The sequence below is a fragment of the Hippopotamus amphibius genome, chromosome 6, assembly GCF_030028045.1.
Source record: "Hippopotamus amphibius kiboko isolate mHipAmp2 chromosome 6, mHipAmp2.hap2, whole genome shotgun sequence".
NCBI classification, from domain to species: Eukaryota; Metazoa; Chordata; class Mammalia; order Artiodactyla; family Hippopotamidae; genus Hippopotamus; species Hippopotamus amphibius.
This window is the reverse complement of record NC_080191.1, coordinates 25148699-25270594: the sequence shown is the minus strand read 5'-3', so window position 1 is coordinate 25270594 and position 121896 is coordinate 25148699. Positions and strand designations below refer to the sequence as shown.

General features: G+C 37.3%; 1 protein-coding gene across 1 annotated transcript; it reads left to right on the top strand.

The window, feature by feature from the left end:
• The first annotated feature begins 2080 nt into the window (after positions 1–2080).
• Positions 2081–100056, top strand: FRK (fyn related Src family tyrosine kinase). Its single transcript, XM_057739072.1, has 8 exons — positions 2081–2457; positions 60483–60604; positions 84676–84839; positions 86524–86692; positions 89242–89400; positions 98004–98191; positions 99245–99404; positions 99793–100056. Exons 1-8 carry the CDS (start codon positions 2081–2083, stop codon positions 100029–100031), a joined length of 1578 nt encoding a protein of 525 aa, XP_057595055.1. The 3' UTR covers positions 100032–100056.
• Positions 100057–121896: the final 21840 nt, after the last annotated feature.

The window sequence follows — 121896 nt, the reverse complement described above, 5'->3', positions numbered from 1 at the left end:
ATTTCCGAAGTCTTAAACTCCACTTACAAATCGGTTTTGAATAAATCTCTCTAGTTGCTTCCAAATCTTATTTCATATTCTAAATCATGTAGATATCCCTGGAAGGATTTTAGCATCTATGTCTCTGTTTAGGGGCATTCATAGAATCCTACACTTTTTATAATTAAGACTGTGTCAGGAACAAAATATTCTTGTGGCTTCTCAATATTATATAATTGTTATTTTTCCTTCTGTTCTATATTGGGATTATAGTTTCAGTCCCATATTACAAACAAACAAATCTGGGTCAGCTTTTGTTTTTTTTCCTTCCTGCCAAAGTAGTACTTCTGCTCTGACTCTGAGCACAACTGGAGAAACCTGGAAGTGTGACATGAGATTTTGTTTTAACCGTATGATCTGTCCACCACGAAAGCTTGATTTTAGTACAAGGAAATAGCAGGAGGGGCTAAGGCCACGGTTCTCTAGTTGCCTTTCTTTTCTTTTTCTTCTTGAGTTCAGTTATTCTGAGTACTAAAAATACCTGGCTGCTTGACAAAGAACAGGAATTTTGAGTTTGCACTGGGGTTAACTTAGCCAGGTTCAAGGCTCCAGCAACATTTAGAGAAATTGTTTTTAAGAGAGAAACTTTTTAATTAATGTCTTATATGAAAAGAAGCGACACATCATAAACTGGTCTGCAGTGTTCCCTACTAGTGAAAATGGTCTTGTATTGACCCGATTAAACTCACTGCCTAGGTGTTGCTGGGATCCAGGGCACCCATTTGTGAGACAGCTGCCCTGAACTAGGGGAAGTAGAGCAAAACTCACCACCTATCGCGATTGCTGTCCTGATCTCGGCTTCATTAGTTCCTGGGCCAACGAAGTTAGCAAGAACTAGTGCAGACCTGGAGGTCAAAGCTGAATAGAAGGAGCCACCATGGGAGCTCACATGCAGCCCTCCTGTTCTTTCTCTCCACTGGTCACCTAGTGTTTGTGTGTGTGTGTGTGTGTGTGTGTGTGTGTTTGTGTGTTTCCGAAAAAGTACATGAAGGATGGGAAATTACATCTCTGTGGGAAAATGAAGTGTTTCAGGTTCTCAGCGTTTTAGTCAGCTGCTCTTGTATTTTTCCAGACTGTGAATGTATTTTGAGTCTATTAAAATCTATTCACGGTGATAGAAAAAAAAAAAGGTAGGGACTCAACGGTTCTTTCCCAATTGCCCTTTTGTCCAGTAACAAATACCCAAACACTTAAATTTCCCTTTTTATTTCCCTTCGTGGTGGCCAAACAATCCTACTCATCTTTATGGAAGAAAAAGATCTCTACCTTTAATTTCTGTGCTGGTAGCATAGCAGGACAAAATGCTTCCTGGTTTAAGCTGTCTGTCCCGGGGCATGGATTTTGGCAGCTGCTTTAAGAGTTTGGCTCCCTGGTGAGGGCGCTGGTATCCTCTCTTGGGTGTGGGAGATGGGAGAGGTACAGAGGAGGGGAATCCCACTTAGATCACAGACACAAAAGAACCAGGAAGTAAGAAGAATTTATTACAGTCTGTTCATAGCTCAGGATGTTAAAGGCAGGAGCCTGGGCTGGTTGGTTATTCATTAGCAAAACAGAGAGCAGTGGGGGTCAGGGCTGGCCAAACCACACACACGGACTTGACCTGGGCAGAGAGCTGCTGGCAAAGGCAAGCGGTGGAGATCTTACCTGGAGTTCACATCCTTCTCTTGGTAACGTTTTCTTGGGACAAGAGGCAAGATGACTCTTTTCTGTTCTCAGCCGTTTGCCTAAATAAAGCCCTCTCACATTTATTTTTGTGGTGGGATTCCTAAGCAGACAAGAAGAAAAGGCACCTTCCCACCCAGCAGCTGCCCAGCGCCCGTCCGGTTTTGCTCTGGGGCAGCCGTTACGGCCACAGAAAGCAAGCCGGTGAGTCTCTCCAAGCAGGTCTGCCGGACTGTTGTGAACCAGGGCTTTGTACACACTCGCAAAGCCTGGAGGATTGGTGCTGATTTCAGTTTCCAGGTGGAGGAAGAGAAAGTGGATCTGCAGAGAGTGAGGGGAGAGGGAGAAGCCCCTCTCCCCCAGTCCCCACAAGGGCGCCATGGGTAACGTCTGCCTGAGGCTCCGGACATACCTGGAGCCCTGTCTCCCCTGCTTGTCTCACGAGACAGACAAGTCGGTGGTAATTCCGAACCCATGGACGGACGGCCCCCCTGATCCTCCCCGGCCTCCAGGTCCGGAGCCCAAGGGATGTCCTGTCCCCGGCCAGTACTTTGTGGCTCTGTTTGATTACCAGCCTCGGACTGCAGAGGACCTGAGCTTCCGCGCGGGCGACAAGCTCCAAGTTCTGGACACGTCGCACGAGGGCTGGTGGTTCGCCAGGCACTTGGAGAGAAGGGCAGACGGCTCTGGCCAGCAGCTGCAGGGCTATATTCCTTCCAACTATGTGGCGGAGGACAAGAGCCTGCAGGCAGAGCCGTGAGTAGTACACGCACTCTATTCCTCAGCTCTCTGAGGGTGGCGAAGGGGTTTTCCTTCTTACCTGTCCGCAAACCCACTGATTTTCAAAGAGCTGCCTAGAAAATATGAGGAAGTACTGGCAAGAACCTTCTAATTGAAACACACCTCCCCTGCTAGCTGAGAGTGAAACTGGAAGTTAATTGTTATTGAAATGACTTCTATTACAGTTTGTATACCCACAGGCCTTGGGTATATTTTCATCAACATAAACAAATGGTGCATTTAATATGCTACCTTTTCTTTGGCGGTAAAATAGGTCATGCCTCACTTTAACACAGAGCTGCATTTCATTTGCAGGTTTATCATAGATCTACCTTAAACCACACTTTCAAATCTAAAGTCCAGCTCTCTCTTTCTTTAAACTTTTGAAGCATCAGCTCCAGTTTTGATAAGCGCACACAGGGCTAACTAATGTAGAAGGTCATATTTAGAAGATGCTACATTTTCCCAGTGAAATCATGATTGGATATTTTTCTTTGAGTCCCAGATACAGAGTTACGCTACCCAAATTATGATATGTTTTGGGTTTTATTATGATTAGAAACTAGCCAGCTACAGATGTTTAGGAAGTTTTAACAAGAAAAATGACATTTCTCCAGAGAAAGAGATAAAGACTTTATCCTGATATTTGAATAAATCCTATGAATTGTAGTGGAACCAAGGAAGAAAATTTTATGTACTTATGCACTTATCCATCCATCTGTTCATCCATCCATCTATCCTTCCATCCAAGTGTCAGGTGGAGCGGTGGCATGGGAGTTGGGGGAGGGCCAAGGTTATGCTAGTGGTGGTTGAATATAAAATAGATAAAGCAAGGTCTTGACAATGGACACTTAGGGTCTGGAGGGTTGAGAAGGAGATGAGAACTGTTACTTGCCCGAATCTTGTTCGTGCCTGGTTCCAATGAAACCCATGACTGGGAATGTCTCTCAGGACTCATTTTATAGAGTGGATCCTTAGTAGAGGAACCTCTGGGGACTCACTCATTTTTGAATGTGGTTTTTCTTTTGATGTGAGCTGCAGCATCCCTGCAGCATCCCAGGGAGTGAAACTGTAGGAAAAGCCATGGTGCATTATTGCTGCTTTCCAAATTCAAATTCAAATACAAGAGGAGTTTGGGGGACTTTTAAGATTCTTTCCAACACCAAGGACCTATAAATGTTAAGAAGTGTCTTATTTTACCCCTAGACAGAAATAAATTGAAATCTAGAGTTTTGACAAATGGAATCGATCACTTCTCAAATGAGAAAATCACCTTATGAACATTTATTTCTGTGATAATCTATATGAAGTATCTTTACTTGTTCACTGAATGCTTAGTTATGTGCATTTATGATATGATTTTCATTATTAAATGATTTCCATGTAAGGTATGGTATTATGTATGTTTTTTATTCAGTGTAGTGTATACTGTTAAATTAATACTATACTATTGATAGTCTTGAATTCATTATCTACTAGTCTTGAATATATTCAATTCATTAAACTGCTTAGGCCCTCCATTTCCTCATCTGTAAGGTCTCTGGGGTCTCCTGGACCTCTAGATTCCTTGATTATCTGGGAACATGACCTCTTGTGTTTCAGATGTAGTGGTTGAGCTACATTCATACTTGACAGAACCGCAAATGCTTGAGGAGAGCAAGTGAATTGAAAGAAGACAGGCAATTCAAAACTGATAGTGTTTTGGGTAACAGGATCAAGCGCAGTGCTCTTATTTAGATTCTTTTTTGCGTAACAAAGACAAAATAAGACAACTAAAGTATTGCGGCAATTTTTTGAATCTCAGGGGCTGTCTATAGCCAAGAATACTTTTTTTCCCTCTGTACATAACTCCTGACCTTTCCTCTTGGAATTTTTCTCAGCAGTGTTCCTGTGTGTCACTACCATCCTACATTTCTGTGGTGATATCTTCAACACGGAATCCATCAAAAATCTTACTCTTAGGCTCTGATCACTCAGAACTCTCTGTGCACTTTTAAAATTCATAATGTTTTTAGAGATATATCAATAGTAAAATTCACCCAGAAAATAATAGTATGGAAATTACATATGAATCTTGGAGCCAAGAGCAGTGGCTTTAAATTCCATTGTTTTTATTACTTAACAAATTCAAGTAGTGCAATATATTAATGAAAAGCAAAATGATCAGCAATTGTATAATTTATACAAAACATCATTCATCTACAAAGAGTTTGAAAGTTGTTTGCCTAATTGTTTGTATGCTTTAGGTGGTTTCACACTTTTTACGCTAAATTGGACTAGGCTCAGGAGTACTTTGTGGAAAGATTTTCCTACTCTTCTTATTGCCATGTGATGGTAGATTATTTCCAGTTCCTTCGCTATTCACCATTTTATAGGCTGCCTTCAAAAAGGGAGCAAGAACAAATACTTGTTACTTGTAAGTTTGTTATTAGTTTATGCTTATGGGATAAAAGTGTTAGAATTTAGGGAATATTTTCCTAAGTAGGCTCCTCTTTATTGTGTCAGACTAGAGTTCGGTCAAGATTTTATCTAACTTAAAGTCATTGCTGTTGTCTTGATCTCGGGTGGCCTCCGTCTGCAGTGGCTCGAAGTAGAATTTTGGTTCCCGGCCAGCGATTGAAGTCAGGCCGTGGCAGTGAGAGCAGAGAATCCTAGCCACTAGACCAATGACCAGTGACAAGGCCCTGGCCCATAAGTCTTTGCAGAAGTGAATTCCCACAAAGATGGAAAGTAGTGAAACAAGTAAAGTGTTTATTAGGAGGAAAAAGAGTACGTGTGGATAGACACATGGGCGGACTCAGAGAGAGAGATTCCTGATAGTTTGAATCACTTATATGGGGCATTTCTTTCAGGTTTCCTTTGGCCAATCATCTTGCTTTGTCTGGTTCTGGGTCCCTATTTGGTATATCTCAGGGTCCTCCCATGTGTGTGCACACATCTCTTAGCCAAGATGGATTCCAGCGAAGAGGCCTATGAGTAGGTTGACATCACTCTCTTTTGACCTCCAAGGAGCCTTTCTGCATATGTGTAGTTGGGAAGGTCTCCTTGACCGCGAGAATGAGAAATATATAGTCTCTTCTCTGGGTAGCTCTGCTCCTCCTCTTCATCTTGGAGTATCTGTCCACAGGGGACAAACTCCAGCTGTTCAGGGCCCATCTATTGATATCTCCTGCCTCAGTTTGGCGTGAAGAAAATAGCATGGAGAAATAAAGCAGTATATGCTCAGAAAGAGAATTCTTTTACGCCACCATCTAAAAATACAACTGCAACTTTACTATTTGGTGATTTGAATACTGCTGAATTTAATAATTATCCAATACAAGTTGTACACAGTGTTCCTAGTTATTTTCAGCCGGGATGTCAGTAGATTTCTTTCTCTGCTGGGGTGTGAAGCCTGATTTTGAATCTTAAAGATAGAGGGACAATGTGTTTTAAAAATTCAAATTATTATTGATTAATAAAAAAAAATCAGAATATTCACAAACCAATCTTACATATCTACTTTGAGTAGTTTAAATCACTAGAAAATCACCTATGGGCAAGCAGTCCCATAAATATTCTTAATCCAGATCATTTATTTCTTTTTTTGTGTGCTAGTTTTCAGGGAAGACTAAATGCACATATGTAGAAATTGAAAAGAATGCATTTTCAGTTTCTCTCCTCTATGACAAAGTATACTTAGATCTATAGTTTAAAAAACTAAGTAAAAAAGACATTTACATATATAAGTAAAATGCATTGTAAGAATACACAACTGTTTATCAAATTAAATGTTTTGGATAATCCCAAGATAAGAATTTTAAGACAAATAATTTAAATCAACAAAAGCATATTTCTATGCCAAGATTAATTAGAAGACTCTATTATTAAATGACTGCATTACTTATAGAATTGTAATGTAGTCTTCTTTCTTTATCCTTTGATATAAAATAACAATATGACAAAAATGTTGCTAAAGCAATTTGTAAAAAGTTGTTTCAGGTATAATGTTATGTGACTTAATGTTATATTAGTGTAACTGTACTACATTTATGTTTATATAACTATGTTTATCTCAGTTATTTAATACATTTTATATATATCACCATTTTTAATAGAAATGATAATTAACTGCTAAATTAAATATATTTTATAAAACAATGGCAAAATTACAGAAGTTAGGTAAAGAGGAACCAACTCAACTTCATTAAAATCACAGGTAAAGTATAAGTGTAATTAATAACAGTTTAAAATGGTTGATTAATAGCAGTAAAACTTGACTACATGCATCTCAAAATACCTTTGAGAAGCAATGAAGTGCCATAATAGGGAGTCATTAAAATTAGTCAGAAGTCATTCTTAATCTTTTCTAGGAAAATTGATAATACTTTGGAAGTTTCAACTGCAATATGCCATTCAGAACCACTTTCTCGTAATAAAAGTATTGATTATTTTTTTCTTTTCTGGTTTTTGACAAATTACTAGTGATGGAAAAAATTTTATGTGAGTGAAATAACTCATAAACTACTGTGTTTCAGTCCTAAAGATTAGATGCTAAATTCTGACTTGATTGAATTCATTCTTTGGGGAAAAAAAAGATTCTATTGGTTTGTTTTTTCAAATTGGCTTGTTTTTGTTCAAGTGAATTTATTGAAGTCCTTAGCTTGTCTCTGTAGATATATCCTGGTGTTACTTTTTCAAGCATTTCACCAAACTGACATCAAAATAGGCACAACCTTCTATATGATAAAGTAGGACTATTGTTAAGCAACTACTATGTCCTGTATACTAGGTCTTGAGGCTCCCCAAAGAAAAACAAACAAGACTTTGCCTCAAATAACTGTCTGGTCTTCAGCTCAGAAAACTCCCTTTGTATTTTCCAACTGCCAATACCACAGTGAGAGTCTATATGGTAACTAAAAATCAGAGAAATTTTTAGGTCCTTCTGGTGGATATTTTAACTAGGTCCAAATGTTAGTGGTGTAGAGTTTTGTTTGCGGTATAATGCTGGTCACCCTTTTTGATCTGGCCTGTGGTGTGCTTAAAAACACAGGCTATGGGCCCCAAAGATCAGATTTTGAATCTGGCTCTGTCATGACTTAGCTGTGTGATCTTAAGCAATTTATATTAAATAGGAATAAAAATGACCCCTATCTCATAGGATCAATATGTGACATAAATAAGGTTATTTGTACAGAAAGCATGCACCGTAGAGAACCTGACACATAAAAGGGCTTAAGAAATGTTTTCTATTATTTAGCTGGGCAGCTCTTCCTATACCTCTGCCTAAATGGATAATACTTTGTACACCCCCACTCCAGCCTCAGCACACAAAATTCTTTCCCTATAACAGCACTCACACGCCGAGCATCTTTCCACCTTCCTTCCATACTCTCCTTCACCTGCAGTTTTGGGCTTCATTAGAGGGGGCTGTTCTCCTGCTTGCGAAGTCTCCCTCCTGTTCTTTTTCTGATCAACTCTCATTCATCCTTCAAGTCTTACCTTGTTTGTTCCTTTCTCCCTGAAGACTTTCCTGACATCCTAGACTATTTTAGGTCTCCCTGCTCGGAGCCTTTAGCATCGTTTGTCATTATTCTCATTTATTTTCTGTAAGGCTGGAAGCTCTGGATGTGGGAGGTGGGAAGGGGAGCTATTGCCTTGGGCTCCAGAGCTTAGTGTGGTGCCTGTGTATAATAAACACTCATAAACGTTGGTGAGTAAATGAATAATTAAATGATGATTTCTTGTCTAGCAATCTCAGGTCTTTTAAAAGGCAGCTGTCAGAGCCACCTCTTTTCTTCAGATTTTCCTCTCTGAATTGCTTTTTTACCTACGAGGAAAATCTACTGAGCTTCCTCATTGAAGGCTAGGCCGTTTTGCATTCTTTTCTCAATGAATTTTCCCTGCCTCATTTCTGCTTTGACTCATAGTCATAATAGCATAATTTCCAGGCTCCTAGAAATTAGTGGCTTTAATACATCCCTAGGGGAGAAATGCTTAGGGGGTCACAGACTAATTTGAATATTCTTTGTAACGTAGAATGAATATCTAGCCAGGAACTGATTGCGTATTTCATTGAAGTGACATCTAAAAATCACATATATACATGTTAAACTATACTGTGGTTAATTTAAAGTAAAGGAATCACTGCCCTGAGCTTTTAATGGACAGAAAACTGAAGCCCAATTTACAAAATTAATGTTGTGGGGTCAGAGTTGTAATTCAGTTTTTATGCTGAACATACATAATTTCAAATTATTATGTATGTGAAATATTTTTCAGTTTGTGTGTGCTGAAAGTTTGACTCCTTTAATGAATATTGGTAGATTTTCACTGTTACATTCCAAAACATTACCAAACAAAATAATTACATGTTCTTTTTACTAGTTTTCTTACTAATTAGCTACTAATTTCTCAGCGGCATTCTCTGACTCCCATTTTTAATGGGAGTTCTAGCACCTCCTAGCACTGAATGGATTGAGCCAGTTTTCCTGCGGAAGCTAGTTATGCAGATCAATAGCAGCTTGACTAACATTTCAGACCTCCTTATGGCTATTTTCCTGAAGACTGCAACATTAGCAGTTAGTTTATGTGAATGTTTTTTGAAGATTAATGTAACAGAAGAATGTTGCTAAAATGCATAGATGCAAGCATAGAACATGTGATGTGTATTACCCAACTTCTTGCTTATTTGGCTAATTTCAGATACTATAATAGACTATCTTTTGTGTCATATCTTTTTGTAATGTCACTTTTTTTTTTACAAAGTTTTTCATTAGTGTTAGATTCTTTATTTTTTTATTTCATGTTTTCTTTTTTCTTCGTGACATTTTATACTGCCTTTAAATTCAGACTATATTTCTCAGTTAGAGGATTTTTCCATTAATTTTGTGATTTCTTAAGGGTAAAATGAGAATGCAACTCAAGAAATATTATTCCTGAGAACTTTTAGGTTTCTAATTTGAAAGGCATTTAGAATCTTATTTCAAAATAAACATTTCTACTAACACAAATGTTGCACAGCAAGTTGGCAGCATGATTTGGATGATTCAGAAGAATCCTGTATAATTCCAATGAAAGGCTAGTAATTCAATAGATTTGTCACTCTAATGCTGTTCCAATATCACATATATCTTTTAGCCATTTCTAAAAATTAGTTATGACATACCAAGATTCCCATTACAGGAGAGACATTATTGCAAGCCCCAGAATTGTGCTGCTTGCAAAGTCACTGCCAGGAAGTCATCTCTGGAGGAACCCTCTGTCATTTCTGTGAAGTAGGACTCAGGACACTTTCTCCAAAATCTTTTTAGCATCTCTAATCATTGAAGAAGATAGAGTCAATGGGATTCAATAAACTTTTTGTGTATATTTGCTATGCTAAAGGCACTGTTTTTTGAACAGTGAGAGATACCAAAATGAATAAGACAGTGCTTTTTCTCCAGAGTATTTTACAATTTCTGGAGGTAAGACTATTAAACCAAGAAAGTATGTCAATGCCTATTAGACAAAGACTGCCAGGAACACACCTGTGGTAGTTTATTATGGGAGGAGGACACACACCATGGACAACAATGGAGCATCTCAGTAACAGTGTGTGAGAAAGGACACATTAGAGGATTTGGGGCTGTGACTTTCGGAAGAGTTTAAGGAGGAAAGACTTTGCTCTGGATTGATTGCTGTCAGGAAGTGAGAGTGACTGTATGATTGTGTATCAATCATAATTGGAAAGAGGGAAGACTAGATCGAGATTAAAGCTATAATTGGTAAAGAAACAGCATCACTTAGTTAGCCAAGACAGGTGGATGCTTGGTCATTTTTGTGAATAGAAAACTCCATGTTTTGTGAGTGTTCAGATATGATTAAGAGTGATAGATCTTGTTTTTGTCTTGATCTATCATGGTCACAGAGTGGCCTTGTCTGATATTGGTATTCTGTGGGGTTGTTTATATTCAACTAGAGAATACCCAGACCTAGTTGTAAGTGCCAGGCCAACTCCTGGATGCAAGGTCTGCTTTTCTCTTTCTCAGCCAGCAAAAGACAGAGGCTGATGAATGCCATAGAGTAGCACAACTGTGTCACATACCATGCACCTAAAAATCACATTTTAGTGGATGAATGAAGAAACAAATACAAGGATAAATGTGAGCAGAGGTAGAAGAGATTAAGTCCTCGTTTGGGGAAAATCACACCTTTCTTTCAGGGTTCAGCTCTCCTGACCCTCTTCCAAGGAGCTCTTCCTAACCTTCACAGAAAGAATTCATAAATTGTTTTCCTGATGGTTTTGTATATCTTGTTAGTAGAGCAATAATAAATAACACTGATGTTTACTGAGAATTTACCATTATGCTACTCATCATACAGAATGACTGCACTTGTATTGCTTTATATATTACAACCTGCAGAGGTAGATACTTTTCTTATCTCTGTTTACAGATGAGGATACTGAAGCTGAGAGAATTTAAGTAAACTGCTCAAGGCTACACAGCTAATAAATGATGCTAGTGGGATTTGCCTGCTTCTAGCCTGCCTCTGGAGCCTGTACTTTTGTTATGTAATGGCTAGTTGTACAACTTCTGTCTTTCATATGAGACTGTGAAGTCTTTGAGGACAGGATACTTGTGTTCCCTGTATCATGCCTGGAAAACTACTTAAGACAGTGTTTGTGCTCCAGAGAATTTATAATCTCAGGAGGTGAGCCTACTTCCTCCTGAAATTGTAAACTCCCTGTAGTAGAAGCACTGTTCCATTCAGTTTTACTCAATGCTTATCGATGGGACTGTACAAATTGTTCAGTACAAATTGTTGAACATGGAGGAAGGGAAGTAAAAGTATACTCAGGGAATGGGAAGTTGTACAGTTTAGTTGAAGCATTTATGGAGAGAGCAATGAGAAATAAATCTGGAAAAAGAGGTTGGGACGAGGTTTTGGAAAAGACCGTGTATGCCAGGTTAAAGAGTTTGGGTGTTGTCTGATAGGAAATAGATGGTGGAAAGCAGTGTTTTGAGAAGACAGTGATGATGTGGGAATGAAATGGAGAAGAGAGAGGCTAGGCAGGAGCAGGGAAGTTGTACCAAGTGTCTGCGGCATGAGGTTATCAGCGCTTAATTTCTAATTGTGGTACTGTTAAAAAAAAAAAGAGAGTGGGAATATGAACAATCTCATCAATGAAAAGTCAGGAGGACTTAGGAGAAAGGAAATAATTAACATTTTTAAGTACTTTTGATGTGCTGAGCACACAAAACTATATACATGAGCTAATTTAATCTTTATAATAGCCCTGCAAGGCAGGTTTTCTTATCATTGTTTTTAGGATGAGAAAATTGAAACTCAAATTTAAATAAATCCAAGAGCATGCTTATCTGGTAAATAGTAGAGGCAAAACTACAAATTAGATGTAGGAAAAGAGAAAGGGAGAGGATTAAAAAATATGTTATTTGGGACCATGTGAAATATTAAGAGAAATATATATTTCATAAAGTACTTTTTATTGGGGGAGGTATGATTGAAACAGAAAAGAAGACAATACGTTCACTTTTAGGCATGTTGAATGTGAAGTACTAATAAGTCATCTCAATGAAAATGTCCAGGAGAAATGTAGAAATACAAAATTCTGGGCAAAAAGAAAAATCTATTTTGTAAAGATAGATTTTTGAAGACATTCATACCAAGGTGTTCTAGATGTTACAGGAATATAAGAACTGCAGGACACTGTAGACTTCACAAGGATTATGAGAACCATAGCTTAAGAGTCTAAGAAACAGGAAGAGGAGCCAAAGATTAACTCTTTAGAAATGCCCATAGTTTAGGTGAGTAGGTGTGGTGAGTAGACCGTATTAATAGTAATGGCCCTGTTGTTCATACCTTCTTGCTTCACAGTCTTTCAGTCTCCTCCCACACAAAATCTCAGTTGGCCAGAAACTTGCTCTGGCCCATGGGATGACTGGAAACATGACAAAACAGAGATTGAAAAGGGCTTGCACTTTGGGGTTTGCTTTCTTATTGCTCTTAGAGTTCTGCAACTCCTATGAAAAAAACCCAAGCAAACCTCCTGGAGGATGGAAGACCATGTGAAGAAGGGCCCTGTTTGTCCCAGCTGCCTTACCAGCTGAGAGGAGACTCATGACCAAGCCCAGCTAAGGTCAGTGGAGCCCATCCCAAACTGCTTACCTTTAGATTCCCTAGTTAACCAAACACAGGCAGCTTTTCATATCTGGAGGTTTCGTATCTGTGTATTCAGCTACATGTGATAAAAATATTTGGGAAAAAAGTCCAGAAAGTTCCAAAAAGAGAAACTTGAATTTGTCACATGTTGGAAACAGTTTAGATACCATTTATGTTCTATTAGGGATTATAAGTAATCCAGAGATGATTTAAAGTATCCTTAAAGGAGGTGCGTAGGTTATATGCAAATAATACACTATTTTATATGAGGGACTTGAGCATCCACAGATATTGCTATCATATCTTCCTTCAGATAAGGAGGGAAGACTGTAGTTCTTATGAAGCAAAACCTAGCTAATACAGGGAAGAAGTGCCCCTGAAGGAAACAATGAAGAATTCACAAAGTAGAAGAAAAACAAAGAGCATCTTATTCAAAATAAGAAGATAGAATGTCAAGAGGCAGGTTTTGGGTCAAATGCCAAACAAAGGTCAGAGCAATGAGGAAGAGATAAAGACCATTAGATTTTCTGGAAGATGACTGGTGACACTATAAAGCAGTTTTATGATATAATTATGAATGATGTTATGCAGTAAAGAGTGAGCGAGTTATAACAAGGAACTTCGTCCTCTTACTGGGACTCTGCACTGGGAGGTTTAGGCTGAGTCATAGAAAAAGTATTGTATGATAGGCTCTGCACATGGGCCTTGGGTCCACCCTGAGAATCAGAGCTGTACCCATACTCCCATTCTGGTTTTCACTTTCAGTGCAGTATTCAATAAATTAATGAGATATTCATCACTTTATTATAAAATGGGCTTATTAGATGATTTTGCTTTCCACATATATTTATGTGTTCTGAGCACATAAAAGGTAGGCTAGGCTAAGCTATGATGTTCAGGTGTAATAAATGCATTTTTGACTTACAATATTTTCAACTTACGATGAGTTTATCGGGACATAACCCTCATCGTAAGTCTAGGAAGATCTGTATATTAAGTAGGCATGATGATCAAAACTTACTTGGAATTACTGAGTCACTTTAATAGCTCTTTAGAAATACTTCAACACTATATTATATACCTTATATCTACATTTTTAGTACTTCTTTCCTATGGCATAGTACTATTTTACAAAATAAAACGAATGCACTCAAATACACCTGTTCCAGTAGTGTTTTATATACAAAGACAATATATACTGTTTGTATTTTCCTAGAAGACAGATGGGGAGTCAGTTAGGTAAGCCGTGATTATCTTCTATCATATACTATAGTTACGGGATATTCCTCAGTTTAATTTCAGGCTATTATCCTACAGAGAATACAATGATGTTTCAGATAAAAATACAAAAGTGACTCAGTATCTTGTATCTGTGTTATGCAATAGTTTATAGGAAATCAGGCACATATTAGTGTTGATGCTGAATCACTCTGAACCCTTACTATCTCTTATTAAAAGACTCACTTGAAAAAGCAATAGTTTAGGAAGATGGCAAGTCATGCTATTGATTTAGTAGGTCCTGGTAAAATGGTAGAAAGCAAAATAGTTACCTGATAATTAATGGAGATCTAAGGATCCCAAATAGATGATTATTCTCTTATGATAATTTTGATGCTTACTGAAACCCCTGGTATCTTTTAAAGCATAATTGTCCATTTTCTGAAAATTTTAATATTAGAAAATATTCTAGTTTACCAATGGCTTTTTAAAAAACTTCATTTTTTTAAGGTTTTTTATTTCTGTTTTTCTTTTTTTTTTTAAGCTCTTTATTGGAATATAATTGCTTTACACTTTTGTACCAGCTTTTGAGGTACACCACAGTGAATCAGCTGTATTTATACATATATCCTCATATCCCCTCCCTCCTGTGACTCCCTCCCGCTCTCCCTGTCCTGGCCCTCTAAGGCATCACCCATCATCAAGTTGATCTCCCTTTGTTGTACAGCAACTTCCCACTAGCTAGCTATTTTACAGTTGGTAGTGTATATATGTCTATGCTACTCTCTCACTTCATCCCAGCTTCCCCTTTGCCCCCCGCCACCCCAACCCTGTGTCCTCCAGTCCATTCTCCGCATCTGCATCCTTATTCTTGCCCTGTCACTCACTGGGTTCATCAGTACCTTTTTTTTTTTTTAGATTCTGTATATATGAGTTAGCATAGAGTATTTGTTTTTCTCTTTCTAGCTTACTTCACTCTGTATGACAGACTCTAGGTCTATCCACCTCATTACAAATAACTCAATTTCATTCCTTTTTATGGCCGAGTAATATTCCATTGAATATATGTGCCACATCTTCTTTATCCATTCATCCGTTGTTGGGTATTTAGGTTGCTTCCATGTCCTGGCTATTGTAAATAGTGCTGCAGTGAACATTACAGTACATGTTTCTTTTTGGATTATGAAAAACTTTATTTTTTTAAAAAAGATGTTTGATAAACACAAAAGAATATGTGTAACTTTAAGGTAACATTTAAAGCATGATGATTAGTGAACATGCATTTAACCAGCTAGCCTGTGACTTTGACTGTTACTAGCACTGAGCCCATGAGTTCTTCTCCTCCCCCATCTCCATAGTAAAACCTTTACCTAGGAAATGTTGATAGCCATTCAATTTCTAATAGCAAAATACTGGAATCAATCCAAATGTCCGTTAATAGGAGAGGGATAAATTGTGGTTTATTTATTTAATGAAATATTGTACAATAATGAAAATGGTGACTCGAGTGGCATGCAACAGCATGGGTATGTTTTTGAAGTATAATGTTGAGCGGAAAGAAAATTTCAAGAGGTTGAGTATAATATGATTCTATTTTATGAAGTCTACAAATGAAACCAAATAATATGTTATTTGGGCATGTATGTTAGTACACTATAAAATAAAGTGGGGGAATGATGAACAGCTATTTGATTTAGTCATCTGAGTATTGTAGATTCTATGCTTCTAATGAACATTTAAAGAAATGATTAAAAGAATGATTTTCATGATTCAATCATGAAAAGTAAAGGTAACAAATATGCTGGTCAAATGTTCAAATGCAGATATTATGATTGATCATATATTGCTCATGACTCTGCCCTCCTCACAATACTAATTTCACTGAATTATCCTTTAATATTATCCTCCTAGTATAAGAAAGACATAGTAACTTATAGCTTTTGCAATTACTGTTGTCATTGTCCACTATGACTTTTTTGTTGTTGTTATTCATTTTTTTTTCCACTATGACTTTTAAGACACCCCTTCCCCAAATTCCAGTGAAAAGAATTCTTAACCTTAGTCCATGGACTCCTAGAGGTTCCAGAGAGGGGCTTGAGACAGTCCATGAACCCTCTGAAATTGCAGATAAAATTTGTGTGATGTATATTTGTGCAATTTTTAGGTTAATGGATTATAGTTTTTATGATATTCTAAAAGGAATCATACTTTAAAAGCAGAAGAACCTGTTGTAAAATTAGCACAGGCAAAATTTGTTTCTCTTGAAAAAGTGATTTACTTCCTTAGAGCAGATAATGAATTCTTAATTTATTACATATCATATTTTTATTCTTAGCTATGAGGAAGTTCAGAGTCCAGTTAAATGCTTGTTCATAATAACTGTATTTGACCTTAAGTGTGGCTTATTTTCTTCCTTCTCGCGCTCTTTCTTTTTTTGAATTCTTTTTTATTTCTACCCTCTAGAACATATATTGAGTTTTGTAGGGGTCTGTTGTTATAGCCTGCTTTAGTACATAAATAATGATGATCAGTCTAGACATGTTTTATGATCTTAAATTATAAAGAAAAATAATTTTATATCTTAATCTATATACTAATTAAAGAGTACTTTAAAAAACTGTCTTTCTGAGCTTTGTTGAGAGACTAATTCTAAGCCAAACCGACAGGCTGTTTGATAGAATACAATTAAAGACTGCTGGCCAAAAACCCACCTCGATACTCCCTCACCTCGCTCCTGCTTTGCTTTTCTAGCTCTAACGCTGGTTGGTGCTGTCTTGCCTCTTACTTTTTTCATTTAAATTTCGACGGGGGGCACACATCTTTGTTTGCTGGAAAACTTGACACAACCTCCTGCCCCTTCTCCTTGTTTCTGGGATTATAGTCAGAGTGTTTGTGTACGTGTGCAGGATTTATTCTGATTATCTCTTGAACTGCAGGGTGAGGCAGAAAAGTGCCTTCACTAGAGGCTTCAGCCATGTATGAGACCCACGTGCATTAGAGGAGAAACACATAAGGAGCCAAGAAAAAGAGTAGAGACAAAGGGACGGAAGGGACATAGTGGTTTAAAATATGGGTAAAAAAGGCAGGTGAATTTTTAATAAATATCAAAAAAGGAGATGTAAGGAACAAACTGAAGATCCCATAAGCTAAAATAAAATAAAGTAAAACAAAACAAAATAAAGCTGATATTTAAGGAAAACAAAGTGAAAGTATGTAAGAAATTAGAAAGAATAGGAAAGGGGATTGATGAGCAGACAGATAATAGCATGGCTTGGTTTGTAGTTGAGGGAAGACTAGGTAAGGATACTTAGCATTTCCATGCTAAGAATGGAAATATGTCAGACAAATGTGTGTGTGTAGGGAAGTTCATAATTCTAGGCTTATAGTATTTTAACTGTATTTAAAAAATATCCCTGGAGCTTTTGCATTTGTGTTACATAAGCATTTATCCTAAGGAGACTATAGCCAATGTAACTTTTCAAAGGCAGGCTTTCTGTTGGGTCCATAGTGAAGAAAATAAAATACTAATCATTGTCACTGAAAGTGAGTTAAATCCTTTTCTTCCCTCATTCTGTACCTTCTTTCTACCATCCAAATGATGGTACATTTTAGGTTTCATCATCTTTCACAATGTAAAAAGAAAAGAACCCACAGAAATATGCATACTCATCATATAGAGAATGAAATCAAGTGACTTCAGGGACCTCACAATGAATTGACCTCCTGCCTGGACTGTGAGCAACTTGGGTTAAAGCAACCTGATAATGATATAAGAAGTCTTTTACATTCACTAATGGAAAATTGGCTGTATAGGCAAAGTGGTAAAACAGAAGACTTCTGCAGGGAGTTAGAGGAAGTTAATAGCCTTGCTCACTCCCACTGACTGAGAAGGTCTCACACAGAAAGTACTGACATTCTCCATTAGGGCAAACAAGGATTTATTATTTGCTGATTTAATAGTCAAAGAAATACTATGTTCATAGCAGTAAAGCCAGCTTTTGTTTTGCTGACATGTTCACATGTAGACTATGAAATCTCTTTTTGAGGAATTAAAAGAATAGATAGCAGAACATTTTTTAGGGAAGGTTTACATTAGCTTCTGCACAGTTCCAGTGATGACTTTTCCTAAGACAGTGTTCATTTACTTTGCTTACCTTATCTATACATTTACATTTGCAGTTAAGAAGACTAATATTTATCTTATAAAGCTATTTCATTTAATGCACAATATACTATTTTTTTCTCTTTTCAAAGGAACACTTTCTGTTTATTTGACTTTGAAATTAACTTAATAGAAGCTAATCTTCTTCAAATGCAAAGAAAGAACATCTCCCAGGAATCTTTGCTTAACAGTTCTGGGATGATAAAATATTTCAAAAAGCATTTGGTTTTAACATTTTAACTGCACCGTTGCAGCTGACAGAGATCACTGAACACGCTTAGTGATTTAGTTTTGTACAGGGGGCATTAAGAGAAAAATGATCCCAACTTGTTTTCAAACCTATGTTCTTATCCATTTGACATAGTTTAGCAACTTTTGGTTGTTATAACTTTGTGCCATTGTAAAGAAATAGGAGTATAAATAACATGGAGTTTAGTTTGATCCAGCAGAAAGTAAGTATATCTGCTAAGGGTAACCCAAATAGTTGGCAAGGTCATTGGATTCCTGGAGCTTACCTTATCTGCTGGATCTCAGTCCCTGCTGAAAGAGGGGAGCAAACTATCCTTATCACTGGAGGATTTGTCATGGAGAGAGGCTTTGTCCAAGCAAAGAAGGTAACTTTGTCATTTCTCCTTAAATTGCTGATCTATTTTTAGAAACCAAGTGTTTGGTCAGACAATCTTATTAAAAAAGAGCAGACAGATCTCCTACTGCGTGTCCCTTTTCTGTCCAGACACTTTTCCTAGAATGGAAAATTGAAATGAAATCATGTTTAATGGAACTTAGAGGTAACGGTCATTGAGAAAGAAAAAGAAAAAAGATGGAATGGAGACAAGATGGAGGAGATGAAGGACAGGAAAAGGAAGGAGAAGGCATACTTAAATTTCTATTACAAAGGAAAGTAACAAGTGTCAAACAATCACGGTGCATGTTCTTCTCTACTGTAAATAGAAACCATAGAAACAGACATTCACCTGCTCGCTCTTTATTTGTGAGAAGTTGTTGCAACACAAAAGCTCATTACCTGTTAGTTTAGCCACCAATATTGAAAAAAGAAAACCAGTACAGTGGAGTATTAAGGAAAACCTTTAATAATAACTCTATTAAGAGGTCAATGAGTTGGAAAGCTTGATAAAGGAGTGGCTAAACAATTTATACGACAATTTCCCTTGCTTCTACCTTTTTTGATTCAGTCATTTTGTTACATTCAGTTCAAATGTATTAACTATCATGCACAATACTTTGCTAATCAAATATGTTAGCAGATTGTAACTTTGAAACAGAATTTTCAATCAATGTTATTAGGTAGAAGGTTTCTGGTAGTATGTTTTTGATGGATCCATAAGAGTGAATAACAGCTATGGGCATACTGGGAAAAAATTAGCGAGTTTAGAATGTGCCTGAATCTTAAGCATTCTGTAGGCTCAACTGAAATTGAATCTATGGATGTTGATTTCTTATAAAAATTCTTGACCTCTCTGAAGTTCACCATTATAATTTAAATTCCAGTTAGTTAAGAATTAAATTATTTTTCAGAACTGATTTCCTCTTGGAAAGCTATGCAGCAGCAAGCGAATAAAATCAACATTCTTAACTCTTAAAGACAACCCTTAACTTCTCGCCCCCTCTGGCTATTGCACATTAATCTCCTTTCCTCTACAGCAAATCTTTGAAAAAGTTGCCATTACTTGGGACCTTTCTCTTTTCTCTTTCTCTGTCTCTCTCTCAACAACACTCCTCCTTTAAATGTTTTTACTATAGAAAATTTCAAACATTTACAAAACTATAGAAAATAGTACCCCATGTCTCATCACTCAACTTCAACAAATATCCTTATACTCCTTCTTCCCACCCCCACTCTCACCCCACCACTGGGTTATTTTGAAGCAAATCCTACACATCATATAATTCTATCTGTAAATTCTTTTGTAGGCATCTCTAAAATACATAAAATACTCAACAAACAAATATAATTAGAATATAATGATCACTCCTAAAAATATAAAATAACCCTAATATCATCAAATATCCAGTCGGTGTGAAACTTCCCAGTTTTATAAACCTTTTTTAAATACTTTGAATCTAAATTTTTGTGGATTTATTTTGTGATTTGTTTGTGGATACAAATAAAGCCCTTACATTGCAATTGGTTTATTTGTACCTTTTAATCCTCTTCTATGTTTTTTCCTTGAAATGTATTTCCTTTGCTTCCCATACTGGATTTTGCTGACCGATTCTCTCTTGAACTGACTGTAATTAGATTTTTATCACTTCAGGAAGCTGCTCTTATTAAAGGTCACCAAGAAATTCCACGTTGCAAAATCCACTGCTCAGTTCTTAGTCCTCATTTTAGTTATCTTATCAATACTGTAATATTTAATACACTCAATAACTCCACCATCCTTAATACGTGTCTTTTAATTGATCTCCAGGACACCCACTCACCTGGTTTTCTCCTACGTCACTGACTAAGACATTTGTGCTGGTACCTTCTCTTCTACCTGATCATTAAATATCGCAGTGCCTAGCCCTCTAAACTTGATCCTTTTCTCTATCTGCCTTCATTTTCTTGGTCATTTCGTTCAACTTGAGACATGTATACTTGACATCACTATATCCTAATGGCAGTTTCCAAATTCCAGGCATTTCCAACACTTCCAAAACTGAGCTCCTCAGTTTTGGCCAAATTTGGCTGATAAGATGTGGCCAAATTACTCCTAAATCATTAGTTTTGATATTAAGGGAGAAATCTTTCTTGGTCTATGAATATATTCATTCATCCTGAGAATATTGGGGAACATAACCAGTTTCAGGTCTATTGACAACGTATGAAAGACTATTATTTTCACTTAGATTTTGGAATTGAAGAGTGGCCTTTTAATTAGCTTGTGCTGATGTTTCAACTGCGTCTGGCATTTCAAACTGGTCCTCTTTAATAAGGGGCAGCCTATGTGCCATCACACAGTTATGAGAACACAGTCTTTCTTGCTCGTTGATGCTGAGGGCCAAAAGGAAAAAATCTGGGAGTTGAACAAATTGGTCTCTTGTACTCGTAACTTCAGCAAAAGGCTGTGTTATTAATAAACAGGTATCTAGTTTTCAGTCCTAGGCATTCCAAAATCCTTGACATTGCATTTGCTTTTCTCTTATTTATGTCTTTACAGGAGAATTTTTCTTAATGAACTCAATGCAATGTATGCACATCTAAAAATAGCTCTAAACATGCAAAAATAATCTGAGTAATTCTGTGCTGTCATCATGTAAAATTACCTTCTGCATCTCAATATGTTTCTCCTTCCCCTAAGAAATTAAACACAAACATGAAATATAAATAAATATGTTTGCTCTAATGCTACTTGACATTTTAGTTGTAATTAACAGGACTTCGAATATTAACCAACATTAATTAACAATGTAAAGTGCTTTAAACATGAAGTGTAATAACAATGCTGAGTAGATTAGGCACATTCATCAATACACCTCATGCTTATTAAAGATTTGTTTTTGAATGCTGCATTATTAAACAGGTTTATTATGCCTACCATATGAATCTTGAGTTTCTCTATATTTATTACTCCTTCCTGAGGCTGTTGTGATATTGAGGACAGGCGCCATGGTCTGAGTATGCAGGGCGAGAGGCTGATTGGAGGTGTGGCTCTGGGAGAAGCAAAGCTGCCTTCTGTTTTTGGTTTTGGTTATGTTAGTATTTTATTTTATTTTTTTTAAGTCCCAAAGTGCACAGAGGAGGGGAGGGGGGAGCAGAAAGGAGAGAGAATAATCCCTCAGGTGTCCCACAAAATTTTATTTCTGTTGGTGTGGTATGCCTGGTCACTCTATGTTATTGCTAACTTAACTTCCAATGAATCCAAGAACTCAGCAAAAAGCATTCCCCAGATTCCTATTTGTGGACTGTGTTCACTCATAATATCTATACCATTAGTTTTCATTCAAGCAGCTTGTGGCTTTACTGGCTTTGTGCCTTAGCCACCCATCCTCTCACGACATTATGTTGCACAGTCCCTGCCTTGGACAAAAGTGAATATTATAATGGTTTTCAGTTTTCCTTTCTTGTAGATGCTGGCTGGCTTCTTCCTTGAGCCCTGATCCTACCTCTGAATAGTTCTTTTTGACCAGTGTCTCCAATTATCCTAATTCACTCCTGTATATTAGCATTAAAAAAAACCCCCAAAACTCAAAGTTCTTGTTTCATTTTGAAGTTTTCTTCTAATTTTTTAATCTTAATCTTTTTATCATGTTTTTTCCTTCTTTAAGCCATTAACATTTTTTTTGTTTACTGAACATGTTGTAGACCTACAATACTGGCTTAAAAATCTTCTGTTTTCCCTTTTAATTTTAAATAGTTCTTTCTTTATGTTATTTTGATTTATCCTATTTTATACATATTAACATTTTTATGATTATTATCAATTACAATAACCTTTTTATTTTGATGCTTTTAAAAAAAGCCAAACTCTACTTTTTCTAAATTAACATTGTTTCATTGAGATTAAAAAAATTAAGTGGATAAGTATCTATCTAACATTTTACTTTTATTATTTCCATATCTTTCTACCTTTGGCACCCCAAATAATAAAACATGCAGTTTTAATTTGATCTTTTAAACCAGTCTTAAATTCTATGACTTGATGGACCATTTAGGCTGCTTATATCCATTATTCATTATATAATATTCATTTGCTCACATAATATTTATTGTTATAAGTATTATCGTGTATCATCCTGTTTGACACTTTAAAAGTTATAGCTTCTTGTCTCTTTTATATTGAGGGTCTTTATTTGGGACTTTTTATTTTGCTCTACTAATACAGTTGGAAGTTATTTTATCTTAAAAAGTAGAAATGTTTAAACACTGCTAGGTGATTTAAATATGTTTTCTCATTAGTCCTTTCATCCTGTAAAGTAATTAGTAGTTATTACCTTTGACACATCAGTCAGTTTAGGATGGTCCATAGCCAATCCTTTAAGGCCTGGTCCAGGCCCCGTGGGAGCACATCACTCTGCGTAAAGCAAACATGACGGCCATGTCCAGTACTTTTTGAGATTTATTGTGAACTCCTTAGAATCTCTTCCCTACTCCATACCGTTATTTCTTGCCCCATTTTGATACATCTTCCTCTGTTTCTCCAGGTCCCAAGTCATGGCGTCCTTTACTTATAGGCTGCACTTCCCTTCTGCTGGTAGATCATTTGTGAGGATTATCTCTGTAATAACTCATAATAACTCACCTTTTGTCTCCTCAAAATCTTTCCTTTTCTGATTATTCTTGTGGGAAGAGTAGCCAGTTTAACTTGAATCCCTAAGAACTTGGCTCCTTGAGGGACACATCATTCACATTCCTGACACTTTTTCATCAGTGAAGACAAATCTAATTATCTATCATCTATCTATCTACCTACCTATCATCTATTATTTTCTTATAGTAGCTGATGTTTGATCCACTTTGACCCCTTTATTGTCCCTATTATGCTTTGGCCATGAATGTGGGAACTACTTAAACAACAACAATAACAACATCAACTTTCTGGGCACTATTACTCAAGAATTACTCTAGGTGCATCTCTTCTTCAGTCACTTAGAATTTCCTTAATAATCAGTATGTCTTGTTTGTCATCGCACCAGCATCAAACATTTTACTGGAAAACAAGGGCACAGGAATTGGTGCCCTGTGGCTTTTTCTCTGTCATCTTTCTAGAAGTGGATGTTTATATCCTCTTTGTTCTTTTTCTTTACTTTTTTTTTTTTTTTACTTTATCAGTATATGTTATTTTTGCTTGCTGTTCAAATTTGGTTCCTTGAGAATAGTAGCAAATCAATTACAACTAATAATTTGGGTACTTTTGTTTATTTATTTTCTAATTTTAAAATTTTATTTTTTATTAAAAATATTTTCCCTCAGATCTTTATTGAAGTATAATTGTTTTACAATGTTGTGCAGTTTCTACTGTACAACAGAGTGAATCGGCTGTATTTACACATATATCCCCATGTCCGCTCCCTCTCGAGCCTCCCTCCTGCCCTCCCTATCCCACCCCTCTAGGTCATCACTGAGATTTGGGTTGATCTCCCTGTGCTATGAAGCTGCTTCCCGCTAGCCATCTATTTCACATTTGGTAGCGTATATATGTCTATGCTACCCTCTTACTTCATCCCAGCTTCCCCTTCTCCCTGTGTCCTCAAGACCATCCTCTAAATCTGTGTCTTTATTCTTGCCCTGTCACTGGCTTCATCAGTACCATTTTTTTTTTAATTCCATATATGTGGGTTAGCATATGGTATTTGTTTTTCTCTTTCTGGCTTACTTCACTCTGTATGACAGACTCTAGGTCCATCCACCTCACTACAGATAACTCAATTCCATTCCTTTTTATGGCTGAGTAATATTCCACTGTATATATGTGCCACATCTTCTTTATCCATTCATCTGTTGATGGGCATTTAGGTTACTTCCATATCCTGGCTATTGTGAATAATGCTGCAATGAACATTGTGGTACATGTATCTTTCTGAATTATCTTTCTGGTTTTCTCAGGGTATATGCCCATTAGTGGGATTGCTGGGTCATATGGTAGTTCTATTTTTAGTGTTTTAAAGAACCTCCATACTGTTCTCCATAGTGGCTGTATCAATTTACATTCCCACCAAACAGTGCAGGAGGGTTCCCTTTTCTCCACAGCATCTCCAGCATTTATTGTTTCTAGATTTTTTGTTGATGGCCATTCTGACCGGTGTGAGGTGATATGTCACTGTGGCTTTGATTTGCATTTCTCTAATGATTAGTGACGTTGAGCATCTTTTCATGTGCTTATTAGCCATTTGTATGTCTTCTTTGGAGAAATGTCTATTTAGGTCTTCCGCCCATTTTTGGATTGGGTTGTTTGGATACTTTTAAATACTTCACACAGCTGATATTTTGACATCTTGTGCCACAGCAGTTTGTAATTGCTACAGCCATTAATGCCTGCAGCATAGATAAAATAAACCTCAGTTTCTTCTTTCTAGCTCTTTTATTTATTAAACAAGAAGGCACTTTAAATTATAAGCAAGTGGGATAACTGATTCCACTCTGAGTTTTAAGAGACTGGGCAATTACAAATTGTAAACATCAGTTTTTTTTTTTAATTGAAGTATAGTTGATTTACAATGTTATGGCAATCTCTTCTGTACAGCAAAGTGACTCAGTTTTACACAAATATACATTTTTTAAAAATATTCTTTTCTGTTGCGGTTTATCCCAGGAGACTGGACATAGTTCCCTGTGCTATGCAGTAGGATCTTGTTGTTTACCCATTCTAAATGTAGTAGTTGTAAACATCAGTTTTTTAAGTTAAACATTTTATTTTGAGATAATGGTAGGTTTACATGGAATTGATAGAAATAATACAGAGAAATTCGGTATATTTTTACCCTCTTTTTCCTAATGGTAGCATCTTTCAAAACTATACTGCAATATCAGAACCAAAATACTGATATCGATATAGTCAAGATTCAGGCAGTTCCATCACCACAAGAATCCCTCTTCTTATTCTTTTGTGGTCAACCACTGCCCTGCCTCTCACCACCCCTGCCCTGGCCCCTCCAGCCCCTGGCCCTGTCCCCTGAAAACTACTAATCTCCATTTCTTTAGTTTTATTTCAAGAATGTTACATAAATGGAATTATGTATTTTGAAACTGGATTTTTTTCCTCATCTGGTGTAGTTCCCTGGCAATTCATGTAGGTTGTTGTGGGTATCAGTACTTTGTTCCTTTTCATTGCTAAATAGTATTCCATGGTGTGGATGCATACAATTTGTTTAACCATTCACCCACTGAAGGGCACTTGAGTTATTTCCATTTTTTTGGCTAGTATAAGTAAAGCTTCTATAACCATTCTTACTCAGGCTTTTGTGTGAAAATAAGTTTTCATTCCTCTAGGATGAATGCCCAAGAGTACAATTGCTAAGCATATGGTAGTTGCATTTTAGTTTTATAAAAATCAGCTGAACTGATTATGTTCCCACCAGCAATGCATGAGTGATCCAGCTGCTCTGCATCTTCACCAACATTTAGCGTTGCAATTATTTTTTATTTTCGCCATTCTGATAAGTGGTAATGATATCTTTTGATTTTAATTTGCATTTCTCTGGTGGCTAATGATGTTGAATGTCTTTTTATGTGTTTGTTTACCCTTTGTATATCTTCTTCCATGAAGTGTCTCTTTATGTCTTTTGCTCATTTTCTTAAAGGATTTTTTTTTCTTCTGTTGATGTTTAAAAACTCTTTATATATTCTAGACACTAACCCTTTGTCATATATGTGGTTTGCATATAATATACGTATTTTCTTTGAGTCTGTAGATTGTCTTTTTATCTCCTTAATGGGATCTTCTACAGAGCAAAACTTTTTAATTTTGCTGAGGTTCATTTTATCATGTTTTCCTATTATGTATCATACTTTTGATGAAAAGTTTAAGATCTCTTTGTGTAGCCCTAGATTCTAAAGATTTTTTAAAAATTTTACATCAGTGCATTTTATTTTATTTTTTAATTTTTTTAGAGAATTATATATCTTTTTATTTACTTATTTATTTTTTTAAGCTCTTTATTGGAATATAATTGCTTTACACTCTTGTACCAGCTTTTGAGGAATCAGCTGTATTTATACATATGTCCCCATATCCCTTCCCTCCCGCGACTCCCTCCCACCCTCCCTGTCCTGGCCCTCTAAGGCATCACCCATCATTGAGTTGATCTCCCTTTGTTATACAGCAACTTCCCACTAACTAGCTATTTTACAGCTGGTAGTGTGTATATGTCTATGCTACTCTCTTATTTCGTCCCAGCTTCCCCTTTGCACCCCCTCAACGCCGTGTCCTCCAGTCCATTCTCTGCATCTGCATCTTTATTCTTAACCTGTCCATTAGTGCATTTTAATTGGAGACTTGCTGCACTTTTCTGAACTGAAATAAGTAGTCTTGATTCCAAAGTCAAAAATTATGTAAATGTATACATGGATGAATTAGCCATAGTCTATATCGCTGGAGTCTTTCAAAAAATTTTTTTGATGGTTCTAACATTTTGAAGAGACACAAAGTGTCTCTACTCTAGGAACTGTCATGAAGGAAGAAGAGTGTGGAAAGTTAGGACCCCTGCTCTCTGTGCCTTATAGAGTTATTGGTAGATTACCAGAATAAGGTACCTCCAGTAGAAATGTTGAAAAGGAAGCTGAGGTCAGAGATCACGCAGCACTTGGAATATATTTATTTCCAGAGAGTAAATGGCAGACTTTGGACTCAAGCATAAACTGAGAACCTTTAGCTTGTTCTCCTAAGAGTGTTTACTGTCCTGGATTAGGGAATGAATGTAACATGACTCATAGTATTAACAAAGGATTATAACACGTGAAAGGTTAGTAATAGGTAAGAGCATTGCTGAGAAATGGACTATCAGAGAAAGATACTAGCACATACCTTGGGTGTTTGGGCCTTATAATAAGCTTCGTCTTTTAAAAGGTCAAAATTATGAGGGTGTGGCTTCAAGCTTTGTTATTTCTAAAAAGGGCTTAATTACTTTGAAAATATGTTCAAGGTTTAGGCATAAGTTCACAATGACTTCATCGTTTTGTTTTAGGACTGAAATTTTAAATAATTTTTTACAGTTAAATAAGCAGAGAGTCCATATATAGATTTTTAAGATGAAGTGTACAGTCATTTTTCACATAAAAGTGAAAGCAAACTGTATTTTTGTTTACTTCTTGGTCTCAATATTTCCTTTCTAAAAAAACTAGCTAACCAGGAGGATAGCTTTGTATGACATATCAAAGATTAGAAATTTACTTTCCTGACTTCAGGCTTTGAGCACCAGTTAGTCCTCTGAAAATGTATGTCTATACTGTCATAATCGAAGAAGCAGTGGCAGTCTATGTGGCATCATTTGACAGATGGTAAGAGGCTGTACTAATCCTAACTTCTCCTTTTCATGGAGCCTGGAATTTTTGCTGTCCTTTGAGTTAAAGCCTTCTTTCCATAAGTTCATTTTTAAAAAGGTAAATATCTTACCAGGGAAGTAGATATTAATATCCTCAAGAGACTCACATTTCCATACCCATCCCTTACCTGAGAATAGGACCCTAAGGAAGCAGAAGCCAGTGCAGTTATATTCACATGGGGCATCTCAAAAGGGAGGGTGAACATTCGTAGGTGCCCATGGCAGCACAGATAACATGTGATTAAAGGGAGATTTCTGAGGAGGTCAAACTTTCCAAGTGAATCTTTTTTGCAAATGCCAACCTACTTATTTTCAAGTCTAACTAAGGAAATATTGGCATTATAACAATTACATAGTTTGGTTTTTTAAAGAAGTAAATTTTATGAAGTACAGATTACACACAGCAAAATGCATGGATGCTAAACTTATATTTCGATGAAGTTGGATAAATATATACATACGCCCGAATAAACAACACAGCAATTAAGATGTAGAACTTCCCATCACCTCAGAAAGTTCCCTCTCAGTCCTTTCCCAGACACTCCCTCTTCCCTTGCCCCTGGTTAAACGCTGTTGTGATTTCTTAGTGTTGCCTATTCTGGCACTTCACCTAAATGCAGTGCTACAGTGTTTACTTCTTTGTGTCTTGCTTCTTTTGCTCAACATACTGGTTTTGGGACTCAGCCGTGTTGTTGCATTACAATGAATTTGATTTTTCGTGTTAAGTGCTAGTTCCTCGTATGACTGAACCACAATTTGCCTTTTCATTCTCTTGTTGATGGATATGTGGGCTGTTTCCCTTTTTTGCGCATTACGAGTAAGCTGCTATCAATATTTTTGTGCAAGTCTATTTGTGGACAAGTTTTCATTTTTCTTAAGTAAATACCCAAGAGAGAATGGCTGTGTCATTGGGTAAATGTATGTTTAAGTTTATAAGATATTGTCAGATAGTTCTCCAAAGGATTGTACTATTTTACACTCTTACAACACCATATGAGCGATGCTTTGTATCTTGCCCGTGTTCAATATTCTTGGTCTTTTTTATTTTAGCCCTCCTACTGGGTATAAATATCGCACTGTTGTTTAAATGTGCATTTCCTTAATGACTAATGATGTTGAGTACCTTTTCCTGTGGGTGTTGGCCAGTCTTATACCTCCTTTTGTGAAGTGTCTGTGCAAGTCTTTTGCTTATTTTTAAACCCAATATCTGGGCTTACTTGGAGTTAATTTCTATTGATTGCATTTTTTTCTCAAGTGTGGATCACGCTTTCCTGTTTCTTTGCAATACTGCTAGAATTTTTGGTTGAATACAGGATATTCTTGTAGATACTCTAGATTCTGTCACATTCTCCTGAGAATTGGTGGCATTCTATTTCAGTAGGTAGTTAAACTGACCGGGCTCTAGCTGCAAACTTTGCCTGCTACAAGGTATACAATTGCTTGTATCTCTGTCCTGCTCTTATTTTGCCATTGACTGCGATGTTAGGTTAGGTTATGTAGTTTTTATTTTTAGCCCATTAACATGATTGATTACACTGATTGTTAAATATAAATCAAGTTTCCTCCTGGGATAAACTCCACTTGGTTGTGATATTTGGACTTAATTTACTAATATATTTTAAAGGTTTTGCATTTGGGCTAATGAGAGATATTTATCTGTAGTTTTCTTGAAATGTCTTTGGTTTTGATATCAGGGTAATTCTGGCCTTATAAAATAAACTGGAAGATATTCTTTCTTCTTGTATTTTCTGAAAGGGTTTGTGTGTAAGATTGATATTATTTCTTCCTCAAATTTTGGTAGAATTCACCTGTAAAGCCTTGGGGACGTGGAGTTTTCTTTGTGGGAAAGTTTTAGATTATGAATACAATTTTTTAATGAATGTAAGGTTATTAAGATTTTATATTTCTCCTTGTGTTAGTTGGGTAAGATTTATTTATCAAGGGACATGTCTATTTCTTCCAAGTTGTCAAATTTATTGACATATAGTTAACAATATTCCTTTATTGTTATTTTAATGTCTGTGGGAATCTGTTATGGTCCCCTCTTTAATTGCAGATATTGATAATTTGGTTTTGATTTTTTTCTTGAACAATATCGCTAGAGGCTTATACCTTTTATTAATCTCTGCAAAAAATCAATTTTTGCCTTGTCGATTTTTTCTATATTTTGTTTTTTCCACTGTTGTTTTTATTATTTCTTTCCTTCTGTCTTTTAGGGTTAATTTTTTAAAAATTAGTTAATTTATTTTTGGCTGTGTTGGATCTTTGTTGCTGTGTATGGGCTTTCTCTAGTTGCGGCGAGTGGGGGCCACTCTTCGTTGTGGTGTGGTGGCTTCTCTTGTTGCGAAGCATGGGCTCTAGGTGCAAGGGCTTCGGTAGTTGTGGCACATGGGCTCAGTAGTTGTGGCTTACAGGCTCTAGATAGCAGGCTCAGTAGCTGTGGCGCACGGGCTTAGTTGCTCCGAGGCATGTGGGATCTTCCCGGACCAGGGATCAAACCCATGTCCTCTGCATTGGCAGGAGTGTTCCTAACCACTGTGCCACCAGGGAAGTCCTAATTTGTTCTTAATAGAAAAAAATTCTTTTATTTTAAAAGAACCATCTGGTTTTGGAAAAGTAGAAAGGTATATATGTATATGTATGCTTAGAAAATTTATGTTAAACAGTTCTGCAATCTTATTTTTGTTATCAGGGAATTTTTTTCAAGTGACATGATTATTGCTGTAAATTTAACTTAAATTAATTACCTACAATGGGCATGAAGATTGTAGGCAGCACAGAGAAATCATAAGGCAGAAAATCCTTGATCTTTATTTGTCAAACCAAACTCCTAAAAATAGCACTTTAATTTGAAGATAGAGGTATAGTTATATATTTCAGGCAATATACTGCATAAGTCTTTTTTTTAATAGTCTCTGCCTTATCACACATTGTATGTGAAATTTTGTCTGCACCATTGACTTATTGATCATACATGTCAATTATGAAACACTTCCTCACAATACATTTCTTTTAAAATGTATTTCGCCAGTTATCTGACATCAAAATGATGTATGATATGGTTAGATAGCGTATATCTTTTTACTTTTTTTTATTTTTATACTTTCTACAGGTATGTTTTTCCAATTATAATGTAAACTTGTAAGCCAGAGTAGTCTCAGAGTAGGCCTTAGTCAATGTTTATTTATTTTAATGTTTTTCCTTTTAGATATTTTTTAGCATTTAAAGCATTTAAAAATCTATTTTTTTAGCTTCTACAGAATAAGCAGAATCTGATTTTAAAAGTTAGTTGCTCATAAAATATCATTTAAAAAAACTAACATAAAACCATTGAAATTTTTGTAGTTCTTTTTAAATTCTCACTCCAGTTTTCCCACCAAAATTCGGAAACCATTTGTATTCAGATCAAATTAGATATATACAGACACACCTTGTTTTATTTTGCTTTGCTTATTGCACTTCTCAGATATTGCACTTTTCCACAAATTAGAGGTTTGTGGAAACCCTGTGTTGAGTAAGACTATGGGTGCCGTTTTTCCCAACAGCATTTGCTCACGTCGTGTCTTTGTCACATTTTTGTAATTCATGCTGTATTTCGAACTTTATTATTATTAATACATTTATCATAGTGATCTGTGATCAGTGATCTTTGATGTTACTATTGTAATTGTTTTGGTGCTCCATGTACCACATATAAAACAGAGAACTTAATTGATGAATGTTGTGTGCGTTCTGACTGCTCCACCAACCGGCTGTTTCCTCATTTCTCTGCCTCTCTGCCAGCAGGCATCCCTAGTCCTTGAGACACAACTATATTGACATTAGGCCAATTAATTACCCTACTATAATATCTAAGTGTTCAAGGGAAAGGAAGAGTTGCATGTCTCTTGCTTTAAATAAAAAGCTAGAAATAATTAAGCTTCGTGAAGAAGGCATGTTGAAAGCCAAGATAGGCTGAAAGCTAGGCCTCTTGTGCCAAACAGATAGCCAAGTTGTGAAGAGAAAGAAAAAGTTCTTGAAGGAAATTAAAAATACTGCTTCAGTGAACCCACAAATGATAAGAAAGCAAAACAGCCTTACTGTTCCTGTGGAGAAAGTTTTAGTGGTCTGGAGAGAAGATTAAACCAGCCACAACATTTCCTTAAACCAAAGCCTAGTTCAGAGCAAAGTGTTAACTCTCTGCAGTTCTATGAAGACTGAGAGAGGTGAGGAAGCTGCAGAAGAAAACTTTGAAGCCAGCACAGGTTGATTCATGAGACTTAAGGAAAGAAGCCATCTCCATCATATAAAAGTGCAACGTGAAGCAGCAAGTATTGTGTAGAAGCTGTAGCAGTTGTCCAGAAGATGTAGCTAAGATAATTAATGCAGGTGGCTACACTAAACAGCAAATTTTCAATGAAGATGAAATAGCCTTAGATGGGAAGAAGATGCCATCTAGGACTTTCATAGCTAGATAGGAGAATTCAATGCCTGGTTTTAAAGGATCGGCTGACTCTCTTGTTAGATAGGGGCTAATGTAGCTGGTGACTTTAAGTTGAAGCCAATGCTCATTTACCATTCCGAATATCCTACAGCCTTAAGAACTATGCTAAATCTACTCTGCCTGTGCTCTATAAGTGGAAGAACAAAGCTTGGATGATAGCGTATCTGTTTACAACATGGTTTGCAGAATATTTTAAGCCCACTGTAAAGACCTTGCTCAGAAAGAAAGATTCTTTTCAAAATATTACTGCTCATGACAGTGCACCTGGTCACCCACGAGCTCTGATGGAGATGTACAGTGAGGTTCATGTTGTTCTCATGCCTGCTAACACAACATCCATTCTGCAGCCCATGGATCAAGGAGTAATTTCTACTTTCAAGTCTTATTATTTAAGAAATACATCTCATAAGGCAATAGCTGCCATAGGTAGTGGTTCCTCTGATGGTTCTGGGCACAGTAAACTGATAACCTTCTGGAAGGGATTTAGCATTTTAGATGCCATCAAGAACATTTGTGATTCATGGGAAGAGATTAAGATATCAACATTAAAGGAGTTGGAAAGAAGTAGATTTCAACTCTCATAGATGACTTTGAGGGGTTCAAGACTTCAGTGGGGGAAAGAACTGCAGATGTGGTAGAAATAACAAGAGAACTAGACTTAAAAGTGGAGCCTGAAGATGTGATTTAATTGCTGCAATCTCATGATAAAACTTCGATGAGGAGTTGCTTTCTAAGGATAAGCAAAGAAAATAGAATCTACTTCTGGTGAAGATGCTGTGAAGATTGTTGAAATGACAACAAAAGATTTACAGTATTACATAAACCTAGTTGATAAAGCAGCAGCAGGGTTTGATAGGGTTGACTCCAAATTTGAAAGTAATTCTATGGGTAAAATGCTATCAAACAGCACTGCATGCTATAGAGAAATTGTTCGCGACAAGAAGCGTCCATCAATGTGGTAAACTTCATTGTTGTCTTAAGAAATTGCTACAACTGCCCCAACCTTCAGTAACCACCACCCTGATAGGTCGGCAGCAATTAACATGGAGTCAAGACTCTCCACCAGCAAAAATATTGCAACTCACTTTAATTGCAACTCAATTAAAGTATTTTTAAATTAAGGTATGTACATTGTTTTTTTTAGACATAATGCTATCCCATACTTAATAGGCTACAATATGTGTAGACGTAACTTTTATATGCACTGGGAAACCAAAGAATTCATGTGACTCGCTTTATTATTATGATATTCACTTTAGTTCAGTGGTCTGGAACCAAACCCTCAGTGTCTCCAAGGTATGCCTGTGCTACAAGATATAAGATTTAAAAAATGTGGATAATTTTTAAAGTTGGTTATTGGGTAAAAGTGGGTCATTGAACTATTCTCTCCACTTTGGACTGTGTTTGAAAATTACTATAAAGTTTAAAAATGTCTGTTATGAGTATGAATATGGAAATTAAAGGAGAAGGGAAATTTGTGTCATTGAGATTTTCTATGAAAATATTTCTGAACACAGGTGGATCTGGGTTTCATGGGCCTACAGTTTATATAGTTTGGAGGGGGAGGTTCTCTTTAAAAAAAGATTTCAAAATTATGTAGACAAAATTTGGTAAGAAGGGGAATATTTATTTAGAACAGAAGGTGAAATCACTACAAGTTATTTAAAGAAGCTGACCAATAATAAACATTATAACTATAGTAAGATATTAACGAACTACCTTATCTATAAATTTTTCCCCTGATTTTTTTGACTTCATTTTCTTTGATTGGCTCTTCATGTGAAAATGATTTTGTAATACCATTTTCTATAGAAAGAATAAGTGATAATTTGGTTTTATTTTTGAGATGTTTAATCAGTTTTTCTTGTTGATAGTGTAGAAAAGCTGCTTTAAAGCTTCATAATTCATTATTTGCAATATCATCTATAATTTTAGGATTGTTTTATTGATTTAAATACTTCTTTGAATCTTATTTTGCTTTTCATTTTCAAATTTTGATCCTTATGCAACCAAGCCTACCTCTAAACAACAAACAGGAATTAGTGTTTAACTTTAAAAAAGTATATTCTGTTATTTTGTGGGAACATTTTTTTAAAAGATTTTTTTGATGTGGACCATTTTTCAAGTCTTTTATTGAATTTATTACAATATTGCTTCTGTTTTATGGTTTGGTTTTTTGACTGCGGGGCATATGGGATCTTAGCTCCCCAACCAGGATCGAACCCACACCCCTGCATTAGAAGGCAAAGTCTCAACCACTGAACCACCAGGGAAGTCCCTGTGGGAACATTTTTAATACGTTGGCTCTAAGTAAGTCAAAACCATTGAAAGCGAACAATACTTTGTGTTGTATGTAATATTTTTTGAGGCAGAATGTCAAAGAAAATAAAGGGTGAATATCCTCATGTGATTTTTATTTTTTTGATGGGAAATCAGTGACGTTGAAGAGAAATTAGAAAAATGAAAAATGAAAATATATGATTTGTTACAATAGTCCAAAGCAATGGTTGGACTGTTTAGCATTCTGTGTGGGAGATAGCATAAAAGAGAGCTTAACTATTCACAGTGAAAGGGATGTGTCCCCAAACAGCCTGTTTTTTACTAAGACCACATTGTGGGGCAGTTTTTTACGAACTTAGGTAAAATTTTTAAATATCTTTTTATAATGTTTTCAACCTGATGCTCCTCTTTATGCAATCGTTTCTTTATATTTCTGACTCACGCTGTAGAGCAAACTTTTGATTTGAGGACAAGTGCACATTTCCCAGTCCACATTCTGCACAGTTTTAGAGAGGTCATACCTAACTACTTTGGACATCTACCAACACACCGGCTTTGCTTGCTCTCTGCATGACTTGATCAGGTTATGCAATTTCTCTCGGCTCTAGTTTCCTCCTCCACAAAATGGGGATATTGAAGCACCTGCTCTGACTACCCCACGATTTGCCATGAGAATGAGTGCAGTGATGTAGGTGATGACACTGTGAATTGTAAAGTGAGATCCAAATGTTACCCTTATGGTGATGGTTGTTAGTCATCTTCTTTATAGGACTATGACTATCCGATTGGCTGTGAGGATATTCATGACTGAGAAAATGTGACATTCTTTGGCTTTCTGTTCCAAACCTTCAAATAATTCTTTCTATAATAATGCTCTATTTTTCGAAGTTATCTGGTCCGCTTTAACTTTGTAAGACTCACTTTAACTTGGTAAAACTCACATCCTCAAATAATTACTTGTTCATTCATTCTTGGTATTTATTGACAGTATATTTAACACCAGGTACTGTGCTAGGCTCTGAGCATGGCAGTGATGAGCGGAAAGCTAGGGTTTTGCTCTCTTGGTACTTACAAATATTGTACAGAAGTAAGAATTAATTAAATCAAATAATATTAAAAAACAAAACAAAACAAGGAAAGAGATGTGAAGGAAAGGAACGTGGTGCTGTAGCTCACCTGGCCTGGAGACAAGGACTTCCTAGCCCAAGACACGTGAGCTGCAATCCAAAGCAGGAGTAGGAGTAGAGTGGGAAGGAGGTGTCTTATGTAATAAATCTACCATCACTCAGCCTTGCAAAAACCTGCTCCACATGCTTGTTGAGGGTTCCAATCCTGAAGCTCTAGGGTGTTCCTGTCCTGTGCTCTCATTCCAACAACAGGTCTTTTCAAATCTATAAGGTTTAAAAATCTCTTTTCTGGGACACAGCTGACAGGTCAGAGTTTACTGTACTCTGTATTTCACTGAGTTCTTCAGTTAATCCCAGGCCGAGAAGTTAGCATAGTGTTTTAGTAGCTTGAAAAGTCTGTGTAACACCAAAATTATGAAATGAAACCTTATTGAATTGCAATTGGCTAATTAATACCGTGCCCACCCACACAGGGCATATTTCAGCTGCTTAGAATACGTACTTACTTGCACATAACTTATATACTGTTTGTAAGTACTATTTACATTGTGTATCATTAGAGCTTATCCCCTTATGAAGACACTTTGAGAGAGCAAATGTTTTAAAACCTAATTCCAGAAATCCATTATTTTAATAAAGTTGCATTATTTAAAGCGTGAATGTAACTGGAAGAAACTCTGCCCCTTCACCCTCATGCTTGGGTGTGACCTTGTCCTTGATAGCAAGAATTTGCACAACTCCGTGGCCACCCTCTCATATGGGAAATGACGTGAGAGGTGCTCTGCCTAAGGATTTGATGTGCTGAAGAAAATTCCATTTTCAAAACTCTCACTCTGGGTGCTGATGAGAATCAAGACCTGGAGTGGATGGGCCTTTATTGGACAGAATAATTTAATGTCTGTTGGAGAAGGAGACCCAGAAGGAGACCCAGAACCAAAATTGCCTTGCCTACAAAAGCAGGGGGTATTTTGTTGTAAAAGTCTGTAAAAGCAGGGGGCCCTGGAACTAAGGGAAAAGAAGGTGTTGGGAAATTTTCTCTTCGGGGGAAAGGATATTAAATGTCTAAGAACGGAGTTTTCTGATATATGTGAACTTGCTTTCTATTCTAGATTATCCCTAAATCTTTGCTTTAAAATTTTAAATTTATACCTTGTTGGATGGGTTGAAAATAAGAGAGTGAAGTCTAACGTGGGGCAGGGTGGACCCGAGAGAACAAAGGTTTGGGGTCGATGGTACAGACATGAGAAAGGCTCTCCCCTCAGAAAACAGGGCTGTGCCTTTCAGACCGTGGTACCTGGTTCCCTGCCTCCGGATTGTGTGCTGCAGTTGGGAACCTGCAGCATCCGGAGCTCCACCTCAGGCCTGTGGGCATTTGCCTTGTACACACTCTTCCTGGAATTCTTAGGCAAACCGGGGTTGGAAACTGAGGCCCTGGAGGAAGTTAGGTGTCGCTGGTGTGTGCGGCAGGATAGGTGGCAAGGGACAGTTTTCCTTCCCTCAGACAGGCTTTCTCCGTAACAGTTCCCAGGAGTGAGGCTTTAACATACTTGTGTAACTGTCTTTTCCTCTAACTCTAAGCAAAAACAAGCAGAAAACCAATTTTCAGGTTCAGAAAAATCCACCAGGGCAGGCAGAGCCTTCCTTTTGTTTCCTGACAAATAGCTTGTTGACACTGAAAACAAAAGGTGTATTTTCTGGCACTGCTTCTGGCTTTCGTTTTGGGAAGAACCAGCTGTTCTGTGGATGTGTTCAGCTTCTACCATTTCAAAGTCCAGTGGGTGGCATTTATGTAGGTTATAAACTTCAGTTATTTATGTTAGCGTTATTATTGGTAATTATTAATGATAACCATCTTTAGTGGGTGCACAGAGTCAAATTATTAAAAAAGAAAAAGAAAAAAGAAAGATGTTTTTTCTGATCTTTAGTGAACTCTTTGTCTCACTCCTATCTACCTAGGAACACCTGCTTCATTTAAACCCCTAAAAAGGCAGTGAAATTAGTGCACATCTGTGATGGTAGACACACACACACTCACACACACACACTTACACATCCACATATGTGTGTGTGTCTCTGTGCTACATATGGATTAAGATTAGAAAGTAGAGAGATTTTGTTCTTCATTGTATGTGTTTGCCAAATGTGAAAGACAATTTCATTCAAACATTTTGATTTTTCTATGGGTTTAAGAGATATCTATGAACAAATGTTACTTTATTTTTCCTATTGTAATCAGAAATATTATTTCTATTCTGTGTATATTTTTCATAAAAAGGTCCTCTTCCTGTTAAACAGATTGCTCACTTTTCTTTGGCTAAAGAGCTACTGCTTCCAAAAAGACCCTTGGAGGATCCTTGTAGCTCCTGGTGTTTTGCATTTCCATAAACATCAGTGATAGAAATGAGTGAAGCTGATGGACACTGTTTATTCTTTAATTAGAAAAAAGACTGCTAATAAATCTTGGTCAAACTGCAGGAGAAAAATCTGGATATTGGCTTCAATTCTGGAGTGGATTATGATCCTCTCTCATTTACTGCTCTCAAAGATTCAATTCAGTTTTTCTCCATAGCTCTGCTTATTCTGATTACTTTGACTTTTGGAACACACAGGGAAACCCTCTGGAATTCCATCTGCCACACAGGGCTGCCTACTAAGAGTGATTTTAAAAATGCACTCTCCCTCTTCCTTCCTCTGCTCCTTCTTTCTTTTTGCTTTGCACTTATCACCTTCGAACACAGTATGTAATTACTCATTTATTTTGTTTATTGCTGTCTTTCCCCATGAGTACGTGAGCTCCGCAGAGGCAGGACTCCTTGTTTCTTCCATTCACTGCTGTAATTCTACCAACTAGAACTGTTCCTGGCGCAGAGTAGGCGCTTGAATGAATTGTTCTAATTGTTGAATAAGAGTTGAATGAGGGAATGAATTCTGTGGTAGTAGACTGTGCGTATAGCTTTGTCACCAGCTCTTGTGTGAACCTAGAGAAAACAGTTAGCCTTACTGAAGGAGATGAGTAGTGTCTGTCACAGGCCTCATTGAGAATTTAATGAAATGACGGATTCTTTTCCCGGAAAAATGCATGTACTCATTAAAACACATTTACAGTGAGTTGCAAAGATTTACCCTTGGACCCACATACATTTCTTTCCAGCTGTAAACTTCTGATCAACTCTCCTGTGTTCCTCCCGCAGAAGAATTCTTCCTTCTTCCCACCCTCCAAGCTGTCATCTCTTAAATTTGTTCATTAAAAAATTGTTAAAGAACAAGTCAAATTTTTCTATCATTTTTGCTGCTGTGCCCCAAACTTAATCTTCTCTACCACGTTAAATCTTAAATGGAATATCTTCTCCTCCTAATGAACTTTTTGAATTTTGCCAAGGATCTGCTTCTTCTATGGAGTTACTAGTTTCCACATGGAATTACGTATAAATATCAAAGAACCGGTTTTCTTGTTTCTTCCTTTAGTGGACCCTCCTCCCCCACTGTTGCTCACCAAACCAATCTGCTCACAAACACCTTGTTGGTTCTTTACTTGTGCACATACCCTTGCCCTTCATTTCTTTGGATTTCTCATCTTTTCCAAGCCCATATTCAAAGTGTATTTTCTCTAAGAAGTCTTCTGTCACTGACTCACTGTTAGTTGTTCATCTCTCTGACTGTACACCTTTGGTGATTAAATGTTCTTTTTGTTTTATCACTTTCATTTTGAATTATTACTTAGTTAAAATGGTCTTTTATCCTTCCCTTGATACTCTAACATTATCAAAGGAAAATAAACACATCCATCTTTTCCTCTTTTGCTTTTTCACCTGTTCTCCATATAGCTACTGTGAAGTAAGTATTACTGTTATATTTCAGCATATAAAGCACATAGAAAATTGTGTCAGTATTACCCTGTAGGGTAATAAGAGGGTTAAGATGCTTTAAAGATGTTTACTCTCTTTTATTTGGGATAAAGGATCTAATAAAAGTAAGGGATGACACAGTGCATCATTTAGTGTTAAAATGATAAGTACCACGGCTAAAACTTAGGACATGAGCCTCTGGTTTTGCTGGTGTCTATTCTAATAGTGGGTACCTGTGCTGTATCAGTCATAAAATACTTTGAATATCACCTCCAATATTGGCAAAAAAGAAGACAGATGCTCCTCCTTTTTTCTTTTTGTATGAGAAACCTGTAATGAGGAAATGCAGACTGGACTGCCAGGTTCAAAGTATAGCATTATTAACTCATCCAGAGCAGATGTGCACACGGACTACCAGCTGATTAGACTCAGATGTTTGGTCTTGTTTATTCCATGAAGGTAGTTCCCAAAGAACAGTTATTTTGTGGCTTTTTAAAGATTACTCAGTGGTTTAAATAAAGTGCGATGAGATAACATCATTCATGACACCGGAAATTAAAATTCTTTAAAGTTAAGTGAATTTAAAAGTTCCTTTTATTTTTCTGTCTTGGAGTGAGAAAGGAAATGATTCATGAAAGAAGTTAATTATTTTTTTTTGGTAGGAAACTAAGTGGGGCTGTCACTCTGAAATTAGTGACCCCTATAACTATTAAAAAGAAGCACTGAGGAGGAAAAGATGGCGGCGAAGTAGAGAGACGAGGAGTGCATCCCTCCCCACAGATGCATTGGGAATGCACGGAAGGACGCAGTCATTCTCACAGAGAACCAGCTGAACACCAGCAGATGGCCTCGGACACCGGATGGGACTGCGGGGAGCCCGACATAGCCGGTAGGGAGGCATCTACGAGGGCTCAAAGAGGGGGAAGCGGCGGAGCTGTGGCAGACGGGAGGGAGTGAGAAACATTCGGAGGGTCCGCAGCGCAGCTCAGCGTTCCCGGACCGAGACATCGATCCGCGGCTGAACGGAGGGTCCAGGAGCGGGAGTGTGGGAGCAGGAGAGCTGGTTCAGTGTGGGAAACATTGTTGCCGGTAGGGTGACGGACCGAGAGGACAGGAGGGAGGAGGTCCGTGGAGAGGAGTGCCCGTCCCTGAGAGCTGCCCGGCCATGATGGCGGCTGGAGGCTGCAGGCTCACTGGCGGCTGGGAGGAGCCACGCGCATAGCCTCTCTCTCTCTTTCCGCGCCTCTGCAACAGGCAGTGGAGAGATGCCCTGCGGGCCACCTAAGGCGCTCAGGGATAACAAGTACCCTCAGGCACTCGGGTGGGGCTAGATTAAAACCCCTTGCAACGCCAGCAGCAGGTGAGGCTGCGGAGAGAAAAAAAAAAAGAAAAGAAAAGAAAAAAACCCCCAAGAGAGGCCCAACTCTAAGACTTTCTGTTTACGCCTGAGCCACCGGCGCCCTCTGCAACAGGCACCTCCAAGCCTGACTGAGACATCAGTGCGCCACTGCTCACTCCCTCCCAGGAGAAGGAGCCACTGTTGTACCCTCTCCCTCCCCACACACTGACGCTTACAGACGAACAATAAAGGAACCTCTGCTGGTCACAGAATAACGCAAAAAAACCCAAGGACAAGCAACCCCAAAAGTTTGGACAACCATGAGGAAACAAAGAAACACCATGCAGGCAAAGGAGCAAGAAAAAAACCCACAAGACCAAATAAATGAGGAGGAAATAGGAAAAATGCCTGAAAAGGAATTTAGAGTAATGATAGTCAAAATGATACAAAATCTCGATAACAAAATAGAGAAAGTACAAGAAACAGTTCATAAGAACTCAGAAAAACAAACAGCAATGGATAACAAAATAACTGAAATTAAAAATACTCTAGATGCTATAACCAGCAGAATGACTGAGGCAGAAGAACGAATAAGTGAGTTGGAAGATAGAATGGGGGAAATAACTGCCACAGAGCAGGAAAAAGAAAAAAGAATAAAAAGAATAGAAGACAGTCTCAGAGACCTCACTGATAGCATTAAGCGTACCAACATTCGAATTATAGGCATCCCAGAAGAAGAAGAAAACAAGAAAGGGTCTGAGAAAATATTTGAAGAAGTTATAGTGGAAAACTTCCCCAACATGGGAAAGGAAATAATTAACCAAGTCCAAGAAGCACAGAGAGTCCCATACAGAATAAACCCAAGGAGAAATACACCGAGACACATATTAATCAAACTAACGACAATTAAACACAAAGAAAAAATATTAAAAGCAGCAAGAGAAAAGCAACAAACAACATATAAGGGAAAACCCATCAGGATAACAGCTGACCTTTCCACAGAAACTCTGCAGGCCAGAAGGGAATGGCAGGATATACTGAAAGTCCTGAAAGAGAGAAACCTACAGCCAAGAATACTCTACCCAGCAAGAATCTCATTCAGATTTGAGGGAGAAATCAAAAGCTTTCCAGACAAGCAAAAGTTAAGAGAATTCAGCACCACCAAACCAGCCTTACAACAAGTGCTAAAGGAACTTCTCTAAGTAGGAAACACAAGAAAAGGAAAACACCTACAAATACAAACCCAAAACAATTCAGAAAATGGTAATTGGAACACACATGTCAATCATCACCTTAAATGTAAATGGATTAAATGCTCCAACCAAAAGACACAGACTGGCTGAATGGATACAAAAACAAGACCCTTCTATATGCTGCCTACAAGAAACCCACTTCAGACCAAGGGATACATATAGACTGAAAGGAAAGGGATGGAAAGATATTCCATGCAAATGGAAGTCAAAAGAAAGCTGGAGTAGCAATACTCATATCAGACAAATTAGACTTGAAAGTAAAGACTATTAAAAGAGACAAGGAAGGACACTACATAATGATCAAGGGATCCATCCAAGAAGAACATATCACAATGGTAAATATCTATGCCCCCAATATAGGAGCACCTCAATACATAAGGCAAATGCTAACAGCTATAAAAGGGGACATCGACAGGAACACAATAATAGTGGGAGACTTGAACACCCCACTTACATCAATGGACAGATCATCCAAACAGAAAATAAATAAAGACACACAAGCTTTAAATGACACATTAGACCATCTCGACTTAATTGATATTTATAGGACATTCCATCTAAAAACGACAGACTACACTTTCTTCTCAAGTGCACACGGAACATTTTCCAGGATAGATCACATCTTGGGTCACAAATCAAACCTCAGCAAATTCAAGAAAATTGAAATCATATCAAGCATCTTCTCAGACCACAACGCCATGAGACTAGATATCAATTACAGGAAAAAAACTGCAAAAAAGACAAACACATGGAGGCTAAACAATTCACTCTTAAACAACCAAGGAATCACTACAGAAATCAAAGAGGAAATAAAAAAATATCTAGAAACAAATGACAATGAAAACACAACAACCCAAAACCTATGGGATGCAGCAAAAGCAGTTCTAAGGGGGAAGCTTATAGCAATACAGTCCTACCTTAAGAAACAAGAACATTATCGAATAAACAACCTAACCTTACACCTAAAACAACTAGAGAAAGAAGAACAAAGAAACCCTAAAGTGAGCAGAAGAAAAGAAATCATAAAGATCAGAGCAGAAATAAATGAAAAAGAAAGGAAAGAAACCATAAGAAAAATAAATAAAACTAAAAGCTGGTTCTTTGAGAAGATTAACAAAATTGATAAACCATTAGCCAGACTCATCAAGAAAAAAAGGGAGAAGATGCAAATCAACACAATTAGAAATGAAAAAGGAGAAGTAACAACGGACACCTCAGAAATACAAAAGATCATGAGAGACTACTACAAGCAACTATATGCCAATCAATTGGATAACCTGGAAGAAATGGATACATTCTTAGAAAAATACAATCTTCCAAGACTGAACCAGGAAGAAATAGAAACCATGAACAGACCAATCACAAGTACGGAAATTGAGGCAGTGATTAAAAATCTCCCAACACACAAAAGCCCAGGACCAGATGGATTCACAGGTGAATTCTATCAAACATTTCGAGAAGAGTTAACACCTATCCTTCTCAAACTCTTCCAAAATATTGCAGAAGGCGGAGCACTCCCAAACTCATTCTACGAGGCTACCATCACCCTGATACCAAAACCAGGCAAAGATGTCACAAAAAAAGAAAACTATAGACCAATATCACTGATGAATATAGATGCAAAAATCCTCAACAAAATACTAGCTAACAGACTGCAACAGCGCATTAAAAAAATCATACACCATGATCAAGTGGGGTTTATCCCTGGGATGCAAGGATTCTTCAATATACGCAAATCAATCAATGTGATACATCATATCAACAAATTGAAGGATAAAAACCATATGATCATTTCAATAGATGCAGAAAAAGCTTTTGACAAAGTTCAACATCCATTTATGATAAAAGCTCTCCAGAAAATGGGCATAGAAGGAAATTACCTCAACATAATAAAAGCCATATATGCAAAACCAAAAGCCAACATTGTTCTCAATGGAGAAAAACTGGAAGAATTCCCCCTAAAAACAGGAACAAGACAAGGGTGTCCACTCTCACCACTATTATTCAACATAGTTTTGGAAGTTTTAGCCACAGCAATCAGAGAAGAAAAAGAAATAAAAGGAATCCAAATTGGAAAAGAAGAAGTAAAATTGTCACTCTTTGCAGATGACATGATATTATATATAGAAAACCCTAAAGACTCTACCAGAAAACTGCTAGCACTCATTGATGAGTTTAGTAAAGTAGCAGGATACAAAATTAATGCACAGAAATCTCTTGCATTCCTATACACTAACAACAGAAGAGCAGAAAGAGAAATTAAGGAAACTCTCCCATTCACCATTGCAACCAAAAGAATCAAATACCTAGGAATAAACCTGCCTAAGGAGGCAAAAGATCTGTATGCAGAAAACTTTAAGACATTGATGAAAGAAATCAAAGACGACACAAACAGATGGAGGGACATACCATGTTCCTGGATTGGAAGAATCAACATCGTGAAAATGTCTGTACTACCCAAAGCAATTTACAGATTCAATGCAATCCCGATCAAATTACCAATGGCATTTTTCACAGAACTAGAGCAAGAAATCTTACGATTTGTATGGAAACGCAAAAGACCCCGAATAGCCAAAGCAATCTTGAGAAGGAAAAATGGAGTTGGTGGAATCAGGCTTCCTGACTTCAAACTATACTACAAGGCCATAGTGATCAAGACAGTATGGTACTGGCACAAAAATAGAAAGGAAGATCAATGGAACAGAATAGAGAACTCAGAAGTAAGCCCAAACACATATGGGCACCTTATCTTTGACAAAGGAGGCAAGAATATACAATGGAAAAAAGACAGCCTCTTCCATAAGTGGTGCTGGGAGAACTGGGCAGCAACATGCAAAAGAATGAAATTAGAACACTTCCTAACACCATACACAAAAGTAAACTCCAAATGGATTAAAGACCTACATGTAAGGCCAGACACTATCAAACTCCTAGAGGAAAACATAGGCAGAACACTATATGACATCCATCAAAGCGCCATCCTTTTTGACCCACCTCCTAGAATCATGGAAATAAAATCAAGAATAAATGAATGGGACCTCATGAAACTTAAAAGCTTTTGCACAGCAAAAGAAACCATAAACAAGACTAAAAGGCAACCCTCAGAGTGGGAAAAAATAATTGCCTATGAAACAACGGACAAAGGATTAACCTCCAAAATATACAAGCAGCTCATGAAGCTTAATACCAAAAAAGCAAATAACCCAATCCACAAATGGGCAGAAGACCTAAATAGACATTTCTCCAAAGAAGACATACAGATGGGCAACAAACACATGAAAAGATGCTCCACATCACTAATCATCAGAGAAATGCAAGTCAAAGCCACAATGAGGTATCACCTCACACCAGTCAGAATGGCCATCATCACAAAGTCTGGAAACAACAAATGTTGGAGAGGGTGTGGAGAAAAAGGAACTCTCCTGCACTGTTGGTGGGACTGTAAATTGGTACAGCCACTATGGAAAACAATTTGGAGGTTCCTTAAAAAACTACAAATAGAACTACCATATGATCCAGTAATCCCACTCCTGGGCATATACCCAAAGAAAACCATAATCCCAAAAGAAACTTGTACCATCATGTTTATTGCAGCACTATTTACAATAGCCAGGACATGGAAGCAACCTAAATGCCCATCAACAAATGAATGGATACAGAAGATGTGGCATATATATACAATGGAATATTACTCAGCTATAAAAAGGGATGAGATGGAGCTATATGTAATGAGGTGGATAGAACTACAGTCTGTCATACAGAGTGAAGTAAGTCAGAAAGAGAAGGACAAATATTGTATGCTAACTCACATATACGGAATCTAAAAATGGTACTGTTGGACTCAGTGACCAGAACAAGGATGCAGATACAGAGAATGGACTGGAGAACTCGAGGTATGGGGGGGGGGCGGGGGGTGAAGGGGAAACTGAGATGAGGCGAGAGAGTAACACAGACATATATATACTACCAACTGTAAAATAGTCAGTGGGAAGTTGTTGTATAACAAAGGGAGTCCAACTCAAGGATGGAAGATGCCTTTGAGGACTGGGGCGGGGAGGGTGGGGGGGGCTTGGGGGGGGCGTCAAGGAAGGGAGGGAAGATGGGGATATGTGTATAAAAACAGTTAATTGAACCTGGTGTACCCCCCCCAAAAAATAAATAAATAAATAAATAAATAAATAAATAAATAAATAAAAAGAAGCACTACTACCCCAAAGCTTATTGATATAAAGAATCTGAATGAACATTTGTGGTGTTTTGTGAAATGAAGCATTTCCTCAGGAATCATAAATCAACTGCAGTTACTTTTCTTGGATGTGACAAAGATAGAAACTATTTAATGGTTAATGCTTTCAACTCTAACCCACATTCCTCTAGTTTCTAGGACAAACATTATCACAAATATACAAAAACAAAGCAGACAGGTTAAAATTTACACTTTTATTTCAGGGTTGATGATTGGAAATACCATTATATATGTACACATTTTGTTTTTTATTTTAAAAGAGACATCAACATTAGCTTTTATTTCATTTTACACAGTCGGGAATGGTTGTGAAGCAAAAACACTGCCTTGAGACTGAATACCTATCTGAACTTTGTTGTATTCTTCATAAACTTTTTCTGAGGAATTGCATACTTTTGATGACTAGACTCAGGGAAGTGGATTCAGATTACAATCAGATTCTTTCATAAACATGTGTTACTGCACCTTCCTCAGTGGGGAAAGTACCAATTAGTTTACCTTACTTCCTCCCTAAGAAAATTCCTTCCAAAGTCCCCTTTTATGATAACTAGAAAGGTGAACAATAGCAACAAAAAAGCTTTATCGAATGACCCATGCAAGGAATTTCCTGGTTTCTCTGTGACTGCAAGTCCTACCTCAGATACTGGATATGACATTGCCAATTTATCACACACACTTTTCGTGTATGCAGCCCTGATATGCTTGTGTTTTGGAGGACAGAAAAGTCAGCCTCATTTTTGGCCTCTACATTCATGTGGAAGTGCTGTCTTTGGGAGAAGAGAGTGGTCAGATTAGAATTTGTGGTCTGAGGCCAATTAACATTGGAAGAATCTGTGCTGCAACCAGCCCAGAGCAGATAAGGCTTCTCTCTTAAGGGCTTTACCCTCCACCCTCTGTGGCAACTACAAATAAAAGATTACGTGAAAACACAGGCGTTATCTAAAGTCCAACATTCAGTATAAACCAAAAGACTATATAAAAGGCCCACATTCAGATACAACATGTTAATTGTTTCATCAACAAGTATTTATTTATTTATTTATTCCTCCAAAGAGCATATGTGGTATTATCAGACACAGACCTTGTGCCAGGGAGGTCTGTAGTCTCAAGTGAACACAGGGAATAATCTAAAAATAAAAAGTAAAACTGGGCAGCAGTACTTTTTGTGTGCTCCATACCAAACCAAAGGGGTAGAGGCTGTAGGAATTGTGGGTAGGCAGGTTTAAGTAATGCTACTACCAATAGTGGTGAGAGGATGTGTTTAGCTGGAGCAGAGCTGACATAGGGAAGATAAGGTTGAAGAAATGGCTCATGTCCAGGTGGAGGTGGGCTTGGAATTCTAGGTTAATAAGGCTTATATTCCATAAACAAATGGAAGCCTTAAAACTTTTTTATGTGTATGTACTGGTGAGATGTACCAGGTCATATCTTCTGGTGATTAATCTAGTGATGGTGGTGTGAGCAAGGGGGAGAGAGACTGAGATGATATACGTACAACTTGCAGCAATATTGCCTGGCTCCTTGTATGTGATCTGGAAGTAGAAGTTATTAAGAGTAAAGATAACAGATAGTAAAATACTGCCATAGTCCAAATGGTGATGATGCATTGAGCAAAGGTTGTGGTGGGGGAAATGGAAAGGAAGGAAAGAGTAAGAAAATACATTGAGCAGTAGTATAATTATTTTTTTGTCCTTATCATGGTAGAGGAGTGAGGAAAAGTGACAGAGTTAATCTACCACAAGGCAAGTGGGATGCTGAGCCTAAGGAGATTTTATAGAGGGGGAGGTACCATAAGGAACTCCAATAGAGGCTTTCCTGGCAATGTTGCTGAAACACAGATCAATGCAGGCGAGTCGTATAGAAACTCCATAGCTCAAGGGGTCACAATTCCAAGACTTACATTTAGGTACCATAAATGGTTAAATGTGATCATGAGTGTACCCTGCAAACTGTAGGTATTTTGCAAAAATGTTAGTGTCACTGATCCTCCCAAACCACATTGGTGAGGACAATAGGTGGTTTTATTCACTATAACCTGTGTAACTGTGATGACAGCAATAAAATCACCCCTAAGCTGCATTCCACAGGGTAGGCACCCAGGGTGCTTTCCCCATGGGTGGCTCTGCCAAGTCCATCTACCCACTTTCCTTTTTGCTGTTTCTGGGAGAATACAAGTGTTTTTCTGGGACTGGTTTTAGGTGTTTATTTATTTTTTAGGGTCTGTCTACTGTGGTTTAGGGCCAGCTGTCTTGGTTTTTAGGGAGACATTGGGAAAAGAAATTATTGTTAAATTTTGTAAACCTTGGCCAGCAGTGACTAAGGATGGGTTTTCCTTTTTAAAAAATGTAGGAGGAAATTACCTCTGTCTGATTGGAATTATTTTTGTACCAGTCAGTGAGGCAGCAGAGAGGATAATGAGACTTTAGTAAATGAAATGAGGAAACATTAACAGAGATACTACATCTATTAACAGGTTGATTTCCCTAAATTCTGATTGATATCTGTATTATTTAAATGTTGATATTTAGTAACACTACATAAAGTTTTTTGAAGATGTATTTTGTCTTTTTTTTGTAAAGTTCAGTTACTCTCATTATAGCTTTAGTTAGCCTTTTGGATTAATAAAATGGCCTACTGCCACCTGGTGACAGCATGGCCTAGTCAAGACTGGGCAGGCAGGACAGCAAAGTCAGTACAAACACAGAGACGTGAGATCGTGTTCACATATTCAGTTGTGTTCTACCATTACCTAAATCCATGGTGTCTAAAACCAAATATATAATTTCTCCCTTAAATCAGCTGTCTTAAAATAAGTGCTCTTTATTAAGCGTGAATGTGGCCAGGCATTAAGCACTTTACATACATTATTTTTCTTAATCTCAAAACAAGCCTACAGGGTAATGATTATTAGTCCCACTTACGAATGAGGAAATCCAGGCATAACTTGCCCAATGAGTTGCTGTAGCTCTTACTTGTTATTACACCCTGCCTTCTGATGTGCTGCCAAGTACACTGGCCTTTGGTCATGCACATTTGAAACCCTGGTGTCATGTTTGATCTTCCATCTCTTTCACTGCTCATCCATAATCACTTCTCCCATATTCCTTTGAGATTTTTCTTGTAGCTATCAATTCTAACTGCCGAAGTTTCTAGTCCAGATCTTTATAACAGGTAGTTTTTTGTAGCATATACCTGATTGACTTCTTTCAATTTTTTTGTGTAAATAAATTGTGAATTGATATAACTACGTCTTACTATAAACATCCAAACTATAGAGAAGACTGCAGAGTAAAAAGTGAAAGTCCTTTGTCATCATTTTTGTCATTTCTCCCTAATCTCCAGAGAAGAAGCACATATAATTTTTGGTTTGTTGGTTTTTAAAATATAAATAAAACTATAATATTCCTAGAACTCTGCAATTTACCCTTTTTCATCCAGCAATATGCCGTGCAGATCTTTCTATGTCAAGGCTACAGAATTTACACACAGCAGACACTTGAATGTTTGCAAAATAAATCCTAGACTTCAATTAAATACATATTCCTTTCATCTAAAACAGATATTGTACCTTTTGCTCCATTTTCATCTAATTGAAGCATTTCTTTCCCCGAGGTTATAGGTTATTATAATCTCCTCTTCTTTTTGGTTATTTTTAATCAAGATCTCTTCCACGGCAGAAATGGCATGAAACAAAGATTACTTTCATTTAATATCAATAAAATGTGTATGAGTGTGTGTAGTGTCATTTTATTGGGTAATTTTTCACATGTAAATGCCAAATCTAACTTATTCTCAGATGTCTTGTATACATTCCTAACTCCTTTTCTATTTCTGTGCCTCAGTAGTTCTCAATCCTTGTAGTGCATCAGATTTACCGGGGGACTAATTATTAAAACCCAGACTGCCAGCCCTGCCTTCAGAGTTTCTGATTCGGTAGGTATGATGTGAGGCCTGCAGATTTCCAGCAAGTTTCCATGCGATGCTAACCTAATGCTGGGGCTGATCCACACTGCGAGGATCATGGTCCATGAGACTCTCCCCCGATGCTTTACACCTCCTAGGATATCCTGACTTCTCCTCAGCCCGCACTGTGTACTGCACAGAAGAATTACAGCTTAAAGAGAGCATTGAAAATGGCTGCGGTGGACAACCAGACCTGGGGTGTGTGTACCCTTCCAGGGTGGGGCCAGCAGGGGCTCAAAAGGCAGGACTGAGGAGAATGACAGTTCTGCTGCAGCTCAAACCACAAGTAAAGGAACAATTTTCACATGTGCAGAGGGTAGTCTGTACAGGGCACATGATCTAGCAGTCACGATCTATAGCAGATGCCTCATCTTTGAGTAGGAAAGATGGCATTATAATGCCACTACATCCAGAAAACATTTTTTAATTTATTTTCTTCACTTCTTGATGGTAGCTCAGCCAAGTAAAATTCCAGGTATTAAACGAGCTGATGCAGCCAGTCAGATAGTTACATCTCTTCTTCATTATTATTGATTCATTACTGGTATGATTTGCCTTGTAGTGATTGTACAAGAATCCAGAATTGGTGAGACAGAAAAGGATTAACAAAAATTCACTACACAGTTCCTTTTTACAAATGTAGTAAAATTACTATATCTTTAACCATTTGATTTATAAAAACTGCTTGCTTATGCATATATTGGGCAGAGAAAAGACATCGTTTTATAAACCTGATGATCCAAAATACAAATGTGAGGTATATATGTAAAACTTTTATAATGGAGTATTTATTCTTTAGAAATAATGAGATATAGGAGACTTAATGGTACTTCTAAGAATTTAATCTGCTAGATAAATTGTAGTTCTTGTAAAGGTTTACACGTTTACATTTGGACCAAACATTTTAATGTTGCTGCATAATGAATGCACTAGAAATCAGGAAAATGCATGGGGTTGGTCAGTATATTCGATCCATGTTGCTTCTTTGCTTGAAATATTTGTGTGAAGAAATTTTGCCATTGCTGGAAATGGAGTCTAAAAAAATTGCCTGAGTACTTTAACTATTAGCTTTCACTAAGCATGCATGATTCCATAAAAATATTTTTTATGTGTTTGCTTAAACTTTATGTAAATAGTATCACAATGGTATCTAGCATTCTTCAACTTCCTTTTGTCCCTCAATAATTTATTTGTTTTAACTGCCATATAGTATTCCATCTTATAACCACAACTAAGTTTGTTTATTCCCCCACAATGGACATTTAGGTGGTTTCAATTTTCCATGCTAGAATTCTTCAGTAAATGTTCTTGTGGTATATTTCCTTGTAGAGTATACAATCTAAAAGTGAAATTAAGTAGTATACAAATATTCAGCTTTACAAGCTATTGCCAAATGTTCTCTGAATTAGTTGTACCAAATTACCTTGCCACTAGTATTGAAAAAAAGTTCCTATTTCGCATTTTTCCCAATGCCTGAATATGAGTTTTAAATTTTGTCCAGCCTGAAAAGTGTGAAATCATATTTCACTTTTTAATATTTAATATTCTTAATATTCCTAATTACTGGCAATAGGTAGAGGCTGTACCTCTTTCTGTATTTTTATTAGTTATTGGGTTTTTCTCTTCTGTGATCTATCTAGTTATATACTATGTCAGTTTTTCTACTGTGTTGTCTTTTTTTTTTTTTAGTGATTGTAGGTCTGTGTATAATCTGAATACTAATCTTATTCTTGGTTATATGCTCTGTAAGTACCTCCTCCAGGTCTGTGGCTGTGGTTTAATTTTATTTCATGGTAATTTTGGTGTTGCAAGTTTTTAATTGTAGTGTAATAAACATCATCAATCATTTCCCTTAAGGCCTGTATGTCTTCTTTTTATTTTCATCTTGTTGAAGAAAACTTACCTAGTCCAGTATCCTCAGAAAGTTTTAACGTTTGCCTTTTACATTAGGTCTTTAGTCTATGTAAAATTATTGTGTATGCTGTAGGTAGCATTAATTAATTTTTTCATATGGGTTATGAATGGTACCAGCATCATTTATTGACTAATCCATCCTTTTATCATTAATTTGGATGTTTGGGTCTGTTTAAGTTTTTCATTATGTTCCATTATTCTATTTACTTATTTCTGCAGTAGTAGAAAACATACATTTCTATTTTTCTATGAATTAATTCCGTGGCCACCTTGGACTGTTTCCAAGCCTTTTATAATTTCAGTTGGATAAACAATAGTCTATGGATATTAATTTGGTTCCTGATATTGAATCAGTGTGGTAGTCATTAGTGTAGTCTACCAAATGTTTCCAGTTCTCTACCTTTGGGAAAACAGTAGGATTGCATTTTTCACTGTCTTTGCATTTAGGCACAAACATACAACTTATTTGTCAATGGGTTCATTCTTGACCAGAAGCTTTAGATAGAAACTCCAGGAATCAGCTTCTGATTTGCCACATATTCTAATCCTGACTTCCTGGTCAGTCATGGAAGCATGGAGATGGAAATTCTCTGGTAGACACAGAGATGGGCATAGCACAGATGACCTTCAGTGAACATGCAGCTGAGTGAAAAACAAATTTTTGTCATCTTAAACCACTGAGATTTTTGGAGTTGTTCATTGCTCCAACATAACCTGGCACTTCCTGGCTGATATAGTTAATATTGTGTAATCTGCAATTTGATGATTGGGAAAATGATAAACAAACATCTTACTTTTGTTAGGAGGTAATTATATTTTAATGTCTTTTTTTTTTCCATTTCTTCCCCTCTTCCTTTCAATTGTGTTACCCTTAGTGAACTCATATTCCCCAGTACCTATGACCTGTCAAACCAATTGTAGCTGATTTTTTTTTTTTTTTACCTTTCAATTTTGCAAACTATTTATTTATTTATTTATTTTTTAAATATTTATTTATTTATTTATTTATTTTTTGGGGGGGTACACCAGGTTCAATCATCCGTTTTTATACACATATCCCCATCTTCCCTCCCTTCCTTGACGCCCCCCCCCCAAGCCCCCCCCACCCTCCCCGCCCCAGTCCTCAAAGGCATCTTCCATCCTCGAGTTGGACTCCCTTTGTTATACAACAACTTCCCACTGACTATTTTACAGTTGGTAGTATATATATGTCTGTGTTACTCTCTCGCTTCGTCTCAGTTTCCCCTTCACCCCCCGCCCCCCCCCATACCTCGAGTTCTCCAGTCCGTTCTCTGTATCTGCATCCTTGTTCTGGTCACCGAGTCCAAAAGTACCATTTTTAGATTCCATATATGTGAGTTAGCATACAATATTTGTCCTTCTCTTTCTGACTTACTTCACTCTGTATGACAGACTGTAGTTCTATCCACCTCATTACATATAGCTCCATCTCATCCCTTTTTATAGCTGAGTAATATTCCATGGTATATATATGCCACATCTTCTGTATCCATTCATTTGTTGATGGGCATTTAGGTTGCTTCCATGTCCTGGCTATTGTAAATAGTGCTGCAATAAACATGATGGTACAAGTTTCTTTTGGGATTATGGTTTTCTTTGGGTATATGCCCAGGAGTGGGATTACTGGATCATATGGTAGTTCTATTTGTAGTTTTTTAAGGAACCTCCAAATTGTTTTCCATAGTGGCTGTACCAATTTACAGTCCCACCAACAGTGCAGGAGAGTTCCTTTTTCTCCACACCCTCTCCAACATTTGTTGTTTCCAGACTTTGTGATGATGGCCATTCTGACTGGTGTGAGGTGATACCTCATTGTGGCTTTGACTTGCATTTCTCTGATGATTAGTGATGTGGAGCATCTTTTCATGTGTTTGTTGCCCATCTGTATGTCTTCTTTGGAGAAATGTCTATTTAGGTCTTCTGCCCATTTGTGGATTGGGTTATTTGCTTTTTTGGTATTAAGCTTCATGAGCTGCTTGTATATTTTGGAGGTTAATCCTTTGTCCGTTGTTTCATAGGCAATTATTTTTTCCCACTCTGAGGGTTGCCTTTTAGTCTTGTTTATGGTTTCTTTTGCTGTGCAAAAGCTTTTAAGTTTCATGAGGTCCCATTCATTTATTCTTGATTTTATTTCCATGATTCTAGGAGGTGGGTCAAAAAGGATGGCGCTTTGATGGATGTCATATAGTGTTCTGCCTATGTTTTCCTCTAGGAGTTTGATAGTGTCTGGCCTTACATGTAGGTCTTTAATCCATTTGGAGTTTACTTTTGTGTATGGTGTTAGGAAGTGTTCTAATTTCATTCTTTTGCATGTTGCTGCCCAGTTCTCCCAGCACCACTTATGGAAGAGGCTGTCTTTTTTCCATTGTATATTCTTGCCTCCTTTGTCAAAGATAAGGTGCCCATATGTGTTTGGGCTTACTTCTGAGTTCTCTATTCTGTTCCATTGATCTTCCTTTCTATTTTTGTGCCAGTACCATACTGTCTTGATCACTATGGCCTTGTAGTATAGTTTGAAGTCAGGAAGCCTGATTCCACCAACTCCATTTTTCCTTCTCAAGATTGCTTTGGCTATTCGGGGTCTTTTGCGTTTCCATACAAATCGTAAGATTTCTTGCTCTAGTTCTGTGAAAAATGCCATTGGTAATTTGATCGGGATTGCATTGAATCTGTAAATTGCTTTGGGTAGTACAGACATTTTCACGATGTTGATTCTTCCAATCCAGGAACATGGTATGTCCCTCCATCTGTTTGTGTCGTCTTTGATTTCTTTCATCAATGTCTTAAAGTTTTCTGCATACAGATCTTTTGCCTCCTTAGGCAGGTTTATTCCTAGGTATTTGATTCTTTTGGTTGCAATGGTGAATGGGAGAGTTTCCTTAATTTCTCTTTCTGCTCTTCCATTGTTAGTGTATAGGAATGCAAGAGATTTCTGTGCATTAATTTTGTATCCTGCTACTTTACTAAACTCATCAATGAGCGCTAGCAGTTTTCTGGTAGAGTCTTTAGGGTTTTCTATATATAATATCATGTCATCTGCAAAGAGTGACAATTTTACTTCTTCTTTTCCAATTTGGATTCCTTTTATTTCTTTTTCTTCTCTGATTGCTGTGGCTAAAACTTCCAAAACTATGTTGAATAACAGTGGTGAGAGTGGACACCCTTGTCTTGTTCCTGTTTTTAGGGGGAATTCTTCCAGTTTTTCTCCACTGAGAACAATGTTGGCTTTTAGTTTTGCATATATGGCTTTTATTATGTTGAGGTAATTTCCTTCTATGCCCATTTTCTGGAGAGCTTTTATCATAAATGGATGTTGAACTTTGTCAAAAGCTTTTTCTGCATCTATTGAAATGATCATATGGTTTTTATCCTTCAATTTGTTGATATGATGTATCACATTGATTGATTTGCGTATATTGAAGAATCCTTGCATCCCAGGGATAAACCCCACTTGATCATGGTGTATGATTTTTTTAATGCGCTGTTGCAGTCTGTTAGCTAGTATTTTGTTGAGGATTTTTGCATCTATATTCATCAGTGATATTGGTCTGTAGTTTTCTTTTTTTGTGACATCTTTGCCTGGTTTTGGTATCAGGGTGATGGTAGCCTCGTAGAATGAGTTTGGGAGTGCTCCACCTTCTGCAATATTTTGGAAGAGTTTGAGAAGGATAGGTGTTAACTCTTCTCGAAATGTTTGATAGAATTCACCTGTGAATCCATCTGGTCCTGGGCTTTTGTGTGTTGGGAGATTTTTAATCACTGCCTCAATTTCCGTACTTGTGATTGGTCTGTTCATGGTTTCTATTTCTTCCTGGTTCAGTCTTGGAAGATTGTATTTTTCTAAGAATGTATCCATTTCTTCCAGGTTATCCAATTGATTGGCATATAGTTGCTTGTAGTAGTCTCTCATGATCTTTTGTATTTCTGAGGTGTCCGTTGTTACTTCTCCTTTTTCATTTCTAATTGTGTTGATTTGCATCTTCTCCCTTTTTTTCTTGATGAGTCTGGCTAATGGTTTATCAATTTTGTTAATCTTCTCAAAGAACCAGCTTTTAGTTTTATTTATTTTTCTTATGGTTTCTTTCCTTTCTTTTTCATTTATTTCTGCTCTGATCTTTATGATTTCTTTTCTTCTGCTCACTTTAGGGTTTCTTTGTTCTTCTTTCTCTAGTTGTTTTAGGTGTAAGGTTAGGTTGTTTATTCGATCATTTTCTTGTTTCTTAAGGTAGGACTGTATTGCTATAAACTTCCCCCTTAGAACTGCTTTTGCTGCATCCCATAGGTTTTGGGTTGTTGTGTTTTCGTTGTCATTTGTTTCTAGATATTTTTTTATTTCCTCTTTGATTTCTGTAGTGATTCCTTGGTTGTTTAAGAGTGAATTGTTTAGCCTCCATGTGTTTGTATCTTTTGCAGTTGTTTTCCTGTAATTGATATCTAGTCTCATGGCGCTGTGGTCTGAGAAGATGCTTGATATGATTTCAATTTTCTTGAATTTGCTGAGGTTTGATTTGTGACCCAAGATGTGATCTATCCTGGAAAATGTTCCATGTGCACTTGAGAAGAACGTGTATTCTGTTGTTTTTGGATGGAATGTCCTATAAATATCAATTAAGTCGAGATGGTCTAATGTGTCATTTAAAGCTTGTGTGTCTTTATTTATTTTCTGTTTGGATGATCTGTCCATTGATGTAAGTGGGGTGTTCAAGTCTCCCACTATTATTGTGTTCCTGTCGATGTCCCCTTTTATAGCTGTTAGCATTTGCCTTATGTATTGAGGTGCTCCTATATTGGGGGCATAGATATTTACCATTGTGATATGTTCTTCTTGGATGGATCCCTTGATCATTATGTAGTGTCCTTCCTTGTCTCTTTTAATAGTCTTTACTTTCAAGTCTAATTTGTCTGATATGAGTATTGCTACTCCAGCTTTCTTTTGACTTCCATTTGCATGGAATATCTTTTTCCATCCCTTTACTTTCAGTCTATATGTATCCCTTGGTCTGAAGTGGGTTTCTTGTAGGCAGCATATAGAAGGGTCTTGTTTTTGTATCCATTCAGCCAGTCTGTGTCTTTTGGTTGGAGCATTTAATCCATTTACATTTAAGGTGATGATTGACATGTGTGTTCCAATTACCATTTTCTGAATTGTTTTGGGTTTGTATTTGTAGGTGTTTTCCTTTTCTTGTGTTTCCTACTTAGAGAAGTTCCTTTAGCACTTGTTGTAAGGCTGGTTTGGTGGTGCTGAATTCTCTTAACTTTTGCTTGTCTGGAAAGCTTTTGATTTCTCCCTCAAATCTGAATGAGATTCTTGCTGGGTAGAGTATTCTTGGCTGTAGGTTTCTCTCTTTCAGGACTTTCAGTATATCCTGCCATTCCCTTCTGGCCTGCAGAGTTTCTGTGGAAAGGTCAGCTGTTATCCTGATGGGTTTTCCCTTATATGTTGTTTGTTGCTTTTCTCTTGCTGCTTTTAATATTTTTTCTTTGTGTTTAATTGTCGTTAGTTTGATTAATATGTGTCTCGGTGTATTTCTCCTTGGGTTTATTCTGTATGGGACTCTCTGTGCTTCTTGGACTTGGTTAATTATTTCCTTTCCCATGTTGGGGAAGTTTTCCACTAGAACCTCTTCAAATATTTTCTCAGACCCTTTCTTGTTTTCTTCTTCTTCTGGGATGCCTATAATTCGAATGTTGGTACGCTTAATGCTATCAGTGAGGTCTCTGAGACTGTCTTCTATTCTTTTTATTCTTTTTTCTTTTTCCTGCTCTGTGGCAGTTATTTCCCCCATTCTATCTTCCAACTCACTTATTCGTTCTTCTGCCTCAGTCATTCTGCTGGTTATAGCATCTAGAGTATTTTTAATTTCAGTTATTTTGTTATCCATTGCTGTTTGTTTTTCTGAGTTCTTATGAACTGTTTCTTGTACTTTCTCTATTTTGTTATCGAGATTTTGTATCATTTTGACTATCATTACTCTAAATTCCTTTTCAGGCATTTTTCCTATTTCCTCCTCATTTATTTGGTCTTGTGGGTTTTTTTCTTGCTCCTTTGCCTGCATGGTGTTTCTTTGTTTCCTCATGGTTGTCCAAACTTTTGGGGTTGCTTGTCCTTGGGTTTTTTTGCGTTATTCTGTGACCAGCAGAGGTTCCTTTATTGTTCGTCTGTAAGCGTCGGTGTGTGGGGAGGGAGAGGGTACAAAAGTGGCTCCTTCTCCTGGGAGGGAGTGAGCAGTGGCGCACTGATGTCTCAGTCAGGCTTGGAGGTGCCTGTTGCAGAGGGCGCCGGTGGCTCAGGCGTAAACAGAAAGTCTTAGAGTTGGGCCTCTCTCGGGGGTTTTTTTCTTTTCTTTTTTTCTTTTTTTTTTCTCTCGGCAGCCTCCCTGCTGCTGGCGTTGCAAGGGGTTTTAATCTAGCCCCACCCGAGTGCCTGAGGGTACTTGTTATCCCTGAGCGCCTTAGGTGGCCCGCAGGGCGTCTCTCCACTGCCTGTTGCAGAGGCGCGGAAAGAGAGAGAGAGGCTATGCACGTGGCTCCTCCCAGCCGCCAGTGAGCCTGCAGCCTCCAGCCGCCATCATGGCCGGGCAGCTCTCAGGAACGGGTACTCCTCTCCGCGGGCCTCCTCCCTCCTGTCCTCTCGGTCCGTCACCCTACCGGCAACAGTGTTTCCCACACTGAACCAGCTCTCCTGCTCCCACACTCCCGCTCCTGGACCCTCCGTTCAGCCGCGGATCGATGTCTTGGTCCAGGAACGCTGAGCTGCGCTGCGGACCCTCCGAATGTTTCTCACTCCCTCCCGTCTGCCACAGCTCCGCCGCTTCCCCCTCTTTGAGCCCTCGTAGATGCCTCCCTACCGGCTATGTCGGGCTCCCCGCAGTCCCATCCGGTGTCCGAGGCCGTCTGCTGGTGTTCAGCTGGTTCTCTGTGAGAATTACTGCGTCCTTCCGTGCATTCCCAATAAATCTGTGGGGAGGGATGCACTCCACGTCTCTCTACTTTGCTGCCATCTTTTCCTCTGTAGCTGATTTTTGAGGGCCTCTCCCAGTCTGCATTTCCTCACCTGGCCTGTATTTCTTCCCTCAAGCCTACATTTCTTCTCTTTGAGCATTTATATTTTCAGCAACACCTGGAATACCTGGAAAGATAGATGTTTTACCTAAAATCTTTAATGATAGAGGCCAACATTATGACCCCATAGTGAAAGGTTGTCAGTGAAAAGCTGGCTGTCTGTTTCCTCTTATCATCACATTGGCGTCTGCTGACTTGATACACGTTTTAAACTAGCTCTGATATTAAAATCCATAATTCCTTGTTGGGATTGAACACATTCATATTTACTGACTCTTGTAGTTTTGGAAGGATAAGAGGGTGAAGCTAAGAAGTGGAGGGGACACTAAGATGATATATCCCGGGCAGAAGTATTTTTTTCACATAATCTTTCAACTGATGAAAATTTCTTTCTAAACATGCAAAATCATCTTATATTGTGGGTGGGTGGGTGGGGCTTGGGCAGACATGAAGAGGGGAAAGATGGGAATTAAATCCTAGAGAACTACATTTTTAACTATTCACACTTTGATGTGACATATATGAATTCCTGGATTGGAAAGTTTGCCTCCTAACACATATGAGGTGTTAGCTCAGGCAGTGGACAGTCTGAAGGTGCTGATGAGTAGTTTTAGAGCATGAAGCATGGCAGACTTACTGTGTGGTGGTGGGCCCACCTGGAAGCTTTGGATCTGACAGAGGAGAACACAGGATCTCTCAGACAGAATGCAGGTGTGAGATGGGATGTAGTAGCAGACGCTGGCCAAATTCCTGTTTCATAATATATAAAAGACTCCTGGTGAGGGTTGCAGACATACAGAAAAATCATGTTAAGTATCAAAAACTACCATGTATACCTGTTATAGTTTCACTAAAGAGTATCAAGCCTTTCCGATATTGGAACTTTCTTGCCAAACTTCTTGCTCCTTAAAAAAAATGAATGTTGATTGGTTAATTAAAGTTTATATATCTCTCTTTTCAGGTGGTTCTTTGGAGCAATCAAGAGAGCCGATGCTGAAAAACAACTCTTATATTCAGAAAATCAGACGGGTGCTTTTCTAATCAGAGAAAGTGAAAGTCAGAAAGGCAATTTCGCCCTTTCAGGTATGGGCATTGTTTTGTGTGATTTAAGCATGGATTTGAGAGTCTGTAGTCCTGAACCTTCTGTGTGAACATGGATGTGTTAATTTTAAATTTGCATTATTTGTTATCTTCACAATAGTACCAAAATTAAATCTACTAAACTACTCGAGTAATATAAAAATTAGCAAAAAATTTCTATCTATGTCTAGAAGTGTCTATAAACAGTTTCAAATACATACACTCTGGGTATGAAATGAAAACTATATGAGTCTGCCTGTGCTTTCCCACGTTTGCATTATTTAGGAGCTTATTTTCCTAGGGGAATGGTAAGTAAGAAGCAAAATCCAAACTGTTGTTAAAGTGTATCTTGCTATAATTCCTTTTTTTTTTTTTTGCATTTCATTTGTTTTTGCCTTGTAAATAGAAAATGAATTGAAATGCTGAATGCAAATATGCTTAATTAACCAATGACATATAACATTTGGTCAAGTGTAGTTTTCCAGCTAAGAGTCAAGTACATGTTTATTTTATAATACCCTAGGAAAGAAGAAGCACAGGGGACCTGAGAATTATCTTTAAGTGTTACAGGTGTTTATCTATTAGGTAGTCATCAGTTAGCCAAAAGCTAGATTAAATGTTTTAGATTCTAGCGTTAAAAATATAGAAGAGTATTTTCATGAGGAAAGCAAAGGAAAAGTAGAATTACCTGAGTCATATCTCTGAATAATTTCCAGGTTACAGTGACTATTCTGAACACTTTCTAAGTAGAATATTATGGAGCAAAACGGCTTTATAGGCTTAGAACAAAATTACAAGGATATTGGCTGTTATGTGCTGAGAATACTCTAGCGCTTGCTTATGGATTTAGGAAGCTTTGTAGGCCCTACTTGGAGACCAGCATATCATTATAGATTCCTTTTCAATGAAGTCAAACCATTTAGAGTCTTTCAAACAAATTATCTGATTGCTGCATATTCACTGGGGGAAAAAGTAAATGCAGACCATTATGTCCTGCTGAAAGGAAAATTTTCTTATTAGCCAGAAGGAGGACTATATAGGAGAAAAATGGAAAGAAAAGGGTCTTCAATGTATCTACATTAAAACAAACAAACAAACGAACAACCCAATTGCCGACTGTTGATTACCAGTAAGGATCTTCAGGTATACCAGTCATGGATTTATTTCTTGGTGCAGGTGTCTCCTAATCTGTTGGAATTGACGGTCCTCAATTTTGCTGAAGGTTGTGCTGCTAAAAGAAGGCAAATAATATCCCTTTTCTATGTCTGTCTTTCCCACATGAGCTTTCCTTAGAAGTATTGTCTTTATTCCTCAGGCGGCAATGGCTCGCGGCTGTCAGAGAAGAGCTTCATGAGGGAACATGACTTATTGATGCCGGGGCAGGCACGGAGAAGCAGCAGCCCAAGGTTGGGGTGGTGCTAATTGGCTTGCTGTGATCCTTGCATGGCTGTCAGCTCTTGGGAGGTCTGAGTAGATCTGGGGAGAGAGTTAGGGCCGTGACACTTCTCGTAATGGCAAGACACTAATTAGCTGTGAATTACAGCAGTGTTTTTGGATATTACATATTATATGTGGTAGCCAGAGAATCTGTCTTCATTAAATGTGTGCCAGGTAGTTTTAGTGGCCCCACTGTTATTTGTCATTGGTAGACAATTGTTTTTCTGATGAAAAATATAAAATTCTGACTGCATGTCAACTGGTTTGGCTATTTCTTGACTTCAATCAATTACTTTAAAGGAAATTATTATTGTTATTGCCATTAATATTAATTTGATGTTTGGCATCCCATAAGCATTTATATTATTGCTTAAAGTATACTTTCAGAAAAATATACCTTGAGGGCTAAAATTGAATTTCAGGTGAGTTTTCCAGAAAGGATTTTGCATTGCACATTGTAATTTTACTTTAGGCAGCCCTACATAGGAAAATCTCTAGAGCAGTAGAGGGAATTCCAGGTTCATTCTTACTGAAACCTTTTCAAGAGAAAATGATAACAGGTTGAAGATAGTTGAAAAATGACTACATCGAGGACATGAGGCAAAAACACTCATCAGCAGTATTCAGCGTGATGCATCTAGTAGCTGATATCATTTATTTATACAGTGTCTATTTCTTGAACAAACATTTGAGTGCCTACTTTGTGCCAGGCTTTTGCTAGGTCAGGGGCAGCAAGGAGAGCAAGGCACAGTCCCTGGCCCCAGTCTCCAGGACGGTTATAATGCAGCTGTCTTGTTGTGAGACAGGAGAGGGCAGGGACCAAATCTCAGAGAGGGAGTTAGGAAGGTTTCACAGAGGAGGCAGCATTTGTGTCACAAGGTAGCAGCATGGGAATGATTATTCCGGGACAGGCAAACGCAGAGTGATGGGTGGGAAGTGTGGAGGACGGTGTGGATATGTGTGTGTGTGTGTGTGTGTGTGTGTGTATGGGGAGCAGAGGTGGAGGAGAGGAGGAGTGCCCAAAAATGAACCTGGAGAGGAAAATTGGAGCTAGACTGTTCAGGCCTTGTGTACCATGCTGAGGAATTTGGACCTTTTTCTACAGGTCAATATAGAGGAAAGTTTTAGGCAGAAAGTGACTTGGTCTGACCTTTGGTGGCAGAGTGGAGAACAGAATGAATGAAAGATTTATAGATGATAACCTGCGGAGGAGTGACAGGGGCAAACACAGAAGCTTTGCTGGCTGCTGCCTGAAATCACAGGTGTGAGACAGCAGAGCCAGTCAGCATTCCACGGAGCGGGGCCAGGGAACCCACACTCAGCTGGCTGCACTAAAGCTCCTCCGTCCCCAGAAGCCACACGGCCCCTCTGTTGCTCTCCTCTTTTTATGGGGCAAGTACGGGAACGGCCTTAGGACTCTTGATAGCAGTCTTTGCTTTGGTGCTAAGCAGTCTGAGTTTGGATATCAGCTATTTGCAGGGTGGTTCAGAAAGCCCAGGACCTCTGGACTTTGGCACCGTGGGAGATTGCAGCTCCTTTTTTATGGAGAAGAAAAGCATAGGATGTGTTGAAGTTGAATTCAAGCGCAGCCCTTCTTGCTGGGCATAGGGGGCGATGGTGGGACAGACCCAGAGGGCCCATTACCATGCAGTCTAGAAAGAGCTCCTGGGGCTCTTTGCTAGAGAGTCCTATTTATCTCCACAGGTGATGGCTTGAACCAGGGCAGAGGTCTGGCAAATAGAGGGTAGGGCATGGAGATGAGAAGAATTTAGAAGATAGAGCCAACAGGAATTGGTAGCTGATCAGAAATGGGGTAAAATAAGGGAGAATGCAGAATCTAAGATGACGCTCAGATCTCTGACTTGAGTGATTCGGGGATAGTGGTCACTTGAGCCAAGGTGAGGTCCATGGGAGGAGATACTTACAGGGAGAGAGAAGAGGGGACCAAAGGAAATAAGTTCAGATGTGTATGAAGTGATTGCAGGGGGACATACAAGGGACCGTTATCTCTTTTTTGACTTGTGTCTACTGATTTTGAGCTGAGAACTTACTGTGACACATCTCCATTACAGTGAACAGGTAGGTCCCACGGAACATGCAGGACTTTTATAACAGTACTTTGTGATTGCTATGAAATCTGTTCTTGAGAATATAAGATAGGTCTCTGTAGCAACATAATTTAATTTTAAAATAAATATACTAGAATTTTTAGAACTAAATAAATGTTTTATCCTTTGAAGGAATAGATTGCCGTTGCTCAAAGTATTGCACAAATGGTAGAACTGTCTTTACAGAAAGGATATCACTTTATGTTAAAGGCCTTAGCTGGGGCGATTACACATTCATTAAGGGCAGCGTTGATACTTGGAAGTGGCCAGAATTATCTGAAGCAACTTTCTGAATAATATGGATGATTAACCTGAGAGATACCACGGACTTACAACTTTGTAAGTATTTCCGCATGCCTTCTAAATTAATTCTGAAGGCAATTCAAAAACTAATGAGAACAGCAGTAGCTTCATTAGGGGAGATGTGTACCCTTTCATGTTGCCCTTGTGTGCATCCTTCACGTTGAACTTACATACTCAAAGATTCATTTACATTTATGTGTAACGCTTTCACTGTAGGTAAAAATGTGCTTCTTAAACTAGGTAATACACTCCTTGAGCCGAAGCAACATACTTTCATTGCTTCTGTTTCATGCTTCTTCTGTATCTCCATAGTTTCTAGTATAGTTTGTAAAGACAGTAGATGCTCACTCACCTCTTTACCTTGGAGCAAAGATAAGCAAGGCCATTGTCTTTTTCTTGAACTCTGAAGTCTGGACCGTGCAAGATCACAAATAATCCTCTTATTTGCTATGTTTCAGACTTATTTTAGAAAGACAATTTCTCACCCCGACAGGTTAGTTGTTTCCAGGTAATAAGACTTTTGTAGAGGAGACAAAATTGGAAAAGGATGTCACTTGCATAGTGGCCCTGTCTCTTTCTGCCTGGCACAGGGTTCAGACCCAAACTCACTTTCTACTGACTGCTGAGATACCATTATTGCTCCCAAACTTTTTAAGACCTGCTGACTCTTTCTAATATGATGCTGACTGATGGCAAAAGGCTGTGTGTTTCATTATCAGTCCCCTGAACCTCCATTTATTCTTCATTTAAAATTAATGTGGACACATTGGCCACAAGAGTGTGTCAGGAATTCTATAACTATTAACCGTGGATGTAAATACTATTGTATATCCCAAGGAGGGGCAAGTATTAAATAGTTGGAAAAAATTGCTCCTTGAATTTATTATGCAATGAAATGTTTACGGATTCTGGGAGCATTTTGATATTGGTTAAAGATGTTTTGCTTTTTAAAAAGTGCACATGCTGCAGAAAAATTTTTATGTTAATAACTCCAATATCTCATATAAAATGTATTAAATTTTAAACACGTTGGTGCCATCTTAGAAAATGCCTTTTAATTAAAGTCATAATTTAGTTGTGTTCAACTTAATTGCAAATATCATTGCCTATAATAGCAAGTGGCTTTTTTTCGGTGAGTTGTATATGCTGCCTTTTTCTTAACATTACTACCAATAAATTACATTTCAGATGTTTTAAATACTCTATAAAGTTAAATTAACATTTTATTATGTAGTACATATATCTGTGTTTGTGTCTGTACACACACATACACACACAGATGCACAGGCAAAGAACTTTTTTCTCTAGGGCACTGCTCATGGAGAAATCTATTTTATTGAAAATCCATAATTAGCATTTCTAGAAGTTGCAGTATTCTTAAGGGGACTTGCATTCCTTTTTTTTTTCTCTTTTGCTTCCCTGTGAACACCACATGTTGACTCATCTAAGCTTTTTCTTCTCTTCTGCTTACCTTATTTTGTTTATTAAAAATATCTTTTCTGTATGAATAGTTTGAGCTATTTGGAGGAAAGCACAACCAAGAATTGAGGAGCATTATTGCTCTTTGAATGTAATTTTATAATAATCAATTCCAGATATTAAATAAATAAGTGAGAAGTTGATAAGTCGTGTGGAGGTTGGTGAAATTGCTACCTTTTCATAATTCATGACATAGTCCATTCTGTTATTTTTTTTTATTTTATTGGCTGCCCAATTAAATTGATCCTTTATTTATATTTTGTCCCATGTTGTACTTCAGGTGAAGAGAGTGGCTAGCTAACAATCATTTAAGTTAGCATCCCCTACTTCCTATTCGAAAATACACATAGGAGATACAGACTCAGAGTAGCCCTGTAAACTGAGTCTATCAATCAATGATTTGTTAGACTCTAGGTAAATATTCTCCCAACTTCAGTGTGAGTATAAGTGAACTGACATATAGGTGGCTGGAGCGGACTTTGACTTTTGCATCAGGTCAGGGCTAGTCATAAAGAAGGTATGAGGATGATTTGACCTCTGCTCAGTGTGTGTCCTTATCTTAGAGAGGCGGGACATGCAGATACCAGGAAACCAGGCAGCCACTGCCCTCCTGTGTGGAACCAACTTTAGTGATTTGGGTCTTCCCTGGGCATCTGTGCATAGACCCTCCTTTTCTACATCCAAGTGAAACAGCAGCTTCCAGCACAGTAAAAGTTATAAGGGTGGAAGATGACTGATGATGATTGTGTGTTGCAAATTAGGTGAAGTTAACCTTATAGAAAGATGGAAATAAGAACTCTGCTCTCCTGTGATTGTGTTTTTCATACATTCTTCTTGTTAAACAAACAACTCAGCATTGCTGTCTTAGTTTGGGCTGCTATAACAAAATACCACAGACTGGATGGCTTAAACAACAAACATTTATTTCTCACAGTTCTGGAGTCTGCAAGTTCAAGATCAAGATGTCAGCAGATTTGATGTCTGGTGAAGGCTCTCTTCCTGATCTGCCTTTTTGCTGTATCCTTACATGGCAGAGAGAGAAAAAGAGTGCTCTGGTCTCTTCCTCTTCTTATTAGGGCACTAATCTCATCATGAGGATTTCACTCTTGTGATCTCATCTAAACCTAATTACCTCCAAAAGGCCTACCTCTTAATACCATCACATTAGGGCTTAGGGCTTCAATGTATGAATTTGGCGGGAAAACAAATATTCAGTCCATAGCAATGACAAAGGGCTGGATTCTGTTTCTTACAGCAGGCATGTCAGGCTAGTAGGAGAATATCCACTCTTCCTCCAGCAAAGCCATGGGGGCTGAACATTTGCGGGACATTGGCAGTGTGTTTAGAGGCTTGGTGGTTAGCAGCCCTGCTGTGTGTGTGCTAAGAGAAGGAAATGTACACTCATCTAAGTGAATGGAAAGGAGGACAGGTGCATATGTTTTTTCCCTGAACATCAAATTTCTTTTCATTCAAAGATGAGTATAATAAGAAAAAAGTCATGAGATTCTGGATGCTCAATAACAAAAATTTCCAACTTACATTCTAGAACAGGAATTCTTTGATAAGTCAAAACCATTCTATAGAACAGAGGGCTCAGGAGTTAAATGCATTTGAATGATACCTCATATTATATCCTCTCTGCCTTGACTCAACAAAAGCACATTAAAGTCTCAGAAGTCCTACAGCCAAGAAAGTTAGCTTTTCAACCCAGAGTTTTCCAAATTACTTCATAGAACCATTTCTTTTTCTCTCACACATGGTTTGTGAAGAAATAATAGTATAATAGATGATAAACAATAATCTGAAGATGCAGAGAAAACATACTTTTGAGACATATTCACTAAAAGGAACAGAAGAAAAAAATAGAAGGCATTTTATTTGAAATTTTAAAATATAAGAAAACAAATTCTATGAAATCAGGCATCAAAGCAGCATGAAAACACAATAGATGGGAGATAGAAAACAGAAAAATTGTCACTTTAGGGATGTAAAGAGCAGACTTGAGATGCTTCCTGGAGAGAGAAGAAAAATTGATGAAAATTTGTGAGGGTCAATAATGCACGAACAGGAGACATTTCCTTGAAATTTATTAGAATAATTAAATGCAAGCAAAAGTTAAATATGTGGTAGAAGAAAACTTTCCTGAGTTAAATAAAAATCTGTGCTTGTTGTTTAAAAGGACTCCTAGTTGTTCCAAGTAATATAAATGAAAAGATACATACCTAGGGTATCTTTCCAAAATACTTTAATATCAAGGATAAAGGAATTCTCTGAGCATCCAGGAAAAAAAATAATTGCAAAAGAATTCCACACCACTAAATATCAAAACTTAATATAAGCATATAGAGAGTCTTCCTTTGTTTCTCCCTAACTTTATTGATAAAGTTGAAAAGATAACTATATCCCTTCACCTAAATTCATCAATTGTTAACACATTGCAACATTTCCTTTCTTTCTCTCATCATTCACATATCTATATATGTCTCATATGTGTAACATATATGTAAGTTGCAGGTATTATGTCTCTTCACCTTTAAAAGCTTAAGTATTAGTATGTATGTCCCAGGAGTAAGGAACCTCTTTTACGTTATTACAACACAATTATTAACCCCTCAAATTTTCACACGAATGCAATATCTACCATAGAGTACATACTCAAATCCCTCCAAATGTCCTTGATAGCTCTTTGTTTATTGACTGCTTTTTGATACAGTAAAGGATTATGCATTGCTTTTGGTTCTGTATATAAAAAATCAATTTTCAAAAATATTAGGAAGAATATTTTGAATTATTTTTTAATGATTCATGTATTCATTGATTCATTCATTCACCCATTCATCATAGAACCTTCATTTGTGTTTACTATGGCATAATTGTGTAAACAACTAAGTAGTTCATACTATAACAAGCACTTGATTATTATGCATATAAAGCACTACTATGCAAAGTGCTCTAAGAATCTGAAAAAGAGAACAGTTATTTTCTGAAAGGGATTAAAAAAGGAGGGCATTACAGGGAAATGAGACAACAGTCAACAGTATAGCAAATAGTGAGTAAAAGTGAATGGAAAAGCACACATAAAGCTTATTTTTCTCTTCAGATAATGTTCATTCTTAAGAACATTTCTTCCTTTGAAAAATCAGATGATGCTCCTTAGATTAAAAGTAAATCATTTTCTATGATGCAATTCTGAACCCTTTAAAAAATAAAATGGAGATCTGTAAATTGTTCAACCATTGCCACCAGTATGCTTGAATAAGCAACAAGGTGCTAGATGGTGTACATTATAAATGTGATCATAATAAATTCAATATGGGTTATATTTTTAGATAGTAAGACCCTGCCAGAACTGAGGTGCCAGACCAGTTCTCTCTGCATCTTGGGCTTTGATAATATATAAACTTAATGATCTCAAACTGGGAAAAGGGGGAGGGATAAAAAGAAGAGTTGAGCAGTGGAATACAAAAGGAGGCATCAATAAGAAAGAACATTTGAGGCATGGTGCTGAGTTTTGGACTGAACAGGAAACTAAGACATCTTGGCTCTGGATATGAAAGTCAGAGACCCACAGGCCTTCCAATTCCTCCTCCTCACCACCAGCCTGGAGCAATTTAGTCCATTTTATACTTCAGGGAAATAATAGCTAAATAAATGTTTACATTTCAAGGTTACCTGATTCTTAAAGTATCTAAGCAATTTTTTTTTGTTACTCTAAGTGGCCAAAATGTGTTATTGAAAAATAAACTGTAAAATTAAGCCTAACCAGAATATTTCACACGGTGTTTATACAAACAGGGACACTGTCTACAATGCTGAATGCTATATGTGTGTACCTTTATTTTAAAACCAAAACACCATGCTGGCTTCTACTTTCTGCTCCCCACTCTTTACAACCGCAGCTACTGAGGGCTTTCACTCAAACATGTGCTCCCTCTTGCGGCATGTCAAGAAATAGCATGCCATTATGGAAAAAATTCAGGAGTTTTTGGTTAGTTTAGATTTTCTGTTTTCATGACCCATTAATTTATCGGAAGGGGAAGAATATCTGATTTTAGTTGAAAAGAAGTTTATAATTTTAAAATATCTCTAGCAACTTGTGCTATAAATAAAAACACACCTGAATGGCATTAATTTTACTTTATTAATGTCAAAAAATTGACCAAGGTTTACATTTTTCTTCATAATTCAGGTATCTTGTTTCTTTGTGGTGATAATTACATAAAATGTGTTCACGATGTAAAAAGCAAATGAAATAAATACATTCCAATTTAATAAATGAGTAGCTCTAATTTTAAACTATGTATTTAAAATGATATATGTGTATTAGCTGCTTTATGACTATTTGTCAGCATTGCATCAATCATGAAGTCGTTTCTAATGCATTTTAGAAACGTGCTTTGCATTATGTTATTAGGCGCTTTGGCACAGGAACTACAATTTAAGAAAGTATTCTGTTGTCTTAAAAGCCTATGCATAACAGAGACTAAATTTATTTTCTTATTTGTTTCAGTGGGGCAGGGACTTTCCTTAAGTCCTCTCTCATAGGTATCTCCTTTTCACCTGCAGATGGTTTTTAAAATGTTCTGCTAGAAATAAAATATGGAGAAAGCAGAAATATAAAAGGAAAGAAGCAAAAATTATATTCCTATTTTCATATAATTTTAGTAAGCATCATTTTCTGTTAATCTCTTACATGTAAAATCCTGAAAACAATGATGATCCAGGCCTGAAAGAACTTGTGATTCATTCATTCATTCATTCATTCATCAAATACTTATTTAATGCCTGCTGTGTGCAGTTGGTGTTCAGAAGGCAGGGCTACAGTGGTAAACAAGGCAGCCCCTGCCCTCATGAAGTGTACATTCTAGTTGGCAGCAGAGGGGAGATGCCAACTAATTAGAAAAGACACATTTGCATAGGAAAGATATCTGCTCATTTGTTGCATTACCCTGGTTTTTACAAGACTCAGCAAATAGCTGAAATCAAGGAAAACACTTTGATTTTCTATACAGAATAATGATGGTTTGGAGTAGAAATGAGGATTGCTTTCTTACATTGGAAATTTGAGAGAATCTAGAAGCAGAATTTTATGCTAAGATTATCTAGGTTGGGAAGATGAGGTCATCAGAATGTCAGTTGGATTCTCCCATTAACAGTAATAAATTCTGCAGCCTGGTTGCTTGGGTTTGGCTTTTTCTTCCTATTAGCAATGTGGCTTTGGGCAAATCACTTAGCCTCTTCATGCCTCAGGTTCCTCGTTAGCAAAATGGAGATTAAAAATACCTCCTGGTGGTGTTATTTGGATTAGATGAGTTAATACATGAAGTGCTTAGAATGCTGCCTGTCTCAAAGTAAGCAGTATAAATATTTGCTTATTGCCATTAGCATTCAAACCTGAGAGGTAGTGAGCCTTTGGAGAGCTTGTCCCATGATCCTAGCTTGGTGTCATGGCATAACGACAGGACTCTGGAACTATGATCATTGCTGTATGGGATGGAAGGGAGAAGACACTGGCTTTGTTCTTTTCTCTTTGAAATTTGTGGTGTAGCTTCAGCACTTTGTTGTGTTTGTTTTGGTAATTTAGCTTGCAAAAAATGAGGATTGGGTACTTTAATGGAGCTGTTATTGGGGTGGAGGGCTGCCCAGTGGACAGAGCAGAATTCTAAGTGTCAAGCACATTATTCCACATACATGTTTCCACACCATGTTTCCCTGGAGGTGCCTTTGTCACAGTGATGATTCTCCAGAATTTTCAGGTTTTATCTAAATGTTTAAGTTTGTATCTCAGTTTTCTCTTTTGAAAAGTAGAAGTCATAATTTTTCTCTACCTCATTCAAATGTTATGATGACTATATTTAATTCCTTGCTAGAATGGTAGAATTTAGAGAATTTGAACTGGAAAGGACTTTCAAAACATTTATTTTATAATTGAAGGAATTGGAGACTAGACAGGGTAAGTTGCTCATCCAAGGTAACCCAACTAGATGTGAACATAGCTAGTTCCAAAAGTGGATCGTTTGACATCTTTTAAATCCCATTCAGAAGTCATATTGCTTTCTTTAAAATGTCCTGTATTAATCAGTTTTTTCCCCTAAAATCTCAGTGGTTTATTCATGTGACATGTTGCTTGGTCATGCTCAGCTAGACTGTGTCTGAGGTAGAAGGCCTAGGTTCATCTCCATGTGGTCCCTTTATTCTGGGACTCAGGTCAAAGGAGTAGCCGTTGTCCTGGGCATGGCACTCTCCAGGTGGAGAGCAGAAGATTGGAGGGGCAAGGAGGGAAGGGGAAGACATACTATTCAGACTCTCTAAAGCTTCTGCTAGGATGTGCCATATGTTGTGTTTGCCCCCACTTCAGAGCAAGTCACAAAGACACTTCCTAAGTTAACGGGATCGGGAAGGATGCTCCACCTTTTGGAAGCCATGGCAAAGGCCAAGAGAGAATGATTCACTGACCTCTTGGCTCATATTAGTAAAGGCTATCAAAAGGCTCAAAATCCAGTAGGAGAGGTACAGTGTAAACATACAGGAGCAATACGGTGGAATGAATTCAAGAGCGGAAGTCAATGTACAGTGAGATATGAAGGATGTGAAGTGATTTGCTCTGCTTGCTTAAGTCTGGAGGCTTCATCGAGGAGGCGATGCCTGAACTGGGCTTTGAGAGATGAACTTGTCTATAATACGTAAACAGAATGATATGTAGTTGGAGTAAATAGTTTGTGCAAATGCACAGAAACAGAAAACATCATGGTGCATTCAAGAAACTACAGGTAAGTGGTTAAACCTTGACGGTAGGGTGCAGGAGAGAATTCTGTTAAGGCATGTGAACTTTAGGCAATGGGGTGCACTTGAAGAGCTTTAGAACGGAGAATAACGAATTCAAAGTTGTGTTTTAGAAGATGACTCTGGTGACTGTGGAGATAGATAGTGATGCTGGAGACAGGGAGAGCAGCGTGTGAGTTTACCGCAGTGGTCCAGAAGAGAGACTTTGAGGGGGCACGCCACAAGGTGGTGGTGGTAGGAAGAACAGGTTGATAGGACATAATGCTCAGTCAGAGATGAGAAGTCAGGAAGAGAGAGGAATAGGGCCCGACCCTCAGATCTCTAGCTTTACTGTCTGGGTTTCAGGATGGCAGTGCCATTCACTGAGTTAGAATATGCAAGCTGTGGAGGACACTTGGGGAATAAGATAATGTGAATTAAAATACTGACGGTACAACTGAAGTGCTGGCAGGGCTCTGGAAGGTGAGTGAGTAGGATTGCAGAGAGAGACGGGGGAATCATCACACACTCAGTACAGTCATCAGAAGCCGGATGTCTGCAATATTACCAAGCACGGGTTGTGAGAGCAGATATGATGGCCCAGGTCAGAACCAATATAGAAGGAGAAGATGGAGGCAGAGAAGCCTGAGAACTAGTTAGTAAGAATAAGAAAAGTGGAATCATGGTATTAGATGGAGGAATGTTCAACCTGTTTCCCTTTAAAAGTGTCAGTTGCAGAAATAGACCTCCTCTGCAGCATTACCCTCATCTCAAGATTAAAATGGTACCAATAAGCCTACTTACTCCCAGAACTGTGAGCGATGTCTTGTGAGAGTTGCCTAAAAATACTTGCTGTTTGGCAATAGAAGGAGACAGTTGGTGGAGGGATTAAGAGTGTGGTGTGGGATTCAGTCTCGTTGCCTGGTTTTGACTCATAGAATGAATATTCACCTGCTACGTATCCAGGGGAAAATTACTTAATCTGCCTCTACTTTAGTCTCTCCTCTGTAAAGTGATGAAAATAATATCCATATCCCTTAGGGTTGGTATAAGAATTAAATAAAATACTTCATAAAAAAGCACTTAGCACAGTGCTTGCTTAAGGCAGGTACTCAATAAAAATCCAATTGCTTTCATGTTTATGTGTAGAGTGCTACCTTTTGCACAGAAAGGTGGAGGTGTGGGTCCACCTTGCATCGGAACATGTACTTTGAACTGTTTTTCTGGGGGTAGTGATGACAGGCTGAGTACCCACGGTGTTCACCTGGGTCACCCCAGAACTACTGAGAGTCATTAGGAGGATGGCTGGCCAGCCTTCCATGTGCAGCCTGTGACTAGGAGCTGGTTTCTTTATGTGAAGTGTTTACTTGAACATGACCTGAATTGTGTTTGCCACGAGTTATGACAAATGGAGCCAAATCTAAACAGACGTGTAAACTTTGCCTAACACTTGTCTGAAATAAAAAAGTAGGAACATATATCTAGGGTCCTCACTCAATATGAAGAAATTTCCAAGAATGAGAGCTCTCTGCTTTTGGAAATGTGAAGGAATAATGAGCGAATTACCAGAAGTTGTCTTGCATGTGTAAAAACAATGAGAAGTGGAAGGAGACAGTATTCTGCCATGAAAATTAACTACTACACGACAGGTCCTTTGTATTTTCACAAGGAGACAAAAATTGATCTCGAGGTATCCCAATTTTCACCCCTTACATTTCTCCATAACTTTCATGTTCACTCTGTTTAACATGTCTGCTAATTACTGAAATGGGGTGCAGAGGAGAAGAGGGATTCAGGCCCGAGTTCTCCTTCATCGCAGAGAAGGCTTCCTGAGAGTTTGGGGAGAGTTTGATAGGGAAGGGAAAGATGGCATTCTAAAAAGGTCCTAAAACCTTCTCCTGAGAAATCAGTAAATTATTACTTTAAAAAAATTAAAAACCGAAACAAAACAGGAAACAGGAAATAAATGGTTAAAAGTTTCTACTATTTCTACTGTCATTCACAGGACACCTTAGATGACTAGACTTGGATTCCAGCCCTGCAAACAACTAGCAGTTTATTTTGAAACTCTAGGCTCCTCAGTAAAAGAGGGATTTAGACTAAATTATCTTTAAAATTTCTTGTCATTCGTATATCATATTCTCCTTTTGTTGTTAAAATAGTAGAATTCGCAAAAACTGTCATCTAATATTGCTCTTTCTGAGATCTCTTATAATTTGAAACTTCTAAGAGAAGCATCAAACCTCCCATGAACAGAAACCCCAGAGAACCAGCCTATTCCGGTGCTGGGCAGTTCATTTCATTAGAAATTCCTTCTTATGTTTAGTAGATATGCCATTTTATTTACTCATCATTTCATTTGTGGATCTGTTTACTTACTTCTACAAAAGGATTTAAGTTGCCTTACATTGCTGAAACACAGTATAAAATACAGCTAAACATGAAGAAGACAAATCAATGAAAAAGAATGGAGAAACAGATCTTGCTGAGCCTCAAATGGGAGATAATTATCACAGTTTAGAAATCAGTTTAGCGAGGGGTTCTCTGGCAATTAAGGAAGAAAGGGAACCATATCATGCTTCTTACTGGGTTTTGAAAGAAGAGATGCATTATATTATTTTAAGCATTAAGTTCAAAGAGAAATGAGTTCATGGGGGTCTTTATAAAAAGAATATCAACTATTGTAATAGGCAGTGTCTTGAGCAATATGTGTGGACATTGTCTTAGGTGGTTAATTCTTATGTTGCCTCTCTAAAAAAGCGGGAAACATTATGTATATGTTTTCGTTTTAAATTCACTATAACTTTATTACAGTTGGTTTGGAAAAATACTCACGAATCTGCCAATCTAACACAACTATTATCATATTGGCAAATTGAATCATCTTAACCCTTATGTGATTATGGTTTTCACAGGGACCCTCAGCTGGGTTCCTTCAGCAGGAAAAGGCCCCAGGACATGTGAGCAGTCAGATGTATCCTCATGTTTAAAATAATACTATTCTCTTAATTTTGTATCCCAATTAATTCACTTAACACATTACATAGTTTTTCCTTGTTATGACATAGTTTTTATGATTATATTTTTAATTCTTAATTTCCAGATTTGCTACAATTTACCAGTCATTTAATGCTGTAAAAATGCTGCAGTGAGCATCCTTATACATATTACTTCCCTTGTTTTGGATAATGAACACTTTTTAGTTTCCTATTCAAATGCTTCCATTGAATTTCATGTTGCAAATGGGCCCACATTAGTGGACCTTATAAGAACCAGTCCTTTGCAACGTGTTAGTGTATTTACTATTAAGAATCTGGACAATGATATTGCTTATTACATTTTCTGTGTGTGTGTGTGTGTGCGTGTGTGCGTGCACGTGTGTGTGCTTTATGAGGACTTCTGTGAGAAATTTCTCTCTCATTTCAGTACCAGGAATACTGGTTTTTTTTTTTTTTTGAGTAACAATTTATTAATATTTTATTCAAGGAATCAGGTCACTGAATGAGTTTCCCTCATGGTTGTGAGCTGTCACAAATGCAGAGAGCCAAGTCTTCCGGCCACATCTAGCAAACATGGACGGAAATCTAATGAATACCTTACACAAAGCATTCCAGCCTTGTTCCTGGAATCACCTTGCTCGTGGAGTCACCTTGCTCCTGGAGTCATTGTCCTTTTAGTTCCTTTTTGTCTTGTTTCCTTCATCCACTTATCTTAAATTTTATTTTATTTTGATAATTTATGCAAGCCTTTGGATCTTTCTGGAACAAAGCAGAGATATAACTGCTTTTATAAATAAATGCATGTAAATACTTGGATTATTTCCTTAGGATAGGTTTTGAAAAGTAGAAGCACTGGCTTTCATGTCACATTAAATCTTAACCCAGCGAAAGATTTTTCTGTAGGAAACTGAGATAATATAATCCACGGGTGTAAATTTCCGGTGATTTATTGCAGATATAATACTGAAAGAGAAGTTAGAGTCCCGAGAGGAATAAAGAGTCAAGTTATTTCCCAGAGACTTTCTGTGCAATATCAGATGCTGCAAATGCTATTTCCATGTAAAACTGTGGTAGATGCTTTTTAATTAAATTATATGACAAAATATTGACTGTTATAATTATGTATTAATTAGAGTGACGCTTATCTTCATAAGATATCATATGTATAAACAACAAAACTGACATTTTGTTCTGAAAACTTAAGAGCCAACTTTGATAGGGGATTATTTTAATGTTACCTCACAGGGGTCTTGAGGATAAGACCAACAGTTTTCTCAAAAATATCCTAAGTATTTGGACAGATATGTGCTTCAGGCTCATGGCTTTCCATGCTATATAGTGTGGAAGAGATAGATGATTTTTGCACCTAAGGGTAGTCGATTATGTTGTCTTTTTCTATAAAAGTGCCTCAGCTGGTCTCCTGCACCAGTAACAATGCTGAAAGACCTCAGAACATGAAAACTATCAGATATATCTTCAAATAGCTTTTTAAAGTCACCTAATAGTTTTTTGAGTCACCTAGTGTAGACATCCTCTTAACGAGTCTTCCCTTGACCTGTCAGTTTAGTAGTCAAGCTTACTGACTGATGTCCACAGCACACTGAATATGCCTGGCTGGGAGGCAGGCGACCTTAGGGACCCAGTAGTTTAGTTTTATGCATGAAAAGAGTCAAATCTGTTTGTTCCCTTTGGTTTTAGTGGGTTTTTTTTTTAACCAGAAAAGAACAAGTCTTTTACATGATACCACTTTAATATTTTGAGACAGGTGTACTTTCTTCTTTCAAAACTACTCATACTGGAATTCTACTCCATTTGCTGTAGAAAAAAACACAGTGTAAAATGGGTGTGTGCGTTGAATTCTGTTTTAATGGGGAATACAGTGTAATAACGCCACTAAATGTTATTTACTTACTGGTGTAGAACTATCTTAGCATGATTTCTGAAGCAATGGTATATAGGACGTGTTATGATTATCTTTATAATAGTTTTGAAAAGTACAAACCAACCTTCCAAAGAGAAATCAAATAAACAAGAGTTTATACTGTAGAAATTCTCTCACACAGAATTAATAGCAGTTTCTTCACTTAATATGTTTGGTAGCCACTGTGTTATGTAGCCATTATTGTGCAAAGAGTGGAAAATTTTACTTTGGAAGTGGCTCTCTTGTTGACAATGCTATTTGATGATGCTGATATTCTAATATAGTACTCACACATCGCACATTTGGAAATATCTATCATCCTTTGTGAATAATGACACTCAAACTATGCCTGTGGAAGTAGACAGATAAGATCATTATTTTCATTTGCTAGATAAAGAAACTGAAATGAAGTTCCTTGCCGAAGGTCAAAGAACAAATCACTGGCAGAATAAGATTAGGGCAGTGAGTTCTTGATTTTCAGTCCTTTGCTCAATCATCTAAGTCATATTGTTTTACTCAGTATAGGAACAGATTTTTATCAGTCAGCAGGAATAAGGCTATGCCCAGATGATGCCAGAAGACCAGCTTAAAAATGCGAATCTGCTCAATCAACCATTTGTTTATCTGTAAAATGCCAAACTACTTGTTATACTGATATTTTTCACTAAGCCTAACAGGTTGTCTTCATGTCTTGCAGACACAGCCTCTGACAATGTTTATATTGTATTCTAAAGTTAATTTCTGGAGGTTCAGTCTTTTGAAAGCCTACTTTTGGAATATAATTATTTAATATGTTCTGAATAATATGTTGGTCGTGTGGTAAATTGAGGAGAAAATTCTTTGAAAGTGTTTTTTGATGAAATCTCACTCCTTTGTGCAGTGGTAGACAAATTCCTTTCTATCATCAGAGACTGACTATAAGATAAGATCTCAACATTAGGAGAAAGCTGGGCTTCTACATCTTATACCAAATCCTTCTAAATGCATTTAGGCCTGGCATTTAGGACTGAAATCATAAGACTCCATCTGTATCACATGGATTTCTGCAGAATCAGTTACCTTGGATATGAAGGTAGCCAATAATCAGGTGACTAGTGCCACGGTCCTTATAGAAGGTCATGGGCAGAAATAGCTGAATTCTTCCAATTTTCAACAAACCTTTATTGTACTCCTTGTACATGCTTACCTGCATCTCTGCTATATATCATAATTCTTGGACATGTTCTGGTAGATTAATCAGTTGACAGGTGAAACATTTTCCCCTAGGTCAAACAGCATAAATGAGAGTCAAGATGTAAACTCAGGATGCCTGGCCTTTTAGTAGCTCAATTCATTCAATTGTGATGCTACTGAGTTTGTTGATGGATGATTCCATTATATTTTATAGTTAGCCTGATATGTTTTGCAGTTAAACTACTAAAATGCTTAACTAATCTGAACTCACAGTAATTCACAATAAGAATGGCACAAATATTATCATTCACTTATAACCTGTAGAATTTGGAATAGGTTTGGTTCAATAATAAAGATCACAGTGAACCAGAAAAGGAGTAGAACATTCATTTCTCCTTAGTTCTGAGAACTTCTGAATTCAATCTTTATTAGGAATGATAATTTGCAAATGTGTGGACTCACTACTAACAGATTAAAACCACTTAAAAAAAAACAATCATGTATTTCAGATTTGATTACTCAAGAATATAGTATTTAAAGTGCCTTCATCCTAACTATGGTATATTGAATTTCCCTGATGTAGCTTCTGTGATCTAACTTTAAAATTATATATATGTGTGTGTGTGTGTGTGTGTGTGTACCTTTCAGTCTTGGCTAGACTGAAAACTTGAATGAACTACATATAAATAATCCATGATGCCAGTCAGAGATAGAGTACTTATTCCTGTGTTATGTTGCAAAACTCAAGAAATTAGATATAAACATGATGACTGTCCTCTAATAGTATTTATATGCTGGGGCTAGGTTTGTTTTCCTCTATTTAAAAATAAAATTCCAGGGAAGTCTTGACTTGAAAGTATTTGTATAATTGCCTATTTAATTTCACAGCAGACATTTCAGAAGCTTACATTTCACTTCAAATTCAAGAGTTAGTGACATCGTTCACTCGTCTAGCAGATGTTTATGTTAGTTGTTACTGTATAAGGCTCTGAGTAGGTATTAGTTTCAGACACAGAGTCCCTGCCTTTCACAGAGCCTCCTCTACTGAGATGAATCCACCGTCACAATTAAAGTGGGTGATGTGATAGAAAGGAGCTGGGAGGGGTACATGCAGCAGGGTAATGGGGGGAAGGCTGGTTCTGAGGATTTAAATTGAGACCTGAAGAGGGGCTGGCTACTAGAAAATTCATAGAAAAAGCATTCAAGTGGTATTCAAAGCTCCAAGATAAGAATTACTTTTTTTTGGTAATGTATAGTTTTCACAATTTGTAGTTTTCTGAAAGGACTACAAAAAGAAATGAGAATTCAGAGAGAGAGAAAGCAACAGACATTAGAAATGTTGGAACATTAAGGTGGAAACATTCGGAAATTTGGAGATTTCTTAAAGCCTGCTCTTTTATTGATGATCTTTATTTAATGATGAAGAAATGGAGGCCCAGTGACATTGCCATGCTTTGGTCACATACTAGTTAAATTGTAACCTGGGTCTCCCATCTTCCTGTCTATAGCTTTTTTTCTACTAAACAAAATTACTTTTATTGTGCTTGACCACTCTAGATGTGTTGAAAGCATTGGTTTTTACAGTTGAGAGTTTAAACCTTTATCTACAAATAGTTGGCAAACATTTATTTAGGCTTTCTTTATAATCAATGGCAACTGGCAAAGCCATATCAATCATTGGGATTTGCATCCCTTATTAAGAAAATCACAAGGCGTACTTTAACCTTTCAGTCATCTATCGACTTTAGTTTCTAGCTTAGAGGTCATTAGGTCTTTTGTGATGCATTAAAAGGGAATTCCTAAGTTTAATTACTATGCAGTCCACTTCAGTTTGGAACCAGGTATGGTCCATCTCGATTAAAAAAGGAGAATTTTTTTATTGCTTCCCATCATTTCCAATTATAGATTTGCTGGCTTGCTAGACATCTCAGTTATAATGTATACGCTTTTCTTTCTGATAAATGGCAAACGAATTTTCAGGGCAATAATTTATATAAATTGCAGGTATAATTTATACTTAGCTACCTTTCTACTTCTAATATTTTTATTACTTTGTGGAGAAATGAATTGGGGCTAATACTGTTTACCTCTCTCTTTGATTTTTTTGTTAGCCTTTTAATCCATAAACAGGAACCTGTTATGAGCTTAGCTCTATATTCTAATAAAACCTTTCTAGTTGGTGATGATTATAAAAGGCAATTAACATTGCCCCAGGAGTTATAGTCAGTGGGAATGGTAACTTGACATCAGAGAGTACAAGGATGTGTTCCAGACACTTAAAAAATTGTTATTTAAGAACCTTAGAGATAGGATTAAGATGGCGGAGTAGGAGGATGTGCGCTCACTCCCTCTTGCAAGAGCACCAGAATTACAACTAAATGCTGAACAATCATTGACAGAAAGACACTGGAACTCACCAAAGAAGACACCCCACATCCAGGGACAAAGGAGAAGCCTCAACGAGATGGTAGGAGGGGTGCAATCGCATTAAAATCAAATCCCATAGATGCTAGGTGGGTGACTCACAGACTGGAGAACAGTTATACTGCAGAAGTCCACCCACTAAAGTGAGGGTTCTGAGCCCCACGTCAGGCTTCCCAACCTGAGAGTCCAGCAACGGGAGGAGGAATCCCCAGAGAATCAGACTTTGAAAGCCAGTGGGATTTGATTGCAGGACCTCCACAGGACTGGGGGAAACAGAGACTCCACTCTTGGAGGGCACACAAAATAGTGTGCTCACCAGGACCCAGAGGGAAGGAGCAGTGACTCCATAGGAGACTGAACCAGACCTACCTGCTGGTGTTGGAGGGTTGCCTGCAGAGGTGGGGGGCAGCTGTGGCTCACCGAGGAGACAGGGGCACTGGCAGCAGGGGTTCTGGGAAGTGCTCATTGGCATGAACCCTCCCAGAGTCCACCATTAGCCCCACCAAAGAGCCTGTAAGCTCCAGTGCCAAGTAGCCTCAGGCCAAACAACCAACAAGGTGTGAACAGAGCCCCACCCATTAGCAGACAAGCAGATTAAAGTTTTACTGAGCTCCACCCACCCAGCCCTACCTACCATCAGTCCCTCCCATCAGGAAGCACCCACGAGCCTCCTAGATAGCTTCCTCCACAAGAGGGCAGATGGCAGTATCAAGCAGTATCAGCAGTATTTTGTCTTGTGGAACTGAAAACCACAGCCACAGAAAGATAGAGAAAATGAAAAAGCAGAGGACTTTGTACCAGATGAAGGGACAGGATAAAAACCCAGAAAAACAACTAAATGAAGAGGAGAGAGGCACCCTTCCAAAAAAAGAATTCAGAAAAATGATGGTGAAGATGATCCAGGACTTTGAAAAAGACTGGATGCAAAGATCGAAAAGTTTACCAAAGACCAAGAAGAATTAAAGAGCAAACAAACAGAGATATGCAACACAATAACTGAAATGAAAAAGGAACCAACAGCAGATTAACGGAGGCAGAAGGGCGAATAAGTGACCTGGAAGACAGAATGGTGATAATCACTGATGCAGAAAAGAATAAAGAAAAAAGAATGAAAAGAACTGAAGACAGCCTAAGAGACCTCTGGGACAATGTTAAAAGCACCAACATTCGCATTATAGGGATCCCAGAAGGAGAAGAGAGAGAGAAAGGACCCAAGAAAATATTGGAAGAGATTATAGTTGAAAACTTCCCTAACATGGGAAAGGAAATAGCTACCCAAGTCCAGGAAGCGCAGAGAGTCCCAGGCAGGATAAACCCAAGAAGAAACATATATGCCAAGACACATAGTAGTCAAATTGACAAAAATTAAAGACAGAGAAATGTTATTAAAAGCAACAAGGGAAAAATGACAAATAACATACAAGGGAACTCCCATAAGGGTAACAGCTGATTTCTCAGCAGAAACTCTGCAAGCCAGAAGGCAGTGGCACGATATATTTAAAGTGATGACAGGGAAGAACCTACCACCAAGAATACTCTACCCAGCAAGGATCTCATTCAGATTCAACAGAGAAATCAAAAGCTTTACAGACAAGCAACAGCTAAGAGAATTCAGCACCATCAAACCAGCCCTACAACAAATGCTAAAGGAACTTCTCTAAGCGGGAAACATAAGAGAAGAAAAGGACCTACAAAAACAAAAACAAAACAATTAAGAAAATGGTAATAAGAACATACATATCAATAATTACCTTGAATGTAAATGGACTAAATGCACCAACCAAAAGACACAGACTGGCTGTATGGATACAAAAACAAGACCCATACATATGCTGTCTCCAAGAGACCCACTTCAGACCTAGGGACACATACAGATGGAAAGTGAAGGGATGGAAAAAGATATTCCATGCAAATGAAAATCAAAAGAAAGCTGGAGTAGCAATAGTCACATCAGATAAAATAGACTTTAAAATAAAAAATGTTACAAGAGACAAGAAAGGACATTACATAAAGATCAAGGGATCCATCCAAGAAGGGGCGATAACAATTAAATATACATGCACCCAATATAGGAACACCGCAATACACAAGGCAAATGCTAACAACTATGAAAGAGGAAACGCAAGGCAGAAATAGAGACACAGATGTAGAGAACAAAGACATGGACAGCAAGTGGGGAAAGTGGGGAGGGTTGGGGAGGGATGAATTGGGAGATTGGAATACCATATTGTACACTCTAAATATATGCTGTTTATTGTCTGTTAACTGTATCTCAATAAAAGTTCTTTAAAAAAAAAAAGAACCTTATATTACTTTTGGGGGAGCTAAATATTTTCCGGCCCTCTGCATTTTATTATAAAAAACCGAAAGTAAAATATTTTCCTGTATGCAGATAATAGGAATTTTTTTCAGTTTTATTGAGGCATAATTGACAAATAAAATAAAAAGATATTTAAAATGTACAATATGATGATTTGAAACACATATACATTGTGAAAGGATTCTCCCTCCCCACGTAGATTGAATTAACACATCTATCACCTTACGTATTTCTCTCTTTTTTTGGTGAGAGCATGTAAGTTTTACTCTCTTAGCAAATTTCAACTATGTAATACACTGTTATCAACTATAGTCACCATGTTATATACTAGATGCTTAGACCTTATTCATCTTATAGTTGAAATTTTATGCCCTTTTACCAATTTCTCCCTATTCCTACTCCCCCCAGGCAACCATTTTTCTACTCTGTTTCTATGAGTTCAATATTTTTTTTTTAAAGAGTCCACATATAAGTGATCTTACACAGTATTTGTCTTCCTCTGTCTTATTTCAATTAGCAAAGTCGCCTCCAGGTCCATCCATGTTGTTTCAAATGACAGAATTTCCTTCTTTTCTTTAAGGCTGAATATTTCTCTCTCTCTTCCTTCCTCCCTCCATCTCTGTCTCTATCTGTATCTGTATCTGTATCTGTATCTATACATAGATTTTGTTTCCTGAGAACACTGTTTATTCTATTTCAGTGTCCATGTTACAGAATTTCATGGGAGAAAATTCTCCTTTGTCTCTGTATCAGAAAGAACTGTTTCTAAACATCTTTTGTGATTTTATCTTATGAACACTGTGGTTTCTGAAATTATTTCCTTCTTTACATTGTTAGAATGATAGAGTCAATTTTATAGCTTGTTTTAAACAAGTATACGAGGCCTCAAAACATAGTCATTTTTTTTAGTGCTAACCGTACTCTTTTATTTTTATATTTCCTTTAAAATATGGTTTCCCAATCTTTTTTCCTATTTATTCTGTTATATGTCCTTTTTAAGCTTCCTGAAGTCTTTTCTGAAACAAATTTGAGAAATAAATAGAATTTGTTAAAATTTTATTCCACGCATTGAAAGTGTCATCACAAAATAAGCAAATCTCCTTTGCTTTGGCAAGAAGTTTATTAAAAGGACTTATTTTGGGTTCCAGTTTTAGACGAAGGGGTTGTGAAACACTACAGAATCAGAAGACTGGATGAAGGGGGCTATTTCCTCACTCAGAGAAGAACCTTTTCAACATTGAATGAATTCGTGAGTTACTACACCAAGACAAGTGATGGCCTGTGTGTCAAGCTGGAAAAACCATGCTTAAAGGTGAAATGCTTTCAAGCTGTGTTCCTTTATTTTTGAAGTTAACTTTTTCCTTCAGATATTGGAGTTATTTGTCATGTAATATGTCAGGTCAGAAACAAAAGGTCATTGAATATCCAAGTCATGGATAGGCAAATTATGGCCCATGAACCAATACTACCTCATACTTATTTTTATAAATAAGCTTTATTGGAACATAGCCATGCTCATTCATTTACAGATTGTCTTTTGCTTTTTTGCTATAATAGCAGAGTTTAGTATTTGAAACACAGGCTATATGGCTCACAAAGCCTAAAATATTTACTGTCTCATTCTTTTCAGAAGTTTGCCAAGTCCCGACCTCAAGTAATCACTGAACACAGAAAATATTCATTCTTTGCACTAAGAATCTAATCTGGTATCTTGTTATTGCAGAATTTAATGATATGGCTTGAGGGGGAAAAGTGCCGGAATATAATTCTTACTTAGATGATCTGTATTCAAGAATATTAACATGAAATGACCAGGCTCATTATTTGGTTGTCTGCATATAGATGTCGTTTAACTGTTCTAACAGTTTGACTGTTTGGCCTGGCTGTTTAGCGGGAGGAGGTAACATTCACAGAATTTATCTACATCTGTCATTAACTTCTGTTGTTTGCATGTTTTACCTAAATGTGTTTAAAGTTATATAATGGTCATACACCTCAGTGGGGCAAGCCCTGAGCTCCTCATCAGAGTTCAGGTCTCATGTACTGTCAATGGTACAGCGAACTCTGGTTTATACCCGATGACGGGTGAAAGCTTCCTGGTGATGCCTGATTAGAATTCTACAGACAAGTAGAAGCTGAAGAATTCTGTCCAGTATGTAGGGAATTTATGAGTTAAATCCTGCCAGGTGAATAGGCAATTTTGGTATAAATATGCACATCTTAGATGGTACAGGAATGACCTCACAAGAATATCTCAGCTTATCCTAAGAAATAGTTCCCCTGATACAAAGATATGACTTAAAAATACTTACTTTAACCAATCTTATTGAATTCTGGTAGGGAAAAGGGCTTACAAAGCATAGATGACCTTCTGTGTACTCAAGATGCTGATGACTTAGTGGAGGAGATAAGATAAATTTCTAAAGGCGGATGACAAACTGGACTATGAACTCTAGGAGAGCAGAGACCTTGCCTATTTTGTTTACAGAATGTAACCTAGTTGGTGCTTGAAAAATATTTATTTATTTATTAAATAAGTAAATGAATGAGCAAATAAGTAAATGAATTTGAAAAAAGATGAAATTATTTATGAGAAGTTTTGTGATACATATGGTAAATACTATAGGCCAAAAAGTTGAGGAAATACTTGTGGATGAGATGGAACTTCAGTTTAGCCTTGAAACTTGATTTATGTAGGTGAGGCAGAAAGAAATCCCACCAGATAGGTGGGAGGGAGGTATCTGCGTGTGGGGTGGGACAAGTGGACAGCAAGGTGCCCGACTTAGCAGGATTTGGGAGGAGATCAGCTGGAAGAGGTAATGATACAGATTCTACCACAACTGCTTTCCATTTTAAAGTACTTAGAATAAAATTTACAATATTTTGGTTTTAAAAATGATGTCTCTTTTTAAAAGTACCTAGACTATTATTTTCAACCAAAAAATTGTTAAACATAATGTTTTTCTTACCTGTATTCTAATTATTCTGTGAAACAGATACAAGTCCCAGCTCCCTTTGATTTGTCATATAAAACTGTGGACCAGTGGGAGATCGATCGCAGCTCCATACAACTTCTGAAGCGGTTAGGAGCTGGTCAGTTTGGCGAAGTGTGGGAGGGCCTATGGAACAGTACCACTCCGGTAGCAGTGAAAACATTAAAACCAGGTACGAGAACCAGAATGGCAAAGGTTAAATGGCATATGTTGATTTTTATAAGCTCAACTTGCCACTGTAAATGTCCAAGAGGTCATGGGACAACCAGTGGCGGCACCAAGCAAGTGTTGTAATGGCTTTCTGTAGCACAGGTGACCACAATGATGTATCCCAGCACCTGAGATTTTCACAATTACTGCAGATATGATTATGATTTTGAATCCTAATCGTGTTGACAACTGAGACGAAACTTCATTGTCCAATCTAATCATTTTTTTCCAAAAAAGAAGCAACTAGCTATCCATCCTAACATTGCTCTCTCAGGAAGGCCTTTTGGAGGTCAAAAGAGAACAAAAAATCAGATTTCTTATATTAAAAAAAAGTGCCACGATAGTTTTCTCTCCAACAGGAATAATTATTATTGATTTACAGTGTAATAGCAGCAAACAGCTTTGGTGATTGCTTAAATGTCTTCACTTCACTGGGGCCATTAATCAATCCTCTCAGCTGTTTATTGCTCAGCAGACTACAACGCAATAAAGACGAGCCTGAAATCAACTCCCGTGATAGCTTTGACAACAAAAATTAATATTTAATGTTGAATTACCAGCTGAGTTGAGATTGGGTCTCTTTTGCTGTGCAGCTGGTCAGCCGTAACCAGCATAGCCATGGAGTGCTCTGAGCAGGCTTCCCCTGCAGAGGCTCCTGACGTACCGTGGTTACAGCTCTAGTGGATGGTCTAATTTGGCAATGATTTAAGTGTCCTGCATTCCATGAATCTGATGGCCGCCCAAAGCATCACCATAGAAACTTATCATAGATAAATTTTCTGAATGGAGATCGTAATTGCTGCTATCACTAGAAACTTCATCCATCAGATTATTTGGGGGTGAGGGGATGATCTCACTATCACCAGCTAGACTATAGGCCAAACTAATTATAACAACCAAAAATGGTCTTTTATTATGGTTTGGGTGCCTCTTTTATTCTTAGCTCCATTTTGCCACAATGGTTCAAGACTTTAATCCTATTTGATTATGTGGAGCAAAACAGTGGTAGAGATGGAACCAAAGGAGCTCAGCAAAAACTGATGGAGAAGAGAATAGGCCATTTCCCACTATTCTCCCTCTGTAAGGCTTTGCCTCGTTTCTTCAGCCTGTAGAGAAATACTTGGTTGATCTGTTTGGTTTTTCCTAAGAATACGCATATTAATAACAGTAAAATATGGTCAACACTCATTGAACACATATGTGCCAGACAATGCTATTATCCCAACAATGATTTTATGTCAGTAGGATTATTAGCCATGTTTTAGAGGTGAAGAAACTCAAGTTCGGAGACGTTGGTAACTTGTTCAAGATCACACAGTGAACTAGGGTTTGATCAAGCCTGGGTAGTGAACTTTTAGACTCTCAAAAGGCATACCAAAGTTTAGATTGTCTAAATGCTTTATGTGAAATGATCTGCAGGTCACATGTAACTCTTTCCAACTGCATATTAATAAACAGTCAGAGTGTTAGCTTGGAATGTCAAAGCTTATCCACGCCTGGGGTTCAAAATATTAGCTGTGAAGTCTTCAATGTGAGAGGATGAGGAAGGAAACAGACTCTTTGAGCATCAGTGAAAATGATATTTGCATTATCCATAGTGAATACTGTGATGTGAAGCAACTGTGTTCCTTCAGTTACAGCAATGGCTCTGAAACATCATGCCCTAAAAGAAATAAAAGGTTTTTAAATGACTAATGAAATGTAAACTCCAGGTAGTCTTCTTTCTCTTAGGTTTTATTTATGTTATCTATTGACACTTGGTACTTTGCATGGTGACTCAGAGCTGAGCCATTTAAGTACAATTTAATTGTAGATGAGTCTTCAAAAAAGGCTCCCATGTCTCCCTTATTGTTTGGTCAAGCTTTTAAAGCTGACTGTGGAGATATTAATACAGGAGAAAATGCTGACTATCAGCTTCAAGTGGAGGAAAAAAACACTAAGTTTTGGGAGTGGCCCTTGAATGTTTTCTACTTGGCTTATACTACTGATACATGTCCCTGCAGAATTCAAGACATAAATATGGCAGAATGTCATTGATTTTTAGGGTTGTAATCCAGCTCTTCCCACAGTGGGTACCAAGGACCGGGCAACTGTTAGTCTTCTCTGGATCCTGGACAGAAAAGCTTGCTGCAGTAATTAAACATTCAGTGTCCTTCCAGTGTTCATGTTAATAGAATGTCTTCTCTTTATGCTTCTAAGATGCCTGCCGTGTTTTATCAATTAGACTGTCAGTCTCTCCTTTTTCCTTCACTTTTCACATGGACTTGAATCAACCTCTCTTCACCTACAGGTCATAATACATAAGCCACACAGCCCTGATGCACCAACACATCAGTTATTAGGTTGCCCTGGTTGAACTGATTCTCTTCCTTGATAAATCTGAAGGTTTGTGACACTGATGCTCTTACTTTACTGAGAGGCAGGAAGCAATCTTGGTGATTCCCACCAGGCTGCTGTGAGGATAGGAACGCCTCAATAACATAAAGTGATTTCCCCCTCTTCTTGTTTCAGGTTCAATGGATCGGGATGACTTCCTGAGGGAGGCACAGATAATGAAGAACCTAAGACATCCAAAGCTTATCCAGCTTTATGCTGTTTGCACTTTAGAAGATCCAATTTATATTATTACAGAGTTGATGAGACATGGAAGTCTGCAAGAATATCTCCAAAGTAAGCTAAAGGCTTAATAAAAGGAAGAAAAGAGGAATTTAGTTTAGCTAGTCCTATAAATGTCAATTTAGCAAGCCTTCTATAACCCAAAGGATATTTACTACGGTATATCTGTGACAATGAATGTCTTAACATTGAATTGCTCAACTTGCTCTTTAATAGGATATATATTGTGTATTCAAAGGGAGGAGAAATATTTATGTGGTGGAAGAACAAATTGTTCACCATAGACATATCAGAGTAGTTAAATGTAATGTGGAAAATTGAAGAATAATGTTTTTCATGATGCTTGGTTTCTTGCAATAACTAATTGAACATTATCAGTCATAGACCAGTATTTTCTATGGCTCAGAATTAGGGGACATGGAATGCTTTCAGGGGAAGGGAAGGAAAGGTACCCTTATTTTTCTCTTTGCCAATTTTTGACAACATTGTGCTTGTTGGTATTGAAAATGCTTCCAACTGCTAGGCAACATTAGAATATTCAGATTACAAAGCAGAAGTATACTATTACTTTATTTTTACATCTGCTTCCTGTAGTCTGAGAAGACTTAAGGGCACTGTAGAATTTTGATGTTTATTACAAATGAATAATTTAATAAGCAACAATATTATAAGCATTAAAATGAGACATTCAAAGAAGTGGAGATCAAGTACTGAGAGAATAATTCATGCTTTAAAAAGAGGCATTTTCTATACTTTCTTGGAATGTCAGAGTGGGACTGATAGAATGTATAGAGGTAAAGGGAGGTGAGAATAATGGAACAAAGATATCGGGAAGATAGGAGTATTCTCTCATTTCAGGGTGACTTGTGAAGCTGGTGATATTAAATTGCAAAACTAGATAATACCTGCTAAGTGCTGGTTAAAAACAAAAAATATACCTAGCTCCCTTGCACAAAGGTATCAGATTTAACAGTATCAGATTTTGTTATCCACCACAGAGAGACTAACCTCAGCCAATGACCCCTTTTGTCTTATTCCCAGGGACAAAAGTACAGGAACCATCTCAGGTCATCTCTAATGAGAGTGCTTTGTCAAATTATAAACATTCACGCTGTTAAATCTCATAGTCAATTCTCAATTCTCAGACCTATTAGCCATATTCAATTCAATGGACACTCTCTCCTTCTGGAAACACTGCCTTCATTTGGCTTCTGGGACATGTCATCCAATGGCCTTTTCTCTTTCTTTCTCACCTGTTCTCAATCTGTGTGATTTCTCTCATCTCCCAGACCTCTCAACATCTTGGAATTTTCCAAGACTCTTTTGCAACATCACTAGATTTCTTGCTAATCTCAACCAGTCTTACTGTTTAATAACATTTATGTATTACCAATTGCACAAGTTACATCCCTCTATTACTTCAGAATCATATATTCAATTGCCTTCTTAACTTCTCCACGTGCACACTGTATCAGTCTGGATAATGTGGGTGTGATGCAGTAACAAACCCCTCCAAATCTTAGAGTCTTAATGCAGGTGTTTACTCTTGCTCATGCTATGTGTGAGAAATAGATTGACTGGTGGCTCAGGTCTTTTGATCACCTTGGCAGGAGCAGGGGATAGGACTAAGCTCATTCTGGCTCTTAAAGCTTCTGACCAGGAGTGAAGGGGTGAATTCTGTGCCCTTTTCATTTGGTTACATCAAGTCAAAGGAAGTAGGGGAGTACAACCCTGTAAAGTGCTTAAAAGCAGGAAAAAACAGAAGTTCATGAATAGCCCTCATTTCTACTACATATGTCTAATTAGACATCTCAAAATAATATGTCCCAAAACTGATCTGATATTATCCTCAGTAATCTGCACCTCTTGCGGTCTTTCCTTCTCTGACAATGTCAACCCACAGGCCTAATATCTCAGAGTCATCTCTACTTCTCACATCCTATATCAGACCAACCAGCAAATCCTGCTGGCTTGCTTTCCAAATATATCCAGGATTTTACCACTTCTCAACACTCCTACTCCAGTCCGAGTCATCATCAACTCTCTCCTGGATTCTGCAGTAGCCTTCTAATTGGTCTCCCTCTTTCAGTTCTTGACCCTTTCAGTCACTTCTCAACACAGTAGCTGGAGAGATCCTGTTAAAATGTAAATCAGGTCACGTCCCTCCTCAGCCCCAAATCTTCATTGACTCCTTGGTTCTCTCTGTATAACTCATAAAGTCCTGCCTGACCTGGCTCTCCATTACCTCTCTGACCACAGCTTCTACAGCTTTGCCCTGGTTCACTCTGTCAGCTACACTGCCCTTCTTTGCTACTCTTTGTATCTTCCAGATGTGCTCTGCTGCAGGCCCTGCACGCTTGCCATTTCCTCTACCTGAATTTTTTTCCCATTACTTATCCACACAGCTCACTTTCTCACTTACTAAAGTCTTTACTCAGATGTTCCCATTATGGCGAGTCCTTCCCAGATTACCCTCTAAATTCTAAAATTTAATCTCTCTTTGCTGACTTTGTATTCCTCTTTCTTGCTTTTTGTTTTCTCTTCCTAGCTGTTAATCATCATATAATGCATGGCTTATTTATGTAGCTTATTTTTAGTGTCTTCTAAAATACAACTTGCAGAGGACAGAGATTTTTCTTTGTTCTAGTGCTAGAACAGTGTCAGGCACAGAGAAGGTGTGCACTAATTGTGTGTTGACTAACTGAATGAATAAATTAATGGATAGATTAAGTCAGGGCTATCCTGAATCTAATATAATTGGGATTTTTTTGTTGTGCTTGGTATCAGCTTGAAAAGATATGCTTAGTACATTGCAAACTCCTTTTAACATTGAGGATTTCTGTGGCTTGTTGATGAGTTTTACTCAGGGTTGAGCACAAACCCTTGTCATCTTCTGGGTTGAACCATCAGGGTCAAGTTTACAAAGGCCTTCATTTGCCAGGATACTTAGTAGCGAGGAGGAGTAATGAAGGTGTGCTCATTACAGATACTCTCTTAGCAATCGAGAGGATTTGATTTCAACAAAGTGATCTTAAAATGAATCTGCCACTCTTAAACAGCCCATAATGATAAATATTATTAAGCTGAAATGCTCTTGAGTAATGGAACATAATTGAAAATATTTCCTTGCTGCAGATGTAAATTGTCACAGGTCTATGAACCTTTATATCAGTTTTGACATCTGGCTGCTATATTAGAAGTATTCTCTGAGGTTGTACACAGTTCCTAGGCCACTGCACTGTTTCAGGGCAGGAAATGTGTTATTACTCAGTTTCCTGCACTATTGTGCTTGTCAGTGAAAACCTTTTTATATCCACTGTAATAGGATTAGATGTTGTATTTGATAGTTGAAATAACACACATTTTTCTACAGAACCATATTTGTAGTCCCTAAGCTTGGCTGAATATTTTTTTGTAATAAATTTCCCCAAAATGGGAAAGGTTTGTCAAAAAACTTTAGCACTAAGGGTAATTGATACCTGGTATTTCTCACTGAAGTCTAAAGAGGATAAATATCTGCATTTTTTAGTTTAGTTGGGCTTGTTTTCTTTCCAATAAATACTTATTGAGCATTTAGTGTATGTCCATATATTTTCTTTGTTTTACAAATCAAGTCCTAGCACATTCATCATTCTCGTAAGCAGGTCACTTAAATGGACTGAAGCAGACAGGAATTTTTTAACTGAGGTACCCTTTCACTGAACACAACTACACAACTATTTGCTGTTTGTATGAATGGAAGCCTCTTCATAGCCCCTGACTTTGGGTGCTCAGCAGTGTAAGGTGGATTTTAGGGAGGCAGTATAGAATAAATTTATGTCACATGAGATTTCAGCCTCCAATATACCCTGGATTTGAATCTCCACTCTACAAATTATTACCTATTCCTCTGAGTGGTAGGAACCCCTATCAAACAGGGCAAACTACTTCCTATAGTTGTTCTGAGTATTGAATGAGGTGATTTACTGGAAATCAACCATATGGTATAGTGGTAGGAGGGGAGCATATATATTTTAATTTTTTTTCTTTAGAAAACACTGTATAGCACTTACTGTGTGCCAGGCACTTTTCTAAGTCCTATACAAGTATTAATTTAGTTCATTATTCTAACAACATCATGAGTATTATTATTATCATCCCTATTTTGCAGTTGAAGAAGCTGAGGTATGGAGAGAATAAGTAGCTTATTCAAGGTGGCTGAGCGAGAATTCAAACCCAGGAAATCTGGCTCCACAGTCCATGCTTTTAACCATATACATAGCACTGATATTATTTTCCTAATGTCAACCTGTTATCTACTGCTGCACGACAAATTATCCCAAAACGTAGTGGCTTAAAGCAGCAAACATTTATTATCTCGTAGTTTCTGTGGTCAGGAGTCCAGGTGCAGCTGAGCCAGGTCTTCTGGCTCAGGGTTTCTCACAAGGCTGCAGTCACAGTGTCAGCAGAGGCTCCAATCATCTTTATGTATTCATTTGTTGATGGACACTTAGGTTGCTTCCATATCATGGTTCTTGTAAATAACCACTATGAACTTTGAGGTACGTATATCTTTCGAATTAGTGTTTTTATTTTCTTCAGGTAAATACTCAGGAGTAGAATTGCTGCATCATATGGCAATTTTATTTTTAATTTTTTGAGGAATTTTTGTACTACTTTCCATAGTGGTTGCACTAATTTAAATTCCCACCAACAAAGCACTAGGGTTCCCTTTTATCCACATCCTCGCTAACACTGGTTATATCTTGTCTTTTTGATGATAGCCATTCTTACAGGTGTGAGGTACTATCTCATGGCTTTGATTTGCATTTCTTAGATGATCAGTGATTTGAGCATCTTTTCATGTGCCTGTTGGTCATCTGTATGTCTTCTTTGGAAAAATGCCTATTCACATCCTCTGCCCATTTTTTGATCAGATTGTTTGTTTTTGATGTTGAGTTGTATGAGTTCTTCATATATTTTGGAAATTAACCCCTTATTGGACATATCATCTGCAAATATCTTCTCCCATTTAGTAGGCGGTCTTTCCATTTTATTGATGGTTTCCTTCACTGTGCAAAAGCTTTTTAGTTTGATTTGGTCCCATTTGTTTATTTTTGCTTTTTTTGCCCTTGCCTCAGGAGATAGACCCCAAAAAACATTGCTAAGACCAGTGTCAAAGAGATTACTGCCTATGTTTTCTTCTAGAAGTTTTATGGCTTCAGGTCTTACATTTAAGTCTCCAGTCCATTTTGAATTTATTTTTATAATGAGAAAAATGGTCTGGTTTCATTCTTTTACATGTTGTCTAGTTTTCCCAATGCTACTTATTGAAGAGAGTTTCTTTTCCCCAATATATTTTCTTGCCTCCTTTGTTGTAGATAATTGACCATGTGAATGTGAATTTATTTATGGGCTCTCTATTCTGTTCCATTGAGCTATGTGTCTGTTTTTGTGCCAGTACCATGCTGTTTTGATCACCATAGCTTTGTAGTACAGTTTGAAGTCAGGGAGTGTGATACTTCCAGTTTTATTTTTCTTTCTCAAGATTGCTTTGGCTATTCAGGGTCTTTTGTGGTTCCATTATTTGCTTGTTCTAGCTCTGTGAAAAATTCTGTGAGTATTTTAATAGGGATTGCATTGACTCTGTAGATTGCTTTGGGTAATTAAAATGGACATTTAACTCTTCCAATCCATGAACACATAACATTTTTCCATTCATTTCTATCATCTTCAATTTCTTTCATCAATGTCTTGCAGTTTTCAGAGTACAGGTCTTTCACCTCCTTGGTTAAATTTATACCTAGGTATTTTATTTTTTTATTTGCTTGTAAATGGGATGGTTTTATTGTTTTCTCTTTCTGATAGTTCATTATTAGTGTTTAGAAATACAACAGATTAAGTTTGTAGCTTAAAATTTTACTGAAACCATTTATTAGTTCTAATAGTATTTTTGGTTGGAGTCCTTAGGACTTGCTGTATATAGTATCATGTCATCTGCCAACAGTGAAAGTTTTACTTCTTCTTTTCCAATCTGGATGCCTTTTATTTCTTTCTCTTATTGACTGCTGTGGCTAGGACTTCCAATATTATGTTAAAAAGAAGTGGTGGGAGTGGGCATCCTTGCTCTATTCTGGATCTTAGAGGAAAAGCTTTCAGCTTTTCACTATTGAGTATGATGTTAGCTGCAAGTTTGTCATAAATGGCCTTTATTACTCAGATTCTATTTAGATATGCTGCTTGCATTAAAAATACACACACCCTCACACACAAACTGTGCTTAGGTCTTTCCCATTTGTAAACTTCCCTTTACTCCATTTATTTCTTATTTATTTATTTATTTATTTATTTATTTAGGTCACATTGGGTCTTCCTTGCTGTGTGTGGGCTTTCTCTAGTTGTGGCAAGCAGGGGCTATTCTTTGTTGTGGTGCACAGGCTTCTCATTGTGGTGGCTTCTCTTGTTGCGGAGCATGGGCTCTAGGCGCATGGGCTTCAGTAGTTGTGGCACACAGGCTCAGTAGTTGTGGCTCACGAGCTCTAAAGTGTAGGCTCAGTAGTTGTGGTGCACGGGCTCAGTTGTTCCACGGCATTTGGGATCTTCCCGGACCAGCAGTCGAACCCATGTCCCCTGCATTGGCAGATGTATTCTTAACCACTGCACCACCAGGGAAGTCCCTATTTCATTTTTTTTAATTGTAAAAGATGACATACATGTAGAAAGGACATGTAAGATTTGAGTCCTTTCTACATATATATTTATCATGTAATTATAAAGTAAGCAAGTAAACAACTGTGTAGCCACTATGCAAATCAAGAATGAGAACATAGCCAGCACCCCAGAAACTCCTCTACTACCTTATCAATAACAGTTCCTCACTATCATGAACTTCATGATAATTGCTTTCCCTTCCTTGACTTATATTTTTCTCTGCTAGCTTCTTGTTGTCTTCTTTTTTGACTAGGTTTTGGAAATTGACGTCTCCTCTTGCTGTCTCCACTTCCTCAGCACCCATGCAGCCCTTAACCCTGTATACTCCATCTCCAGTGAGACCCTTTTCCTGCCACCAATGTCTCCAGTGACTCCTTAATTATTATATTTAAGAAATGCTTTTTAGTTCTTATCTTGCTGGACTTATTTGACAATGGTGGTGATTTTCTCTCCTCAAACCTTTGACTGTTATGATGTTCTCTTCTGGTTCTTCTCTCATTCTTTAGGCTGATTCCTGTCAGTTTTCTTACAGGTTTACTTTTCTATGCCCACTGTAAATGTTGGCATTTCTCATGATTCTATCACTTTCTAGCACCCATTTTTAATGTTTAACTCTCGCTCATAAACAATCACTGTTAAGTCCATGTCTCTAGCTTCATGCTTTCCTCTGAGCTTTAGAACCATATGCTTGTCTACTTTTAGACATTTCCACTTGGGTAATCCATATGCATATCTAGCTTAACGAATCTTTAACTGTTTAATTCTGATCAGGCAGCAGCCATGATAGATAATAAGAACAGGTAGGCTTTACTAAGTTCTTCCTAGGTGCCAGGTACTGTTTTAAATGCTTTACATGTATTAACACATTTTAATTCTCATTTTAACAAATAATACCATAAGGTAATGATAATTATTGCTGTATATATGGAGAAATTGAGGCAGAGGACTGTTAAGCAGATTGCCCAAAGTCAGGAAGAAATGTAAGGTAGAGCCCTGATTATTCAAATTCTGGCACTCTAGCTTCAAACCAATCTTCCTCACTTCTGTACTGTAGTTGCCTCTCAAGTCATGAATTGTATCTAGGGCTCTTGACCATAAATTTAATGCCTTTTTGGTAATATTTGGCTTATTTAGACAGGGATAATGATAGTTTGGATTTATATGAGACCTTTTTAGTTCTCCAGAAATTTGAAGATGTCTACTAACAGTATGGCAGCTAAACACTATCCAGGGATGGCTGACCCCATTTCACAAAGTCACCACAAACACTGACCTCTCTAGTAATGATCAAACTGACTCTACTACATAAATTTCCTATACTTGGTTATATAGAATCAGTAGTAGGAGAAACTATGTCTATGAAAGGTATATGATGCCTAGAGAGATGAGCAACCTATTCTAAGAATAACAGGCTAAGAAAGGAAAATTTAACACATGCATCAAGCTTAATGGAGTACAAATGTAATATACACAGTTTATAACTACATATATAGAGCCTTCATTATTTTGTGAACTAGTTTTTAAAAACAACATGATGGAAGAATGAGAACTTTTCATTGGCTCAGCCCTGTAAATTAGCATTTTTAGGTTCAAAGACTAAAACAACTATGAAATGTTTGAAAGAAACCCAGAGGCAACCAAGTAACAATTTCCATGAAGAAATGAGTCAGTGACATGTGGTATTGAAAATGGCAATACCTGGACTCTTTTGGATATTTATAGCTGTGTTTGGATCATGTGGTACTGTGGCTCCTTTCTCCCAGTAATGCTCAATTTAGGGAAGGGAGGGCCTCAGCTTTCAGATGTGTCTGAGCTCTGAAAACTGTCACCTCATTAACCCTTCACAGGAAATGGAATGGTTATGGCACTTAATCCCTCTGATAGCTCATTCATCAAAATTCTTAGAATTTGCTTCAATAGTTCAAATGTTCTCCAAAGTGAATCTCTTATTTTCTCTTTTTGCCTAGATGACGCTGGATCAAAAATCCATCTGACACAGCAGGTAGACATGGCAGCCCAGGTTGCTTCTGGAATGGCCTATCTAGAGTCCCAGAACTACATCCATAGAGATCTGGCTGCCAGAAATGTCCTTGTTGGTGAACATAATATCTACAAAGTGGCAGATTTTGGACTTGCAAGAGTTTTTAAGGTAGATGTGGCTTTGTTTTAATTAGTTTGTAAGGGTCAAAAGGCTAGACCAGTAGGCTAATAGATTTATTGCTATTTTTTCAATGTATTTCTCCAAGTTCTTTTGGTCCATTGACCATTTTAGGATCCAGGGCTCTATAGACAAATTACTTCCTATTTCTGTTTCTTCACCAAAGAGAAAGAAACAGAAAACAATGACCAACCAGATGGGAAAGTATGTGATTAAGTTTGTGGTTGAATTAATGATCATTTTTTTTGGTACCAGTAGCCTCTGTTTGTCTGCTTCTATTTTATTTCCCTTACAAAAGGTAGCACACTTTATACACAGCTACCCTATCCACTGTTGCTCACTTTATGCCAGACTAACATGCATGCTGCCAGAATTCTTCAGCAATCATTGGCTTTTAAAATCCTGCCCCACCCACCCTCATTTTATGACATCGGGCCAAAAGGCACTGATATAGGAGATATAATGTTAGGTGTTTTTTTTCTGAATTTAATTTTTTATTTCTACATTGTATCCTAAAAATATGAGTGTGGGGGCATGAAACACAAGTAAATGATTCTCTTTTGATCTTTATGAATTTATCATCTTTTCTCTTTGTAAAATTAATTAGATCCCCAGTGAGTTGATATATTAATTTAAATCATTTGGATCCTACATGGTAATTATCAAAAAGTCAGTGGCTCTTCAATACTAGCAGTAAATCAGAAAACAGGCGTTGCTTTCACTTTTTACATTTGCTAAAGACCAGGTGTAAAGCCAGTGTCATCACAGATGAATTTCCCATATGTAATACAATGCTCCTTCCAGTGCTACTTTTAGCACATAGTAGGCTCTCAAATAATATTCCATTAATTACTTCGCACAGATTTTTCAGTCTGGTGTGCCAGATTTGCAATTTGCTATTGTAATCATTGTAATTATCATTTGAACTAAACTCTTTTTGAATCTTTTCCCTCTAAATTTTAATGTGAAGCAGGTTACAGATGAATGAGGGTGGCCAAAAAAAATACCACTTTAACTTGGCTTGATTCCTTAATGCATTAACAGGTAGAGAATGAAGACATGTATGAATCCAAACAGGAAATAAAGCTGCCGGTGAAGTGGACTGCCCCTGAAGCTCTTCGTGCTAATAAATTCAGCATTAAGTCCGATGTGTGGTCATTTGGAATCCTTCTTTATGAAATCATTACTTATGGCAAAATGCCTTATAGTGGTGAGTAATTAATTCTAAAGTGGGCCTTTCTGCTGCAGGTCACTTACTTAGGTGTGACTTTAACTGCTTTGCCCAGACTTAGAGGGCAGAGTTATGAGGCTGACCATACCATGTACCTGTGGGAGCATAAGAGATAAAATTTGATGGTGATGATTTGCATTAATGAGGTGGTTTATTGCCTGCTTCTCCTTTGCTCTTGAATTGCAGTCTTATAGACATTACTCGCTGCAGGATTTAGTTTAGTCTCTGCAGCCTGGGAAGGGGATGGTAGACCTTATAGTTTCTCTGGGGAAATCAATTTGCTTTGTCCTCTAGAGTATCAGTATCTATGAATTTGAGACTGATTTTCAAATTGTATTTTTTGTTGGTTCCATTTTATATTTTTTAGGTATGGCAGGTGCTCAGGTAATCCAGATGTTGGGTCAAAACTATAGACTCCCTCAACCATCTAACTGCCCATTGCAGTTCTACAACATCATGTTGGAGTGCTGGAATGCAGAGCCTAAGGACCGGCCAAAATTTGAGACACTGTATTGGAAATTTGAGGATTATTTTGAAACAGACTCTCCATATGGAGATACAAATAACTTCATGATGAACACTGAAGCACATCAAATAATGAAGTAGCAATAAAGTTCAATAATCAGTTCAGAAATATAATTGTATTAACCAACTGTGAAAATGGATTTATCTTGACATATCCAAGTTATAAGGTAAATTTGACAATATAGTACAAAAAATATTATATGTGCATTTTATCAACTGGGCAATACTGCAGGACAGTCTAAGATGAAATACCATTTCCCCACTGCCTGGCAAAATCAAATGCACTAAACAAAGTTATTTTTCTTTTTAAAAGAGACTTACATTTCTATTTATTGTTTGAAATGCCGATCAAGAGGATCAACAGGTGATAGTCAATTTTTACTCAGTGACTGTTGTAGCATTTTCCTGTTTACTGATTAAAGTGGTTATTCATTATTCCTCGGATTGCTGAATCCCATCAGGCTGTTATTATGAAGGAATTTGATTGCTTTGCTGCACAGCAGGACCTGTGCTTCGAGATTTTTTTTTTCTCTTTTAAAATATCCTGTAACCACAATGATGGCAAAGCCATGTTAAAAGACTTGATTGTACTTGGAGTAATTGCACATATTTTTTTCCTATGCATAAAAAAATGAAGCAGCTGTTGAGAAAAAGAATTAAAATCTCTCTCATTTTGTAGAGGGAAATGATGGAATTTTTCTATACCTCGGTATGTGTCATCTGAGACTCATCTACATTAGTTTTAATCTCTTAATGCTAAGAATCAGATTGCAAAGCTGATGAGTTATTATCTATGGAAATATACAAGAAACATCTAATAGCCTGCAAAATCCGAGAAATAAGTATCAAAATAGTTTAGGAAAATGAGAGGAGAGCAGTAGGATTGCTGTGACCTAGGATTTCTGAATAATTTTAAAAATGTATCTTTGGCATACAGACTTTCAAATTGACTACCAAACAGGCCAAACTCTGTTTCAGATCTAGAGAGTAGGAATAAGGAATAATAAGGTTTCATAACCTTGGTTGTGAAACTATTTTTTGTCTGGTAGGACAAGAGGGTATTTACTTATCTTAAATTTTCACTAACCTTTGTAAGAATGTTATTTCTTCTTAAGCAATGGGTGTATCAAGTTCTGTGCCTCATTAGATGATTAAGGAGAATTCTCAAAGGGGGTTTCCAAATCAAATCTATATTCAAAGATCTTCTAATGTAAAGCAACATGAATGAAACAATTCATAAGAAAATTTTTGAGTATTTTGAGAATATTTTTAGTATATTCTCTCATCTTTATTTAAAGGGGAAAAAGAGCATTTCTAAGCAGTTACAGAAACCCCAACACAAAGTAGATTAAGCACTAAGTAAATCTGTATACTCTCTAACTGGAAGACAAAAGTTGTTAAAAAGGAGACAACAGGCCCCAAATGGAGTCACTTGTGCTAAGCCCCATGGCAGCAAACTGAGACTTAATACTTACCCTAACTGCAGTTTCAGCCTTTCCCAGGAATGTAACCTTTAACCAGTCAACCTGGAATTACCTGGCCAGCATGATAGACCCCTTCCATCCCACATAGGAGGGCAGGAGGGCGATCTTGTCTGAAACAATGCATTCTTTGCTAATGACTTCCATTTCCCACCCCCTTTCTGCTTTTTAAAACCCTCAGTTTTCTACAGATGGCTGAGATGTTTTCTTTTTGTTAGAAGGGATGCTGCCTGATTCACAAATCACTGAATAAAGCCTATTTAATCTTTAAATTTACTCAGTTGAATTTTTGTTATTTAACAAGATAGAGAGGGCTCTATGCACAATACCATTAGCAATTCGATGATGTTAACACAGACCCAAGTCCTTTCCTAACCTTCCCTCTGCCAGCAGCATTGTCCTCATTCCTATGGTCACAGATGGCCATCAGAAGGGTTCCCTCTTCTCTTCTTTGCATCTAGCTGGAGAAAATGGGAAGCCTCTCTCTTTGTATTTTCAGCTAACATAATAATCATTCTTTTTCTGTTCAGGCAAATTGGGGTCATATGCCTAGCTATAGACCAATAATAGACTCTTATGTGCTGACTTAGAATAAGTTCTGCCACTGAAGCTGGGAATATGGTTACCTTTTCTGGAGACAGGTTGGGAAGTTGGCTTATCTGAATAAAATTAGAGAAGTTTGGGTCCTGGGTAGGTGTCCATTAAGGAGAAAGTCCCCTGAGATGAAGTAGCTATACTATACATATATAATAGGTGTGTGTGTGTGTGTATACACTTAAACTTTTTTGAAACTAAAATGGGTCACGTGGAGCTAACAATTAGAGAGCCCCTTGATTCCTTTATGAACAGCAAATATTTGTAAGGGAAGGTCAACTAATCTTTCTAATTAGTTGACTATGTATAGGACAAATTCAATTATTTATTTAAAGTCATAGAATCTAATGCAAATAGCAAATTATAAATAACCAATTATTAAAAATTAAAAGAAAATAGCTCATTTTCTTTGAGTTTATTTCTTGGAGTTCAATCCTGCTTGAGCATATGCAGAAATGAATTAAAACATTCCCATTTCACTGTGAAAATTCAACTACTATATAATTTACTTTTTCATAGCAGCTAATAACAATAAATTTTTTAGTAAGATCTGATTTTGAAATGTAAAAAGAAGGTTATCCTTTCTTGTTTTTATACTACCTGAAATCCGTTTGACTTACCACATTTGATTCTTGGAGACGTTTATGTTCAAGTTTCTGTCAAAGCAATCTGCTATTCTTGTTTTTACCTGATGTATCATAGAGAAAAATAATGGATTCAGTTATGAGAAGCAGGAACAGTTTTTTTTTTTTTTAACTGACATAAATTTCTTTCCCTGTATAGAATAAAAGGATCAGGAAAAGATAAGTTGAATTTTCCTACAATGAGCCAGCCCTTGTTAAATTTATGTCCCATAAATTGTAGCAAAGCACTTTCTATGTAATGTTTTATTTATGTAATTCAGTTATTTGGAGGTGGTAGTGAGGGATGTGAGTACATCATTTCATGTGGTATTTCAAATCTCTTTTGACAAAAACCTAAGAATTTTTCCAATAGAAAAAATTCAAAATTCTATTAAGCCTCTTTTAAGAAGGTTATGAAGGAAATAGCTTTACATTGTCTAAGGTCAAAAGAGGCACAGAGTGCAACTTCTAATAGTTTTGAAGCCTGAATATTGTGTCATCAAAAACAAAGTCGAAGTGACCAGCAATCAGCAAACTGTGCTGTGGCAATGGGTCATCTTAAAGGACACCAAAGAACAAGCCATGGGGAAACATCAGGCTGGGCACATTCACTCACACATTTTGCTCACTATGTGTGTCTGCATGGTTACTGCATGGATGACCGAACTATATAGGGGCCCAAACTCTTTCCATTCTCTGATGGAGGAAACAGGGCTCAGCTGGTGACCCACAGCTTGGCCAAGCATATACCCTATCTGTAATACTGTATTTCATGGTGTATTGAGCATATGGTTTCTGGTCCAAATAGCCTGGTTGGTAGTGTGTTTTGTGGTGACTTTTCAGGACTCTTTGCAAAGATATGTTATGTGAACTACAATGGTGATAATTTGAATACTTATTGTGTGAAAGACCACTTTAAAAAAAGGTAAATGAGGCTTTTATACATGGGTATTGAAATTACCAGTGGGTTCATCTGGAAATGTTCAGTTCTTGTATTTCCTGGCATCATTAAAGAGAAATTTTGGTCTATAATCTTCAATATGATCCCAAAATTCCATGGAGTAGGCTAAAAAAAAAAAAAAAAAAAAAAAAAAAAAAAAAAGCTGAGTAGTTTGATGGAGAATACTTACAAATCTTTTAAATCCATGACCCCAGAAATATTTTAATTTTCACAGTGTCATCCTTTCACTGCCTACATTGCCCCATTAAACTCCTTCAGATTTTCCATTTTTATATTAAGGAACCAATGGTAAAACTCTTATTTATTGCATTTAGAAATGAACTGGAGAATAAAAATAGTGTACAAACCCTGAATCTCAGAGTCTTTAACAAGTTTAGCTTCAGTCTGCACTTAGATGTGATGATCTACATAGGAGTTATAAGATTAAGTTATAAGGAAAGAGACACCCAATTATTTCCATTTACTCTTCTTGCTTGGGTATTTAATCTGTTAGTCATCTAAAGCAACAGACTTCAATGTAACATCTTTTTCATCCTCATAGAAAAAAAGTCAGCTCTTCCAGAAAAGAGTAGCAAATCTTGAACATGTCTTAAGTATCTAGTTATATGTATTGCTGTGCAGGAGATTCAAATCATATAACATAATGACCATGGAATCGTATGTTAGGGGAAAATTGTTAAAAGCAACTAAAATTGCTTGGTTTGGAAGAAGCTAAATATTGTCTAGTAATAATTTATTGAAATTTTAGAATAGAGGCTTTAATTGTACTATTTGTGAAGGATAAAGTTGCTTGATATTAGCCAAATTATATTTAATTTTTTATGGTCCACACAATTTCAGGATAAAAGATATCATAGCTTTTACTCATTTTTCAAAATCTACATCTAATTATAGATTCAGAAAGAGGGAAACAAAGCAGATTAGCCAGATTATTATATTTTAAAGGTACCTCAGTGAGATTTTTGTCTCTAAAAAAAGTGTATTTCTATATTGTACCCTTTAATAATATCTATGTTGTACAATTACATGTGAATGTATTACACATGATTAATTTGTCTGTAGCAAAAAGGATAAAAAAAGACCTCTTTTAATTGTACCACTTGTTATAATGCTATTACTTACTTTGGTTCAAATGAAAGCATTTAATTTTTTAAAAAAATTTTACTTCTGTGTTCTTTAAAACGCTAGGGCAAGGCTTTTCTTGAAAATATATTTTATCCTAATTATTCTGTTTTCATTCACAGTGGATTTGTTTATTATGCTAGTTATTTCAAACTGATTATTTTTAACTTGACTTTTAAAAGTTGACTTTACTGTTTAGATGTCGTTAGTTGTGAATCCACTACATAAATTTAAAGTATTTCATAGTAAGTAAAATGTTTCCTCAGTTGACTATATTAAAAGAATTTACATTTGCTCAATGGGGAAAGTAAGTCTGTGAATCCTGGGAATATGGTCTTGTTTACGTCACATATTCACTGCAGGTTGGCTGCTTTAAGTCACCTTTCTCAGAAACCTAAGCAAATGAAGAAACTACCAGCTCTTACGTTGTTGGTTGCTCTGGCAGTGGGAGTGAGAGTGCTGGTGGGTCTCATGTTGGCAATTAAATCCTTGGGCTCACTACTCATTGGCCACAATCACAGGGCTTCGCCCACACGCAAGAAGTGCTGGATGTGCAATCCTACCATGTACCCAGAGACAGGGCGCCAGAGATACTCAATAAATAGCACTAACACTATCATACCACATTAAATTGTCAAGTAAGTTTTAAGAGACAGTGAGTGGTGGAAGGTCATGTACACTCATTTATCCATTTTTTTCCTTAATTATTTTATTCATTTGTTAAGCAAATATATGTTGATTGCCTGTAAGTAGCAGACTTGGGCTAGATGCTTGGATAAAATTGTGAACCCGAAAGAAATAGACCCTGCTTTCCTAAGTTTACAATCTATCAGGAGGAGCAGATTGGGGTATGTGAATCTCAACTCATAAACCTATAAGCACAATTTTACTTTCTCATTTTCTCCCTAAGAATTAACTTACTGTCTGCAAGCTGCTACCCAGTATCCATTCTCTCCTTGCTCCTTAACAGCAGAACCTGTTTTTTTGGATCCCAGCTAAAAGATCACATTTCTTAACCTCTTTTGCAGCTAGGGGCTACCTAAGAGATGTAAGAGAAAGTTGCTTGGCAAGACTACTAGGAGTGTGTGGAGTGAGGGGGAAAGGCACAAATTAGAGCCGGCCAGGCAAGTCCTGCCCCAGTCGTGGGGGGCTGTGTAGTCCAGGTTAGTAATCTTAATCTTAATGGACAGACATTGATAGCCTTTAAATTGGTAGCATAATCAAATTTAGATGTTTAAAATATATTTTCAGTAATGTATGGAGAATGGATATGGGGAGACAGTTTAGGAGGACTGATTGGGGGAGCTGTGACAGTGGGTCAGGTGAGCGGATGGCAGGAGATAGAGGAAACAATGAACGCAAGAGAGACACTGGAGGTAGAATTAGCAACACTTGATAACTGTTTGGTTATGTGGATGAGGAATAGTCAGGCATCAAGGATGACCTCACGTGTCCTCTAGGAGCAACTAGGTATGACATAACAGAAAAGAAGCAGGTAAGGGAGATGATGATTATAGGAGCTAATTAGCTGATCAGTTGTCATAAAACAGCCAACTTGAGACGTTAAAGAGTTGAATATTTGTACCTGGAGCCCAGAAGTGAAGTATGAAAGCCAATTGTAAATTCTGGAGGAGCTGGCATAAGAAAATCACGTAAGGGAAGGGGACCACTGAAGGAGAGAGTGGAGAATGAGGAACAAAAAGGGTTCAGCATCAGTCCCTGGGGAGATGGGACATTTAAATTTGAGTAGAGAAGAAGCCAGAGAAGTGGGTGAGGAATTAGGAGTGTTATCACAGAAGCTAAGAATTAAGGAGCAGACAACTGTATTGAATGTTAATGAGAGGTCAAAGACCTTGGAAAGTGAAAGTTTTCCATTAGCTTTTAGCAACCTGGTCCTAAGAAGTGCATTTTCACTGGAGAAATGCGATCAAAAGTGAGACTGTAGTGGGCTGAGGCAGAAGTGAGAGATGAGTGGGGACAACGTCTACGGGGTGGGGGGAGGCGTGTTTCTAAAAATCAGGGAGACTAGATCTTGTCTGAATGCTGTTAGGATGGTTGTTGGAAGTTATTTCAGCAGGAGTAGAGTACATAGTGTAGGAACATTTTCTGATTCAAATAAATCTGAAAGAAAAACTGCTGTCTTGCTCACTGAATTTGTATGAATTATTTAATATGATTATTTCGTTGTTAAACTAAATATCTTTGCCTTAGGGGAACTAAGGCCTGGCACCTACAGAAACATATTTTGAACAGATATATTTCTTATTCCAGGACCATTTAGTTTTATTGAAAATTTCATGGTGAAATTTTCTTACCTGTTTCCTCAAGATTGATCTAGTTTCCTAACACTCTGTGAGTAGCTAGGTGGCTTTTCTTTGGAAATGTAAGTTTTATCTGTATTAGAGAAACAGGGCAAAAAAAAAAAAGAATTCAAGTAATTCCAACTAAAGTATCTATTCATTTTCCTTGAATATGGATGTCAGGTCTAATTGTTCAAAATGAAACAATATGGCTCATTGCAGATGAATTATGAAATCCATTTAAGAGCATGTTAAAATAGTGTCAAAGAGGTGATAAGAAAGCTGGAGTTTTAATATTTCAGGGAGAAGACATATGAACCTCCCCAAAGAGAATAATTATAAGAAAGAATAAAAGGGAAAAAGAAAGGAAAATAAAGCAAAGAAAGGCAAAGCTATTTTAAGAAAACATATCATCAAGTCTTAGGAGAAATGGTTCTTTTATTTGGTTAATCGACTTATGAATAATGCAGAAACGTTCTTATTTGGCTTTAAAATATCCTTAAACTCTAAGTTCTAGGACCTGAGTCAGACAGAAGTGATTTTGCAATAAAATCTTTCCTGGGCATTATCTGCATCAATCTATTTTCATAGAACTGCAGACTGTTAGAGCTGGTAGAAACCTTGGAGATCACATTGTCAGTCTCTCAGGAGTTCTTCTGTTTCTTTTGGAACAAAAACTCAGAAGCAAAAATAATAAAAAGCAAGGGGTATTTAGTCATTTGAGAGAGACTTTCCTTCAAATAAAACTGTTTCATAGACTCCTTAAATCCTTGCAGAATTATTTGCAAATCTTCAGGAAAAGACAGCATAAGTAAGATCGTTTCAAGTTAATTGTCTCTTCCCTGTATTTTGGAGAAACTTATGGCAGTTAATTTAGAGAATAGAAAAGATAAAATTCAAGAGTTGATTTTGTGGCTGCACATGAAAAATATTTTAAAGCATGTAAGGTGTACAATGTTGTGCAAATGGGAATGGGTGCCAATCTTAAGTAATAGCAAAGGTCAAAGCAACAGGATAAATTAATTTCACAAGTTCTTGATAAATTAATTTCACAAGTTCTTAAACTGACCAGCAGGTGGGGACCCAGATTGCTGCCAAAGAGCTTATGATTAGAAGAAAAAAAGAAAAGGACCTTAAAAGAATCTAAAATTCTTATGCAATATTCAGTTGGTGTGAAAAAAAATATTGGAAATAAGCTCACTTGATCGTGAGTACCTATGCTCAGACATGCAATGAAGACATTGATTATAGATTACAACACAGTGCTCCCAGTTTTAGAGAAATGCAAGATTACATAGTTCACTTCTCAGCAAACTCTAATTATCAAAGTAACTGAGTGCTCCTCACCAAAGTAGAGTTAATGGTACATAGCCCTCATGAATGTTTCTTTTTCGATACATAGGTTCTAATATTTTAGCTCTTATTTTTATGTGTTTTTATGATACACTCTGAATATCTTCCCACATGCCCAATTATATTTCAAAAGCACCGAAATATTTTTTTATATATCTTTGTTTGCTTTTTCACTCTATTAACAAAGAGTATGAATAGATTTCTGTAAAATTAATTTAAAAAATTAAAAAATTACAGGCATTTGGATTGTTCTTAATACAAAAAGTAAAACATTTTCAGTACTAACTTGCAAAACTGACAACTAATCATGGTTCATTTTTTCAACCATAGGAGAGTTAAATTATTATTAGACTAGTGAAAAATTGTGCAGTTTTCCCTACTGTGGTTTAGAACTTTTAGTTCACGAAACAGTGAAAATATGTTGTTTGTGGCATTAACTCTACTTAATTTGGAACCTTAGAATAATTTTATTTTCTTCCATTAAATCTTTAATGCATTTTCAGCATAAAATTTAAATATATTAATATGTCAAATATTGATTTTGTGTTTACATTTTAAGGCTATCTAAATCACATAGATACTTTTTAGTGGATCTGAAAACCTGTTGATCTGTACTTTATTATCTACTCAATATTATGATTTTAAGTTAATTTGTTGACTAAAGAAGAATTATGTCCTTCAGGTTCACTCCTTTATGATAATTAGATTTCTAATCCTGTGAAAAAGGCTTAGGAAGATTCATGCACTTTTTCTGAATAAATGATACAACTGTATTTTCTTTTTCCTTTCTGACATTGTATGGTTAAATTCTGGCAGTCTTTTCCATGGTGAGAAGATTTTAAGAAAGGAAAGCACTACTTGATTAATGCTGGAAAAATGCCAATGGAAGTTTGACGTTACATCTTGTTGGTCTTATCATTTTGGGGGTAAGGTGGATAAGAAAATATAGAATGTTAGAATCTGGTTCTGACAGAATGCTGTGCTAAGAGAAAATTCGCCTTTGGGCCCATTTAAGAGAATATTTGATTTACTATATAGAACAAGGTTTCAGTCAGTAATACCTTTATAACTACTAAGTAGTTTTAGGAAAAGAGGAGGGTTTCAGAAAGGGAAAGGGTGGATACTTTCTGAGGAATTCAGGGATTTTTTTCTTTATGAGTCCCCACAGGGCTGTCCTATTTTCCCTACAACACACTTCCTGTTGTTTGGCAAAGGATGGGAATGAGATAAGAGGGAAAAGGAGAAAAAGGGAACTAGGAAGAAGAAAAAATGTAGTTAGCAGCAAGACGATGAGCCGGTGGGAGAAAACTAGTTCTTCCCTCTTGAGACGTAGTCAGATTTATAGTATCTATTTCAGTCTCAGCCAGAGATTTACTGACAGATTTTTGCCAAATCATATCACTTAATTCTATAAGCCTCTTTTTTTTTTCGCTCTTGGTAAAATATTATTGTTAGTATTTATGAATTGCAATGAGGATTTCATAAATATAAAGCCATGAATATTTCATGATGATCTTGAGATATTTGGATCTAAGTATGTTATCAAATACAGCCAACTCTCAAGTATCATTTAGTGGGTTATGCGTGGAGAACTTAGTTTTGGACTGATATCCCCTTGCCACATAATATATTTCTGAGCTGTCGCCCTTCACAAGTTAGTCAGTGTGTAGTTAAGAAAAGCAATCTAATTTAATTTTAGTCTGGGCAGTAAATCTCCTGCAATGAAGGTTGAGATTTAAGGAGGTGGGGGAGTGGTGGAGGAGGAACTGATTTGGGCTTTCATTCAATTATCAATCTAACACTTAATGAGCATCTGCTCCATGCTAGGGACTGGGTTAGGGTCTGGGAATAAAAATATGAAGGCTAGAGAAAGCCTGGTGTGGTTATGTGGTAAGGCTTTGGAGCTAGATTTACAGAATTCCAGATTTAGGTTACTAATCCTTAGCCTTGAGCATGGTACTTAATCTCTTTTACCTGTTATCTGCACAATGAGGTTAGTACCTAGGTCAGAAAGTTGTTTTGAAAATTAAGTGAGAAAAGCATTTTGAGTGGTATCTGGCACATGGCTATGCACTCAATACATGTTAGCTGTCAAGAACAAGTCTCTGTCCTCCAAGACAATCATCTATGGGGAATTTGGGTAAGTAACCGATGACGATAACATAGTGTGGTAAGTGATGTCACCCAAACATGCATGGATCATTAGGAAGGCTCAGAAGACACATGGAAATCAGACTAGAGGGTTAAATACAAGTTGGAAGAGGATATTAACACCAGATTTTGAAGGGAATTGCATGCTAAGCTAAGGACCTATATTCTAGTCTGAAAAAGTATTGGTATAAAATTTACAGGCTTCTATTCTGAGTTTCAAGCTTGGGTAATATTTGAAAACTGACTAGGTTTTCAACCTGTGACCTCTTTCTTAAGACATGAAAGAACTTAGTTTTACATCTTTAGCTTTTGACCCTTATAGTCCATCAAATATTTGATTTAATTTTTAGGGATCCCTTTATCTGATCAAAACTTTAAAAATTAGTTTTATGTTTGACCTATTTTTATCTACCTTTATTAGCCATATTCCTCAATTTACTCTTTACATTTTATTCCTATTTAAAAATGTAATCTCTTTCTTTAGAGGATTTTTGAATTTCTTGGCCCTCATAAATTATGTTTATTTGCCTCACATCTTCCTTTCAGTCTGGAGTATATCATGGAAGAGAAAGCACAGATTAGGACAGGTGATTCCAGGGTAGCAACGCAAAATGTAATGAGTTTTGGTAGACAGAACTCAGTATGTGGTTCTGAGAGAAGGAGAAGACCTGTTCCCTAACTCTGTGACCTGGAGCTGACTAATTAATCACTCAGTCTCATTTTTAAAACTCTTAAAAACATGCTTTTCACATGTGGTAATGAATACGAAAATGGCCAGCACACCAAATATACTGAACAATCTAAGTTGGATCTAGTTTGTGCTCATGAATAGAAACCCCCCTTCCAGTTTACGATTATTTTCTTGTCCTAGAGGAAGCTGGCCTCATGTCACAAATGACCAAATCTTAGCATAGCACTGGCACAGAGTAGGCAACTGATGTATAAGATTTGCATGAATAAATTAAAAAGTGAGACAGCCAAAACCTTCACAACAAAAGCATAGCTTCTGTCTTCTCAGCAGGTTGCAGGTATACCCTAAGGGCATATTGGAGATGGTGCGGTTTGCTTACACCTAGATCAGCTGGTGCCTGGTGGTCAGGTGGTGAAACTTTCTTCTTCCAGTTAAGACATCATGCAGTTGGTAGCATACAGTAAATGTAAATAATGGAGCCTGAAAGCTCCATGTCAAAAGACATTTTCCACTAGTCACCTACTCACGATTCTGTTTCTGCAAAAAAATCAGATAATAATAAATCTTTCTTGAAAGGTTTCTACAGAGAGGCACAGGATAGGGTTCCTGATACATTCATTAGAATACCTGCTTCCAGGATGAATAGAAATAAATGAATTAAATTCATTTTTGTTCGGGGCTAAATTTTACAAGGATTCTTTATCTCCATTCCCTTCTCTCAATGTGAAATCAAACAAGTTACCTGTGGTTGGGATCAATAGAATCCAAATTTAGCATAAAGATGGATCATCTCATTTACATAAACTAGAGAAAAGAAGTACTTTTGTTGTCTCTATTTTCATCCATGCTAAGAACAAAAACTAAGTACACATGGAGCCTGCTATGGTTATCTGTTTGTCTGGCCTGTGACTTAATAATCTGAGGAGACTTGAAAGTCAGGATAGGAAATACTCTGTCAAATCTTAGACTGAGAAGCTTCCACACTATGGGTTGATTCTTAAAAAGAGCTTTCTGAATCATATAGGAAATTTTCAGGTCAAACAAATTTATCATTATAATCTAATTCAGCTACCCTCAGGCTAAATCTTCACTCAAGTTTCCAGGATGGTTCACTAATTAGTGCTTTTCTCCATTCTGAAGATACATGTTTTAGATCAGGTTAAAGTAATCATTCTTTCATTCATTTCATTCAGCAACTATTTATTGAATGCTTATTATGTGCCAGGTATTTTCTAGGGATAGTGGGGCAAACAAAACAGAGCAAGTCTCTGGCCCTTATTCTAAGGATGATTTCATGCTTTACCTTACCATGACCCAGTATTCCTGCCTGAATCCTGGGTAGTATTATGGGTATATAAGGCTGAAATGGAGCTAAAATGCTTCTAATTCTGTAGCTAATCTTCAAAGTTCTAAATGACTCTATCTACTCACACTGCCATATATGGTTGAGATTTTCCTCAAACCAAATTCCAAGAGTATGATCATTGCTTGAAACTGGTCTCAACTGCCCTATGCAGAGAATTGCCAATCCCATCTCTTGGTTAAATAACGATTACCAGATTATTTTTATCCTATAAAATTTCTAAGAACATTTGTTAGAACTCATATGAAATGATCTAAGTGCCTACATTTAAGTTTTTTTTGGCAAAAATTGTAACATTTCAAGCTTAGATTATCATAGTTTACGTTAGGGGAGCTACAATAGGGCACTGTTGGCAATTATAGGTCTTTTAAAAGAGAAACTGAAAATGCAAACACTGCTGATATAAATACTGACAAGCATTTCACTCAGTTTTGCTACTATAAGTGTTCGAGTTTTGTCAATTGCAGTGTTTTTTCTGTGTCCTTTTAATCATCTGAGCAGTAGACAAAAGCGAAAAGGACCTTCTGAGATTTCTTGTGGTCAGAAAACTTAGAATCTGCCTTGGATTATGGATCTCCAAAATTTTGCAAACATTCTCAGTAATTCTGTGTATGTGATGTATTCTAGATAGGAATTGTACTCTGAGGTACAATTCTCTGTAGGTTTGAAATGGACCTTCCTCCTTTGTCTGTTACCTTTTTCATGATTTTTTGCTTCCCTGCTTTTCTGATTTCTCTGATAAAGCAGGACACTTTGATATCTATTTACTTCACCTTTTCCAAGTTCGCTTTTTAAAGTGTGTGAGAGTAATTTTCTTAGTGATATGGTGATTGCAACCAATTTATTTTTCCCCTCCTTTTACTATATTTATCATTTTTTCCTCACCAACGGACTCAAAGGCAGAACTCTACATTCTAATCAAGTCAAATAAACACCATAAGCTTCAAAATGGATGAGAAATTTGTCTCAATTGAAATGTGGGATGGGAAAGTTGGTTATCGAAAATATTCATGGGTAAAATTACAGTATCAGCACATGAAAAATAGCAATGAAAAAGACGGGTGACTCACAGCAAATCTCATATTCCTTCCTTTAAACTCCCTTTCTTTTCTTGGTCACTAAATATGGGCGTTTCTTAAGATTTGCTCCTGGATTTCCTGTTCATTTCTAAACATACTTCTGCTAGAATTCTGGTCTACTCTTTTGGCTTTAACTGTTATCCCTACATAGATCGAACACCTACTAGTGCTCACTGGATACTGTGCTGGTTATTCTCTACTTGCCCTCAGGGTCTTCGCCCTGCTTTGTGCCATAAGAGGCTGATCGCCATAGATTGCATCACCCTGGGTCTTTGCCCTGCCCTCTGGTTGTATTTAGACAATGGAAGGCTGGTAGGAAAGTGAATTAGGGTCATTATTTATCTTCTCTCCTCACTGCTGAACCTTGATTCTGGCTTCAACTCTTGTTGGCCTGCCCCTTCTCTACCCCCAGCTCTCACTGGGCTCAGGTATCATCACTTTCTTCTCTTGCTCCTTTGTACCTGGAGTTAACTGCAGTTTCCTTCTGTTGCCAGTTATGTGACTCTCTATCTCTCTGGAGTCCCTTAATCCTGCCACACTTTGGATCTCGACAGTAGCTGCTTCTCATTGGGTACCAGGAATCACGGTAATTGTTAGAGATTCAGTGGTGAACAAAACAGGTACTGTTTTTGTCTTTGTGGAATCCAACGTCCTAGTCTTCCGGCATAGTCGACAAACTAGTAAACTAAAAGTTAAAACAAAAACTACCGTTTATAGTAAAATTTATGGTAACAAGGTGGTGTAAAAAACAGACAGATGTGGGGATTTGGAGAGTGAGCTAATTTAGACATGGGAATATATTCCTGTGGAGGTAATACATGAGGTAAGACATCAACGATAGAGCTAGCCATTTGAAGGGCAGGAGAAACAAATCAGCAAATAAATACAAAAAGCCTGAGGCAGAAAAGAGGTTAGTGATACTGTAATCTACATCTAAGTAGAAGACCTCATATTTAAAATCTCTTCTTGGGCTTCCTAGGTGGCGCAGTGGTTAAGAATCCGGCTGCCAATGCAGAGGACATGGGTTCGATCCCGGCTCCAGGAAGATCCCACATGCCACGGAGCAACTAAGCCTGTGTGCCAAAAAAAAAAAAAAAAAAATCTCTTCTTATATCTAAAGCTGTTTATAGATGTATATTTATATAGTAAACAAAGACAAGCTGTACTTGCCAAGTGCCAGACACTGTTCTAAGTGCTTTATATTATTTAATCTTCATTAATATCTTAAAAACAGATGTTATTCTCTCCACTTTATAGAGATGGAAACTGTAGCACAGAGAAGATATGTCCTATTGTCATCTCATACTTGGCAGATCCAGGACCAATTTTATTATTTCTCATTTTATCGGACTTGTTTATATCAACGGGATTCTCATTATTTCAATCCCATGGGGTAAAAAACTTTGATATTGCACTTTTCCTCCTTTTCTCTCATTCCCTTTATCAGGCATGAGCCCTTGTCAATTGTTCTTTCAACATATCTCTCATATGTCACTGTCTTTCTATTCTCACCAGCAATGCCCTAATGCAAGCCCACTTCCTCCCCGGATCACTGAATTACCGCAGCATCCTCTGACTGTCCCCCCTGCCTCAGAAGGGAAGAGTCAGAAGAAGCTACCAGATTATTTCTTCCTAGAAAATCAATCAATCATGTTAGTCTCTTTTAAAAAAAAGCCACTAATGTCCTCACAATCCCAACCAAAAGGACCCATCATTAGAATGCTTTACAAACTAACTTTGTTCTCTTTATCCTTAATCTCTGATTTTTTCAACATGAGTCTTCTCTACCTGATTTTCTGATTTCTCTACTATTTTCTGAACATGAAAGAAACAGAAATTCCATGTGTACCACTTTCTTCAAGCATAAATTACGTGAACATGTTAGTTGTAGAGGAAAACGTGTTAATTTAGAAATCTATTAATATTTGGAAGAGTGAATTAATATATATTACAAAAAGATTATGCACACGTGACTGAGAATGCATTTATAAATATGAGAAATGACTCCCTATTCCTGCATCCACCATGCTGATTAAATAACAAGGTGTGTTTTGTTTTTGTGTGTGATTATCAAAATTTATTTTCTTTAGTCAGCAGTGCTTTTGCTAACTTGAATGTTGTATTTGACTATGAGAAATGTATTTACAGAAATTAAACCCATTCATTTAATATAGCATATTTATTGAGCCATTACTATGTGAAAATTCTGTTTTAAGAGCCATAGGGAATAGAATAGGATATACTTTCTCTCCTAAAGGACCTTAGAGACCACCAGAGTTCAAAATGAAGCTTATAAAAGTTCCCTTGGAAGGTTACTGGCAAACAGTGGAAGGAGCTGTTAGAGGAAGCAGGCACCAGGTAGGTAGAAACCACTCATTAATTGATATGGTACTTGGATTCATCCCTTTGTAATGGAGTTTGAATTTCTTTCCCTTTAGCCCAAAGCTGCTCTCTGGCTCAGTGCTTAATCTTCACTTATAGCACTTTTAGCATTAAGAAACTGCCAATATTTGTCTGAAATTAAGGATTGAGAAATCAATGTGTTTAAAAAGTGCATAGTAACCAATCTCCTAGGATATTTACTTACTTTCAGAATCACTTCTATTTCAATCAATGCAAAAGCTCTGAATTTATTGTCCTGCCTCAAGAGCTAGTCCCTTTCCCCCAACGTGATATGTTCTTGTGTCTGCATAACCCAGTCTAGAATAATGCCCCAGGAGTTCCAGTCTGTGGTGGCTTCTGTCATTCTCTGCACCTCAGGGTAGTCAGGGGACAGGAGGAGTCTTAGTATTTCAGATCCTTTAGAACTCTTTGGGCTGGCCATGTGTACCCCGATTTCAGTTCTCTTTTGAAATCTCTCCATTAATATAAGTCGTGTATATGCCTCTTAGTTTTTCTCATTGTCTAAAACAAAAACCATAGGAACATACACGCAGTCACTCCCAAAGACCAACATTAGCTCTCATAGACAGTACAGCTTAAACTAGGAGGTCCTAAATTCAAATGTGGGCTGAGGCCAGCCAGGAAAACCAGGTGAGTGTGGGGGCACAGTGTCACAGGGAGAGATGGGGACTGTGACAACCTCTGCTGGTCTCCATCTTTTGTTACTACATTGTAACGAGAGTCTTCAGTGTTGCCACAAAGTTTGAATTATGTCAAGCGGAGCTAGAAATTCATATTTTTAAAATAAAAAGAAATACATTTTTAAGTACTGTGATGGTGAACTTTATGTGTCAACTTGAATGGGTGCCCAGACATTTAGTCAAACATTATCCTGGATGTGTTTGTGAGGGTGTTTTTGGATGAGATGAACATTTAAATAAGTAGACTGAGTAAAGCAGATTGCCCTCTCTAATATGGGGAGGCCTCATCCCATCAATTAAAGACCTGGAGAGAACAAAAATACTGAGTAAGAAAGGATTCTTCCTGCCTGACTGGTTGAGCTGGGACACTGATGTTTTCAAGCCTTTGGATTCAAACTGAAAAATTGGCTCTTCTTAGGTCTCAAGCCTGTTGGATTTAAAATTGGAAGTTACACCATCACCAGCAGCATTCCTGGCTCTCAGGCCCTTAAACTTGGATTGGAACTACACCACTGGCTCTTCTGGGTCTCCAGCTTGTCTTCATAAGTGTATAAGCAGCCAGTTCCAGCCTCTCTCCCTCCCCCGCCGCCCCGTCTCTTCCTCTCTCTCTCCGCTCCCCCATATATACACACACTCATACATATATACATATAGTGCCTATTGGTTTTCTTTCAAATAAAATAAAACAAAACAATGGTATGAAGTTCCTTCATGACATGCCTGAAGGCCAGTGCCATCATTTCATATTTTATATTAAATCCGTAAGAGAACAGGTAAACATTTCTTAGCTGGGCCATATTGTTCAAAGTTCATTGCATCTCACAGTGAAGACATGATTTCAAGTTAACATGTAGAACACTGTTAGTGACTTTTCTTCATCTTCCTTTTCCCTTTAGTGATCTTTTTTTAGATCTTTCTAGGGCCTTATGAGAATAAGAACCACCCCATTACTGGGCCATATACTTGTCAGTGACTGTTGTCTTAGTGACACAAAAGCCATGCCAAAGCTTACTGGGACAAGTAAATTCATAGACCAGAGGCCTTTTTCTCCTTAGTCCCCATTAGAGGAGGTATTAGGGAAGCAGAGTTAAGTGAGTAAGGAGACTTTACTTCTAAACAAACCAAACCATATACATTAAAAGGGTTGTTGATCTTCAAGGTAGTCTCCTTAAAAACTATACTTTTTTAATAAAGATTCTGCCATTTATTCAAATAATATTTTTATTCCTCTTTCAGAATTGCCTTTTAAAACAATTTCACAAGGAAATTTTCTACAATTAAATTAGTAACTCCTTGTATTTGACTAAAAATATAAATAGCCAAATTAAAATATACCTTTTGAAATAACTTTTGGTTAAAAGGTGAATTTAAATATACCCTCCAGGAAAAAAAAAAAAAGATTTGCTAAAGATTTAGACAAGTTTGCTAAAATATTTTAAGCAATGGCCATGTCACTGGAATAAATGCATATTATGCCAAGATGGCTGCTCTGAAGGGGTCACACGGAGGGGCTTTGGTGTATTTTTTTAGAACTTAGTTTTGTTACCTCAAAGCAGAGGCTGCAAACTCATTGAGGGACTTGGGCTGGGAATAAGACAGCAGGAAAGGTGATGAGTTTAAGAACAAGGCTCTGGCAAGAGGAGGCGACTGCTATTCAGCAACACCAGATGTTGTCAGGGAGGCTCTGAGCCGTGTGTTCCCAAACTGCTGATATTTCAACATCTGTGGAGAATGCAGAGGAGTCTGGTGATGTGGGGGTGACTGGTACCATTGGTGGGCAATGTTTCAGTCATGTGGTGGCCAGAACAAGGTGGGAGGAATAGAAACCCTGAGTGCAGATTGTGCATTTGAATTTACCTGTGAAAGGAAGAAAATAAATTAGGACATTAGCAAGATCCAGTGGATTTTCTTTACGTTGGATACGAGGGGGAAGGAAGGATTCTGAGGGTAGGATATGAGTAACGTGAGCAGAGAGGAAAGAGTGAAAATGTTGTGGAGAGTAGGACTGAGGAACATGGAACCATGAAACTTGAAAAGGATTAAGCCAAGGGTCCAGGAAGAAGGGAAGGTTGTGCGAATGAGGAAGATCTCATCCTCTGAAAAAGAGATTTATTACGGTAGAGTGAGACGATCAATCACTTGGATAAAAATAGAAAACACACTTATCAAATTTGTGCATGCTACCAATCTGCAAGGAGTAGCTAATGTGATTGATAATAGAGTTAAGATTCAAGAAGTCATGTTGCAGTGTGGGAATGATGAATTGAAACAAAATGAAGTTCAGTCGTGATAAATGCAAAAATTTCCCTTTATACTGAAATAAATCATTTAAAGTACAGAAAGGAGAATAAATGACATACCATTTCATGTGGAAAAGATTAGCATTTTACTTGATAAAAAGCTTACATATTAGTAATACCAGGAGGGTAACATAATTGTTTCAAAGCTAATGTAAACCTAAGTTTAATGAATTGGGAGAGTATAGGGTCCACCTCAGGAGAGTCTATAATTATGACATGTGAAATGTCTAAAATTGGGGCAGAAGGAGCAGTCTATAATTGGGGCACTAAGTAAACGAACTATGATATATCCTTACAATGGAATACTCTGTAGTTATGAAAAAGAATAAGGAGGCTCTCTGTGTACTAATTGGGAAAGATTTTCAGAATATATTGTTAAGCAAAAGATGAGGATGCATGACAGTACATACTGCATGCTCTTATCTATGAAATAGAGAAAATAAGAATATGTAAGCATATTTTTAAAGTTTACATAACAAAATTCCAAAATAATAAAAAAGGAATTAAAAAATGTGGTTACCCACAGCAGGGAATAGAGTAGAGAGTGACGGGGTAGGAAGAAGATTTTTCCATGTACCTTTTCTTATTTTGACCATGTAAATGTATTATCAAGTTAAAAAATATTTTTAAAAACAAAACTGGTGTTGGGATTGCTATATATACATTACTAATAAGAAAAAAAAATCAAATTGTACACTTTAAATATATGCAGTTTATTGTATGTCAACTGTACCTCAATAAAAGTTGTTTAAACAAAATGAAACTGGTGAAGTGGGTGGTGGAAATTTACAATGGAGAAGATAAGATATAGGGACACTACCCAAAATGATATTCTTCCTAATGATGGGTTTTCACTTCATTTATCTGTTCTTCTGTAGTGTCTTCAATAATACTTGTCAGGCAGAAGGCTATCAATTAAATATCCTCCGATCAAATGAACAAATGAATGAATGAATGATATGACATGAGATGATATCTCTCCTCAAGTGTACAAATGACACATGTCAAATAAGAATTAGCCCTGTTTTTAGTTCTATGTGATCAAACTAGAATGAATGAATGACAGTTATGGGAAGAGAAAAAAAATAGTTTGTTCTCTCAACAACCATTTTTGAGAGACTATTTTGTAGCAGGTACTGGAATTATCAAGTGGAATAAGACATGGTTTAAGCTTTCAAGAGGGTCCCCATATAGAGTCGGTGTCAGGCTCCGAGATAATTACACTATAACAAAACGGGACACAATGCTAGAGGCAGACATAGAAAGTTTGGAGGGTGCTGAATAAACCTGGGATGAAGGTGTTAGTGTGGGTTTGGGGTGGTCATAGTTGGCTTTCTGGAGAATGGCATGGCTGCGCTCCATCTTAAAATAAAGAAGGGGAGGGAGAGGAGAGGGGAAAGAAGGGATAATCCAGGGAGAGGAAAGGCAAGGGAAGAGACTCAGGGCAGAGGAGAGTGGAGTGTGTTGTGAGAAGCATCAACCAGTTCACCTTAGTGGGAGCATAGAGATCGGAGAAGGGATGGCAGGAGATGTGACAAGAAAGGGACACAAACAACCTTGAACTCAGTGTAACAAAGAGGGTTCTAGCAGGCTGCATCATCTAAAGCGGGAATGGTCCTCAACGGAGGTTTTCATGCTCAAGCCCAGGCGGGCTACATGACCTCTTGCTAGTGCTATACAAAATAAAAGAGCACGGGCTCAGAATTTAAAGTAGACTTTTGTCTTTTAAAAAAACTGCATTGCAAAAAAAGGAGGGTGGGGAAGATTACATTTGAGTTCCTCGACACATCAAAATTGCAAGGTTTCTTTCACATAAGTGCTTTTTAAGATCACATCTCCTATTGCCTGTTGGTTAGCAGGAGTGGAGAGTGTCATGACACTCGGGGAAAGGACAGGGGATCTCATGGTACTAAGCAGTGAGGGGAAGGTGGATCTTGAAGTGAGTAAACTTGAAAAAGGTTGTTTGCAACGGGTGTTGATAATATGCATTTGAAAAAACCCTGTAACCAGTAAAGCATTAAGCAGTCATCATTTTGTTGAGGCTTGAACTTTCTCTAAGAACTGTCTTATTATGGAGGAACTGATTTTTTTTTTTTCCAGAGAAGACAGTAAAGAGAAGGAATCTAAGTACAGTGTAAGGGTTTGGACCAAATGGTCATTTATGATACTTTACAATCCTGAGTTCAGAATGTGAAAGATCGCTGTTAAAACCTGCCTTAGGACTCTCTGGCCTCATATCTTCCCGAGATAGAATCTGTTTTGAGAGGAGGGAAGGTTTTTGGTTTCCCTTTGCTTCCCACGACTTAATACAGAAGCTTGCTACCTAGTAGGGATATTAAGTAAGTTCTTTTTATGAATGGATGTGGTAGAGGAGCACCAGTAGTTCTCTTACATCATCTATTTTTATACTTATGGCTAACAATTCTATGCGCTAAGTAGCTTCTATGAATCATTTAAACACACAAAAACACATACACACACCTTTTACAGATGCAAAAGCTGAGGAGCAGCAAGATTAGGTAACCTGCCTGAGATCACACAACCAGTAAATGATGGAACACACAAGCTTTCTAACTGCCAAGCTCATGGTCAGAGACTACTGTACTGGGAGACTTATTTGGCTTCTTCTATTATTCATTCTTTTTCTATGTACTTTAGATTTTAAATTATTTTCCAAAGCTACATAAAGGAAACAGGGTGGGGTTCTTTCCCCTTAAATTAGACCACAAGGTCCTCATGCTTGTTAAGAAGGAATCTCCCGGTAGCAGCCTGCATCCCATGGGGAGCCCATGTCTGGAGAACCGGTAGAAGCTGACAGTGTAGTGAAAAGGGTACAATCAGCTTC

What these genes read in the sequence shown, in the direction of transcription:
- FRK (XM_057739072.1), top strand. Translation starts at nt 2,081, where the DNA reads ATGGGTAACGTCTGCCTGAGGCTCCGGACATACCTGGAGCCCTGTCTC. An exon ending in AGTGAAAACATTAAAACCAG is followed by an intron (nt 86,693 to 89,241) that starts GTACGAGAACCA and finishes TTCTTGTTTCAG; the next exon opens with GTTCAATGGATCGGGATGAC. An exon ending in CAAGAGTTTTTAAGGTAGAT is followed by an intron (nt 98,192 to 99,244) that starts GTGGCTTTGTTT and finishes TAACAGGTAGAG; the next exon opens with AATGAAGACATGTATGAATC.